This window comes from Megascapheus bottae, chromosome 11 (assembly GCF_031878675.1).
Source record: "Megascapheus bottae isolate mThoBot1 chromosome 11, mThoBot2.hap1, whole genome shotgun sequence".
In the NCBI taxonomy this organism is placed as follows: Eukaryota; Metazoa; Chordata; class Mammalia; order Rodentia; family Geomyidae; genus Megascapheus; species Megascapheus bottae.
The window spans coordinates 1,897,349-2,019,244 of record NC_143519.1 but is presented as its reverse complement, the minus strand read 5'-3'; the positions used below and the strand labels follow the sequence as shown (position 1 = coordinate 2,019,244).

Genomic DNA, 121,896 nt, shown 5'->3' with positions numbered 1-121,896 from the left:
GTCTGATTGATACACAAACCTGGACATATTCAGTGTGTGTAGTTTATAACCTTTGACCTGTGTGGACTCCAGTGAAATTCACTGCAGTCAAGACAACAGACACAATCATCACCTTCAACTTCCCTGTGTCCCCGTGTGTTTGATAAGAACCCTAGACCTGGTGTGGTGGCTCACGCCTGTCATCCTAACTACTCAGGAAGCTAAGATCTGAGGATCAAGGTTCAAAGCCAGTCTGGGCACAGAAGGACCTGAGACTATCTCCAATTAACCTCTAGAAAATGGGAAGTGGGAACTGGTTCAAGGGTGGAGTGGTAGCCTTGAGCTGAGGAGCTCAGGGACAGCACCCAGGCCGAGGTCAAGCCCTGTGACCTGTCAAGAAAAAAAAAAAAAGAGTCCTTAACATCATCAGATCTACCATTTTAGCTGGACTCTCTGTGCCCACCCTGACCCCCAGGCCCCAGGGCCCATGTATTTAGAGGGAGGGCTCCACCCTCTGCCCACACCACACTCATCTGCTCTCACGAGATCAAGGATAGGAGAAACGTCGGTCTGTGGACACCGTGGGCTCTGACGAGTGGACCTTCTGAAGTGCTGTGAGAAGTGGGGGTCCGCTCAGATCACATGCAGGTCTCAGGGCCCCCCAAGAGGAGAGCACTGTTAGGTGAGGGTGCAACTCAGCCTGAAGACCGGGAGAGCCAGCACGTCCATTTGTCCTCATGGGTCCACCCACCACCTTACTCACGGCTTAGGGAATCGTCATGTGCCACATGAGCACGTGTGTCCACCTGGCCCAGGCCTCTTTGTGGGGCAGTGCGAGGCGTTTGCTTGGTGGGATCCAGTCTGGAACTCAGGCACGTTAGCTACATCAGCCAAGACTGTCCTTGTGAAGCAATATGCAGCTCCCTCTGTAGGCTGTTCCTTGATTTATTTCTCATGCTCCTCCTCTACCCTGTCAAAGCCACATCTGGGTGTCTATGTACTTGGAACGGGAATAAAAGAGGTGACACAATGCTGAGCTTTCCAGTCTCAAGATGGACTTTTAAAATTGGAGATGTATGTTAGAAGAGAAAAAATGGCAATCTTAAAAGTGGGGCGAGGACTGTGGCCAGTGGTGGAGTGCTCGCCTCGCATGCACGAAGCCCTGGGTTCCCTTCCTCAGTACCACAGACACAAAAAAAGCTGGAAGTGGTGCAGTGGCTCAAGCAGAGTGCAAGCCTTGAGCAAAAAGCAGCTCAGGGACAGCGCCCAGGTCCTGAGTGAAAGCTCTAGGGCTGGTGAGAGCATGGACTGCAGTGCCCAAGGGTGGCTGTGGACACAGAGCCTTCCTGCCTCCACCTCTGCTTATGAGGCCAGCGCCAGGAGCTAAGAGCAGGCAGCCAGGGACTACTGTCCAGACCAAGCCCGCACAAACCCGTCCAGCGATTCCAGAGGCCGCCCGGTAAGAGCCGAGGGCCCGGCTCCCAGCCCACTCCCGAGGGCAGGAAGTGTGGGCGCCCCAGGGTAGTGGGGCAGAAACTACTGGAAGCCCTGATTTCTACACTGGAGATCTTCGTCTCTGCATATTTAGGCCCGTGGCTGTGGGCAGGGCAGGAACCAGTGGCCTTTGTCCCGCTCTCCCCTGGGCAGAGACATTCCTGGTCCTACCTGGCTATCCTGGCTCTTCGGCCCCCTCCCACCCCAGATTATTCTTCTTATTGTGGTGGTTTTGTTTAACTGAGGCAGAGCAAGGGAGTACATCTGGGGTGTATTTAAGTCATGAGGTGTGACAATGCAAAGGTGAACATGGGGTGCGATCCCCAAAGTTTGCTTGTATTCATTGAGTTTCACCTCTAACTTCCACCTAGACACAGCTGGGGTGCTGCATCGCTTAGACAGCAGGCTCTGGCCGCAACCAGCTGTTAGCTGCTGGGACTGTGAACTATTTTCCTGGAGTTGCTATTTCCCAATCTCTGCCTGTCAAGCACCTGGGATCTTGGTGGGAGCCACTGGAGCTCATCCCCCAAATAAACGTATTTGAGGTAAAAGAACTGGGGATCACGCCTGTAATCTCAGCTACTCAGGAGCCTGAGATCTGAGGATAACGGTTTGAAGCCACCCCAGCAGAAAAGTCCATGGGACTCTTATCTCCAGTTAATCACAGAAAAAGCCCTATGTGTTGCTGTGGCTCAAGTGGTAGAGTGCTAGCTTTGAGCAACAGGAGCTCAGGGACAGTGTCCAGGCCCAGAGTTCAAGTCCTAAGGCCCCTCCCCCCTAAAAAAAAGAGAAAGAAAGAAAAAGAAAAGAAGAAAGAACTCCTAACCCTAAAGCATTTAACACGCCAGGAGCTCTGTCAGAAAGACCACTGGTGTCTGGTGACTTGCATTCTATGTGGCTCCAGCCTCATAGGTCTACCCAAGCCCTTGTCTATGGCTGGCTTCTTTCTACAGGACCATTCTACAGAGTTTGCTTGAATAGGACATTGTTTTGTAGCAGACAGAAGGCCTAGACCTGGTTTAATTGAGTTGGAAATGGTCATGAATGCATTCTAAAATATTCTACAGGCTTGGCAGTAACACACAGGAGCAGGAACGTCGGGGAAGTTACCTTTGAGACGCTCTGTTAATGCCCACTTTTGCAACAGGGAAAAATTTACAATCTTAAATGCACACCCACTGCACTACGGTTTGCCAGCTAGAGGCCGGTCCTGGGCGCGGGCAGATGGCAGAGGTCTGCAGCCCCTGCCCCCATTTGAGAGGGGCTGGGAAACGGGCCAGTGAGCCCTGTCTTCCAGTGGGGCAATTACAGGCCTCAGGAAGTTCTCGGATGCAGCTGTCACCCATCCTCCTGGCTGCTACCCACAGTGCTTCTCCTTGAAGTCCAGAACGCACGCTGCTCTCTTGGAATTTTCTGGATGTTGGTCTGTTGTGTGTCCGTGGTGGGGCTTGAACTCCCAGCGTCTGGGGCCGCGTCCCTGAGCTCTCTTGCTCAGAGCTGGCCCTGTACCACTTTGAGCCACAGTGCCACTTTTGGTGGTTTTTGTTTGTTTGCTTTTCTTTTTCTTTTCTGAGCAGTTAACTGGAGATAAAGGTCTCAAGAGGCCTTTTCTGTCAGGGCTGGCTTTGAACCAGCGCCCTCAGGTCTCAGTCTCCAGCGTAGCTAGACAGGTGTGAGCCACTGGCACCGGTGCTCTGGGTCTGCTTCTGGGAAAGACTGGACCAGAGCCGGGTGAGGCGCTCTGGGAGAGCGCGGGACAGCACAGGACAGCGCGGGACAGCGTGGGACACCGTCGGCCTGGCCTTCGGGCTTCTGGCCAGCCGAGCGCCTGGCCCTGCCAGGTGTGGCAGGTGAAGCGCCTGGGGAGCCAGGGCGAGGCAATGGGCCCAGTGGGGCCCTGCTCCGGCCCGGTGGCCCCCGCCCCTGCCCTCCTCCCTTGGCCCCTGCCCTGCCCTTCTCCCCCCTGCCCTGCCCTGCCCTCCTCCCCCCTGCCCTGCCCTGCCCTCCTCCCCCCGCCCTGCTCTCCTCCCCCTGCCCTGCCCTGCCCTCCTCCCCCTGCCCTGCCCTCCTCCCCCTGCCCTGCCCTCCTCCCCCTGCCCTGTCCTGCCCTGCCCTCCTCCCCCTGCCCTGCCCTCCTCCCCCCTGCCCTGCCCTCCTCCCCCCTCCCTGCCCTCCAGCCCCCCCTGCCCTGCCCTGCCCTCCTCCCCTCTCCCCCCGCCCTGCCCTGCCCTCCTCCCCCCTCCCTGCCCTCCAGCCCCCCCCTGCCCTGCCCTGCCCTCCTCCCCCTGCCCTGCCCTCCTCCCCTCCCCCCGCCCTGCCCTGCCCTGCCCTCCTCCCCTCTCCCCCCCGCCCTGCCCTGCCCTCCTCCCCCCTCCCTGCCCTCCAGCCCCCCCCAGCCCTGCCCTGCCCTGCCCTCCTCCCCCCGCCCTGCCCTGCCCTCCAGCCCCCCCCAGCCCTGCCCTGCCCGGCCCTCTCCTCCCGCGCCGTGGCGAGCGTCCCCTTCCCCTTGGCGCGGCGGCGTCGCCAGGCCCGGGCGGAGCCCCGGGAGCCCCGGGAGCTCCGGGAATCGCGGCCCCGCCCGGCCCGGCCCTGCGCGTCCCCCGCGGGCAGCTGTCACGGCGGCGTTCGGGGCGCGCGGGCGTTGTGGGGAGGGCGGCGGAGGGGCCCCCGCCCGGCCGCGCACACGCGCGCACGCACCCCGACACACAAAGGGCGCGGGGCCCCGGGCGGGCGGGGGTCCCGGGGGCGCAGGTGAGCGCGGGCGGGCGGGCGGGCGCCGCGTCTTTTCTCCTCCCGGCGGTGATGTCATCGGGCGGCGGCGGCCGCGGCCGGGGGGCGGCGGCGGCGGGGGCGGCGCCGGGCGCCCGCAGGTTCGCGAGCGTCTGCTGCGGCACGGGCGCCCCGCCGGCGAGCCCGGGCGCGGGGAGGAGCGCAGCCGAGCCGGACCCGCCGGGCCCGCCGAGCCGACCGCGGGCGCGCGGCCCCGGGGAGGGCGCGGCGGCGGGGGCGGGGACGGGGGCGGCCGCGGGCCGGGCCGGGCCGCCGCTCGGAGGTGCGCGGCGCGCACGGCGCCCCCTCCCTGCGCCCTGCGCCCCGCCCGAGCCGCCGCCGCCGCCGCCGCCGCCGCCGCGATGAACTCGGCCGAGCAGACCGTTACGTGGCTCATCACCCTGGGGGTGCTGGAGTCGCCCAAGAAGACCATCTCGGACCCGGAGGTCTTCCTGCAGGCGTCGCTCAGGGATGGGGTGGTGCTCTGCAGGCTGCTGGAGCGCCTGCTCCCCGGGACCATCGACAAAGTAAGTGGCCCGGGCCCGGCCGCCCGCCCGCCCGGCCGCGACGCGCCCGCCGAGCACCTGGCGCCGGCCCGGGCCCCGCGCGTCCTCCTTTGTGCGCCGAGCCGCGGCGCGGCGGGGGCGCGGGGGCGCCATTGTGTGCGGGGCGCGCTGGGGCCGGGGCCGGGGGGGGGGAGCGGACGGGCGATCCGGGCCCGCGGCTGCGGGGAGCGGGGGGGAGCCCGCCGCGCCCTCGCCGGACCGGGTCGGGAGCCCCCGTTCCCCTCCGCCGCGCGCCCCGCCGCTGCGCCCCGGCCGCGGCTTTGTTCGATCGGTGTTCGCGTCTCCCCGCCGGCGCTCGCCCGGCCTCCACGACGCGGCCGCCGCGCTGCCGCCCCTCCGGGCCGCCCCCGTGCCCTCGCCAGGTCGCAGCCGCCCCGCGGGACCGGCCCCGGGCAGGCCGGCCTCGGGATACAAAATGTCCATTGAATGACCCGGAGAAACACAATGTGTCGTTTAACGTTCGCGCGCGAGGGCCGCCACACCGACGACCCCTGGACCACCGCTTTATTGAACGTGATTTTTACCCGCCTGTCAGCCGTCCACTCGAGCATCTCATGTTTCCCTGCACTGGCACCTATTTATGAAAACATGCGGAACGAATGTATGTGCATTTTAGGACAGATAGCTGCGTGCCTGTCCATGAACTAAATATGAAACCGAGCACATACGTACACACGTACATATTTATGTATTTATATATAATGCAAGGAGCATGATCCAACTCCCAAGGCAGTCAGAAGACTATTGTCACACGGATTCGGGGACCTCTGATAATAAAACACAGATGTTGGAACGACATTGAGACGCATGCTAACTTTACCAAAACAGGCTTAAAGAAAAGGTGGCTCCCTCTCCAAGAGCTCGGCTTCAAGAAACTTGGTATGTGGTGTTAATAAAAAGAAACACATCATCGTCAAAGCATATGTTATTTAGTATATTGGCCGCATTAATATTGATTGGCAGACTCCTAATAATCATTTTCCATTTTAAGGTCTATGAAGCTTTTCTTAGAAAACGATGGCACTCCTTTCAGTCTCTGCAACCACAAAGGGAGAGTGAAAAAAATATATACTTAGTGTGTAGCAGTCAGATTGGAGGTCAACATATTCTGGAACTACAGCCATATGGAAATTTCTTGGGTAGAGGCTGTTATTTCCTTCCCCTGAGCCCACCGGTGGTTGTAAACGTAACAGCTAGTTTTCCCTTCACAGGGCAAGTTCAGCCTGAAAGGACTGAATTGTAGGCAAGATTTACTGGGACTCTGGTTCAAAGGTAGGGTTGGGAGTAAAATATTAGCCACTGGCTGCCTCTAAAACCTTGAGTCTCAGAAGTCTCCGTTGGCTTAAATGAAGTTATTTATTTGTGCCCATGGATGTTTGCAGGCAGTTGTGTGTGCCAGGAGCCACACATGCGGAATCATTCTTGCCGAAATGGAGGGTGTGAGTCTGAGGTCATTTTCCCAGAAGAAGGAGGAATCATTTGGAAACCCAGATAACATGTGCGGATCTGAAGGGATGGCTGCTTGACCCGGGCACGGCGTGAGAGGCCTGAGGCTTCACTGCACACCCTAACATGCAGCATGAGCCTGGGACAGACAGGGATGAAGAGATCGCCCATGTGTCTTTCATTAAGGAAGTATACTTGTGCTTCTCGCATGGTAGTGGCCTGTTCTGTTTCAGAGCGCGGACAGGCCCCGAGCTCCAGCTCCTACAGAACTAATGGTCCAGGGCCCCTTCCCTGAAGTTAGGAGGTGAGCGGAGAGGAAGGACAAAACTTCACGAGAGCAGTTCGGAGAGGCTGTTCATGGTTGCCCAGTGTGCTTCCTGCTGTGGAGAAGAGAAGCCCCAGTCCTGTGTCTGAAGATGTTGCACTGTATCTCCCCACTCCACCTGTCCCCTGTCCCTTCTGCACCTCCTCCCAAGATCCGGGGTCCTGGAGGCCCCTGTGCAGGACCCTGGCAGCGAGGTGTCCACACACTCACACGTCAGCTCCCTAGATGTTACAGCTGTAACACGGGGTGACAGCGTGTAGACGTAGAGGTTTTAGAGGATGGGGACCGTGAGGCTCACAGGACGCATGTCCAAATGCTGACTTGTGAGCGCAGCAAATTAACGGGACACACCGGGGAAGTTGGCTCTTTCTGTGTGTGTCCCTGGGGAGGAGGACAGAGGCTGAGTAACCCATGTGCCATTGAGTGTTCCCCAGGGTGCTGGGTCCTCCAGCCCTGGGGACCAGTGAGGGAGGTCCCAGCGGGTGCCATGTGGTCCAGGAGCCAGAAGCCGGGGAGCCGAGGGGGCTTTGTCCCTCGCCATGCAGGCAGCCGGGGGCCGTGGGTGTGTCTTCGCATACCTGGAGCACTTACCTTGTGGGAGGACATCACTCCTGGGTCAGCCCCCCAACCCCGCAGTCAATATTTCCTCATCTTAACCACGCCTGCCACGACTTCACCAGGGTTCAGACCTCTGCCTGTGAATTTGGGGAACACAATTCCACCCATAACAGGTTGGATAAAATATTTTAACCAAATCAGCTTAGTAAGCGCTTACTGGCCTGCCAATCCCAGATGTTGTGAGGGAAAATGGAAGTATGGGTTTTTAGGGGTTAGAGCAGGAGGAAACAGCTCCAAAGAACAATGCCAGGGATGGGAACGGGGATTAGTAGCTCGGGAGAGGGGGCCTGGGGGCCTTTCCAGGCCATGCTGCGGACCTGGCTTGGTTCTCGTGGAAGCCTGCTCCACCCTGCATCTCTCACCCACTTGCAGAAAGCCTGTGAAGCCAGTTGAGCAGAGGAGGAGAAACTGCATTCCCATTTTACTCAGGCTAGCTTCCCCGGCCCAGGGTCTGAGGCTGGAGAGACGGGAAGGAAGGCAGGAGGCCTCAGTGGCTTGTGGCAGAGGCAGAAGTGCCCAGCACAAGAATGTGTCTTCCGGGAGCCGTGCGTGGCCTGTGAAGGCGCAGCTCAGTGAGTCTGGAAGGCCAAGCCCTGCAGCCATACACAGACAGGTTGGCCAACAGCTCAGGCTTGGAAGAGTTTTGTGCCTTCTCCAAAGACAGACCCTTCCAGGCCATCTTAAAGAAGGCGTCTTTAAGTCACCCTTAAGTCTGGAGCTCTTGGTTTCACTGATTCTTCTAAGTAGTCTGCCAAAGACCTTTGCTGTCTCAGAATGGCTAACTTCACCATGCTAAGCTGTTTCTTTTGAGACATGTGACTCTCGGCCCTTGCTCAACCCTGAGCCAGCCAGCGTGATTGCCTGGAGAAAGACACAGCTGGAGCTGCATTTGCTGGGCTAGTTCAAAGTAAAGAAAATAAACTGGAATTCAGTTGAAATCAAGGACATCTGAAGAGATTTCCTGAGAGCCAGGCTGGAAATGCTCTAGTGTTTGTGTTGGCATGGTAGACACACACACACACACACACATACACACACACACGGCTACACATACAAATACGTGTGTTCAAGCCACACAAATACATATATGCACACAATCACACACACAGAAACATGCATACACATTCTCAAAATGCATCTAGGTGCAGGCCTCCAGGGGTACAGCCATGGCACATACATACAGATGCACGTGTGTACACTCGCATGCACAAACACACACTTGCACACATATCAAACTCGGGTTGAGGAGGACTTGTCACTGGCCTGTCCTCTGAGCCCTGTGCTCTGAGCTGAGTTCCTGCTGTCCAGTGGGGCCGCCATGCTGTGATAGGAATAGAATGGCCCCCTCCCCTCCTCACCGCCTGCCTTTAAATGCAGTCCTAATTCTAGAGAAATAAAGTCTATCTGGGTGGCTCTCCTCCTCCTCCTCCTCCTCCTCCTCCTCCTCCTCCTCCTCCTCCTCCTCCTCCTCCTCCTCAGCTCAAGGCTACCACCCTACCCCTGGAGCCGCAGGGCCAATTCCCATTTTTTCTGGTGGTTAATTAGAGATAAGAGTCTTATGTTCTTTGGTGCCCCGGCTGGCTTTGAACCTCGATCCTCAGATCTTAGCCTCCTGAGTGGCTAGGATTACAGGCATGAGCCACTGCGCCCGGCTTTATATATGCTGTCTCATGAGTGGACCATTTTGCCAATGTAGACATTGAGGCCTGAGGCCTGGTGGGGTCTTGCTCAGGCCTCCTGCTACAGTGGAAGGAGGAGGAGGGGAGGGGCAGGGAGGAGGAAGAAGGGAAGGAAGAGAAGAGAGGCATGGGGGGAGGAGTGAGGAGGATGACAACTCTGTAGATTGGCAGCTAAGGAACTTTTAAGGAGAAGGAGCAAAGGTGCATGCTCACCTGAGCACCCAGGCAGGTGGACTTGGGGTGAGGGCGTGCGTGTGTACAGCGCCTGTTTGGGAGAGGCTTGGGAAGGGAGGGATCCTGTGGGGAGGCCTGGGGAGGTGCGTGGGGGTCACCCGGCTCCTGGGCAGTTTGTACACAGCCCTTCCCTGGCAGCAGACACCATCAGAGGTGCCCGGTGAGAGACACGCTGTCCCTGGAGCCTTCCTGCAGCCCCCCACCCTGTCAGCGGGCCTGAGGGGGCCCCACCTGTGGGCACCTGGAGGCAGACACCCCACAGGACAGGAGTCGAGCCCCTGTTCTGGTGCCCAGCGCAGGGTGTGGGTCCCGAGGCTGCTCTTGGTAGCATTTGTGGGTTTTGTATGGAGATGTACGATGCTGTGCACGGACAGGGCTGGGGCGGGCAGGTGGGCCGGGCAGTGCTGGTCATTCGTATTTTTAGCCTTCTCATTGGACTGCCCCGGAATGTGGGATTTGCCTGCATTCATCCCTGTGGTAGAGGCTGGCCCCTGTGGCAGAGCGCAGCCTTCCTCTGGGCACACAACTCTGTTTCAGAGTCCTGTGTGACGTGGTCCTTGAAGGTGAGCCTGGCACAGATCAGGCAGCCCCTGGAGAAGATTAGCAAGAGCCATCGTCACCAAGCTGAGGCTTCGTGGCCGGTGCGTGATGCCCAGGCAGGGCATTGCTGACCGGGAGAGCCTGCGCAGACAGCGGGAGACCCAGTCTGAAAGCCGTGGCTGCTAGAAGGACTGGCCATGGCTGCAGCGGTAGAGTGCCTGCCCAGAAAGCACGGGCCTTGACACCACACGAGTGAATGGGTGAATGAATGAATGAATGTATGCACTCCTGGTCAGAGTGGCTGTTGGGGCAGCAGGTTCCTTCCCAGGGTAAGTGACGCGGTGGGCCGGGAGCTGAGCCGTGTCTCAGCACTGTTTAAAAGCAATATGTTTCGTCATAGGTGCTGGCAGAGGTAACGGACGGAGGGGTTACAGTTACGCAGGGCAGGTGGTAGCACATTTCTTTTTGAACCATATCACCCCTCCCCTCCCTTTCCCAGTTTGTCCCTGCTGCCCCCTCCCACAGGTGTACAATTCATTTTCTGGAGTCTAGCGAGGCTCACGGCTGCATTTGTTCCCCCTTGTCCTGCCAGTTCTGGCCTTCTCCAAGACAAACCAACAAACAAGACAAAAGGAAGGCAACAAAAACGGCGGCAGCAGCAAGAACAGATCTCCTGCTTCCATTTCTTGGAGTTGGTTTAGTAAACTATTATTTTACATGATCCGGTGCACGTGGGTAGCGCGTCTTTGTGATTCTCTCCTGAGAACATCCTCTTTGGTCTCACCCTGGAATGCCTAGAGACCCGTACAATTTATCATGTCCCAGTGCATTTTTAAAAACTCTCCCGGCGTTGAAGGTTTATAGTCACCTTCTAGCTACTACAAAGGAGGGAAAGCATACAACCATGTTTCTTTGGGTTTGGCTTATTTCACTTAATATGATTTCTTTTCCAGATCTCTCTTGGAGTGGTACAGTGTCATTCTTTCTGATGGAAGTGTGGAATTCCATCACACAAGTTCTCGATCCATTCATCCAGTGAGGGGCATCTGGGTGGATTCCATATCTTGACGATGGTAAACAATGCTGCAATGAACACGGTTGTGCTGGTGGCTTTAGAGTAGCGTTGCTTGTGGTCTACAGAGTCATAGGGGAGCTCTAACTTTAGTCTTTTGAGGAACCTCCATATTGCTTTCTGGAGTGGTTGGACAAGTTTACCTTCTCACCACTAATGTAGTAACGTTCCCTTTTGGCCACATCCCCATCAACCATTGTTATTAATAGTTTTCCTGATAATGGCCATTCTCACTGAAGTGAGGTGACCTCTCAGTATTGTTTTGATTTGCATTTCTTTTATGCCAGAGATATGCATCATTTCTTCATGTGTTATTGGCTATACTTTTTTTCTCTTTTTTGCCAGTCCTGAGGCTTGAACTCAGGGCCTGAGCATTGTTCTTGTGCTTTCTCAAGGCTAGAGTTCTACCACTTGAGCTGCAGCACTACTTAAAGCTTTTTCTATGTATATGGTACCGAGGAATTGAACCCCAGTCTTTACGTGTGCTAGGCAAGCACTCTACCACTAGGCCACACTCCCACCCTATTGGCTATTCTTTTTTTTTTTTTTTGTGGGTCATGGGGCTTGGACTCCGGACCTGGGCTCTGTCCCTGAGCTCTTCAGCTCAAGGCTACCGTCCTACCCCTTGAACCATGTCCCCACTTCCCGTTTTCTGGTGATTAATTAGAGATAAGAGTCTCACGGACTTTAGTGCCGGGCAGGCTTTGAACTGTGATTCTCAGATCTCATCTGAGTAGCTAGGATTACAGGCATGAGCTACCTTCCCAGCTTGAGGGTTTAATTTTTAAGCTCTCTCACTTTTACTTAGTTATTTATTTTTGTTGTTGGTTGGTTGGCTGTAGGGCTGGAACTCAGGGCCTGAGCATTGTCCCTAAGCTTTTTTACTCAAGCCTAGCGCTCTACCACTTTTGAGTCACAGTGCCACTTCTCATTTTCTGGGGGTTGATTAGAGATAAGAATCTCATGGACTTTCTTGCCCAGCCTGGCTTTGAACATGATGCTCAGATCTCACCTCCTGAGCAGCTAGGATTATAGGTGTGAACCTCTGGCACCTGGCTTGAGTATGGTTTTGATATAGGCCCTTCAGGGTCTGACGCACAGCTGGTAAAAATCTCCCATTCTGCGGTCTCAGCATCTTCTTATTGACTGACATGGAACTTTTCCACCATGTCCAGAAGATTCTTAAGCTGGAGTTTGAACCTTAGGGAGGCTCCAGGGAGGTGCTAAGAGAAAGGGTCTCAAGGGCGAAGTGTTGGAGCCCTCAGAGTGCAGAAAGTATAGGTGGTCCCGGCTGGTACGTTGTTGGCTCAGATGGGCTGTGGACGTCTGCCTATGGCTAGGTGAGCTGTGCTGCACTGCAGTCCTGGGGCTCATTTGTCTTGTAGTGTAAGCAGATGCAGGGAGGCCCGGGTGATGACACAGGGGCCGTGGAGCTTCTGGGTCAAGTCTCCAGCTCTCGCTGTGGCTAGCAGTGGCCCTCTGGCACGCACGCCATCTAGAGCTGGGGTCTTTTCCTCCTTGAGTCAGAGCTCACTGCTGGCTTGCTGTGGCTGAAGTGCGAGTTCCCAGCCCAGCTGGAGCCCCAGGAGGCCTCTCGCACCTCCATGCATTCTCAGACCTCCTTTGGGAGGCAAATCAGGGCTGGATGCCACATGGAGGAGAGCCAGGCGGTCCTTACTGGTCACCAACCCAGCCAGGCCCGGCAGCTCCCCTCCCCCAACACCCAAACCAGCTAAACCAGGCAGGTCTAGGCAGGATTGCATGACTGCAATCCCAGCACTTAGGGGGCAGAGGCAGGGTGGTCACAGGTTCAAGTACAGCCTGGCCTACTTGGTGAACTGTTGCCTCAGTGAAACCAAGAAAGGAGGAAGAGACAAAGGAGGAGAAAGAAGAGGGGTAAGAGGAGGAGAAAGAGGAAGAAGACTATTATTTGAAAAAAATTTTTTTTGTGGGTCATGGGGCTTGAACTTGGCCTGGGCGCTGTCCCTGAGCTCTTCAGCCCTACCCTTGAGCCAAGCTCCACTTCCCCTTTTCTAGAGGTTAATTGGAGATAAGAGTCTCAGGTCCTTTTGTACCTGGGCTGGCTTTGAACCTTGATCCTCAGATCTCAGCCTCCTGAGTAGCTATGATTACAGGCTTGAGCCACTTCTCCCAGCTATTATTTGAAAATTTTTAGTGCTTTCTTTTCTTCTTACCTGTTTCTCCCTCCTTTCCTTTTGCCCTGCCCCCCTCCCCTCACTCTTCTCTCTATCACTCTTTCTCTCCCTGGTCCTCCTGGCTCCATTGTGACCTGGGCCTGAGCGATGTCCCTGTGCTCTTTTGCTCAAGACAAGCTTTGAGCCACTACTTCTAGTTTTCTGGTGGTTCTTTGGAAGTAAGAGTCTCCTTCCCAGGCTGGCTTTGAACTTTGGTCCTCAGGTCTCAGCCTCTGAGTAGCTAGGATTACAGCTGTGCACCTCCCATGCCCGGCTTCCGCCCCATCCTTGTTCTTTGTGTTTTCTTGGAAAGAACGTCTCCCCAGTTCTCCTTGGCAATTTGTCCTCCATGTAGTCACTGCTGAGGTGTGTTGAGCATGGCAGGTCCTGTGGCCTGGGAGTTTGCAGGGCTCTCACCAGGGCTCACCAGGCTGGCTCAGGAGGTGGTGCCTTCTCCCAGTCTCACCTCATCACGCCCTCCCCCGCCTCCTGTCTCTGTCCCCAGAGAATTAGGCTCAGACTCCCACCAGGATGGCAGTTGGTACTGGAGAGGTGGCTGGACGGTGATCAGGTCCCCAGGCTCTGGCCTTTTAGTGCTGCTGGTGATATAAAAGGTGGCGCTTGTGCTTTCTGTTTCCACCTGCCTGGAGGGACTTGTGAGAGAAGTGAGGTGGAGATCGTATTATTCTACTCTTTGGGGGTGCCTAAGAGAAAGGAAGGGACAGAAAGAGGGAGGTGAGTGGTAAATATTCCACCTTCTTCCTTCCCCTCGTCATCCCCCTCGTCCCTCTTCCTCCTCTTCCTCTTCTTCCTCCTCTCCTTCTCACTAGGGTCTGATTCCAAGGCCTTGTGCTTGCTAAGGGGCATCCCACCACTTAAGCCACTCTGCACCCCTCTTTTTGTGTTGGCTATGTTTGAGATAGCTCTCACCCCTGCCTGTCCTGTGACCTCCCTGCCCTCGTGTCTCCCCCAGGCCGGGATGGCAGCTGTTAGTCACGATGGCTCTCCTGGCCTCCACCCCTCCCGTAGCTAGGATTGCAAGCTTGAGCCACAGAGTGGCCTGGCTTCTCTTCTGCCTGGGCATCTTGTGGGTGCCTGTTTCTGCCCCTGGAGAGGCTTTCCTTTGAAGGGCTGGTGATGCTCCCGTCTTTCCTGCGAGGGTGAGTGTGGTTCAGAGACTGGTGGAAGTGTGGAGAGGAGCAGTGGAGCCTGCCGGTCCCCACGGGCTTGCCGTGGGTGCAGTGGGGACAGGTGGCTCTAGTCTGTTTTTTGCGTATTTCTGCTGTGCAGCCTGGTTTTGACAGTATTTGTTACTTTTCTTTAGCAACACTTTTAACATGGCGTCATTTTGGGATGCTTTGTAGGTACTCTGGCCTGCCACGGCCCCTCTCCCTTTTCCCCTGTGTCCACACAGAGTCGGCCCACGTGGGCACATTCCCCTGGAGTTCTGTCTTCCTTCCAGGCGCACGCTGTGTCTGGGCAGCTCTCTCCTGCTGCCCTCAGGAGGACCAGGTCTTCTGAAGAGGACAGTGGCTACCAGGCCCCTCCGGGGCTCCCTTCAAGGAAGAATGCTACAAACCCCACGGCAGGTGGTTAGGCGTTTCAGAAGAATATTTCTGAATGTTCAGCCTCGGCTGCAGGCTCTCCAGAAGGGAGAGGCTCCTGGAATGCTTAGGCCCTTGTCTCTGATTTCTCCTGAGCAGCCTCTCTGGAAAGCTGAAGAAATTGCCTTAGCTGAGGCCTATGCTTGTAAGGATAGACATAGTAACACACACCTGTAATCCCAGCTGCTTGAGTGGTGGATATCGGGAGGTCATGGTTCTGAGCTGGCCCAGGGAGAAAGTTCATAAAACCCCATCTCAACAACGGTGCCAGGAATGGGGGTACGTGTCTGTAACCTTAGCTCGATAGGGAGCCTAGGTAAGAGAATTATGGTCCAAGGCTGGTACTGAACAGAGACACGAGACTCTGTTCAAAAAGCAAAGTAAAGGCGCGGGAGTGCTTGCGTAGCATGCACGAAGACCCATGTTCAATTCCTCAGTACCACATACATAGAAAAAGCCAGAAGTGGGGCTGTGGCTCGAGTGGTAAAGCTCTAGCCTTGAGAAAGACCAAGGTCAGAGTTCAAGTCCCAGGACTGGCAAAAAAAAAAAAAAAGCCAGCTGGGAACTGAGATCTGAGGACCATGGTTCGAAGCCTGCCCAGGCAGAAAAGTCTATGAGACTCTTATCTCCAATAAACTACTCACAAAAAGTTGGAGGTGGAGCTATAGTTTGAGTGGTAGAGCGTTAGCTTTGAGCAGAAAGAGCTGGAAATGGTGCTGTGGCTCAAGCCCGAGGACAGCACCCAGGCCCTGAGTTTAAGCCCTGGAGCTGGCCAAAAGAAAAAAAAAGCAAAATAAAAAAGGGCTAAGCTGTGGTTGAAATGAAATGGCAGCAGTGCTTGCCTAGCAGATTCTGGGCCTTGAGTTCAAGTCTCAGAACTACAAAATTAAAAAATCCGTGCTTATGTAATTGATCTCATGGAACATAGCGCCATGGAAACAGATTTTCTGGTTCTAGTTCATCTTTGTAAACACATTTTTGTGTGTTATGAAAACAGACTCTATCAATAGCTTGTGGTTAAATTCTTGAGAGTCTTGTGTCAAAGGTTAAATTTCTAGAACGTGCCACAGAGGCCACATTTTTCAGTCACAGGAGAGCAAGACTGAGTCTTCCAGCCTTTGTTCATCGCTTGATGACAAACGGGGGTAAAGACCACCTTTCCTGTGCCTCTGAGGATGGGGGGACTTGCTGAGGGGCAGCGGGCAGCGGCCTCCAGCCCAGGCTCGCCTGAGCTGTCAGAAAGGCTTTGTGGACCACACTCCCCCAGCGTCAACTGTCTTCTGTGCAGAAGAACACCAGCACGCAAAACCCAGAGTCAAGAGCAAGAGGAAAAAGACAGAATGAAGACAGGAATAAAATCAGTGACAGAGGAGCAAGCAATTCCTGGAGAAAAGCAAGAGAACTACGGGTGGATCTGTGAGAAGACTCAGGCCTTGGTGGAGCGGGGCAGGAAGGAAGACACAAATGGCCGTCATAAAGGATGTCTCTCTGAACCTGCCCAGTGACAGGTGACAGCAGGACGCTGTCCAATACCACAGCTTAGCTGGAACTCACAGATTCCTTGAGACAAAACGTACTCAGGAAGAAATCCATAACCTTTGTAGCCCACAGCTATTCTAGAAAGTACACAGGAGAAAAGCTTCTGATAATGAAAATTCCAGGCCAAATAGCTTCCCTGGTGAATTCTGCCCAATATTTAGAGAAAAATAATGCCAATTCTACACAAATATCTAAAAAATTAGCAAGGAGAGCTGACACTGATGGTGTATGCTGTAATCCTAGCTGCCCCGGAGGCTGAAATCCGAGGATCACAGATCAAAGCCAGCCTGGGCAGAAGTCTGTGAGATGCTGTCTCTTTTCTACCCCCACCCACCAAAACACAGCAGAAAGCTGGGCTCAAGTGATAGAATGCCGGCCATGAGCAAGAAAGCCGAGCAAATCTGAGACCCTGAGTTCAAGTCCTGGCGCTACCAAAAAATTAGAATCAAGAGCATTTCTCACCTCATCTTGATCATCAAACCTGACCAAGGTATTGTAAGAAAAAGACTAAAGCAATCGCTTTCAGCAACAGAGGTGTGGAGTTTCAGGAGACGCTGTTAGTTCGGCATCACAAAGAGGGTCTGAACTTAGGAACTCAAAGTTGGTTTCTCATTTGAAATCACTTGATATAATAATTCATGGTCTCAACTAACTGAAAAAGAACAGTTATAGGATCAATGTAATAGATGCAGAAAAAGCAACATGTATTTCTGATTGAAAAAGCCATCTGGGGCCAGGAGTTTAGCCTAGTGGTAGAGTGCTTGCCTAACATGCATTAAGACCCAGGTTCAATTCCTCGGTACCACATACATAGAAAAAGCCAGAAGTGGTGCTGTGGCTCAAATGGTAAAGCTCTAGCCTTGAGAAAGCTCAAGGTCAGAGTTCAAGTCCCAGGACTGGCAAAAAAAAAAAAAAAGCCAACTGGGAACTGATTTGAGATCTGAGGACCATGGTTCGAAGCCAGCCCAGGCAGAAAAGTCTATGAGACTCTTATCTCCAATAAACTACTCAGAAAAAGTTGGAGGTGGAGCTATAGTTTGAGTGGCAGAGAGTTACTTTGAGCATGAAGAGGCTCAGGGGCAGCACCAGGTTGAGTTCAAGCCCCCCGATAGATAAAAGCAACAACAACAAAACGGAAAAAACAAAAAACAAAAGCTGTAACCATCTAGGGCAGATGGAAGCTCAGCCTGGCAAAGGTGCATTTGTGAGGCTTACGTTCATTCTTTTACCCCATGGTAAGGCTGAAACTTCCCCAAGACCCAGAGGAAGATGCTGCTCTGGCCTTTTCTACTCAGCTTTGTACTGGGTGTCAGGAGAAAGAGAAGAGGCAGGAAAAGCTAGGCACTGTGCATCTTACCTGTAATACCAGCTGTCTGTCTATGTAAGCAGAAAGTTTGGACGGCACCATCCCACAAGGTGAATGTCTCAGCACGCACTTGTCACTGCAGCTAGGCAGGAGGGTTAATTGGGCGTGTCACAGTTCAGGCAAACCTCAGCGAAGATTCAAGACCCCACTCAACAAATGACAACAGGAAGAGGGGCTTGGATCCCGGTTCAAGTGACAGAGTGCCTGTCTAGCCAGACTGAGGCCCTGAGGCAAGCCCTAGTACCACCCGAAAAAAGAAAGATCTATCCTTCAGACACCCAGGCTGAAAAGGCAGAAAGCAACATGGGGTGTTCACAAAGAAACCAGACAGAGCCGACAGATAAGTGGTGGGACCAATAAGTGAGCTTCACAAAACCCATGCATACCAGGTGAATCTAGAAAACCCGTTACATTTCTGTATGCTAGGAAAATGCTCAGAAATTGAGTTAAACTACCATCTGCAAGAGCAAAAGGAAAAGGAGAACCCTTATGGGTAAACCCAGCGGGGGCAGGAGTAAGACCCAGCTATACACGTGGCTGAGCAGCGCGGGGGAGCCAGCACCCCGAGAGATGAACAGGGTTGGGATTCAGTCTCAGAGTGCTGTCGTGCTCATTCCTCAAAACAAAGCCCCAGTCCACAGAATCAGAATGCATGTCCCTTTGGTGAAGGAACTTGAGAAATGGTTTGAAACGTACATGAAATGGTGGAGGCCGTGGAAGAGCCAGGCAACAGGGAGTGCAGGAGTTAAAGGGTGGTCTCTGGGCTCCTCAGGGCTCCAGCCTCCAGGGCAAGACAGAGGAAGGTGGGCCGAGCTAGCTCCGCAGGACAGGAGGCCTGGAAAGCACATAGACGCCTGACTTCTAGCAGGGGAGCCGACAGCTCACCCTCAGGCACGTGCTCTTTTGGAGTTTGGGGGTTGGTCGTGAGGCTTGAACTTGGGACCTGAGCTCTGTCCCTGAGCTTTTTTGCTCAAGCCTAACTCTACTGCTTTCAGCCACAGCCCATGAATGGCTGGTTAATCAGAGATAAGAGTCTCATGGACTTTCCTGCCCGGGCAGGCTTCAAACCACAATCTTCCGATCTCAGCCTCCCGAGTGGCTAAGAATACAGGCGTGAGCCACGAGCACCGGTTCATGTGTTCTTTTTGTGATATGATCCCAGAACAACTTCAGAAACCCACTTAACAAAGTTACAAGGTATGCCTGTAAACAAAAATTCACCATGAGGTCTAGAGCTGCACGGGACGGCTCAGACTATACAACTTCTAGAAAGAAACAGAATAGAAGATGTCTGTATCTTTGGGCTAGGCAAGATTTCTCCTGACTCATAAAAGAAAGAATTGGAGGGCCGGGAGTTTGGCCTCGTGGTAGAGTGCTTGCCTAGCATGCACGAAGACCTGGGTTCAATTCCTTGGTACCACATGCATAGAAAAATGCTGGAAGTGGTGCTGAGGCTCAAGTGGTAGAGCTCTAGCCTTGAGAAAGTCCAAGAACAGTGTTCAGGCCCTGAGCTCAAGCCCAGGACTGGCAAAAAAAAAAAAAAAGAGAAGGAATTGGACTTAGAATGAGCAGCTGTGTCATTTTGAAGGTGCTATCAAGTGAAAGAGAAGACAGTACGTTGGTTGGGGAAAGCCATTTGCAGACCACATGAGTTTAAGGACATAAAGTTTAAGGTACACAATCCCCAAATTATAATAGTGAATGAGGAAGCAACCCAGTTAAAAATGTGGAAGAATTGTTTGAGTCGAGGCCTCTCTAAAGAAGATGTACAGGCCGGGAGTGTGGCCTAGTGGTAAAGTGCTTGCCTAGCATGCATGAAGACCCGGGTTTGATTCCTCGGTACCACATGCATAGAAAAGCTGGAAATGGTGCTGTGGCTCAGGTGGCAGAGTGCTAGCTTTGAGGAAGAAGCATGCAGGGACAGTGCTCAGGCCCTGAGTTCAAGTCCTAGGACTGGCAAAAAAAAAAAAAAGATGTATAGATGGCAAAAGAGCTCACGCCAAGGGACTTGACAGCATTTGTCACTTAGGCAATGTATGCGAACACCGAGACGCCACAGCACACCTGCAGTGACATTGCAGCATCCTGGGGTTCTGCCACCCCATGTTGGCAGGACCAGAAGGAGTCTGCCTCCCCACCCCGGGAGTGGAGAACGGCACAGTCGCTGCACACAACAGCCGCTTAAAGCTGGGAACATGCATCTGCCCAGGAAGATGGAGCTGTCACATGTCTTCTGACTGTCCCAGAGGGCAAGCCCATGTGGCTCCTGTGGACTGTGGTACATCCAGACAGTGGGCTGGCGGGACCACGAATACCAGACGCCGACCGAGGAAGTCGATTCCCCGTCACTCCATCCGCACGAGCGGCCAGCGAGGCCATGGAGCACGTGGACAGTGGGTCAAGGCCTGCCGGAGGGCCTGGGTACGAGGAAGTTACTAGAAAGCCGCTGGAGAGGGCTTGGTGAGCTGCGTACGTGGATGTTTGTCAGCACTGTGTGTTGGTGACAGCTCAGTGTGGGATAGTCTTTGCCATGGCAAACTTAGGTTTTCATTAGGGCAGTGGAGTTTTAACTCCCTTTTTGGCTAATCTGCTTTTGCGCCTAATTATGAGGCTAGGAAACGTGGTGCTTTAACGTACGGGAGTGAGTGGGGTACTTACAGCCTCTGGGGTCGGGGAGCTCCCGTGCTTGTTATTTGTGTGGTCTCTCAGTAGGCCTTCAGTGGGTGCACTGGCCATCCAAGGTCTGGTGGGGTCCTGGACAGGCCATGATTTGCAGGAATAGCTTAATGTGTCACCTTGTTGAGAGAACAGCGTTAAAGAAATCACATGCGGCGCCTTGTGTTAGGAGTGAGCGATGTGCTCAGAAAGAGACACGGGATTTCCAGGTGTGTGTGGTGCAGGGTCTGCTGGGTCTCAGTGGAGGGCTGGGACAGTGTGGGGACGGCTCCCACAGTCCAGTGTCCCCAAAGGTGACAGAGGGCTGGGACAGTGTGGGGACGGCTCCCACAGTCCAGTGTCCCCAAAGGTGACAGAGGGCTGGGACAGTGTGGGGACGGCTCCCACAGTCCAGTGTCCCCAAAGGTGACAGAGGGCTGGGACAGTGTGGGGACGGCTCCCACAGTCCAGTGTCCCCAAAGGTGACAGAGGGCTGGGACACTCTGGGGACGGCTCCCACAGTCCAGTGTCCCCAAAGGTGACAGAGGGCTGGGACAGTGTGGGGACGGCTCCCACAGTCCAGTGTCCCCAAAGGTGACAGAGGGCTGGGACAGTGTGGGGACGGCTCCCACAGTCCAGTGTCCCCAAGGTGACAGAGGGCTGGGACACTCTGGGGACGGCTCCCACAGTCCAGTGTCCCCAAAGGTGACAGAGGGCTGGGACAGTGTGGGGACGGCTCCCACAGTCCAGTGTCCCCAAAGGTGACAGAAGGATGGGACAGTGTGGGGACGGCTCCCACAGTCCAGTGTCCCCAAAGGTGACAGAGGGCTGGGACAGTGTGGGGACGGCTCCCACAGTCCAGTGTCCCCAAAGGTGACAGAGGGCTGGGACAGTGTGGGGACGGCTCCCACAGTCCAGTGTCCCCAAAGGTGACAGAAGGATGGGACAGTGTGGGGACGGCTCCCACAGTCCAGTGTCCCCAAAGGTGACAGAGGGCTGGGACAGTGTGGGGACAGCTCCCACAGTCCAGTGTCCCCAAAGGTGACAGAGGGCTGGGACACTCTGGGGACGGCTCCCACAGTCCAGTGTCCCCAAAGGTGACAGAGGGCTGGGACAGTGTGGGGACGGCTCCCACAGTCCAGTGTCCCCAAAGGTGACAGAGGGCTGGGACAGTGTGGGGACGGCTCCCACAGTCCAGTGTCCCCAAGGTGACAGAGGGCTGGGACACTCTGGGGACGGCTCCCACAGTCCAGTGTCCCCAAAGGTGACAGAGGGCTGGGACAGTGTGGGGACGGCTCCCACAGTCCAGTGTCCCCAAAGGTGACAGAAGGATGGGACAGTGTGGGGACGGCTCCCACAGTCCAGTGTCCCCAAAGGTGACAGAGGGCTGGGACAGTGTGGGGACGGCTCCCACAGTCCAGTGTCCCCAAAGGTGACAGAGGGCTGGGACACTCTGGGGACGGCTCCCACAGTCCAGTGTCCCCAAAGGTGACAGAGGGCTGGGACAGTGTGGGGACGGCTCCCACAGTCCAGTGTCCCCAAAGGTGACAGAGGGCTGGGACAGTGTGGGGACGGCTCCCACAGTCCAGTGTCCCCAAAGGTGACAGAGGGCTGGGACAGTGTGGGGACGGCTCCCACAGTCCAGTGTCCCCAAAGGTGACAGAGGGCTGGGACACTCTGGGGACGGCTCCCACAGTCCAGTGTCCCCAAAGGTGACAGAGGGCTGGGACAGTGTGGGGACGGCTCCCACAGTCCAGTGTCCCCAAAGGTGACAGAGGGCTGGGACAGTGTGGGGACGGCTCCCACAGTCCAGTGTCCCCAAAGGTGACAGAGGGCTGGGACAGTGTGGGGACGGCTCCCACAGTCCAGTGTCCCCAAAGGTGACAGAGGGCTGGGACAGTGTGGGGACGGCTCCCACAGTCCAGTGTCCCCAAAGGTGACAGAAGGATGGGACAGTGTGGGGACGGCTCCCACAGTCCAGTGTCCCCAAAGGTGACAGAGGGCTGGGACAGTGTGGGGACAGCTCCCACAGTCCAGTGTCCCCAAAGGTGACAGAGGGCTGGGACACTCTGGGGACGGCTCCCACAGTCCAGTGTCCCCAAAGGTGACAGAGGGCTGGGACAGTGTGGGGACGGCTCCCACAGTCCAGTGTCCCCAAAGGTGACAGAGGGCTGGGACAGTGTGGGGACGGCTCCCACAGTCCAGTGTCCCCAAAGGTGACAGAAGGATGGGACAGTGTGGGGACGGCTCCCACAGTCCAGTGTCCCCAAAGGTGACAGAGGGCTGGGACAGTGTGGGGACAGCTCCCACAGTCCAGTGTCCCCAAAGGTGACAGAGGGCTGGGACACTCTGGGGACGGCTCCCACAGTCCAGTGTCCCCAAAGGTGACAGAGGGCTGGGACAGTGTGGGGACGGCTCCCACAGTCCAGTGTCCCCAAAGGTGACAGAGGGCTGGGACAGTGTGGGGACGGCTCCCACAGTCCAGTGTCCCCAAAGGTGACAGAGGGCTGGGACAGTGTGGGGACGGCTCCCACAGTCCAGTGTCCCCAAGGTGACAGAGGGCTGGGACAGTGTGGGGACGGCTCCCACAGTCCAGTGTCCCCAAAGGTGACAGAGGGCTGGGACAGTGTGGGGACGGCTCCCACAGTCCAGTGTCCCCAAAGGTGACAGAAGGATGGGACAGTGTGGGGACGGCTCCCACAGTCCAGTGTCCCCAAAGGTGACAGAAGGATGGGACAGTGTGGGGACGGCTCCCACAGTCCAGTGTCCCCAAAGGTGACAGAGGGCTGGGACAGTGTGGGGACGGCTCCCACAGTCCAGTGTCCCCAAAGGTGACAGAGGGCTGGGACACTCTGGGGACGGCTCCCACAGTCCAGTGTCCCCAAAGGTGACAGAGGGCTGGGACAGTGTGGGGACGGCTCCCACAGTCCAGTGTCCCCGAGGGTGACAGAGGGCTGGGACAGTGTGGGGACGGCTTCCACAGTCCAGTGTCCCTGAGGGTGAGCTCTGGCAGAGGGCAGCTGTACACAGAAGGGAGCGTGTGTGCTGGATGGGGCCCCTACTCAGCGAGGGGCCCAGGGATTTGGTGCCCGCAGGGCTGGATGGTCCCTAATTCATGCTGGGTACAGATGGAGGGCCTGGTGCTGGGCGTCCCTTGATGCTTTCCAAGGGTTCGAAGGGGAGAAATAGGAGGCCAGCTGTGAATTGGGAAGCTGGTACTTAGAGCCTCAGAGGGCTGCCCCAGAAGGCCTTTGGGAGCAGGGGTGAGGGAGGAGCGGTGGTGCTGAGAGATGATGAGAGGGTGGGGAGGGACTCCAGGAGGGAGGACTTGAGGGCTGGCTGGAAGAAGGCCTTTTCGTCCTCCCTAATCTCTGGCTGCGTGGTGGAGTGGGTTGCACGGGGGCAGACAGGAGGCCCTGCTGAGGGCCTTGTGGGGTGCGTGCACATGTGCGGAGGGTGTGGGGAGACGTCGGAGGGCCAGGATAGTGTAGACAGGAGAAGGGTGGGCAGGGTGGACAGAGCAGTGGGTGGAGCCCGGGAGGCCGGGGGCAGGGGCTCGGTGGAGCTGGGGCGAGCTGGTGGCCTGGGCTGAGCTGGGAGGGCGGAAACCACTAAATAATCACTGCCCTGGTCAGCCAGCCCAGCCAGGCAGCCTGACTCATCCAGGACCAGGGCACCCCGTCAGCCTCAGCCAGTGCTCTGTGCTGAGACGGGGCAGCAGGGCCAGGAGCACCCAGCAGGAGCAGCGGCCCCCGCACCCCCGGGCCTGAGATCTGGGGTGTGCATTCACAGCTGCAGATGAGTGGCAGAGACGGCCTTACAGGAAGCCGGCGGCTCGCGTCTGCCATCGCAGCTGCTCAGGGGGCTGAGGGCTGAGGGTTGCGGTTTGAAGCCAGCTGGAGCAGAAGAGTCCCTGCGAGATGCGTGTCTCTAATTAACCATTCCCCCAAAATCCCCAACAACAAACTGGAAGGAGCTGTGGCTCTAAATGGTACAGCACTAGCCTTGAGCAAAGGAGCTGAGGAGCAGCGCCAGGCCCCGAGTTCAAGCCCCATAGCGCCCTCTCTCTCTCTCCTCTCTCTCTCTCCTCTCTCTCTCTTGCTTTCTCTCCCTCTGCGCTCTCTCTCTGTCTCTCTGTCTCTCTCTCTGTCTCTGTCTCTGTCTCTCTCTCTCTCTCTCTCTCTCTCTCTCTCTCTCTCTCGCACACGCACACACACACACACACACACACACACACACACACACACAGATTTGGACAGGAGTCTTAGAAGAGACGCTAGAACACCAAGTAACCTTGGGGAAGCGTGTCTGGACCGTTTTCCCATCTCCCTCCTTGGTGACGGATGCCCGGCCCGTTGCTGTGCGTGCAGTCAGGGCTGTGTTAGCCTGGACAGCGGTCCCTGGGAAGCAGATTTTCGTTATTAGTGATGGCTGCAGGCTGAGGAGGGGGCAGGGCTCTGGCTGAGGTCTGGCCTGCCATTGGCCCTTGAGAGTCCAGTGGATGTGCGTGTTGCCTGCGGGGCCCAGGCTGTCACCCAGGGGCGTCCAGGCTGACACCTGGTGTCCCTGGCGGGTGGAGAGCCATGACTCAGCGCTGAGCATCTGCCGGCCTCCGGGGTGGTCATGGCGCCTGTCTGTCTGGTGTTTCTGGTCCCCCCATGTGTCCCCAGGTGTCCCACCAGCCTGTGTGTCCCCTCCCCGTGTCCAGCAGGACTGAGCACACGGACAGGCAGACGGAAGGACATGTTGGCGTTGGCCACCTTTGTGTCTGTACGGTTTCTTCCAGAAGGAGAAGCCGTCATTGCCGAGGGCCAGCTGCTTGTCCAGGATGGGCCGGAGTGAGCGCTCTCCCCACGGTCCTGGAGGAGGGGGCCCGGAGGGGCTGGTCCTAAGGAGGGGGTGGCGTGAGGCCCCAAATGCGAAGAACAGGACAACCTGGGGGAAAAGCCAAGCAACCAGGCCCCAGCTCTCCTATGCTGCGGGCCGTTTGGCTCCCGCAGTCCCTGGCTCACGTCATGGTCAGTCCAGGCTGCCCCTGAGGGACACAGGCCAGCCATCCCCCACCTGGCCCCGTGCGTGCACTGACAGCCACTCTCCACGGGCGCCCACGCCCACGTGTGCTTTGCACGTCGCTGTAGGGGAAGCCTTGTGGTGGAGGCTGCCAGAGAAACACCAGATGAGGTGCAGTGGAAGTGGGGTGCAGGAGGCCCGGCTCCCTACGGCCAGGGGAGAAGGCACCAGGAAGCAGTGGCATCTCAGCGAAGGAGAAGCCAGTTGTCCAGAGCAGAGGCCTCACGCCGGTAACCCCGGCTTCTCAGGAGGCTGAGAGCTGAGGATTGTGGTCTGAAGCCAGCACAGGCAGGACAGTCATGAGATTCTTATCTTCCATAAACTACTGAAGAAAAAAAAGCCGGAAGCGGAGCTGTAGCTCAAGTGGCCGAGCACTACTCGCCCTGAGCAGAAAAGTTCAGGGACAGAGCACAGCACCGAGTTCAAGCCCCAGGACCAGCACCAAAAGGAAACAGATCCGATGGGACTCGGAGAGTCGTGGAAGCACGACTCGCCCACGCTGAGTGGGAATGACAGAAGGCGTCAGTAAGTTAGAGGGAGAGTGAAGGAGAGAGGGAAGACAGACTGAGCCACAAGGACAGGTAAGTTGTCAGGGTGGCTCTGCCGGGGAGCTTCCAGGAGACAGAAGGCATGGTGAGCAGGGGCTTAGCCCAGGGCCAGCAGCTGCTCTTGCTCCTCCCTGTCCCCTCTCTCTGTCTCTGTCCCTCACTGATCCCCAGTCATGTCATGTCAGAACCACGGGAGTGCCACAGCCGCCTGTGAAACAGCCCGGTTGAACGCGCAGGCCTTCAGGGCGGCTGTCAGAGCGTCTGTGCCCGGAGCCGGACAGGGCTGGCAGGTTGGGGGCCCCCGCGTGCAGCCAGCGATTTTCCCCTGAGATGGTGGCTGTAATCAGAGCTCCTCCCGGCAGCCCGGCTGCCCTGAAGCCCTGGTGCATGCATGGAAAGCTGAATCCCGCGCTGGTGCTCCAGGCAGCTGGCTCCGGGCAGCGCTGGTGGTCAGCATCTGTCTCCCCATCCAGCACGATGGTGCTGAGGCCCCCATGCAAAACCAGAGGGGTCTCGTGCTCAGCTGTTCTGCCCCCAGTGATTGCCTTTCCTGGGCTTCATTTCTGGACGGCTCCTGTCGTCACTGTCCCACCGCGTCAGAACACGAGTCAGTGCCGTGTTTATGGTGTCACTGTGACCCCATCACTCGCCTTCCCAGGCCTGTTGTAACTACTGTGGTTTTCTCAGGTGCATTCGATGATGTTGGCACAACGACGGAATCACCTCACTGAAGGCCACGTTGTTCAGGCCGTTTCCCGTGGTTGTGTGGCACCCTCTGGTTGCAGCTTCTGCAGCCGCGCCAGCTTTGCTGGTGGCAGCTTACCATCCATCACGTGAGGCTTGGTACCCTGTTGGATGTCCCAGGCTCAGGTTCTTAACTGATTAATTCATTGAGCTAGTAGTGCATGAAATGCGAGCTAGAGCATAGAGCGACTTTTCTCCCGAGGAGCACAGACTTGCATAGTGCTCAGAGAGGCGCCAGGTGCAGATCCTGCCTGGTGAACGAGCACTGTGCAGAGAGCAGAGTTGGCCCCCGGCTGGTCGGGCAGTGCCGTAGTTCAACGGTGCAGTTGCTGCATTGTGTCAATGGAACCTGGCGCTGGGCATGCACAAAGGAAGCATTGGTGAGAATGCTTGGAAGAAAGTGTTTCCACACTTTCTGCAGAGGGAAGAGACGTGTAAAGGTCCTGAGGTAGGGGAGGAGCCAGTGTGAGTGGAAGAGCAAGTGGCTGGGCGCAGGGAGGCAAAGGGCAGGGTGCAGGGCCATGGAGACACGCGCACTCGCCACACTCACTTTTCACAGCTGCCTCAGGTTTCAGCAAGCAATGGATTTGCGTCTTCCCTTCATCCCCTAACCCTTCCCCACTGTTCACATCTTCTGTGGCTGGCACACAGCCACTGGGGTTGATGACGATGGATGTGTTGCCGCTGCCTTCGTCTTGCTGTGCCTCAGTGGAGAGCTAAGGTCTGGGCAAACTGAGCGGCTGCAGTCGGTTTGGCTCCAGGCTCTGGAGGTTGGAAAGTCCAGGATGTAGAGCACAGCCCAGGTGAGGGCTGGCAAGGGCTGGTGAGGGCTCAGTGTGCAGTGCCACGGCACGTGGAGGCAGGGGGCAGGGGGTCAGCCAAAGGCGACCTCATGGTCAGAGGAGCCCAGTCTCATTCACAGGGCAGAGCCCGGCCCCTCCGGGTATGAGAGGCTGAAGTGTGTGAGCACGAGTGTCCACTTGGCAGTTTTGTGCGGCTCAGCGTCTCTGCCCTCTGCCCTGCCCTCCCCACCCCTCCCCGTGGTCTGTAGGCCACTGCCGAGCCTCTCACCATCCACACTGCTTTGTTCTTTGCCATCCTTCGGCGCCTGGCCCTTCCCCGTTGGCCCCTTCCCGTGTGCACTTAGGTCTCCGTAGCTGCTTGTGGTTGGACTGGGTTTCTTTTGGTGGCTGGATAACTTGATTGTATGATGTCTGTTCACCTTCAGACGCACTCTTTGGTGTGTATGGAAGCAGCTGTAGGCGCCATTTGCATGCTTCTGTGTGACACAAGTCTTTCACTCATTTGGCACATGATTGCTGGATCACGTGGCAAGACAGTGGTTTGCACCCAGGAAACCACCAGACTGCCTCTGAACGTCAGGAGTACCAAAACTGTGGCTTTCTCTGAGCTGTAAGCTCCTGTCGCTCCACATCCTCTCTGGAACCTGCTGTGGCTGGTGTTTCCAGGGCCCTGACAGGCGTGGATGGGAGCGTCTCGCTGCAGTGTCCCAGTGAGGGGCGCTCTGGAGCACGTTTGTATGCTGAGCTGGGGCTGCTGCGCTTTGGAAGAGTCCCCAGCGGGCCATGGGGTAAAAGTCCAGAGCTAGAGCTGGAGGAGGTGGGCTGGCTGGTGGTCCTGGCCCTGAGGACCTCCCTATCTCTGTTTGCTTCCCTGTGCCACCATGCCAGCAGCTTCCCCGGCCCCGTGACCCCCGACGCAGTGCAGTGGACTGGACCTGGGAAAGAATGGGTCAGAGCAAACCTTTCCTCTGCATAGGCGTGGGTTCCCCTCAGGGATTGCAGGAGGTCCTGGAGGCTGGCTCATACATTTGCCTCTGTGCATTCTTTTTAGGGAGTTGTTTTTCCAGAGCTTCTCCGTGCGTGTGTGTGTGTGTGTGTGTGTGTGTGTGTGTGTGTGTGTGTGTGTGTGTGTGTGTGTCTTGGGGCAGTACTGGGGTTTGAGCCAATGGCCTCATGCTTGCTAAGCAAGCTCTTTAACTACCGGAGCCATTTCACTCCCTCCTTTTTGTTTGGGTTATTTTTGAGATAGGGTCTCGCTTTACACATAGGCAGGACTGGACTGTGGTTCCCTATTTCCCTCTGCCACTGAGATGACCCAAGTCTGCTACTGCATCTATCCTGCTTCTCCTCCTGTAGTTCAGGATGAGCCTATGAGCCTTCCCGCCCCACGTTTGCAGTTGTTTGCGAGTATCGTTGTCCTTTTGGTGTCTTATCTTTTCACTCTCTCAAAGGACTTTGGCTTTTTTCTATGAGTAAAGTGGGATTTTTTTTTTGTCAGTTGTGAGGCTTGAACTCAGGGCCTGGGCTCTTTTGCTCCAGGCTAGCACCCTACCACTTTGAACCAAAGTACCACTTCTGATTTTTCTGATGGTTCATTGGAGGTAAGAATCTCAAGGACTGGCTTCCCTAGACTCACTTTGAACCACGATCCTCAGTTCTCAGCTTCCTGAGTAGCTAGGATTACAGGGGTGAGGGACCAGCGCCCGTCAAGTGGGAAATTCTTAAGAGGAATTTGACCTTCATGAATAAACAATGAGACATCTGTTGGGGCGGCAACAAAAATAATTTCCCTATATACATACTGGCTGCATTATCTTGAAAAAGATTGGTTTCTCCATGAGGTTTTAAATAATATATTCCCCAAGTGCAAATCTCCCCGTGGTTTTCTGCTTTGTTCCACCTATCCTGCTAATATCAGGGACCTTTGTGCCACCTTTTCTTTTTATGGTCCTTCTGAGGTCCTGCCGAAGTCCTCCTGGCCCCGAGTTGTTTCCAGTGGGCAGTGCTTGCTGTCTGCATGTGTCCCGGGTCTGTGTGGCTTCTGACCCCTCCCAGCCCTGCTGGGGGCAGGGCCTACCTGCCTCTTCAGGGTTGCCCTCAGCCCCACATGTCGTTGCCGGACGTGCCAGGGCAGCCATCAACCATGGGGACACGAGCAGGAGGCTCCATATGTGGCGGGCCAGTCGGAACCGGGAGGGAGCCGTGCTGCTTGCTGGGTGCTGGCTGGATGGGCGCAGTGGTTCCCTGGAAGCATAGGGCTCCCTCAGCTGCAGACCAAGGCCTGGCCCTGGTCTCAGCACTGCCTTTCCCCGCAGGAGCCATCCAGGGGAGATGCTCACCTCACCCACCCAGGTGCTAGCGCAGAGAAACAGGGCAATGAGCCCAAGGGAGCAGTCAGTGGCGCAGCCATGAAATCCTGGGCCCTGATTTATGGGCTGGGACCTCAGGTCACAAGCATGTGGCTGAACAGAGCTGGCCACTCTCTGAGAACAGGCAGAACTTGAAAGATGACCTCTGGCCACAGAGGCAGGGCCAGAGGCCTTAGGAATCTGAACTCTTCCAGGATTTCCTGTGTGAAGATTCCTCCTCGGGCCCACCAACGGCCTCCTCTGAGGAAATGGACCCAGCTTGTGACAGTGGCTCATCTCAGCCCTGCGGCTGCACTGGTTTGTCACCACGCAAGCCAGCTGTCACCCCTGGAGGCTGCCGCCGTGGGTGACACCTGCTCTCACTAGGTCTCACTTCCTCAATAGCCGGCACACGCTTGCCTATGTTTGTATCTGGTACGGAGAGGACAAAATACAGCTCAGGGAGAACTTGGGATTATGTGATGGATGTTTTACCCTTCAACATTTTCTTCTCCATTTTTGGTACTGACAGGAATTTGGGGTGGTTGCCACCAGCTTTGAAGGACGTAATGTGCCTGAGCACTTGTGGGAACAAGCCTTCCCCAGGGGGAGTTAATTTAGGCAGCGTGCTCTCCGCCCTCTTCTGGACACGTCACGTCTCTCTGCATGTCTGAATTGGGGCTGGGAACTGCAGACTTGGTATGTTTTTATTTGCCGTTATCCTTTAATCCAGCCAATTTCCCACTAGTGGAAAGCATCTTGGTTTATTTATTTTGCCCCAAGTGACTATAGCAATCCATGTAGGCTCTGGCCTCTGCTATATTAGACTTCTTTCAGTACATGGCATATTATTATAATTATTGTTACTATTATTATTATTAGACTAAGCATGTTTGGGGAGACGTTTACCTGGCATTAATTGAGCCCATCTTTGAGCCTTCTCCTGCCGCTCCGTTTATTCCCAGTGGGCTTGGCACCTGTCATTGGCTAGCCAGGCTCCCCTGTGGGCTCCCTGCACCTGCCCCCAGGCCCACAGTGCTGAGAATGGGGGCTGTGGCGGCCACCGCCATCCACCACGACCATTGGCGGCTACTGTGGGGTTGCGCACTACTGTTCAAGTCCCCCTGAGAGGTGAGCTCAGGACACCCGGGCAGAACTGGCCTGCCTGTGGGGGGCTGTGCCGGGGGAGGTGTGTGGCTGAGGTGTGCGGGAGTGGGACTTGTGGCACTCTTTACTAACAGTACCGCATGTGAACAGAACTCACAGGTGGACACCCGGGGTGCCTCTGTCCCTGCCTCCCGATCCCTGCGTCCGCTCTTGGCAGTGTTTGAAGGGCCCTTCTGAACTCGAGCGTGCATGGGCACGTTACTGCCCTTGGCTCCCCACCATGTTCCCTTACTGCGCTCCGTGTAACCTGGAGACTGTCTGTGTGTGTACCTGTGTGAGTGTGTACACGCATATGTGCCAGTCCTGGGGCCTAGGCACTGTCCCTGAGCCCTGAGCATTTTTTGCTAGTGCTCTACTGACTGAGTCACACCTCCACTTCCAGCTTTCTGGTGGTCAGTTTGTGATGAGTCTCATTTCCTGCCCAGGCTGGCTTTGAACTGTGATCCTTAGAACCCAGCTGCCTGAGCAGCTAGGATTACAGGCAGGAGCTCTCGGCACCTGGCCAACACTGTTTGAAGTGGAAACACTGGATCCCAATGTCAGCTTTCTCATTTCTAATCTTTAATATTACCTGGTGGCCGAATAACGCTGTCCAGTCTGGGTGAAGGCAGCTGCCTGGATTGGCATTTGGCAGTGACTGTGAGGGGACCTTACTACTCCCTCCTCCAAGTGAAGTGTGGAGAGGTGCAGGGAAGCCCTGGAGGTTCAAGATTTTCACTGTAGAAATTTGTGACCAGTTTTCATGTCAGACAAAGTCCTTGTCAAACACTGTGTTTCTACAGAAGATCATAATGGCCCTCAGACCATCTGTGCTTCAACCTGCTTATCACTGTGCAGAATATGGGTCATGATTCCCAGGATGGGATGGGCAGAGTTGTTAGCATTTCAGTGTCTCTGTGGTACATGGGGGACAGCTTCCTTAAGTCGTAAAGGTTCTGCTGGTCATAAATCGGTGGCATTTTGTGGCCATGTTTTTGTCTCCCTTGGGTTAAGAATTTCTGGGTTCTAGGGTAGAAGGATGCTTTCCTCTGCACGAAGGGCCGGGTCTGCCAGTGTGCCCATCTGTGTGCCCTGCAAGTCACTCTCCAGGTTCCAGACCCTCTCCAGTCTTGCCTACCTGTGATGCCGGCTGTCCAGACAGCTGCTTTTACTTTAAGTTTTTGGAGGTGCTGGAGTTTGAACTCAGGACTTCAAGTGCTACGAAGAGGCTATTTACAGACAGGGTTCACTTCTTGGCCAGGCCAACAGTGCTCCTGCTTCCTACTTCTTCAGTAGCTGGCAAGTACGCCCCCCACCCTCGTGTTGAGTTGAAATGTGGTCCCCTGAGCCTTTTGCCTGGTAGGTCTTGAACTGTGACCCTCGTGATCTCCACCTCTGAGGAGCTAGGGTCTGTCTGCGTCCTTGGTGAATTATGGGGCGTTTGCTTACCTCGTGGAAATCATTACAAATGTTTTAGTTTTTCCTTGAAATTTCTCCCAGGGTCTCAGTTGTGATTGTGCGCCATTCCCGAAAACACTATTAACTTCTAAAATGCCACACTTACTGCTTTCCTAAAAGAGGGGTTTCCTGTGTTGCTTAGGCTGGTTTTGAATGTGCCAGCCTCTTCAGGAGCTGGAGTACAGGCTAAAGGTGAAACTCCCAGTCGCTGCTCAGAGGTCACCTTTGGATTGCTTATGCTCTGGCTTCTGTGGGGTATGCACCCTCTCTCATGCGCCGGCAGTACAGTGCAAGTTTTCTGGTTCTACTTGAGGCGAGGAGATTTGCAGTCAGTACTAAGACCTGAACTACTGGGAATCAGCCTTGCTGAGTCAGCTCATCCTCTATTTGATCTTCCCCACAACGAGTGAGACAGCCGTGGATCAGCCGGGGACATGGATGCAGAGAGGAGATAGCCTGTGGGCTAGCACCATTCACTGACTTACAACTTTAAGGCAGGGTCTCATTCTGTAGCTCGGGCTAACCTCAAACTCCTCCAGCTTCAGCATCCTGGGATAACAAGCATGCACTATTTTTTTTGGGGGGGGGGGGCTGGTCCTGGGGCTTGAACTCAGCGCTTAGGCGCTGTCCCCCAGCTTCTGTTGCTCAAGGCTAGCACTCTCTCACTTGAGCCACAGTACCGTGTCTGGCCTTTCCTGAGTAGTTTATTGGAGGTAAGAATCTCATGGACTTTACTGCCCAGGCTGGCTTTGAACGTGATCCTCAGTTATCAGCCTCTCAAGTAGCTCACGCCTGTGGTGTGAGCCAGAGGCTCCCGGCTACAAGTGAGCACATTTAACTTTGGCTCTTGGGTAGTTTCCCTGTGGGCCTGCTCTGAAGGAGCTAGCCCTATGCCCATGTCCATGTGCAGAAGGCTTCCAGGGGGTTTGCAGGCCAGCACTAGAGGTCACGGAGTGCGTTTCCACACTCTCGGCTTGCAAGCGTACATACGGACACTGACCAGCCAAGGTGCCTGAGATCAAAGGAGGCGGCCAGCCCATTTAGCAGTCCCACTACTCCTCTCATGTCACACAGGCAGGCCATCCATCCCCTGCTGTCTTCCTTAGATGCCGTGTGCAAAGGCAGAGGACCCTGCCACAGAGCAGAGGATGTCCGAGCACCCACGATTCCAGGGACAGGATTCTGTTACTTCAGGATTTCTTCTCAGCATTCATGGATGCTGCAGGAGGCTCTAGTCAGGTGAACGGATGGTGCATTTAAGGTGGGCCATAGTGGAGCTTCTAACTCAGAGCTGTCATTGCCATCCATGAGTGCCATCGTGAACAAGGTATCTCAAAATGTGCATAAAAGTCCCAGACAGGTAGAGAGCTGATATAGGACCCCATTTCACTCTAGTAAAACATGATGCTTCAGGGGAATGGAGTTTTAAAAAATCCTGCATTTTTAAGTGGGCATGCACTTCCATGTTTTGCACTTTTTAATATATATATATTTTATTAAATTGCCACTCCCAGGGCCTCATACTTGCTGGGCTTGCTTGCTTGGCTGGTGGTCAACCACTTGAGTCACATATCTGGCCTTACTTTTTGCTGGTGATTTTGGAAATGGCGTTTGCAAGACTTTTCTGCCTAGATTGGCTTTGAACTGTAATGTTCTTGATCTTAGCTTTCTGAGTAGCTGTGTTTTGCTTTTTATATTAATATAATGTTCTTATCATCATACATACTTATGACTCCAGACAAAAGAAACAATATGGGGGGAGAGAACTAGGGACAAAAACATGAGAAAGGGTATCAATGTGTGTGAAGTAATGCACCTTCTATCTGACAAATATAACTGTAACCCTTCTATTAAATTACAATAAAAAATTCTATTCTATTACAATAAAAATAATTCTCTTGAGAAAAAGAAACAGTATAACAATTAGATATTTATGGCATAATAATTTTAAATGTAGAAATGATTCCTGTTACTTGTGGTAATTATGTTCTATAAAATTACATCAAATATAGAATTACCTATGACTACAACTTTGTTCCTAAGGAAAACATAGAATTAGATTCCTGTAAGACTGGTTACAATACTTCCTTAATCAACGAGTATGTGTTCTTGTTTTATGTGTACTTTTTAGAAAACTACATAGGTATGCCACAAACAGTGTTTTTATAATGGGTTCAATTATAGCATTATGTATTGCACCATTATATAATTTAACTCAGTCATACCGTCAGTACACAACACTCATAAAACAGTCATGCATATAGTACCATGAACATACAGTGTATATACAGCATACAGTGCACATACACTCTGGGGTATTTCTATAGGAATGGAAATAAAGTTCTGGAAAACATTAAGAAAAAATTACTAGCCAGATGCTGATGGCTCACACCTATAATCCTATCTACTCGGGAGGCTGAGATCTGAGGATCGTGATTCAGCCAGCCTGGGCACTAAAGTCCGTGAGACTTTTATCTCCAGTTAACCACAAGAAAACTGGAAGTGTCACTGTGGCTCAAGTGGTAGAGAGGTAGCCTGGAGCTGAAGAGCTCAGGAACAATGCTCAGGCCCCGAGTTCAAGCTCCACAACACATCACACACACACACACACACACACACACGTATGTATATGTAATTATAAAGTTTTATAAAAACATTAACTAAAATCTCATTGGGATGAAGCTGCAGGGTGTGTGTTTTTTGTGGCAGTCTTGGGGCTTTGAACTCAGGGCCCAGGCACTGTCCCTGAGCTTTTGTGCTTAAGGCTAGCTAGCATTCCACCACTCTCGCCACAGCGCCACTTCCAGCTTTTCTTGCTAGTTTATGGACTTTCTTGCCTGGTCTGGCTTAGAACCACCATCCTCACTCAGATCTGTCTCCTGAGAAGCTAGGAGTACAGGCGTGAGACACTGGTACCTACCCATGTGGTTTTTGCCTTGCCTTTCCCCTTGAAAACCAGGAGGGTGTGGGAACTTGTTCTGAAAAAGGGAAGATGTCAGTCAATGAGGTGGCATGTTGTGATCAGTTCTGCCTTAGTAGTTTGGTCTTTCTAAGCAGGGCAAAACACCGCTTTGGCTTTGTCTGTCTTTTAGCCTCAAGTGTTTACTTGCTTTAGAGTAAGGAAGTGCAGTGGTAAGGTGTTTAAATGTGACAGTGTGTTCAATGTGGGACATTTTTCTGTGTAGTTGAAAACTTTTTCCAGGGCGGAATTCCATTCAGCTATTTTGGCTGTAGTGTGGGGACAATCGATCCACTCTTGGTGTCCCAGGAAGACTTGTCCTTGCTAAGCCTGAAGCCAGGTTTTGCCACCTCCTTTAGGTCTTTTTTGGTGGTTCCTATTGCCTTCTTGGCCCAAACTTCCTCCACATCTTCCTTCATATTATCAAAACCCTCCATTCATTTGCTGTGCGATATGCATTACACTTTTCTTTCAGCTTTCTTTTTTTTTTTGGTGCTGGTTGTGGGACTTGAACTCTGGGCCAGGCTGTTGTTCCTGAGCTCTCTAGCTCCAGGGCTGGCTGTGAACTGCGATCCTCAGGTCTCAGCCTCTGGGAGGAGCTAGGATTACAGACGTGGGCCACGCCGCCTGGCTTACTCGTTCCCTTTTCTGCAACACCGTCAAAGCCTCTGAAATTCTCCACCGTCGCCTGGTCAAGTGTTTTCTCCTAGTTGCTGATGACAGCGTGTTTGGTTCTGTCCCGGGCTGTGCCAGCCCAGCATGGCATTACCGACTCCCACCCGGTCAGTCTCCCGTGGTTTCCTGCGCGCACGAGTCCCACAGGCGTCCTCCACAGCGTCCTCCACAGCGTCCTCCACAGCGTCCTCCACAGCGTCCTCCACAGCTCCCTCCACAGCTCCCTCCACAGCGTCCTCCACAGCTCCCTCCACAGCGTCCTCCACAGCTCCCTCCACAGCGTCCTCCACAGCTCCCTCCACAGCGTCCTCCACAGCGTCCTCCACAGCGTCCTCCACAGCTCCCTCCACAGCTCCCTCCGGCGCTCCCTGAACGCGCTGGTGGCGCAGGGCGCGCGCGGGCGCAGGGGCTGGGCGGGAGGCAGGTGCGGGCCCGCCCGGTCTCTCCGGGGCGCTCCGCCCGCACGGCTTCCGGCGTCCGCCCGTGTGGTCCGCGGGGCTGACCAGCGGTGCTCCGGGACGGGCCTGCGAAGGCCGCGGCTTCCCGCCGCAGTTCCCGCGGCTCGGGTTCCGGGGCCCGCCACGTCCTGCAGCTCCGCTCCGTCGTCTTCCCTCCGTGGAGGCCTCGGGCAAGAGCGCGGGGACGGCGCCGGGCGCCGAGCTCAAGACCCGCCCGGCCCTCCGGCTCGGCCCGGCTCGACCGCGGGGACGGGCGGCGCGCGGGGACGGGCGGCGCGCGGGGACGGGCGCGAGGCCTCCGGCCGGAAGCGGCCCCGTGCCGCCGCGGGCGCGAGGCGCGGGCTGACGACGTCACTTCCGGCGCCGCGCCCACTTCCGGGTGCGGGCTGGGCCGAGAGCCGTAGCATCCCCGAGGGAGGGAAGCGGGTGAGCGGGTGGCGGCGGGGCGCCGGGCGGGAGGCCGGGGGGCGGCGGGGGGCGGCGGGGGCGGAGGGCGGCGGCCCGGCCCCGCCGCGCTCAGCGTCCGCCCTGTGTCGTTGCAGGTGTACCCGGAGCCGCGGACGGACGGCGAGTGCCTGAGCAACATCCGAGAGTTCCTGCGCGCCTGCGGGGCCTCCCTGCGCCTGGAGGTGGGTGAGGGCGCGGCCCGGCGGGGCCCGGGAGCCTCGGGTCCGCCCCCGGGGCTCGTCGTGGGGCGGGCCGGGCGGCTGCGTCCCCACGGAGGTGCCGCGGTGACAGCCTCGCCTCCAGGGCCCCAGGGGGCCCGGACGGTCCACACCGCGGCGGCCCTGCTGTGAGGTTGTTTGGTATGGTCGTTCACGCCCGTGCCACGGCATCGACCGCGGGGCTCGGCGCCGAGTAGACCCTGCACAGAACCCTCGTGGACGGCGAAGGAAGCGCGCACAGAGCGGGCTGGGTGGCCCTGGGCGTAGACCTGGCGGGCTTGAAGGTGTGACTCGTTTAGAGTGCCTCCTCCAGTCAGACAGAAGGATTCCTCCCAGCCGAGTGTCCCGAGCACTACCCAGGAGGTAGTGAAAAGGAGTAGAAAACAGCCCCAGAGGAGTCTCGTGTGCTCAGTCACGGACTTCACGAGGTACCCTGAGGGAGACTCTGTGCGGTGTGTTCTACAGTAAGTCCTGTTCCTTACAGAGGAAAAAGACACTCCTTGGGCATCAGTGAGGTGGGGGGACTGGGGAGAGAGAAGGATGTAGCACGGGGAAGTGTGTGCCAGGATGTACACATTCATTCCATTAAGTTGAGAATGTGCGAGACTGCAGGCAACATTGTAAAACCGTGGGTTATCTTTCATACTCACCAGTAGAGATACTTTGAGACTGAATTGTGTTAGCACTTTTTTTGGGTACATATAGCATATATATGTATGTCTGTTCATGTTTGTGCCAGTTTAAACACTCAGTGATTTCCTAAAGAAAAGAGAGCCTTGGGCCAGGAGTTTGGCCTAGTGGTAGAGTGTTTGCCTAGCATGCATGAAGACCTGGGTTCGATTCCTTGGTACCACATACATAGAAAAAAGCCAGAAGTGGTGCTGAGGCTCAAGTGGTAGAGCTCCAGCCTTGAGAAAGTCCAAGGACAGTGCTCAGGCCCTGAGCTCAAGCCCAGGACTGGCAAAAAAAAAAAAAAAAAAAAGAGCCTTTTGCTTACCCTGTCAGTTATTTTAATGCATACGCTTCTCAATTAGTTGTAGAAAATCCGGTATAATTCCCTAAGGCGTTGTTCTGATTATGAAAGAAGCTTCATAAGTTAAATTGAAAAGAATGCCGGGTGTTTGGCCTAGTAGTAGAGTGCTTGCCTAGAATGCACAAAGCCCCTAGGTTCTATTCCTCAGTACCACATATACAGAAAAAACCAGAGGTGGCGCTGTGGCTCTAGTGGTAGAGTTCAAGTCTTGAGAAAGCCCAAGGACAAGCCCCAGGACTGGCAAAAAAAAAAAGTCCTGCAGTTAACATTTACTATTTGAATTTGAATTTGAGAATCGATTCTAGAACTTAAGTTAGAAGATACCTTGATATTTGTAATTATTTTTAAAATTTAAGAATTGGACAGTTGTGTGCTGGAAAGACTTGCACAATGCTTAGATGATCTTTTCAGCTTGCTTTTGGTAAATTTTCTTTGCCACTGCATATCTTAAAAAAATTTTTTTTTAGATGCTTCCATGTATTTCTGTCCTTAATTTCTTTCAGCTATATTTTATGTATTTCCCACTTCGTGAAGTTTGGTATTTTTGATGTTATTGTAAGTGGAAATTCCTTAGCTTTTTACATCAGTTATTGTTAATTCAGAGAAACACAACTGATGATTGTGTTTTGATTTGTATTCTTCATTTTACTTTATTGTTATTGTAGAGGTGGTGTACTGAGGGATTACAATTATATGAGTCAGGTAATGAGCATGTTTTCTTTCATGTAGTATCTTCTCTTCTCTCACTGTCTCCCAGTCTGCTAAATGTATTTTCATTTCTTTCATGAGGAGTCAATTGTGTGTGTGTGCGTGTGTGTGTGTGTGTGTGTGTGTGTGTGTGTGTGTGTATGATCATGTCATCTACAAAGCTGGATTGACTTTTTCCTTTCCAATGTAATGTCTCTGACTTATTTTTCCTACCTAGTTGCTCTTCGTAGTACTTGTCATACTATGTGTAGTAGAAGCAGTGGGAATGAAGTCATTGCCTTTTGACCTGTAATGTGTTGTAACTTTGGGCTGACCTGTATGGCTCTTGACGCGTAGTGGGGGTCTTTCTTAAAACCTTTGTTGTTTTTGTCATTAGAACAGAAAAACTTGGTACAGGATTGCCAGTTTCCTTCTATTTGTAGCTTACAAAACAAGTAAAATTGTAGTAATGGTAATGATAATAATGATGAGGATGTGTTTGGACATTTTTTTTTTAAGATTTTAACATTGATTTTTTACATCATACTTCAAATGTCATGTTTAACAAACAAGTTGTTCAAAGAAGGGATTCTCTATATACAGTCTGGAAGTTTTTTTTTCTCTTTTTAATTCTCTTTTTTTAATTAAAGAATTTACTAACATTGATTTTTAAAATTTATTTTTATTTTTATTAAAGAATTTATTAACACTGATTTTTACACATTTGGAAGTTATTTTTAAGGAAAAGCGAGTTAGTGAGAGGCAAGCTGGATCAGTCATAAGACATTGCTTGTGGGTCTTCTTTTTTGCCAATCTTGGGACTCGAACTTAGGGCCTGGGCACTGTCTTTGGGCTTTCTCAAGAGCTCTGCCACTGGAGCCATAACACCACTTCTGGCTTCTTCTGTGTATGTAGTACCGAGGAATTGAATCCAGGTCTTTGTGCATGCTAGGCAAGAACTTTACCATTAGGCCAAACTCCCAACCCAAGACATTGCTTGTTTTGTCAGATAAAACAGCCATGAAGAAATGTAGATTAATCCCCCTCCCCTCTCCTGCCCTCCCCATGCCAGTTTTAGGACTTGAACTCAAGTCTTGAGCAGTGTCTTTGAATTTTTTTGGGCGGGGGAAGGGAAGTGTCCAGTGTAGTGCACTACCACTTGACTCTTACAGAGTTTCCTGCCTAGGCTGTCAGTGAAGCTCAGATCTCAGCTTCCTGAGTAGCTAGGATTATAGGTGTGAGCCACCGTGCCTGGCTAGAAAGATTTCTAGTGTTTTTGCTGCGGTGGTTCACAAGTGTTGGCAGTTTGTATACAAGCAAATATTGAATGTGTGTACATGTTTATATATTCAGATACAATGTCTTAGTTGCCAATACGTTATCTAAATAAGCATCTGAAAGGAACTGAAGCAGAGGTGCCTTCCTGGGGTGGGGGGGAGACTTAACACCATTATACCTGTGATAAGTTTGTGATAACTTTGTATTTGAAGACATAGACTTAGGATGTATGAGTCCACTTTTCAAATGGCCCACTATTAAGCTAGCCCATATTAATAAGTTGTATCCTGAGGGATATTATCAACAAAATCATTGTTATATAGCAATGAACATTTAGTTGCTTATAAAAAAGTTTTTACTATGTTCAGTTTTCTATATTTGCACATATTTGGTAATTATAATGTACATGGCTTTTTAGTTACAGATTTGAGAAAGTAGATGGGAAAGATGGACTTAAGGATTATTATGGTAAAAGAGGATGTTTAAGTCTGAATTTTTGAGTCTGTACTCCAGATTGTACTTAGGGAGGGACAGCCATGATTGGCTGGCGAGTTTTCTTAGCACAGGCCTCTGCCCAGATTTGGCCAGCCCTCTGGGATGGAGGAGGGCCTTGGAGGACTGTGCCAGGGAGTCCTGACAAGGAGTTCATTACCCAAACTGTACTACTGAAGAGCTGACTGCATGCTCGTGCCATGTGGCTACCCTAGCTCTGGAAAGGGAAGTAATGTATTTTGGATGACACTGTTGTTGTGGCTGCCAAGAAGAAATGAAGGGAATCTGTCAGAGGAAGCAAAGCCTGCCTTCATTCTCCATTCTAATTCTAGTGTAGGCACATGTGACCTGGTGGGAAAGGTAACCCTAATTCCATTGGTCTTCCCATCTGTTTGGCACAGCAGCTAACCACGAAATTATAGGCTGTACACTCGTGTAAGCGAAGCGTGTGTGTGCTCACGTGCACATAATGTACTGGTACTAGGGCTTGAGCTCAGAGCCTCATGCTTGGCTCTCTCTGCTCACAGCAAACAAGGCATGAGCTGTTGGGTAGCCCCACCTTGGTAGCTTCATGTACCTATTTAACTAGCTGGAGAAATGGAAGCCATCCAAAGGCGTGGGTTTAGCACAGAAATTCCTCTTTCCATGTACACTCTTAGACATTTTTGGTTAATTTTTGCATCTCTCAGATGAGTAGAGAATGAAATATAGACCAACAGTTTACACAAAGCTTGCTTTCCCAATCTAGGTTTTTTATTCTTTTTTTTTTTTGCCAGTCCTGGGCTTGAGCTCAGGGCCTGAGCACTGTCCTTGGGCTTTCCTCAAGGCTAGTGTTCTACCCTGAGCAACTGCACCATTTCTGGCTTTTTCTATGTATGTGGTACTGAGGAATCGAACCCGGGTCTTTGTGCATGCTAGGCAGGCACTCTACCACTAGGCCAAACTCCCAGCCCCTAGGTTTTTTATTCTTATTTTTTACTTTTAATCGATGGACTGGGATTGAACTGGGTTTGTGAATGCCAGGTAAGTTCTCTGCTACTTACAGATTTTTGCAAAACATGCATAGAATTTTTCTTTTTATGTTGTATGAACATGGATGGGGTCCCAGTGTGATGTAATCATGTAGTGTAATCATGTAGTCATTGTAGAACAACTAAGTGAAGCCAATCAACACGTTTAGCACCTTATGATTTTATCTGTGATGAGAATGCTTGGAATGTTTTTAACAGTTTAATAAATATTACAGTCACCACACTGTGTACAAGTTATCTAGAGTGGGTAACTTATTTGGGCTGCTGTGGCAGAAAGCAGGGCTTGAGAAAGTGGCCTTTCATTTTCTGCTCCTAGAATCAAGAGAGTTAAAAGCAGTTCAGGTGGTTGATGTTGGTATGTCAGTGAGGAAAGGAAATGACACCCATTTCTAAAATTCTTTATACAAGTGCTCCTCCACAGTCTCTATAACCATGCAGCCTTCATGGGAGGAACCAAGAGTCACTGGCGGGCTTCTCTGGGTGTTTTGTTAGGGTGTTTTCAGGTCAGCTTGTGAAGTTCCAGGCAGAGGCGCCCACTGCGCTGCTGAGGCCCTGATGAAGGGTGCACTTTCCCGTCTCACACAGCTGTTGTTGCACAGTGAAGCGTCATTGCTGCCACTCTGCTTCTGGCTTTTGCTCTTGCCATCTCCAGGGCCGTTTCTGTCTCTGTGAGTTCTGTAAGACGTATGCCCTGGATCGGGATCTGCTTCATGCCCAGGCAGTCCTGGGCCTTCTCCTCTTCACCGCCCTTGGCCACTCTGTGAGGTGGCTCCTGTAGCCTCCAGTTCCTGGCTTGTCCTCCTCTGCCTAAGCAGGACGTTGGGAGAGCTGCCGTCAGGCGGGGCATGTCCAGGAACTGCCCGTGGTAAGAGGGCCCTGGCGCACCACCTCCATCCTGTCCCTTTCCTGGGCGTTGGCACGTTCAGTACCAGTCTCGGCAGACTACGTGAGATGTCTCCAGATAGTGCCTGTTAGTTGGCTTGCTTGCTCTCAGCGTGTGATCTCTACCCTGTTCTGCATTTCCGTGAGTGAAGTAACTGCAGTAGTTGCCGTGAGGTAGGTGTCATTTTCTAGAGCGTGAGACACTGGCTGGTGAGGGAGCGTGGTTCCCTGGCTGTGAGCACGTGGCCAGGCTACAGCTCCTTTGCTCTTCCTGCCTCTGGGCCAGGAGTGGACTTTTTCCCTTTTCATTTGCAGAGTTCTTTTCTAAGCCAGCGCATACCCCATCTCTGCTGCCACATCTCCATTCTTTCTGCGTTCTCTCTTTGCCTCCGTCTCTTGTGTGGTACTGTGCACACAGGGTCATCTGTAAGGGATCTGGAAGCTGGGTTGGGATCGATCTCTCACAGGTAGTAAGTAGATGGATGTTGATACGGTAGAAGTCCCATGGAGTCCCAAGCCTCTGTCCAAGGGCTTGGTGTCCACTGGACTGTAGGGCGCTATCCAGGGCAGAGGACGTAGGGCTTAGAAGTAGGTCCTGTGTTCTCTGACATTTCACCTTTTCCCCCCTTCTCCCCTACCTCATGTATACTACTATTCTTTTTAGCACTGTTAGGTTTTTAATGTTTAAGGCCTTGTTTAATAAACTGGCTCAAGTAAACAAGCAGATGTTTAAATCTCCATGTCCAATTGCTCCTGAGCGCTTGAGTCGTGTCGGGTGAGTGTTGCTGGTCCTGACCCTGAGGTCGCTTTGAGGGAGGGATGGATGCCATCTAATGACTTGCCTGCTCTTGATTTTGGTGCTGGCTCATCTGTGGTGGAGCTCAGTCAAAGATGCCCAGGGAGTGTTAGAGCTGGTGAGGCCTTTGAGCCAGGTTTACATTCTGTGTCCCTTCCGTGCCTGTGTGGCTCTTTACTGGGGCCTAGGAAAATGGCTAGAGAACTGGTCTGAAGTTCTTTGGGACATTCTCTGAATGTGCCAGGTAACATCGGTGCTTTTCAGTGTGCTGTCAGGATGGATGTTCAGGGTTAGCCAAATGGTGGGGGGAAAGTGTATTTTCATTTCCCCCTGAGTGCTGTGGAGAATGAAACAGTGATGGTTCTTGCCAGTAGGGGAGAGCAGCATGAGGCAGGAGTTCTGCACCAGCAGGGCTAGACAGACAAGCAGGTCACCACCTGCTGACCTTCCGCCTTGCCTCCTTCCCCCTCTTGACTTCCTGGTGTGTGTGTGTGTGGGGGGGGGATGCCTTATTGGCTAGGCAAATGCTCAATCACTGAGCTACCTGCCCAGCCCCTCCCACCTTTGCTAAGCCTTGTGAAACAGGTTTCTTTGATTGTCTTAAGCTGGCCTCACTATTTTCATTTAAGAACAAATCAAGAAAATCCAGGTCATGGTGGGAGGGGAGCTTGGTAGCTGCACACTGGGGGCTCTGTGGCTCCCATTGTCCTTCTGGGTCCTGGGAACCTGCCAGAGTTAGTCAAACAAACCCCAGATCCTTCCCAGACCATAGTCACACACGAAACTGTACCTGGGATGGTTTGTTTTGTCATGGTTTAAAAAGTTGGCTCATTATATCTTCACAATTAAACACAGTATTTCCATCACATTTGCATTTCACTCATCCCTCTAAGAAGCAGCATGCGTGGCAGCCCCTCTCTATAGTTGCAAACAGTATTCCACCATCTTTATTCCCCACCCCGGCACACCCCACTCCTGTGTCTCCCCACTGGCCCTCAGAGTCTCCAACTGCTCCCCTGCTCATCACCGTCCTTTGTTGAGTTTCTTTGTGCTGCACTCATAGATACTTGTGAGGTGTGACAGTTATTCACCCTCTTCCCTCTCCATGCTCCCCTTTCCTCTCCAGGTGTCTCTTAGCTGCATTCATGATCTCTTTAGCCATCAAAGTAATTATGCATATGGATATTTATAGTTATGAATATGTCCTTGAGTATGTATGAATGACATTTAGGTCTAATTGCCACATATAATTGATTTTTTTTGAGTTAGCCTGTCCTTCTCAGGATGTATTCTAGTTGTCTAGTCTGATTAGACTGTGGTAGTTCAAGCCTGTAATGCCAGGTATGTGGGAGACAGGTTTAAATCTAAGGCTGGCCTCTAAAAAAAGTAAATAAAGTAAAAAGGATTGGAGATATGGTTCAAGCGGCCTTGGGTTCAAACTTCAGTATCACACTCTCCTTCCCCTCATCCCCTCAGCACAAAACAAGTGAAACTTTATTTAGAATATGTATTCTTGTGTACATTTGCACTAGTTTGTAATTTTTTTTCATAATTCAGAGACCTAAGTTCAGAAGCTTCATGGTGTTGGCCTCTGCATCTAGTGGTACTTCTCCTGGAGAGGGACAGTTGCTTTTGACGTGTCAGTCCATGGGTGATACTCACCAGGGTTTGAGTGGAGTGTGGGAGCTTCACAAAGATACCGCCCCAGGATCTTAGAGGGGCAGCCGAGTCTGGTATTTTAAGTGGATCAGTGAACTGGGTCCTTTAACCTGTGTCTGTTGAGGGGGAGGCACCTGGTTTTCCCAGGCCTGCAAAAGAGCATGAAGCCCTGGCAGAGCAGGGCCAGGGAAATGCACACTTTTCTCCAGGCTTTGTGCTGCAGGCAACACAGCACGGTCTGCACAGCACAGCACAGGACCCGAGAGGTTGGTTGACTCTGGGAAGGCCCGTGACTGAGAGTCGATGCTTTCATTTTCCTGTGTTAGGAGAGGACCACACAGTCTCTTCTCCCTCTGTCTCTGTTGAAACTTCAGCAGACAATGGGAAGGGCAATGCAGCAGATGCCTGTGTGCCTTTTGTAGCCTGCCAGTACCCATGCTCTGCCCTGTTGTCTAACCCATGTTGATTTTATTTTGCTAATGATTTGAGTCACCTTACAGACGACTCATACTTAGTTCCCCATAGTAAGTAGGCATTGTTTTAATAATCTCCAACACGATTAACATTGTTTTAATATTGTTTCATTTGCAGTCATGTTCATATTTCCACAGTGGTTTTAAAATGACTTGTATAGCCTGTCCTTTTTTTTTTTTTAGATTGAGTATCTAAGAAAGGATTGTGTGTCACATTTGATTTGTTATCTTTTCATTGTACAGCAATTACCTTGTCTTTTTTTTTTTTTTTTTTAACTCTGGGCCTGGGCACTGTCCCTGAGCTCTTCAGCTCAAGGCTACTCCCTACTCCTGGAGCCACAATGCCACTTCTGTTTTTCTAGTGGTTAACTGGAGATAAGAGTCTCATGGTCTTTGGTGCCTAGGCTGGCTTTGAACTGTGATCCTCAGATCTCAGCCTCCTGAGTAGCTAGGATGACAGGTGTGAGCGCTGTGCCTGGCTCTTTTATGTGTGGGGGGAGGGGGAAGAGGGAAGGAGGGGAGAGAGAGAGAGAGAGAGAGAGAGAGAGAGAGAGAGAGAGAGAGAGAGAGAGAGAGAGAGAGAAAGATTGTTTTAGACAGGATCGAGTGTGTAGCTATTGCAAGCTGGCTTCAACTGTGAAAACTTTCTTAGCCTCCCAAGTGTTAGATTATACCTAGCTTTGCATTCTGAAGTTTTAGTGAGCCATTTTGTTTATTTGTGGTATTGGACTTTGAATTCAAGGCTTGCTTGCTCAGCTGGTTCTCCTGAAGGGCTTGAGCTGTGCTTGCAGCCCTGGTTTTTGTTGGTTATTTTGGAGATGGAGATTTGTGGACTTTTCTGCTCCAGTGGGCTCTGAATTATGATTATCTGGATATTATCTTCCTGAGTAGCTAGGATTATAGCTGTTAGCCACTGGCATATGGCTGTGACTTTACAAGAACTTTGGTGCTAGTACAGGGGATTGAATTCAGGGCCTTCTGCTCTCACTTGGGTTTTTTGATCAAAGTTGATACTTTACTACTTGAGCCATAAATTTTGCTTCTCACATTTTGCTGGCCAATTGAAAATAAAAGTCTCTTGGATTTATCTCCTCTGACTGACTTTGAACCATCATCTTCAGATCTCAGCCTTCTGTATAACTAGGATTATAGCTATAGTGAATAGTACCTGGCTGAGTAAATTTTTAGTAAGTGAATATTTAATACAGATAACCTGTATCACGAAGTAGAAGAAAGTCCTGTTAGGATTTAGTTGTGCTAGTCAAGTGCAGTTGTTCATGCATGTGGCCCTGTCTAGTATGTATGTATGCATGTAGCATGTATAGTGGTTCATGCACGAAGCCCCATCTGTGTGTGAGGTAGAGATTAGGAGGTCAGTCTGGGCAAAGGCTCGGGAAGAGCCTCAGCTCAGCCAGTAAGCAGGGGTGATGGCTGGCTCCTATGGTGCCAGCTCTGGGGGTTGCCACAGGTAGGAAGATTCTACTCTGAAACAACTTTGTAACCTAAAGCAAAGAGAACTGGAGGTGTGACTCAAGTGTAAAGTGCCTGCTGAGCAAGTACAAGTTGAAACCCTGCACTGCCAAAAGGAAAAGATTTGGACTGTGTAACTACAGAAGTGCTAGCTTTCTCTGCATCCCATTTATTTGGGGGTGTGATGCATAACTCCAGTTAGTGAAGTGCAGGATGTGTGTGTTGCCAGGAAAACAGGGAAGTGGAACAAGTGAGTTCCATGTAGCGTCCCGTATGAGTCAGCCCTGCTCTTGTTCACCGTTATCTCTTAACCTGGTATGAGTGTATTGACAGTTGAGACTACCACGGTATGAGTTGTGACTGTAGTGTAAGATGCACTTCTTTTGGACTCTGTTGTAATGGAAGAGTACCATAAGCAATGACCAGGACAGGGAAGCTTTGCGGAGGGAATCTGTATAGTGAGGGCTTTTTAGCTGTCTGACTTCAGAGTTGACATTCCTCTATGGAAAGAAAAGCTGGGAACTTCTTTCCCCTCCCAGCACGGGGCTCTTGCTCGGGAACTAGCCTCTGAAAGAGGAGCCTCTGGAACAGGAGTCGCTTACTTTAGGACATGAGCATTCCAGGAAGAGATACAGAAGCCTCGAGGTCTGCTTACTCCAGCATTGCTTGGATAGCGGATGTTCTAACAATGGTTTGGGTTTCATGATGAGTGAGAAATTCCAGTTTGTACAGAACTTAGGGAGAAGCACGCTAGTCTGCTACCGTGCCCTGGGGAAAGTAGGCAGATTGGTAAATACTTGAAGAGACACTGGGCAGGGATGTGGATACTGCAAGAGGTGGGATACCCGACATGGCTTGGCTTAAGAGAGCAAGGAGACGTGTGTGACTGGGAAAGTACAGAAGTGTCTGGTGGGGGTAGCTTTTGGCTGAGATTCAGTTAAGGCCAAAGAGCCTTGTTCCGCTGCTGGGTTGACAGCTGGGCAGCTCAGATTGATCTGCCAACAAGAACCATCAAGATGTTCTGGGTCTGATCACTTGTGGGAGGAAGGAATGGGGGAATCTTGTGGCATGTGAGGTCCTGGCCTGGGGCTGTGAAGATGTGGGTGGAGACAGGCAAAGGGAGCAGTTGGAGTTGAGTCATGGTGTGCAGAGGGCCACAGGGAATTGCTTCTCAGGGCCACAGGAGAACTTTTTCCTAGCGTGAATGTTGAGACAGGAGCCAGGAGCTGCGGTACCCCTAGAGGAGGTCTAGAAGGCTCTGCGGTTACCTGGGTGGTACCTGTGGTGTTGCCCTGTTCAAAGTTGAGCAACCGGTTCTTCCTTTACTTTTTTTTTTTTTTTTTTTTTTGCCAGTCCTGGGGCTTGAACTTAGGGCCTGGGCACTGTCCTTGGTCATTTTCCTCAAGGCTAGGGCTCTGCCACTTGAGCCACAGCACCACTTTCAGCTTTTCTATGTATGTGGTACCAAGGAATCGAACCTAGGTCTCTGTGCCTGCTAGGCAAGCACTCACCCACTAGGCCCTACTCCAGGCCCCTCCTTTCACTTTCTTTTGCTTGTCTGTACAGGAAGGGAAGGGGAAAGGAAGAGTCCACTTCTTCCAGGAGGCGGTCTAGGCAGCACAAGGAGCCCGAGCCCAGAGCTTTAGTGTTAATACGTGGGATTGCTCTGGGCATGGAAGGTAGTGGTCACCTTGACCAACCCATGTCCAAGCACTTCTGAAGGCATTTTGTTTTTTTAAACCATTTTCTTCTAAGTGAAATTGAACTCAGCACCAGAACCTAGGTAAACTAAAGGAAGTGGAATGAAATACAATGTCTGGTTAGAAGAGGACCGACACAGTTGCTAGCAGGCAGCTTTGTTCCTGCGGTCACTGTGATTGTGCTGGCAGGCGTGTTCAGTGATTGGGTCTTGTTTGACGTGCATGGATGGGCACAGACACCAGGCTGAGGAGGGCCACAGCCCTCGCTCATCTTACAGCACTGAGCACCAGTATTAGCATGCGGACTTCTAAACAAAAATGCTCCCACTGAAAAAATGGATAGCAAATGTATTTTTTTCCTTACTCTTCTGAATCTGTTTGCTTGTTTTGATTGCATGACCTGTAGACCCATCTAGAGTGCCTGCTGTCTGTCCTCCTTGCATGGGCTTCCCCTGGACTCCCGACACCGTCTTCTGGGAGGGGCGTTTGCACAGCACTAAGTCTTTTGTAAAGTACTTGTCATCCTCATTCCTTGCGATTGGTTGTCAAGAGGCCCTTATCCAAGAGGATCTGTACCTGTAAAACCCTCTTGTTTCTCAAGATGGCCTCCTTAGTTTAGGCTGCAGGTAGAAAGGACTTATGCCTCCTCTCCCCTCCCCACAGCCTTGGGTCCCAGTCTTGGCTAATTGTATGGCCTTGCAGTTTTAAGAATATGCTAGAAAGAAACTGCCCCCCTTCATCCCTCTCCCCCGCCTCCCCTTTTTCTCCCTCTCCCCTTTCTCTTCCCCCACCCTACTTCCGGTACAGCACTGGAGATTGAACCCATGGCCTTGTGTGTGTAACATTTTAGCTTCCATCCTCCCCTTTTTCTGTATTTTGAAACATGGTCTCATTATGTGGTCCTGTATGGCCTTGAACTCAGGATCCTAGTTGGCATGCACCCCCTATGTCTGGAAACGTGTATTTTTCTCTCTCTCTCTTTCCCTCTCCCTCCCTCCCCCCCCTCTCTTTCTGTGTGTGTGTGTGTGTGTGTGTGTGTGTGTGTGTGTGTATAGGGGTCAGCACGACATCTTTGACTCAGGGCCTCTTTTTCTTGGTTGGCTTTTTCTCTCAAGCCTAATGGTTCACCACTGGCTAGTTAATTGTAGGTAAGAGTCTTATGGACCCTTTTCTGGGCTTGCTTTGATCCCCAGTCCTCAGATCTCAGGGAAGTTTACTTTCCCTCTGACAGGTGAGAGCTCTGTGACTTGTAAGGGGACTGAGGAAGGTTCTGCAGGGCAGGGGGAGATCCCCTTGATCTCCCCTTGGCCTTCACTACTGGACAGGACTGCAGCTTTTCCCCATTCTCTTTGATGTACAGGGCAGGGTGATTATTGAACATTTTCCTTCCTTTCTGGCCCCATGGATAAGGAGGTTAGGTTTCCCTCTCCTGTGTGGGCATGGAATCTAGTCTTGAGCATGCTTGGCAAGCATTTTACCAATGAGCTACACAGCTTTTGAGCACAGCTTTTCTTGGGGATGATTTTGTCTGTGGTGTTTGTGGGTTACTGGCTTCTTGAGCATCTAGTCAAGGCCTTTTAAATCAGGAAGAAGACCCAGAGCATCCACACTTACTCTTCTGTTGTGTCCGTAGGTTGAGCTCACGGCCAGTATTCCAAGCCTGTGCTTGTTTGCATGTAGTGACCAGGGCTTTTAGCTACACTTAGCTGGAGGATGGGAGATGTGTCTTCTTCATCTCTCTGGAAACCAGATCGCACTCGTTACTTTCTGTTGTCATCTCCTAGACAGTGAAGTGAGCATAGGCAGTGGGACTGCATCTACTGCAGTGGTGTGGCCAGCAGCAGGCAGGAGAACCCAATGGGATAGCTTTGGAAAGCTCTTCTGAAGCAGAGCCAAGGGACAGCGCATCTCTGCATGTCTCCTCCTTGGCATTCTCAACAGGATAGTGCAGGCAAGTAGAAGAGCTCTTGGGAGACTTTTTACTTTGGTGTTGAATTGTTCCTCTCCAATTCCCTCAAGGCCTTCCTGTGACCAGGGGTGTCTTAGGTTCATCTCATGTTAGGATCCACTGCAGGCCCCTTCTCATTAGAGTGGGGTCTAGGCACTCAGCTTCCCATCCAAGAGGAAGGGTTGTGGGTGCAATTGCTTGTCCTTCCTGGCGTTTGACGAGAGGGTCCATCTGCTTCCTGTCTTCCTGTTTTCTGAAACTTTGTGCAGGCTGCTGCTAGCCTCCCCCTTCCTCCTCAGCACTCCAGAGGCCTTGAGCCTTTCGTTTTTATTTCAGTGATTCTCTGGGATGAATGGGAGGTAAATGTGTGCTTGCGTGTTATCATCTGGAAATGCTTTTCTGCGAACTGTTTGCTCTGAGTTTCATTGTTGAGGTACTGTTCTCGTTGCTTTTACAGCTCTGTTACCACTTCCGTTACTGATAGCCCTGGTGAAAGTGCTCTCTACCTCTGCCTCGGTCCTGCTATCCCGTGTTCAGTGCAAATGGGCAGTGCTCTGTGTGGGTGTGCATTCCTCCAGGACAAGTGTCTGCACGCCCTCTGCGGGACTGCACTGTCCACCAGTGGTGTCAGGGTTTTCTCCCCCTGCTGACAGTGTGATGGTTTGCCCTTGTCAGCTTGGTTACAGGTACTTTCAGAGGCTGGCTTTCCCTCTCTGCAGGGTAAAACGGGCATGCAGTCTGCATGGCTGTGAGGGCAGGGCCAGGCCACCAGTATGGTCAAACAGATCTTGTTGCTTGTCCTTTTACTGTGCTCCTGAGCGTCCCTTGCCTCCGCTCAAAATGGTCCTTCCTGCAAATCACCAAAACATTTGGTTATTTATTACAAATAATGTTTCTGGTCAAAGCATTTGGGTGTGGGCACAGTGGAGTCCACAAATCGCTATACGATTTAATATTTATTTTAAACAAATAAGTTGTTTGGGGCATGTAGGATGAAAATTATACAATTGATAGGATCCATGATCATACTTTTAATTTTATCCCTTGGGAGTTGGAGTAGGTAAAATTAAGAACAAAATCTATAGAAGCCATTAAGATGATGAAAATTCAGTGTTGGATTTCTGCTTTTCACATACCTCCAAATCTAGGCCATTTGCATTAAACTTAAATAACATCACATTTAAGATTCAGTTTTAGGAATTCTTGTTCTAAAATCAAAACTTCTATTTGACAATATGATAGGACAAGACTATATTTTTGATCTTTGCAAGCTATATTATATTATTCTGCCAGAAGTAATCTTTTTATCTTTTTTTTTCTTTTTTAGGGTCAGAGATAGATTTTTCATAAACTCAGTGGGAGCTGATCTGACGTTAAAGCTTAGTGGGGGTTGAAGAATCTTGAGGGGTGTCTCCTGTGCTGTGGTAGTGGGGAATGAGGAGGGAGGAGGGAGAGCTTTTCCTGTCTTGTTCCTCACACGTGCTTGCTGGTGTACACACCCAGACAATACTCACTGCGAGGTGGGTATGTCACTTGTGCTAGTGGTGGTGCCTGAGTCCATGTGGCCAGGCTGCTGTGGCCTGGTTGAGAGCACTGGGTTGCGGCAATGTGTGTGTGTGTGTGTGTGTGTGTAATTGAGGTAAGATTCAGATTGTGGTAGGTGGTAGATCCCGTGAACGTGAGCTCCACGGTAGGTGTTATGGCAGGTTTGCCACATACCTTCAGCATACATGTTCATTCCTTGAACATGTGTCCTTGTTGTCACGATTGGCTTCATCTTTGTATATCTCCTACTGGTTTTCAGGCACCATCCCTTCTGTAGGTAGAGCTGTGCATGTGGCTGTGAGGAGTGTGTGACTTGAGCCTGGGTTATGCTTTCCTCTTGGCTTGTATTCAGTGTCACCCAAACCCTAATGACACAAGGCATGAATGCCTCTTGCCAGCAGTGCAGTGATGGTCCTGTCTCGTGGGGAGAGCCCTAGTGAGACCTGCAGGTACCGGATGCCCACAGCTCTTCCGGCACTTGGATGGCCTCTTGGGAGAGCTGGAGCCACAGTCACAGAGCTAGCTGCTCTGAGCACTAGCACATGGAGGCCAGGAGACCACATGTGTTGCTGAAGCCACGGAGGCTTAGAAGTGGGTGACTAACTAGGGTGTCCAGAGGCTTTCAGTGTGTGGCAGGTCCTTGTGCATGCTCTGTTCCTTATCTGCTTCTCCTTCCTTTGCTTCTCAGAGTGCCCACCAGCCAAGAGCAAGTACAGGAAAGCGCTCCTTCAAGGCTAGCTTGCATGTGTCTCTGCTTCGGGATGTCTGTGACACAGTAATGTCCGTGTTGTTGTAATTGCTACACTTCGGATTTGAGAAGGAAGGGTACATTCTGTGTGCCAGGGTGTGACAAACACTCGCTGAAAAGTCTTTTTTAAATTTTGAATGGCAGGTTCTGGTTCTGTCTCAATCAGCCAAGAGGTATTAACTTTTACTATCTCATGTTAAGGTGGTCTGACCCACACTGGTGGCTCATGCCTGTAATCCTAGCTACTCAGGAGGCTGAGAACCCATCTTCCTGCTATGTCAGATGGGCCCTCAAGACCTAAACTTGATGTTACTATAAATAACCACAAAAACAAGAAATATGCCAAATAAAATACTTTTAGAGAAATGGGAAACGTTCAGGGTAGAGGTTGAGTCTAGATGAAATAATGAAGTCTGAAGATAGACTGAGGCCTGGGAGCCAGTGTGCTGGGTGCTAAGGTGTTGACCTTCAGTCTGAAGGCTGGTGGCTGGGAGAAAGAGCACAGACACTGGTTTGATCTGGAGGAGGTATCTTGGAGAGTCTTCGTCTCTGGAGTCCCCGAGGAGATCTGTGTGGACAGCTCACAGAGACGGTGCTGCCTTGAGCCCTGTCCTTGGGCTTTCTCAAGGCTAGAGCTCTACCACTTGAGTCACAGCACCACTTCTGGCTTTTTTCTACGTATGTGGTACCAAGGAATAGAACCCGGGTCTTCATGCATGCTAGGCAAGCACTCTACCATTAGGCCACACTCCCGGCCCACATTAATTGATTTCTTAAAAGAAGAGATATTTTTGTGAAAGTTCTAATGTGTGGGAGCTTGTTCTCGGTGCTGAGATTTTTCTGCCTTTTTGTTGCCTACATTTCTGTTTTCTGGAGTTAGTCTGTGATCTTCCTTTGAGAAGCTCTGAAGTCAGAACATCATTGACTCAGAAGCTGCCCTTGGGCGTGTCTCTCCTCTCTCTGTGCACCTTCCTGTGAGGAAGGGGCTGTGTGTTCACCACTTCTGACATCCTGCCTGCAGTGATTGGTGGGTGGCTTCTGCCAGTCCAGCCCTTCCTGGTATCCCAGTGAGAAGGCTATCTAGCCTGGAATAACAGGAAGCCTGCATTCTCACGTCCTGTCGTCTGGGCTTGTGCTTGCTGCCTCACCACCATGAAGGTTAGTGGACATTTATATATGAATTTCTTGTAGAAGTTTCCAGGCTCTAGGAGGAGATTATCAGAGCCGAAGGACATAAGACAATCCGACTACATTTAAGGGAACTGTCTGTTTTTTTTTTTTTAACATATTAGGAGGCGGAGGCCTGGTAAGGTTCATGTGAAATGATGCATCTTTTGTTCTTTAAAAGTGTATGAGCAGTTGGCCGGGTAGAGCTGGCTTTCTTCTTACGTCACTAGTGTCCTATGAATTAAAGTGAATCATAGGGTGGTGCCAATGAGTCCCGAGGAATGTTCTGCTGTTGGAGCGTGGCTTCATGAGATCTGGGCCAGATGTGGAATGTGCAGATATAGTCATGTCTTTGTTTTTTACATCTGATGTTCTATTAGATTCTTTTTCTGAGCTTTAGTCAGCACGCCATGTTTTTGGCCCTTTCTGGACTGTCTGGTGAACGGGATCTCGTTGTGGAGATAATTTTCCTGCTTGCTGTGTGGTCTTGTTAAAATCAATGTGCCTCTTGACATAAGAACAGTAATGAGGTGTGCAGTGGGTCTGGAACTGTTACTTCTCCCGTCTCTTGTAAATGTCTCACCGTGGCTGATAGCTGGGTGGGCAGTGTAGAAGTCTGTCCTACCGGTATTGGCAAGGTTCTGGGGTCTGTGTGGGTGGCCTCGGCAGAATTTACTCTCCATGGCACCATGCAGACCTGGGCATTGACTGTGGAAGTGCCCTGGGACCAGTGCTTTGGCGTCATCCCTGTAGAAGGTTCCCTCAGGAAGAAAGATGTGCAAGACTCAGCCAGGAGGTGGGGGGAGAAGAGAGGGAGGAAGAGGAGGAGAAGGGTCCTGGAGAAGGAGGCAGGAAGGAGGGTGAGGTGCCAGGCTGGCTACGCCTCTGGTGTATGCCAGACAGAGGATCGATCAAGTTTGTTCCTTTTGGCCTCATGGAGAGAAAATACGATAATGTAACACATTTGAATGGCAAGCTATGCTTTTCTGTTATTTGCACTTCTGGGATGTTTATCATAATTTTTCTAGGATAGCATTGTGGATGATTTATTAAAATTATTTAGTAATCAAACATGGCAGAGTCTTTAAGAAGTAATTGAAGAGAGCCATGTGTTTGAGCACATTAACATGTGTACATGTACTCATGTATGCACATAGGCACTTTTTTTTTTTTTTTTTTTTTTTTTTGTAGGTCATGGGGCTTGAACTCTGGGCCTGGGTGCTGTCCCGAGCTCTTCAGCTCAAGGCTACCAGCCTACCCCTGGAGACACAGCACCACTTCCCCTTTTCTAGTGATTAATTGAAAATAAGAATCTCAAGGTGTTTTGTGCCTGGGCTGGCTTTGAACCTTGATCCTCAGATCTCAGCCTCCTAGCTAGGATTATAGACGTGAGGCCCTGCGCCCGACTGCACACAGGCACTTTTAACATTCACACATCCCCTGCGACCTCCACTTACGTCTAAGAGATCTGTACTTTATGACTCTCATGTCATGTGGCTGACATTCCTGCTCAGGTGTGCAGACCCCAGCAGTGTGTACCTACCTGCACACTCCTGCACCTGCCCTCCTGGTTCCTCCAGGTAGTGTGGGAGGTACCTGTCCTGCCATGTGCTGACTCCCCAGGGCCCCGGCAGCCTTGTTTCTCTAGAGCTCTGCCCTCTGGGACCATCTGTCTTTCCCTGCCTGTGCTCGGTGCTCCTCAGCTCTGTATTTTCCTTTTGTTGCTTTTGGTTTTGGAACTGGCCGCATCCCTCCTGTTCTGTTCCTAAAAAGAATATCCATAGTCGCTGCATAATTTAAAGAGACTGAACCACAGGCTTAGCCCTTTTGAGCCCTGGCAGCCAGGTGGCCCCTGCCCTCTGGCCTCCGCCCCCGGTGGAGGAGGAGCGGGCCCGGGTTGGTGTGTCGCTGGGGAATGAAGACATCCAGGAGCATGGACTGGCAGGGACTGGCGCCATGGGCTTCAGCCTTGGGGACTGTGACTGTGCTGCTGGGGTCTCTCCTCCCTGGGGTGACCAGAGCCCCTGCCCTTGCAGGTGAACTTTGCTTATCCTTTGTCCTCAGTTCTAACTGTGCTTCTTTCATTTTTCTTTCAGACATTTGATGCAAATGATTTGTATCAGGGGCAGAATTTTAACAAGGTCCTCACTTCCTTAGTGACTCTAAATAAAGTAACAGCAGGTAAGAGCTTTTTCCTTTTTTACTGAACTTGAGGGGGTGGGCTCCCATGCTGAAGTAATGGAGACCACTCCCTGCTGTCTTAAAGGTGTGAATTACTTCTCAATTTGAGTGGAGGTGCTTGTCAGCAAAGGCAGAGGTCCAGGTGGTCGGGTGGGGCCGGGGAGGGCTCCAGCCTTGTACTTGGCCCTGTGCCGTCATGGATTGGGTTTGAGTGAGGCCTTGACTTCAGGTGAGTGAGGGAATAGAAAGAAATCGGAACTGACAATTCTTGGGCATGGGCCAAGAATTATTGGATCCCTTCCACATGCAGAAGTATTTCTCCTGTACTTTCTCCACGATCCTGTTTCTTTTTTCTTTTTAAAGCTATCTTTTGGGCCAGAATTTCTTTAGGTAGCCTAGCTGGTAAACTCATGGGCCTTCTGCCTCTTACCTTCTGAGTTCCAGGATTATAGATCTATGTGGCTGTGTCCGGTTTCTCACAGGTTCTTGACATTGACATTATGCAGTGTTTTTATTTACAGCCAAGTTTGGAAAGGAGGAGATAACCTTGGTACTTTCCAGCTTTCAAGTAATATTAGTGAACCCTTTGCTATAGACTTTTTTTTGCTTTTCTTTTTGTATGTTCCTTGCTGATAGTTTTTATTTTTTAAGTCAGTATTATGGAAGTGACTATCTTTCTAAATCCCAACCCCCCCCCACCCCTCCACCCCCGCTGTGTATGGGGTAATAGAGCAATCAAAACTGGGTCTTCGTGCATGCTGGGCAAGCACTCTACCATTAGGCCACGCTCCCGGCCCTGGATCCCAACTCTTAAATGATTGCTTCAGCAACAGGGCATTTTTGTGACTGTCTTTGGCTTTCGTCACTGTGTGTAGCTAGGCCTGTCTGGAATCTGGAGCACTTGGGAGGCAGTGAGGGAGATAGTGCATTTCATGCTTCAGCCTGAGCTGGTCAGCAAGGTTGAAGGGGTCAGAGGGGTTGGCTGGTCCTTCTGGGATTTCCCTAACAGGCAGGAACAGCAAGCAGTGTGGGCTCAGGGCAGGCCACTCTGCCAGGCCTGCTCTCTGTCTCTGGGTTTGTGCTTAGGGAGGTCCATGGATTTTGTCTTCCTGGAACCATCACGGTGTGGACACGGTTTTTTGTGTGTGTCGGTTTGTGGCTTAAAGTCACGGACTCGTACTCTTGCTCAGCTTTCTTACCACTTGAGTCACACTTCCATTCTGGCATTTTGCTGGTTAGAGGTAGAGTCTCTTAAAATGTTTTTGACTGGGCTGGCTTTGTAATCTTCTAGGTTTCAGCCTTCTTAGCAGCTAGGATTATAGATATGCTCTGCCATGTCCAACTTAAAACATACATCTTGATTTTTTTTTTTTTTGTTGGTCGTGGGACTTGAACTCTGGGCCTGGGTGCTGTCCCTGAGCTCTTCATGGACTTTAGTGCCCTCACTGGCTTTGAACTTTGATCCTCAGATCTCACCCTCCTGAGTATCTAAGATTACAGGCATGAGGCATAGCGCTCAGCCATCTTGATCATTTCTATGCTCTCATACATACACACACACACACACACACACACACACACACACACATATGTATATTGGGGGGGCAGTTCTGGGACTTGCACTCAGGGCTTAGGCACTGTCCTTGGACACTTTTTGCTCAAGGCTAGTGTTCTGCCACTCGAGTCACAGCTCCATGTCGGCTTTTTCTATGTATGTGGTACTGAGGGCTTTGTGCATGTGAGGTGATCACTCTACCATTAGGCCACCACGCTCCCGGCCCATCTATGCCTTCATTTTGAGACATCACATTGCCTGTAAGAAACAGGCTGAGATCATTTACTCATTGGTTGGCCTTGCTTGAGGGGAATCCAGAGAACGGAGCTAAGCCCCTCCACGCCTGCATGTTCTGGTCCTCAGCTGTGTGAGTTGAGTGGAGGAAGTGCAATTTCCTCTTGAGGAAAAGAGTGCTACTCAGAATAGTTTCTAGATGGAAAATGCTTTAAAGAAGTCTTTTCCTTGTGTTGCAAAGTGGTTCTCATTGCTTCTCACATGGTCTGTGGTCTAGGAGAAGTGGGTATGGTCTGTGTGGTGCTGTGTGGAGACGGAAGGTTTTTATCTTCTACCAGGTAATTGAATTTGAATGCTTTGCTCTTCCAGGGGAAAGGGAAGCATGAAGAACCCCACAAACTTTGAAAAACTTATACTAGAAGAGAGCTAATAAGTGGTCATCTCCAGACAGTTGTCTGGAGAGGTAACTGGGGACTGAATGCAAGTTATTTATGGGGCAGAGAATCAGCTCTTTGTTTGCTGTGTAAATAGCCTGCTCTGTTGTGGTCTTTTGGTGTGTCTCTCCATGCTGGTCCAGTTTTAGCATCAGTGTAGTGTTAGGCATTTTCAGTGCTTTTTCCTTCCATGTGCTTGGCCTTTTCAGACATTGGACTGGGAAGTGATTCTGTGTGTGCTAGACCCTCTTCACATCGGATAAAGTCTTTTGATTCCTTGGGATCCCAGCCTTCCCACAGTCGGACTTCAAAATTGTTCCAGGGCCAGTACCGGAGTTTGGTAAGTGCACGAGATTTTGTTACTTAGCTTCCACTATATTGGGGGATATGAGAGTTAACCAATGGGTCTGAAGGGTGCTAAACAGCTGGAGGATGTCTGCAGTCTGGCGTGGCATTTGCCGGCCGCTAGATCCTCCACATGCTGTGCTGAATGAGGGCAGTGTATTGGGACCGTATTAAAGATGCCTAGCTTTTAGGCTTTGCAGTCTTCCCCTTTGTTGTATTTTCTTCTCTGCTGTTTCCCAGTGCGTGGAAATATGAGGATGAGACATGCATGCGTGTGTGTATGTGGTGTGTGTGTGTGGGGGGGGACTGGGGGGTCGGGACAGGGGAGCATTTAACATACCAAGAAGAGAGAGGTGGATGGGACTGATGGTTTGTAGGTAGCTTTTCCTCTTACAGAAGATGGTGTCTTGCTGAGTTTCTAGGAAGGTTAGAAATATGAAATGCAGGCCCTGGTGTGGGTATCTGCTTGGGGACTTTTCTCTGCCTCCCCAGTCCAGCTCTGCTTCCTCCTCCTCCTCCTCTTCCTCCTCCTCCTCCTCCTCCTCCTCCTCCTCCTCTTCTTCTTCTTCTTCTTCCTCCTCTTCCTCCTCCTGCTCCTCTTCTTTCTTTCCTTCTTGTCCTGAGACTGAACTCTAGGCGCCTGGGTGCTATCCCTAAGCTCTTCAGCTCAAGGTTACCACCCTATTCCTTGAGCCACAGTCCCACTTCCAGTTTTCTAGTTTGATTGGAGATAACAGTCTCACGGACTTTTTAGTGCCCTCACTGGCTTTGAACCTCGATCCTCACATGCCTTACAGGCATGAGCCACTGCCCTGGCTCTGCTTCCTCTTCTGAGGTAGAGCGTTGGCAGGAAACATTTTTCCTTGTGTTTCTCCTTGGAAACACAGTGTTCTCTTGTGCTGCGAGTCTAATGAGAACCTCTTTTTTTTCTAGAGATTTCCATAGAACTACTGTAAATTAGGAAGGAAATTAATACGATTTGCCATCAAGAAGTAAAAGTTAATTCTGTTGGAGCTGTATTTTACAGAGCATATTAAGTGACAGTGGAAAGACAGGGAAGGGTTTCTGGGTTTGCTCAGGGCTGCTATACCTCCTGGGCGTGTTCTCTGTGAGAGAAGCCCCACTGCCTCTGATCCAGGAGCGTGCCGTGCACTGGGCCAGCCCATCCTTCTCTGCCCTCACAGCTGCCAGGTGCCCTGGTGCCAGGTGCCATTTAATTCTGGAGGAATTGGTAGACCATTAAGGATGAATTTTGGAGAAACATTCAAGCTACTTCAAAACTATGTTAGTGTAGTAGCTTTATAAAACGTAAGGAAGATGTAGGAAACGAGCACACGTTAAGTGAGAAAATGTCTGCAGTCTTATTCTTTTGTCTGGGCAGCTTTCTTCTTTTTTCTTACTGAGTAAATGAGGATAGCAAATGTGTAATTTTAGCAGAATAGTGTTAAGTGTCAGGCTGCTCACAAGGGTTACTGAGCTCTCACTAGCCCAGGACCAACTTTCACTAGACAGAAGACCATAAGGCACTGGCGTGAGCAGCCGCAGCCTGTTGCAGGATGGTTTCCTGGTGGTGTCTGCTCAGTTTCCGTGTCCATGGGTCATTGTCAAGGTCACTTTCTCTCATGGGACAGCCCAAGGCCCTCTCACATGCTGGATTATTTCTTTGTCCTGTCGTGAATATGGTTTATTAATAGCCATGAAAGACTGGTAAATGTTTGCTCAGAATTAAATAACGGGTAAATGGAAGGCCACCTCTCATTCTCTGCTTTCTCTTGTGCTTGTAGTGTTTTTTTTTTTTTTTTCTGTGTGTGTGTGTATGTCAGTTGTGGGGCTTGAACTCTGGGCCTAGCTGCTGTCCCTTAGCTCTTTAGCTCAAGGCTAGAGCTCTACCACTTGAGCCACAGCACAATTTCTGGCATTTTCTCTGTGTGTGGTACCGAGGAATCGAACCCAGGTCTTCGTACATGCTAGGCAAGCACTCTATCACTAGGCCAAACTCCTGGCCTTTTTGTGCCTTTTTCTTTTCTTTTTTTAAAGTCAGCTACAACTTTGTTTAGTTTACAAAGAACTCATCTGGCCATCCCTTATATACTGGTTATTCTCAGTCTTGGTTTTTATTCTGTGACATTATCTTTTCTGCTGTAAGACAGATTCCTGGCTTGGCACAGGCAGACTTGAACAGTTGTTTCATTGCACTGAATTGGAAGTTCTACCTTGTTCTGTAGATATTTGTGCACTATTTTATCCTCTCCATTTTCATACTTTCAGATGTACTCAGCTTAATTGAGCTCTTATTTTACCCTGCTTTGTGATGTGTCTTCCTCACCCCCTCTTCCTTCCTTCCTTCCTTCCTTCCTTCCTTCCTTCCTTCCTTCCTTCCTTCCTTCCTTCCTTCCTTTTGCCAGTCCTGGGCTTAGGCTCAGGGCCCTGAGCCCTGTCCTTGGACTTTCTCAAAGCTAGAGCTTTACAGCTTCAGCCACAGCACCACTCCTGGCTTTTTTTTTTTTTAATGTATGTGGTACTGAGACTCGAATCTAGGTCTTCATGCATGCTAGGCAAGCACTCTACCACTAGGCCAAACTGCCGGCCCCTCTGTAGCTTTCTTTTGGAGATGAAATCTCATGGATTTTCTGCCCAGACTGGCTTCAGACTGTGGTTCTCTAGCTCAGTCTCCTGAGAAACAGGGATTACATGTTGGGGGCCGAGTAACGCCATGTCTAATAACTTTCTGCTGAGACCTGTAGTAGAGGTAAACAAGTGGACCTCTTTATCCTGCCCACCTGTTGTGCTGATAGGCTCCCGCACCCAATATAAGGAGGGGAGTTTTAGAGAGAGAGAGAGAGATTCCTGCCTTGATGAAGCTGCATGGCGTTTCTGTTCGTGCTCCGGAGAAGCAAGGCTGAGTGCGGGAGGACAGTGGGCCCTCTCCTCTCACGGCTTGGACTGGTTGGGGTGTGTTTTTCCCATCCCTCCTCAAGAGGGACTGGGGGTGAAGGACCCCGACATATTGGCGCCCAACGTGGGGCACGAAAGAGGCATGAAATGGGGCATGAAAGGGGCACGACTGTGAGTTGAGCCAAGTGAGAGATACATGGAGGAAAGACTGAAAAACCAGAGAAAACCTGAAAGGCACAAAAAGACTGAACAACCAGGGAAACCCGAAGGGAAAATTCAGGCTGAAGTCGCTCACAGGGAAAAAGAAAAAGACAGGAAGACAAGGAGAAAGAGAGGAACAAAGAGAAAGAGAAAGAAAAAGAAAAAAGGTGGTAAACAGAAAGGGAAGCAACTACCTGCAAAACCAGAGAAACCTGAAAGGAAAAAGGGACCGAAAGGCCAGGGAAACATGAAGGGAAAACGCAGGCTGAAATTGCTCACAAGGAAAGAGAAAAAGACAGGGAGGAAGACAAAGACATAGGGAGAAACACAAAGACAAAACTCAAAGACTGAAAAAATAGCGAATGTGTGTAAACCAGAGAATGTGCGTGTGAAAGATTTTAATCATTCCCAGATCACCTCCGAAGTGCAGGTCACTATGGGCATGGTAGGGAGGAACCTCGTGAGAGTCTCTGGCCAGAGCAGTATAAAGGCGAGGATATTTTAGAATAGAACTGAGATGGGCTCAAACCGGAACGATCGCGAATGTGCGTGAAAGGGAATGAATGTGTATGAAAGATAGAATAGAACCGAATGGGTTCAGACTGGAACGACCGTAAATGTGTGTGTGAAAGGTAAATCCAAGTCTATACGGGAGTAAACAGTAAGAATAAGTGAAAAGCGCAGACTTAAGAGAATTAAGTGGTAGTGATCTAGAAAGCCTGTGCTCGGGTTCAGAATAGTTGAAAACAGGCTAAAGCTTTTTAAAAGTCCCTGACAAAATATAGAGACGACGCCCCTGAGTCAGCTTGAAGTTACAGAAAATGGATCTTCGCCCATAACCCCCTTAAAATGAAGGGACCAGAGTCATTTTTGGACAGTAGTTTAAAACAAAAAGGGGGGGACTGGAAGACTCCTCTAATTCTTCCATTGCCCTGCTATTCCCTATGGCTTGTGTGATAGTCTTTGTTTCCATAATGTTTTCTTAATGTTGGGATGTTTCCCTGTTTTCTCTGGCTATTGTAGTCAGAGCCCCTCAGTATATACTAGTGCCTGTACAGAAGGAAGAGAATGCTTTCCCGCTCATCAGTAAAAGAGACTTTGGTATTTTACTGCTGTTATTCCTGCAAGTATTGTCCTTGCCACTGAGGTTCCTGCAGGGAATACTTTGAATAACCCATTAATCAGCATGTGAGGAATATTCTAACTTTGGGTGATTGGTTAAGAGTATTTTGGGACTTGATCAAAAATGGGCAGGATTGATCGGTTTGGATTTATTTTTATGGGCTATATTGCTTGCCTACAAAGTCAACACAGACAGATCTGATTTGCTTAAATGGACGGCTGGTAGTCAAAGACGGGCAAGTCCCAGCTGTTAGCCTATCAACCTAAGACAGGAGCCAAGTAAAAAGGACTTGGTGATTCCATGACGGGTAAGAAGACAAGCGAGCTTGGAGACACCTAAGGCAGGCACAGCCGATCTGATATGGTGGTAGCCCCACATACCCTAAGTTTTGTCTTTTTTAAGATAAAAACGGGGGAGATGTTGGGGGCCGAGTAATGCCATTCTAATAACTTTCTGCTGAGACCTGTAGTAGAGGTAAACAAGTGGACCTCTTTATCCTGCCCACCTGTTGTGCTGATAGGCTCCCGCACCCAATATAAGGAGGGGAGTTTTAGAGAGAGATTCCTGCCTTGAGGAAGCTGCGTGGCATTTCTGTTCGTGCTCCGGAGAAGCAAGGCTGAGTGCGGGAGGATAGTGGGCCCTCTCCTCTCGCGGCTTGGACTGGTTGGGGTGTTTTTCCCATCCCTCCTCAAGAGGGACTGGGGATGAAGGACCCCGACAATTACAGGGGTGTGAGCCACCAGCTCCTGGCTTAGCGTGATCTCCTATGGTATTTGTGAACCACAGCTCGTTTATTTTCCACAGCACTCATCTGGCCCAGAACCTGGGGCTCCCCTTGGTCTAGCTCCCCTGTTGCTGTCTGATAGCCTTGCTTTGGTTATTATTAGTGTGTGCTCTCAGACTCATAGGAAATTACACTAGCCTCCATTACTCACCTTTGCTTTAGTCTTCTCAACTTGGAGTGCGGTGTGCAAGGACAGTATTGAGCCTCATACTGCTTCAACCATTTGAGTACATCTGAGACTGGCCTGTCTCCCTCTGTGTCTGCTTCCCTTGGTCTTGGAATTGCACTTCCTTCCGTGGTTGGTTGTCCTTTCTTGTGCAGGTTGTGGGTGTATTGTTTGTCACGATGGGTATCCTGTGTACAGGAAATGTTCTCCCTGAACCCTGGATGCCTTGGAGAGGGTGTCAGTGCTATTGGTTCCTATTTGGAGTTTTCTGTCCCCATGGCTGGTGGGAGGGCCAGGGCCCAGTTAGGCCCTGGGAGGAGGGGGATCGGTTGGTGGGGGGACTGCTCGCTGCTTTCTGGTTTGGTGGAGGCTGGTTCTCTTGTCTGCCTGGTCTTTGCGGATGTCTCTGGTGAGAGCTGAGGGTTTCTGTTCTGTGGCTGCAGAACAATATCCTGTCCAGTCCTCTACTCGGGGTGGGCTGAGTGCACACCCCACAGTGGGAAGGCACAGAGAAGAGACTGTGGTCTTTACAGGTGCCGAGGTGGCTGGGGTAGGTACAGGGCCTGGGCATGGCTATCCTGGGATTCTCTGGCTGTCCCGGCCCGACTCCTGGAACAGTGTGTAGAGGCTTGGCTGGGAATTTTACATGTGCATTTGCCATTTTGGTGGATTCTCATCGCTGGCCTCTCCAGAGCCAGGTCCAGGCTAGATGGAGACCTGAAACTATGCAAACGCGCCCCCCCCCCCAGTATCATCGCATATGTGACATATTGTTTTTCTTGTCACTCTGGCAAAGATGCATATGCTTAGCACTCTCTGGGGCAAAGAAAGAATTCTTAGATATTGCTGGTCGGATTGTTTCTGGACTTGTTGCTCAGTGTTCACTTTGAAGAACATGGTGGAGGGCTGTGGAGGAATATGCTAATACTTAGACAGTTTAGAAATACACATAAACTTTAAAAAGTGTCATTCTTGTGCTCCAAACAGAATATAGTAGATAGGCTTCTTTATAGGTGCCTTCAAAGATGGATGTATTTCTTTCTTACTGTAGCAGTGTTTTGGGAGATAAGAAAAATACTGTATTTCTATATTTGAAAAGTGCTAGAATAACCTAAAATTCATAATGGAGGCCTAGTTAAAGAATGGTGTAATTGCACTGTGTGGTATGTGGCTAATCAGTTAATCAGCTGGCTGGAAAATGAGTGCCGCATGCAGCCTTCTACCAGAGTGAGAGAGGTGTGCAGACTGAGGTGTGTATGTGTCTGCACGCGTGCAGCGCTGGCAGAACAAGGCCTTTCAGGTGTGGAAAGGGTTGCTCTTGTTGGTGACTAAGGGGCCCTTCCTGCTGTTTGAATGCTCTATAATGGTAGTATGAGCTAATTTTTTAAAATGATGAAATAGACGTGCTTCTCCTAACTTTGCCCACTTGTCTTCTAGGACATGACTGATCATAGCAGCAATCAGCTGGTAGTACGCGCCAAGTTTAACTTCCAGCAGACCAATGAGGATGAGCTGTCCTTCGCCAAGGGCGATGTCATCCACGTCACGCGGGTGGAGGAAGGAGGCTGGTGGGAGGGCACGCACAACGGCAGGACCGGCTGGTTTCCCAGCAACTACGTGCGTGAGATCAAGCCCAGCGGTAAGAGACTGCTCTCCCCATCTTCTCAAGGGCTGGGAGGCCATGAGGGCCTTAGCTTCTCAGAGTGAGCCTAGGTAGCCTCGCGCTGGGGAACTGTTGGTGCTTCTCCCCTTCCCTCTTCCTAGGATGCTGGGTAGAGGGCTCTGCAAGGTGTGCGAGCTCTGTGTCTGTTCCATCGTGACATTCCAGAGAGGAAGAGAAGCGTCTCTACCTGTAGTGCTGCTTTTGTTGGTTAGTTTGAGATGAGGACTCCGGGCTAAGTGATCCTCCGGCCCCAACCTTCTAAATCTCTAAGACCGAGGTGCCTCTCTGCCTGGCTGCCAGGTTGGATGGCTGCAGTTGTGCTTCTGTTGATCCCTTTACCCTTTCAGGACCTAGATGTGTGAGGTGCAGGTTGTATTTACTTTTCATCATGATAGGGACTTTGGCCTGTCAGATACAATGAGTAGATAGATAATGCAGTTTCTACTGTTTTCCCGCCTCCCTTTCTTTGTGTTTTCTGTGACTGAGATTGTTTTACTGACTGTTCAAGACTTATCAGTCAGGCTGGTGTTGGTGTTGCTGGAAAAGGAACAACAGTCTTGGCACATTTTCATTTCCGCTGAGCTGGAGTCACAAGATGTGTCTGTTGAAGTCCTGTAGGCCAGTGACTAGAGGCTGGGTGCCTAGCCAGTGTGCTCTATGTTCACCAGAACTCAGTGCCATCCTTGTTCCAGAAAGTGGTCTTGCTGTACCGTGAGTAACCATGGGTCAGCCTTAACAACCTCCGAATCTTACTCAGGCAGCCTTGCTTGGCTGTCGGTGCTCTTGTGAGCAGTGTGAGGTCAGGTGATGTCAGGGACAGAGTCATAAAGGGGAGGAGTGGGCTGGGAGCACAAGAGCTGTGTCTTCTGATTAGCTATGCCTGTTGCTCCTGAAGAATGGCAGTGAGGCACCACTGCTCCGATTCTGCCCTGGGAGAACTGATTCAGGAGCAAATCGGTCAGTGGAATGCAGGAAGGGTGGGGTGGAGGCTGAGCGCTGTGTGGGGCAGGGCGCGCAGGCTGGCGCTGCGGGGTGGGCAAGCGTGTGGCTCCTGACTGGGGATTGTGACTCTGCCACTTTAAAAACAGCGCAATCTTATCAAAGGGTTACCATTTGCTTTTTGGACAGCATCATCTCTTGGTCGTTGCCCATAGGTGACACAGTTCCTTTCCCACGTAGTGTGTACTGAATATTTCAGTTGCATTTGTTCACGTCTTCTCCCTTGTTCTGTACCTCCATCTATAAAGAAAAAACAAAAAGACCAAAGCAAAACAAGCACCAGCACTACTACCACTGCCACCAAACACGCATTTCCTGGCGTTCATTTTGGCGCATGGTATTTTAAATACTCACAGGAGGTCCACTTTGGCTCCTCCTCTAAGGGTATCCTCCTTCAGTCGGACTGCTTGTGTGAAGGTGCCTAGAGTCCTGTATGTTAGCACCAGCTTCCGCAGATGAGAGAAAACAGGCATCATTGGTCTCTCTGAGCTTTGCTTACCTTACTTAGTTCATCCATTTCCCTGAGTGTAGCAAGATAAATGTTTAAAAAATGTTTCTTAGAAAACAAATTTTAGAGAGCTTCATAAACACACACACACACACGCACACATTTTTGTACTAATACTGATGCCTAAACTCAGGACTTCAAGTTCTCATGTAGCTTTCGCTGGTGCTCTACCAGTTAAAACCACACTTCCACTTTGTTTTTTGCTGGTTAATTGCAGTTAGGAGTGTCTTGAATTTGACTGTCACAGCTGGCTTCAAACTATTGTCCTGAAGAGCTAGGATTATAGGTGTGAGCCACTGGTGCTTGGCCGGCTTGTAATATTTTAGTAAGGAGTGAGCCATCCCTGAATTGGAGGTGCTCTGGTGTTTGAGCGTGGGAAACAATACACCCATTTGTTTAGAATTTTAGTTTGTATCCAACATGTATCTCACCATTTCAGCCACTCTTAAGAGTATGGTTCTGGAAGCTGAAATCTGAGGATCGCAGTTTAAAGTTAGCAAGTGTAAGATTTGCCAGAAGGAAACTCCATGCAGTTCAAGAGGCGAGGGTTTATTGACAGAGGGAAAGAGAGAGCGAGAGAGAGAGAAAACAGATCTCCAGCCGCACAAGATGGAGTCAGGCGGAAGAAGAAGGACTTAGGGCCAGAAGTGAGAGATTATATAAGGGCAGGGGTGTGGCCACTGGAAGTGACCTCAGAGGATGAAGAAATGCTTCAGACTGGGGGACCTCCCACTGCCTCCAGACATGCCAGTTGCCAAGGTTACATCTAGGTGAGGATTTCCAGGGTGCACAGGAGAGCGCCAAGGGAAGGAATCATTTCTCCCAGGCAGACCTAATAGCACGGGCACTGAAGAACGTAAGACTCTTGTCTCTAGTTAACCATTAGAAACCTGGAAATGGGGCTATGACTCCAGGGGTAGGGCCGTAGCCTTGAGCTGAAAAGCTCAAGGACAGTGCCCAGGCCCAGAGTACAAGCCCCTCCAAAAAATATATATGGTTCTGGAGTGCTGAGCGCATCCATGCGATTGTGTAACGATTGCAGGACTTTGTTGTCTCCCCAGCAACACTGGATTCCCGTTCCCTCCCATCCTGGTACTGTTACTCTATTTCCCAAGTCCATGAATCCAGCTGTTGATTCAGAGAGATGCTGTTTTTTTATCTTTGTGACAGACTTAGTTTGCTTAATACAATGTGAATGTTGTAGTGTATGTCATAACTTATGTTTTTGTGGAGGGGTTGGGGCTGGCACCTCACTGTTTGAGCCACGCCTTCACTTTTTATTTGCTGGTTGATTGGAGGTAAGACTCTCCCATGCTTTTTCTGCCTGGGCTGTTTTGAACTGAAGTCCTCAGATCTCATCTTTTGGAATGGCTAGGATTACAGGCACGAGCTCAGCACACTTCACCTTTTAAAAGGCTCAGTAATATTCCTTGCTAGTATTCTGTATTTTCAGATCTGTTCAGTGTAGATATTCCTTAATTTAGCATTGGCTTATGTTTGCATAACGGATGATAAGTTGTGGTATTGCAAATTTGTTTTATTTTTTGCCAGTCCTGGGGCTTGAACTCAGGGCCTGGGCACTTTTTGCTCAAGGCTAGTGCTCTGCCACTCGAGCCATAGTACCATTTCTTGCCTTTTCTGTGTATGTGGTGCCGAGGAATTGAACCCAGGGCTTCATGCATGCTAGGTGAGCGAGCACTTTGCCACTAGGCTACTCTCCTGGCCCTTGCAAGTTTCTTAACAGCACTGGGTTGGTAAAGACCATTGCTTAGCCTAAATGCACCTTAAGACACTTAAACGACACTTAAACAACCCTGCAAGTGGGTGGTGAATGAGGGAGGGAGAGGAAGAAGAGGATGGGGAAGGGAGGGGAGAGGACAGCACCAGGTCTGGGAAAACTTCAAATTCTCCCAAGACAGTTTCTACTGAGTGTGTATTGTTTCCACCATTGTAACGGTAAGAGAACTGTAAGCCAAGTTTGTATAAGGTAGGTGCCACCTGCCTGTGTCAGAAATGGGGACTCTGCAGAGGACAGCCATGCTGCCCCAGTGCCACCCCGTTTGATCTAGTGGATGTGAGGTAGTAGCTCGCTGTTGATATTTTTTGCAGTTATTAATGATGATAATTTTTTTAAAAAAGGAATTTTGGGCTGGGAGTTTGGCCTAGGGGTAGAGTGCTTGCCTAGCATGCACGAAGCCTTGGGTTTGATTCCTTGGTACCACATACATAGAAAAAGCTGGAAGTGGTGCGATGGCTCAGGTGGTAGAGCTCTAGCCTTGAGAGAGTCCAAGGACAGCGCTCAGGTCCTGAGCTCAAGTCCAGGACTGGGAAAAAAAAAGCGCATTTTTTTTCTTTTATCCTAAAATGAATTTAGCCAAGATGTTTTGGTCGTTTTGCTCTGAGGCCATGTAGTATTTGTTAACCTGCAACCTCAGGTGGCAAATGGCACTGTGCTATAAGATGTCATTCAGTGATGAGCTTTAGAAAAATCTGTGCGCACGTAGAAGCAGTCAGGAGGTGGTGTTGTACCTGGAAGGACCCCTTCCTGGCCTGCTGTGTCCGGGAGGGTGTGGGCAGCTAGAGCGAGGCTGGACCACCATGCTGGCTGGGGCAAGGTGGCAGCTGGCAGGCGGTGTGCGGCTGGAAGGGTCGGAGGCAGCTCCCTGGCAGGAGGCAGTGGTCCAGTGAGCTCCATCCATGTCGTGTGGCTTGCTTCTGTGTGTTTAAATGCAGCGTCCAATTTGAATTGCCACAGTGGGTGTGAACATACAGGGGTGATTACTTGCCTAGTGTGTGTTTGTGTGAATCAAGTGTAAGAGCTGACAAGTGAAGGGAGAGGGGCCTGGGTCCTTCCCTGGTGCCTCCCAGGTTCTGTTTCACAGCGTGCCATGTAGGTGCCCTGTATGTGTCAAACCCCTGTGTGGCATGGAGCGTGGGAAGAATCAGAGTTGTGTGTAAAGTGTTCTCTGTCAGGACAGGGGTTGTCCCCCTGATACATTGGTTTTGGCGAGTTATGGAGCTGGAGTGTGTTCTTTGGTAAGAGCCCTTCTGTACTTTATGTGGGACTGAGGGTTTGCTTCCCACCATTGGAAAAATAATTGCAGAAAGCTACATTAAATTCATACTGAATTCAGAATTTTCTGTCAAACTGAGACCTAAATTTGGATTTTCTTGTTTTTATTGGTCGTGGGGCTTGAACTCGGGGGCCTAGGCTCTGTCCCTGAGCTCTTCAGCTCAAGGCTAGCACTCTACCACTTGAGCCACAACACCACTTCGGGTTTTCTGGTGGTTAATTGGAGATAAGAGTCTCATGGACTTTTGTGGTTGGCTTTTTGAACCAAGATCCTCAGATCTTAGCCTCCCGAGTAGCTAGGTTACAGGTGTGAGCCCCCACGCCCAGCTGAAAAATTGTTACAAAACTATTTCTTCATTTACTCCTTTGTGCCACTTAGCTGCATATTCTTTGATGCTGAATGAAGGGAGGAACCTCCAGAATGACTTTGTTTCCTCAGCTCTCCCGGAAATATTATAAGAAAAGGTGAGCAAGTATGATTTTCAGTGTTGGCAGTTGAAGCAAAGTGTGAAACCTGGTTTGTCTTGCTACTTCTGTGGCTGTTAAAATTGTAGATACATTTTAATATTGTGCTTTCTCAGTAGTTTATGAAGTTTTCTGATTTTGGAACAGGCTTTCTTAATTAAGACTTAATTGTCTTAGAACAAAACTGGGTCAGCTTTGCATCAGACTGGAAACCTGTAAGAATCACGTTATTCAGACCTCATCCCCCAGTGGGGGTTATGTGCTGCATTTCAATTTGATTTACAAATTACTTACGTGCAAGTAAAACCAAGGCCAACTTTGAAGAGATATTTTTAGGCAGCTTTTCTGCAGATGAAATGCTTTTTATTGTCTCAGTCTTCTCATCTGCTTCTCTGGGAAGCTGCCCTCTTGTGGCTGAACTTAGAATTGTTCTCATTAGTTTCATTATTGTCTTTCTGCTTTTGACTTGAGTATGGTTTGTTTTACTTAATCTCTCTTTGGAGACAAATGTCTTCCATGGTTCTGTATAAAAATCTTTAGCTGGCCAGGTGTTGTGTCACATGTCTACATGGCTAGCAGCTAGGAGGCCAAAGCAGAAGGATAGCAAGTTCAAGGCCAGCCTAAGCTACACAAGATCCTGTCTTGTACAAACCAGTCGCCCTTCATGTGTGTGCAGGCACTGGGGCTTGAATCCCTGCTAGGCCTCGTACTCCTCACCCAGCTGCTTTGCTCATGGTTGCACTCTACCCTGGCCTTTTCTGGTTAATTGGAGATGTATGTCTCAGATTGGTGGTCTTAGAAGGCAAGCTTTGAACTGTGATCCTCAGAGTACAGCCCAAGTTATAGGATTGACCACCACTTCCACGCTCCAGAGATCTAAATTGATACCTTACATGTTTCTTTTTTTAAAAAATACATTACTCTTTAAAAAATTTCTTTTTTTGCCAGTCCTGGGGCTTGATCTCAGGGACTGGACATGGACCTTGAGCTTTTTTTTACTCAAGGCTAGTTAGAGCTCCACCAATTAAGCCACAACACTACTTCTGCCTTTTTCTGTGTATGTGGCACCAAAGAATGAAATCTAGGGCTTGATGAATGGTAGGCAAGCACTGTACCACTAGAACACACTCCTGGCTCGGACATCATACTGAATTACTGTTACTTAGTGTTTATTTCATGTGTAAAACTATAAAGGTTTCCAGTGTGTTTTGCATATGCAGGTAGTACAGCTATGTTTAAACATTGCGAAGCACATACTAGAAACTCTGCTCGGGCAAGAAGAGAGAAACAGCAGGCCCTACGGCTAAATTGAGGTGGAGGCCAGGATAGAGTGTGGTCAATGGAACAAAGTCCTGGTGGTTAAAGGTACACACCGTAGGGCAGACAGTAGCCGTTGTTTTAAATGATTTTCTCTTTGATCCTCAAGTCTGGGACTGCTCATCTTTGGTTGTACAAGACATTAATTTCAGAGCTGGCTACCTTGAGCCTAGGACTCATACTTGTACTGAGCAGAGCCTGTACAGACCAGAGGACTTTCATTCAGGATCCCCAACCACAGAGAACATCCACTGTGTAGAGCAGAGGACTGTCACTCATGGACCCTCACACCACAGAGATCATCCACTGTGTAGACCAGAGGACTGTCACTCATGGACCCTCACACCACAGTGATGATCCACTGTGTAGACCAGAGGACTGTCACTCATGGACCCTCACACCACAGAGATCATCCACTGTGTAGACCAGAGGACTGTCACTCGTGGACCCTCACACCACAGAGATCATCCACTGTGTAGACCAGAGGACTGTCACTCGTGGACCCTCACACCACAGAGATCATCCACTGTGTAGACCAGAGGACTGTCACTCGTGGACCCTCACACCACAGAGATCATCCACTGTGTAGACCAGAGGACTGTCACTCGTGGATCCTCACACCACAGAGATCATCCACTGTGTAGACCAGAGGACTGTCACTCGTGGACCCTCACACCACAGAGATCATCCACTGTGTAGACCAGAGGACTGTCACTCGTGGACCCTCACACCACAGAGATCATCCACTGTGTAGACCAGAGGACTGTCACTCGTGGACCCTCACACCACAGAGATCATCTACTGTGTAGACCAGAAGACTGTCACTCGTGGACCCTCACACCACAGAGATCATCCACTGTGTAGACCGGATGACTGTCACTCGTGGACCCTCACACCACAGAGATCATCCACTGTGTAGACCAGAGGACTGTCACTCGTGGACCCTCACACCACAGAGATCATCCACTGTGTAGACCGGAGGACTGTCACTCGTGGACCCTCACACCACAGAGATCATCAACTGTGTAGACCAGAGGACTGTCACTCGTGGACCCTCACACCACAGAGATCATCCACTGTGTAGACCGGAGGACTGTCACTCAGGACCCTCACACCACAGAGATCATCCACTGTGTAGACCAGAGGACTGTCACTCATGGACCCTCACACCACAGAGATCATCCACTGTGTAGACCGGAGGACTGTCACTCATGGACCCTCACACCACAGAGATCATCCACTCTGTAGACCAGAGGACTGTCATTCATGGACCCTCACACCACAGAGATCATCCACTGTGTAGACCAGAGGACTGTCACTCATGGACCCTCACACCACAGAGATCATCCACTGTGTAGACCAGAGGACTGTCATTCATGGACCCTCACACCACAGAGATCATCCACTGTGTAGACCAGATGACTGTCATTCATGGACCCTCACATTACAGAGATCATCCACTGTGTAGACCAAAGGACTGTCACTCATGGACCCTCACACCACAGAGATCATCCCTCACTCATGGACCCTCACACCACAGAGATCATCCACTGTGTAGACCAGATGACTGTCACTCGTGGACCCTCACACCACAGAGATCATCCACTGTGTAGACCAGAGGACTGTCACTCGTGGACCCTCACACCACAGAGATCATCCACTGTGTAGACCGGAGGACTGTCACTCAGGACCTTCACACCACAGAGATCATCCACTGTGTAGACCAGAGGACTGTCACTCGTGGACCCTCACACCACAGAGATCATCCACTGTGTAGACCAGAGGACTGTCACTCGTGGACCCTCACACCACAGAGATCATCCACAGTGTAGACCAGAGGACTGTCATTCATGGACCCTCACACCACAGAGATCATCCACTGTGTAGACCAGATGACTGTCATTCATGGACCCTCACATTATAGAGATCATCCACTGTGTAGACCAAAGGACTGTCACTCATGGACCCTCACACCACAGAGATCATCCCTCACTCATGGACCCTCACACCACAGAGATCATCCACTGTGTAGACCAGATGACTGTCACTCGTGGACCCTCACACCACAGAGATCATCAACTGTGTAGACCAGAGGACTGTCACTCGTGGACCCTCACACCACAGAGATCATCCACTGTGTAGACCAGAGGACTGTCACTCGTGGACCCTCACACCACAGAGATCATCCACTGTGTAGAGCAGAGGACTGTCACTCGTGGACCCTCACACCACAGAGATCATCCACTGTGTAGACCAGAGGACTGTCACTCGTGGACCCTCACACCACAGAGATCATCCACTGTGTAGACCAGAGGACTGTCACGCGTGGACCCTCACACCACAGAGATCATCCACTGTGTAGACCCGAGGACTGTCACTCGTGGACCCTCACACCACAGAGATCATCCACTGTGTAGACCAGAGGACTGTCACTCGTGGACCCTCACACCACAGAGATCATCCACTGTGTAGACCAGAGGACTGTCACTCGTGGACCCTCACACCACAGAGATCACCCACTGTATAGACCAGAGGACTGTCACTCGTGGACCCTCACACCACAGAGATCACCCACTGTGTAGAGCAGAGGACTGTCACTCGTGGACCCTCACACCACAGAGATCACCCACTGTGTAGACCAGAGGACTGTCACTCATGGACCGTCACACCACAGACATCATCCACTGTGTAGACCAGAGGACTTTCACTCATGGACCCTCACACCACAGAGATCATCCACTGTGTAGAGCAGAGGACTGTCACTCGTGGACCCTCACACCACAGAGATCATCCACTGTGTAGACCGGAGGACTGTCACTCGTGGACCCTCACACCACAGTGATGATCCACTGTGTAGACCGGAGGACTGTCACTCGTGGACCCTCACACCACAGAGATCATCCACTGTGTAGACCGGAGGACTGTCACTCGTGGACCCTCACACCACAGAGATCATCAACTGTGTAGACCGGAGGACTGTCACTCGTGGACCCTCACACCACAGAGATCATCCACTGTGTAGACCGGAGGACTGTCACTCGTGGACCCTCACACCACAGAGATCATCCACTGTGTAGAGCAGAGGACTGTCACTCGTGGACCCTCACACCACAGAGATCATCCACTGTGTAGAGCAGAGGACTGTCACTCGTGGACCCTCACACCACAGAGATCATCCACTGTGTAGACCAGAGGACTGTCACTCGTGGACCGTCACACCACAGAGATCATCCACTGTGTAGAGCAGAGGACTGTCATTCGTGGACCCTCACACCACAGAGATCATCCACTGTGTAGACCAGAGGACTGTCACTCGTGGACCTTCACACCACAGAGATCATCCACTGTGTAGAGCAGAGGACTGTCACTCGTGGACCCTCACACCACAGAGATCATCCACTGTGTAGACCAGAGGACTGTCACTCGTGGACCCTCACACCACAGAGATCATCCACTGTGTAGACCAGAGGACTGTCACTCGTGGACCCTCACACCACAGAGATCATCCACTGTGTAGACCAGAGGACTGTCACTCGTGGACCCTCACACCACAGAGATCATCCACTGTGTAGACCAGAGGACTGTCACTCGTGGACCCTCACACCACAGAGATCATCCACTGTGTAGACCAGAGGACTGTCACTCGTGGACCCTCACACCACAGAGATCATCCACTGTGTAGACCAGAGGACTGTCACTCGTGGACCCTCACACCACAGAGATCATCCACTGTGTAGACCAGAGGACTGTCACTCGTGGACCCTCACACCACAGAGATCATCCACTGTGTAGACCAGAGGACTGTCACTCGTGGACCCTCACACCACAGAGATCATCCACTGTGTAGACCAGAGGACTGTCACTCGTGGACCCTCACACCACAGAGATCATCCACTGTGTAGACCAGAGGACTGTCACTCGTGGACCCTCACACCACAGAGATCATCCACTGTGTAGACCAGAAGACTGTCACTCATGGACCGTGACACTACAGAGAACCCTTGTCTTCTCTGCCACTTCACTTTCCCTTTTTTTGTCTGCTGTTTTTCACAACAGTGACTTGAAGAACTGAGGTAGATGTGGTATCTTTGACAGGGAAGGGACTGAAGTTACTCAGAGCCTTGCTTGCTCTGTGTGACTGGCAAGTGCCTATTTGTTATGGTGTTTCTCCTTCTGGTGAATCTTCCTTGGTAGTACCAGTAATATGGTTCAGTCTTAGTTCATATTGCATCAGCAGGTGGCTTGCATGCGTTTTTTGATGCCCTCATTTTGTGACATGAGGCCTGGCTTTGGTCCTTCCTGTCTGCTCGCCCTAGCTCTGCTGGTCTGCTGGAATGTGTGGATGCTGTGTTTTCACAGTTATTACAGTTCCATCTGGTTTGCAAATGACAGCAGCCTTTACGTGGCAGATACTTGAGCCCCTGTTGGGGGGAATGGGAGATGCTGCTGTGGCAAGACAAGAGGATTCCTACACATGAGTCAGGAAGCTCAGCTGAGGAGCCATCGTGTCTTGTTCCCTCTGTGGGCACTTTAACCCAGTGAGAGAGCCTTTGCTCAGTGGGTTGTTCATTTTTAAAGAAAGCCATTGTGATGTGGAAGGAGAGTTGGCTACAGTATGGACGTAATTACTGTCCTTGTTGGATGTCGTCATGACTTGTTAGGGTGTCCCCCTGGGAGGAAGACCCCTGCAGGAGTGATGGGAGATGATGTTGCTCCTGGGGTCTAGAACAAGAGCACGTAAGACGCTAGTGACTGCTGGAGTCAGGTGGCAGCGAAGGGGGAAAGGACAGTGATGGTCGAAGACTGCTGTAATATTTCCAGACAGAGATGAGGAGCTGTGAGGCGCGTGCACATAGAGGGGCTTGTGCTGAGCAGCCACTTCCTCAGTTGGGTTTGTGGAGTAGAGCCACGTTAGGCCATGTGACCCGTACCTCCCTGTCATCTTGCTGTAGGTGTTGGGCCAGGGTGGGAGGCCCATTTTCTCAGTGTTTGTCCCCTTTCCTCCTGTCTCTTATGCATAATGGTTATCTCAAGCCTTAAGGCATGTCCTACTTCAGCTTTTTTTTTTTTTTAACTATTTGCAAGTAGTTGCACAGAGGAGTTGCCATTTAACAAAGAAGCTTATAAATGAAGCTTATAAATGCCATTAGTTGTGATCAGTGGCACCCCTTTCCTTCTTCAGCTTGTTTAGAGAGCCTTTGTATGAAGCACTAAGAATCATTGTAGTCCAGAAGAGTGGACGTCAGCGTTTCAGTATTACCACGCCAGCCTTGTCTCCAGGTTTGTTTGATAGTGTTGTGTATGATGACAGTATGGAGCTAGATGTGGCTAAATGGCTACCTTCATGAGCTGACTGAGTTCAGGAGCACAGGTAGACCTGGGGAATGCAGAAGCTGAGGCTGGTCCCTGGACTCAGCCAGACCCTGAGGCAGGTCCTTTCCTCCCTCCTCAGGCTGCTGGTTTTGACTGAGGCTGCAGGTGAGTGGCCGGAGTGCCAGGAGATCGTGCATTTTGTCATTTCTGGCGTTCATCAGTAAAACTTGTGTTTTTCTTCCAGAAAAGCCCGTGTCCCCCAAATCTGGAACACTGAAGAGCCCTCCCAAAGGGTTTGATACAACTGCCATCAACAAGAGCTATTACAATGTGGTGAGTAGCTGTGGGGTTTCCTCAACTGCAGCCACGTGGAGGTGAGGAGGGTCTTCCATGCTGGCCTGATGGAGGCCATGACAGACCTCGTGGAATCGGTGGGATCCGTGCGCTGCGGCATCTCTGTCCAATCTTGGTGAACGGGAACCAGATTTTCTTGTAACTTAGTGTTCGAAAGTCTACCCTGCTATTGTATTAGCATCTACAGTGGATTCTAAGTACTTTAGATCAGTAGTCTTTGTTTATCTTACTGCAGTTTTTCTTAAGGCTATAGCGTGTATGTCGATTGCATGGAATTGATGTGTGAATTTTTTTATTTTGCCTGGGACTTGAACTCAGCACCTGGACACTGTCCCTGACCTCCTTTGGTTAAGGACTAGTGCTCTACTGCTTGAGCCCCAGTGCTACTTCTGTGTTTTTCTGAGTTGTTTATTAGAGGTAAGAGTCTCAAGACCTTTCTAGCCCAGTCTGCCTTCAAACCAGGATCCTCAGATCTCAGCCTCCTGATTAGCTAGGGTTATAGGTCTGAGCCATTGCCGCCCAGTGTGTCTGAACTGTATACATGATGAAGTCTGGAATTTCTGCATCCTGAAATTTGAAACATAATATAATCAGTTTATGAGCTTAGAATAGCTATGGCAATGATATAATTAATAACTGAGTAGCTGGTAATTATATATGTGTCTGTATATACACATACATCTTCTCTGTACCTAAGCAACTAGGTACAGAAGTAGAATTTTTCTACAGAAGTAGAAAATAATATTCTTCATTTAGAAAATTTAAAATTAAAACAAGTGGTTGGTATAAACTCGATGCACATGTTTGTTGTGACTTTTGTGGATATGTACATTTGTTTTTTATTCATGGTCAGGAGATGCAAAGATTGGTATTTGCATTTTTGACATAATGGCAGCTGGCTCAAGTGAGTCCTTCACTTCTGTGCCTTTATGAGGTGATAAGAAGTGGTAGCAGATTTAGATAGAAGTCTTGCCACATTGCTTCTTACCAAGCCTGTGCCTTATCCGCAGAACCAGCCTTCCCCTAAGCATGGACTGACTTGGTTGCTCCTACATCTTTCCACACAGAAAGTTACTGCAGGAAAAATTTGCTATAGTAGGTCCTGGTAGGGCTCTACGTCCTGTCCAAGGTACTGGGAACCAGGCAGTGAACACAGCCTGTTGTCCATGTGTGCTTAAGAGAATGTGTGGATTTGATGGTTTCTCCTCAGTTCTCCTGCCCTGTCATTAGAGTGTCCTTCCATTTGTGGTTTCTTCCCCTCTCCCCTCCCTTCCCGTTCCCTCCCCTCCCTTTCTCCTTCTCCTCCTCTTCCTCCCGCTCCCTCCCCTTCCCTCCCTCTTTTCTTCTTTTTTTTTTTTTTTTTTTTTTTTTTTTTTTTGCCAGTCCTGGGCTTGAGCTCAGGGTCTAAGCATTGTCCTTGTGCTTTCTCAAGGCTAGAGCTCTACCACTTGAGCCTCAGCACCACTTCCGGCTTTTTCTCTGTATGTGGTACTGAGGAATCAAGCCAGGGCTTTGTGCATGCAAGGCAGACAGGCTTCCGTTAGGCCATACCCCAGGCCCTTTCTTCCTCCCCCCCCCACCCCCACTGTGGGGCTTGAACTCTGGGCCTGAGCTCTTCAGCTCAAGACTAGCACTCTGCCACTTTGAGCCATAGTACCGCTTCTCCTCTTTTCTTGTAAGCAAATCCTTGTGCTTTATACATGGTCGCTCATTAGCAGCCTGTGCTTTTTGTCTTTGAATGGACCAGGTCCTCCTCTTTCTTAGAGACCCGCTACTAGTACTAGGGTTTGGATTCAGGACTCAGTCAGCTACCATTTGAGCCTTTCTCTAGCCTTGCTTTTTGCTAATTGTTTTTGAGACTGAGTCTCATGGACTCTTGTGCTCGGACTGGCTTTGAACTGGGATCCTCTGTATCCCAGCCCTGCATAGCTAGGCCCAAGCTCAGACAGCTAACTGGTAGACAGCTCCGATCTCACAATTTTAAGAGACAGGCTGGCCCGCCTAGCCTGGTGACAGACATCTTTCCCCTCTGGCTCCAAGAAGAGTTGAGATGTCTCACCATTTTGTGTCACCTCTTGTGGGCCATGAAGGGGTCCTTACGTACCATGGGAGCGTGAGGTTTCTTAGTCCTGCGGTGTTCATGTTATTGAATGCATTTCCTCTGCTCCTGAGCACATCCTCTTCTTCCAGTCACGCCCATCGTCGGGGAGGTTTTGAAGCAGGATTGGCCGGCAGTGGTCACAGTGGGAGTGCGTCTTAGGTGTAGGGAGTCACACATCCCTCAGCACGTCCCCTGTGCTCCAGAGCAGCACCAGGCCTCCCCTGCCCTCCCCTCCCCTGCCCTCTCTTCAGTCCTGCATTCTGGGCAGGGTGGAGCCAGACAGCCCAGTGGACTTCTCTGGCTTGTATGTTTTTCATCTTTAGCTTCTCCCTGGTGACTGGGACGTCTGCCTGGTGCCTCCTCCTCCCTGTCCTGTCCAGGTTTTCCTGAGTACTGAAAATGGCGGACTTCCTTGATTCATAGGTAAAAATGGCGAGGGTTCAGCGTTCAGTGTTTGGTGAGTGAAGCGTGGAGCCACTTCATCGGGTGACACCCTCTGAGAGGTTCTCTTGGGTGATGGCCCTGAAGAAGAGGTTTTGGATGGAGTTGCCTCTGGGATGGGAGGCTGGCTAGGTGGTTGGTAGGTTTTCGGCTCAGGAAAACACCTTGTGTGACAGGAAGAAGCGGTCTGATGAGCTTGTTCATGCTGGGAAGTAAGTGGTAAAGCCAGGGCACGAACCCAGGATTGGCTGGTTCCCGCACCCGCCTCGTCCTGCAGCCAGGTACCATTGCACACGGGGTGTTGATGTGTGCCACCTGCGGTGGGGGGCCTGGAGCTCTTCTGTCACTGCACGGGCCAGGCAAGTGCTCCACAATGGAGCTGTTGTTCATGAGCACACAGAACACGTTTGCCACGGAGGCCAAGGATGTGGAGTGTCCCTTCAAGGACGTTACTTGTCGAGTGAGGCATTGGTGTCAGGCACTCTGCTTTGGGTTCTTAGAGGCTGACAGAGTTGGGGTGTATGGTATGTGGGGTGTAGCTGCCAAGGCTGCCCGTGGTGCAGCGAGGCCCCATTGTGTGAGTGGACAGTCTCTCTGCCTTGTGACTTGAGGGCCGCCCACGCTCTCGGATCCTGCTGTCTGGCTTGTCAGCACTGCGGGTCGTGAAGGCTGTTCTCTGCCTAGGCCCTGCCCCCTCTCCTCTCTGTGGGTTCCCATCTGTGGAGGGAGGGAGCCCTGGCATCCAGGCTGTGCAGTCGTATGGGGTCGTGCAGCAGCCATCATGCACCGCAGGCACCAAAGGGAGGAGAGGTGATGGCAGGTGCATTTGTTTCCGGAAGGGCAACAAGGCTGGCAGGGCCCAGAGGGCGGAGCCTCCCGAGCTGTGGAGCTACGTCTTGGCTGTCTGTGCTTGTGTGTGTGTGTGTGCATGTGTGTGCACGTGCATGTGTGCATGTCCAAAAAGTCATGTACCGTGTGTGGTCTGGTGGGAAATGATGCAGAAGTGGTCGTGAGCTCCAGCTTGAAGCCAGCGGGTCAGACGACTGGTGAGTGTACAGGGTAGTGGGTGTGGTGGCTTGGCGCTGCCGGAGCTTTGTCGTGTGCACACTGGGCTTGGTGCTAGGGACGGAGGAAACCTCACCTCACCCCTGTGATGCTTTCTAGTGAGTTTTCTCCCTGTCCTGCATGAAGATGTTGTGGTGTCTGGGGAAATCGGTCCGGTGTGTTTTCACATAGGTGCTATGTGCAATATGACCCTTTTTATTTTCTGTGGAATACTGCCAAAGAACTTTCTGTAATGGCTGCCACAGATTGTGGGTTGGTGCTTGTATCTCCCGTTTTGAAGGATCAGGTCTGGCTTGAAGTGTTTGTGGTGCTCTGTTCTCCAGGCCTCTGACACTGGTGTCTAGTGCTTATATTCTAGAAGGAGAGCATTGTTCTCATAAGCCCAGCACCCAGATTTCCCCTCTCCATGCTGGCTCCCACCCCCGCCCTAGCCATCCTGTCTGTGAATTGACCCATTCAAGGGCAAGACCAGAGTTCAGTGTGACCTGTGACCACCCCAGGCGGTCAGTCCACTGGGCAGCTGTTCAGGAGCTCCCTCTTCCTGGTGACTAACTGCCTTCTCCACTGCTCGCTGAGACTGACAGAAGCCTAAACATGTCCACATGTGAAGCTGGGGTTGAGGGTTACTCACCAGTGACTTCAGGTGGAAGGAAGCTGGACCTTTTTGGTGTGTTTATCACTCCTGTACATAGTCTTCCTTTGATTAGTTCAGATTTCTCCCTCCCTCCTTCCTTCTATTCTCCCTCCCTCCCACCCCTCTCCTTTTCCTTCTCCCCCTCCCCCTTCCTCCCTCTGTACTGGGGCTTGGTCTTATGCTTTCTTGGCTTACTTGCTTATTTGAAATTAATCCTTGAGTCACGCCTCCGGCACTGCTGATGGTTTTGTAGACTTTTTAACTTTTCCACTGGGCTGGCCTCAAACCATGATCCTTTGTGTCTCAGCTTCCTGAATAGCTAGTATTACAGGTATGAGTGCCAGTCCTAGGCTTAAGGTCAGGGCCTGAGCACTGTCGTTGGACTTTCTCAAGGCTAGAGCTCTACCACTTGAGCCTCAGCACCACTTCTGGCTTTTTTTTTTCTTTCTATGTTACCTGGTACCGAGGAATTGAACCCCGGGTCTTTGTGCATGCTAGGCAAGCACTCTACCACTAGGCCGAACTCCCGGCCCCTGGTTTGTTGGTTTTGAGATACACATGGCCCATCTTAGTTTGTGGATGGATGGAAAGGGGTCCTAGTAGGTCTCTCACTTGTGCATGAGTGCTCAGAGTTGTCCTCTGGGGTGGGTGGTGGCAGAAGAAAGGCTACGTTCACGATTTTTTGCTTACTGGCTGTTTGATTTGGGGTAGGTTAATCCCTAAAGCTCTGAGGATTCGAGAATCCCACATGCAGAGCGTCTTCTCAGTGCCAGGAAACATGTCAGGAGTGTGTGCGCCATGCAGGGTTACAGTGCTTGAGAAGCCCGTCTGCTAGCATTTGCACTCAGCTCTGTTAGAAACCAATTCCTTCCCATCCTGCTGAGAGGTGTATTGATTATAATCGGCAATCACCAATGGAAGGCTGTTTGTTTTAGCCCAGCTATTTTGTACCTTATTTGCCAGAGTGTAACTAATTGTGACAAAGTTTACAACACTTAATGTAGAGTATCAGGAAACATTTTAATTATAATACTAATATATAATTATTCTGCTGTCATTAGACAAATTAATGTGTAAAGATTGTTTGCTTCATAAACCTTCGTTTTTTTCAGTGGGGGCCAGGAGTTTGGCCTAGTGGTAGAGTGCTTGCCTAGCATGCATGAAGCCCTGGGTTTGGTTACTCAGTGCCACATACTGAAAAAACAGGAAGTAGCACTGTGACTTAAGTGGTAGAGTGCTAGCCTTGCACAAAAGAAGCCCAGGGACAGTGCCCAAGCCCTGAGTTCAAGCCTCAGAACTGGCAAAAAAACCCCCAAATAAATGAATAAATAAAATAAAATTTAAAAATAAAAGAGAAAATGCATAGTTTTTTTAAAAAAAATTCTAAACAAAAAATGGTCATTATTGAGTAGTTGTCCTCCTCTATTTTTCCCTCTCTAGTCCCCACCCCAAAGTTACATAGTTGACTTTTTACATACTGTGCACAGAATACAATGACTACACTTACTCCCCTTCCTTCCCTGTGACCTCCTTTTGCCCCATAGCTAAAACACATTTCTTGGTATCTGTTTTGATGACTGTACTTGAGTTGTTCACAGGTGTTGCACCTTGGACTGCTCCTTTCAGTGGACTCTCCTTTTGTCAGTTTGTGTGGAGTCCTGCCCATGTATCGTGCCTAGTTACATTTTAGATCTGGCTTCCATAGGTGAGGGAAAACATGCACTGTTTGTCTCTCTGAGCTTGGCTTACCTCACTTCACATGATTTATTCTAGGTCCATCCATTTCCCTGCATATGGTGTAGTCTTAGTCTTTCTAACTAGTTAGTAAGATTCATTTTGTCCCATCTACCGTGTTTTATCAGTCCTCTCATGGGTTGTAGGGTAATTGTGTGGCGGTGGACTGTTTCCATGCATTGGGTATTGGTGGTAGTGCAGCAGTGGTGTCCTGCAGGATGTTCTGGGAAGATGCCCACGAGTGTGGTATGGCTAGATCTCAGGGAAGTTCTATGCTCTCTCCAAACCTTCCAGAATGGTTGTACTAATTTGCATTCCTACCAGTAGGGCTATGGGATTTTCCCCCTACTTCTTGCCAACATTTGTTGTTTGAATTCACATTGTTGGCCGGACTAACTGGGATGAGATAGAATGTTGGAGTTGTTTTGATTTGCATATCCTCGCAGGGATGATAAACATTTCACTACCACCACCACCACCACCACCTCCTCCTCCTCCTCCTCCTCCTCCTCCTTCTCCTCCTCCTCCTCCTCCTCCTCCTTCTCCTCCTCCTCCTCCTTCTCCTCCTTCTCCTCCTTCTCCTCCTTCTCCTCCTTCTCCTCCTTCTTCTCTTCCTCCTCCTGTTATTCCTCCTCCTCCTCCTCCTCCTCCTCTTCCTCCTCTTCCTCTTCTTCCTCTTCTTCCTCTTCCTCTGTCTCTATTTGGCACCTTTGCCCATTTACTGATTGGGTTAACTGGGGGAGGGGGACATTATTCTTAGAGCCCCTTGTATAATTTAGATATTAGGCACTTATCAGATATATAGCTGGTAAAGATCTTCTCCCAGTCTGTTGGCTGGCTTTTTGGTTTAGTAACTATGTCCTTGGCTGTGCAAAAACATTTTAGTTTGAAGCAATCCCTTTTGTCAAGTCTCTTTCCTATCTCCTGAGCCCCTGTGGGACTCTTCAAAAAGCTCCTGCCTATGCCTTTAAGTTATAATGTTTCACCTACTCCATCGTGAAGTAGTTTCAAAGTTTCAAGGTCTAAATTTGAGGTCTTTTACCCCTCAGAATTTATATTGGTGCTTGGTGACAATCAGGGATCCAGTTTTAGTTTTCTATATATGGACGTCCAGTTTGTCCCATTATTGGAGAGGCTGCCGTTTTTCCAATGTATGTTTTCACCTCTCGTTAAATATCAGATAACTAAGGATATGGCTTTATTTCTGGGTCTTCTAGTCTATTCCATTGGTCCTCAGGACTGTTTCTGTTACCATTGCTCTGTAGTAGAGTTTGAGGTCTGGGATGGTAATACCACCAAGGTTGTTTTGTTTTGTTTTCCTTTCCTGAAACTGCTTTGGCTGTATGGTCTTCTGTTGTTCTGTATATATTGTTGGATTGTGTTCTCCGCCTTGTTGAAGGCCGTTGGGATGTGGATGGGAATTGCATTGAGTTTGTAGTTCGCCTTTGTCTGGACGGCCCTTGTCACCACATTAATTCTGCCTACGCATGAACATGGAGTGTTTCCAGTTCTTGATGTCACTTCAATTTCTTCAGGTTTTTTATGGTTTTCACTATGGAAGTCTTTTACTTTTTTAATTAGGTACTCCTAAATTTTTTTTTTTTTTTTGCGGCTACTGCAGATTGAATTATTTTCTGATTTCCCTCTCTGTCTGCACATTGTTGGTATGCTGATTTTTGTGGGTTGAGTTTGTGTCCTGCTACTTTGTCAGTTATTGGTCAGCTCTAGGGGCTTGGGGATAGGAGTCTCTAGGGTCCTTTTAAGCTGTAGGGGCATATCATCTGCAAATAGGAACAGTATAGTTTGACATCTTCTTTCCCTGATGTTTTTCTCTTGCCTTCTGGCTCTGGGTAGAAATTCCACATCAATGTTTTATGCAAAAGAAGCCATCACAAAGTATATAACCTACCAGTTAAATTCAAAGACAGAAATCAGGTAACTGGTTGGACAGGCGAAAGGAGGCAGGGTTAAATTTCTGTTGCTTGGTTTCTGTCTTAGAGAATTATTAGTGCTTCAGTGTTGTTGGACTATGGATGGTTCCTATCTTAAGTTTTTTTTAATCTAAATAAACTTGGCAGTTGGGCAACAGTGGCTTATGCCTATACCCTAGTAACTGGAGGCTAGGACCTGGGATTGCAGTTCAAAGACGGCCCAGGCAGGAAAGTCTGTGAACACTTACCCCATTAACCACCAGAAAACTGGAAGTACTACTTTAGCTTAAAGTAGTAGAGTGCTCGCCTTGAGCAGAAAAGCTTAGCGACAGCGCCTAGGCCCTGAGTGATACCCCCAACCTCTCCCCCCAAAATAAATACTTGGGGGCCGGGAGTGTGGCCTAGTGGTTAAAGTGCTTGCCTAGCATGCATGAAGGACCCGGGTTCAATTCCTTGGTCCCACATACATAGAAAAAAAGCTGGAAGTGGTGCTGAAGCTCAAGTGGTAGAGTTCTAGTCTTGAGAAAGTCCAAGGACAGTGCTCAGGCCCTGAGCTCAAGGCCAGGACTGGCAAAAAAAAAAAAAAAAGGCCAAAATAAATACTTGTCCTTGCTTGTCTGAGAATTTTACTCTTAACGCACACATATGTGAGCTATATGGATGCCGTCTGTGAGTCAGCATTAGTGAGAATTTATCACCCAGGCATATTAACTGATGAGCATTACACACATTTATGTTCTGTAGTAGCAACAAAACACAAATGGCATGGCAAGGATGCACTTGTCCAGGTTTATATAGCACTTGAAATGTCAGCTAACACCCATCCTTCATTGTAGGTGCTACAGAATATCCTCGAAACAGAAAATGAGTATTCTAAGGAGCTGCAGACCGTGCTGTCCTCCTACCTGCGGCCCCTGCAGACCAGCGAGAAGTAAGTGGGTGACAGATGGCGCTGACGGAGCGAGTCTTCACCTTGGCTGCCTCTGGTACTTTGAGAGGACGCAGGACGAGCTCTTTGGGCCAGCTACTTACACGTAGTGATGTTTGGTGGATTAAGAATCTAGTAGGAGTTTGGGAATGGGCAATGGGGATAGAAACCAGACCACTTACATTTTTAATGTTATTTTTCTTGGCTCTAGGTTAAGTTCGACAAACACTTCATATTTAATGGGAAACCTAGAGGAGATATGTTCTTTCCAACAAACACTTGTTCAGTCTTTGGAAGAATGCACCAAGTAAGTAACGTCCTGAAAAAGGATCACGTTGGGCACCATCTTAGAATTTACATTTACGTAAGGTTATTTAAAATCTTGTGGGTAGATAAGCTTTGGTGGTAAAATCTGCCTTTGAGACCATGCAGTTTCAGTAGTAGTGGAAAAGCTTCACAAGAGTGGTAATGGAGAGGTGGGAGGTGAGGCTGGCTGGAGATGACAGGTGCTTTCCCCAGCATTGCACCGGGCTATGTGTGCTGACGGCAGGGAGCTGAGCCAACGTGAGCGACCTCCCCCATGGGACACTGGGGCGGTTAGAATGCCATTTCACTTTCGGAAAGCTTATAAATAAATAACTGTACAGTTTTAAATTTTAACTGAAAAATTTTGATGCATTCCAAATCCTGTCCTCTATTCTGTACACATATTAACTCACTTGCTCCTTTAAGTTAATAACTCCATGAGGGAGGTTTTTGAAGAAAGTGAGGACGCTAAGAAGTGGAGCCATTTGCCCACAGCCATGGGAGCTAACGGAGTCTGAGGAGAGCCAGAGGGCCTCACTCCACGCAGTGGGGAGGACTGGTGCATGCTCAGAACATGTCCGTAGTGTGTGTTCCCTCTTTTGCTTGGCACCTAGTCTGCCAGTGCACTCTGTTTGGGGCCCAGCTGCTCCTCCCTCTTGTCTTCCACTTACCTGAGTCCTGTAGCTGGGGCCCAGCTCTGACTTGTACACGAGCCACCTGCTCAAGTTGAGAACAGGCCCTGGCTTCACTGACAGTGGTGGGGTAGGCAGCAGTGACACCCAGGATAATACCAGCATGCAGTTTTCCTTGACCCAACTTACTGGAGGTCTACTAGATTGTGATCGAATGAGTTTTTCTTTAAAAAGTTATTCTTTCAAGCTGGTGTGGTGGTTCATGCCTGTAATCCTAGTTACTTAGGAGGCGGAGATCTAAGGATCATGGTTCAAAGCCAGCCTGGGCACTAAAAAGTCTGTGAGGCTCTTTATCTCCAATTAAACTGGAAGTGGTGCTGTGGCTAGGTGTAGGGTGGTACCCTTGAGCTGAAGAGCTCAGAGACAGTGCTCAGGCCAAGTTCAAGTCCCATGAATCTCAGCCTCTCGAGGCCCACAGGCCTTTCTCACTCACTACTCCTGTGATGAAGTGTCCTTCTACCCTGCTCTCCCCTGTTCCTTTCCGCTGATCTTCTTACTGAATTCTTGCTTAGCCAGTTAGCAGCATGATTTTACATGTGATCTCAAGATCTTAGTGTGATGGAAATAATACACTTACTATAATTGTTAATGAGTTCAACATTACATAAGGATTTAGTTAAGCTTAAGATTCACATAAATGCATTTTTATAAGCAATTTGGACCAGGCTTCTGTAGGACTTGCATAACCTAAAGTAGGAGATGGAGTTTATTTTGCTGGAAAGCTCTCTGTTTGGAACGTCCACATAGCGTATACAAGGTGGTGTCATGAGCTCTCAGTCTGGCCTGGACCAGAGCATCCTGCCCCTGCAGTATGCCCCTGTGACTTAGCAAGAACCACAAGACAGCTGCAGCCCCAGGTGACCCAGGGCTGTGAGGTTCGTGGAAGGTGTGGCTGCAAAGTGTTGGTGGTCATGTGGCTTTGGAGCCTTGACATGTACCACATACCTCACCTGGACATTATGATGTGTGTGTCTATTACTTCATAGAAAAGAAATGATTTTAGACCATGTTTACAGATCTGGGCTGTTTTGAGTCTCAAACATGGAGGAAGTGATGACTGCAGATGGGCTGCATAATTCACAATGCCTATTACAGGCTGTGATTGAGATACCAATGTACCCAGGGTCTGGGGAGACCACTCAGGGAGAGTCCTCATATGGAGAACCCAAGGTGCAGCCATAACTCTGCTCCCTCCCTGATAGGCTTGACATTGCTCTCCTTGTTTCTGGCTTTGGTTGCAGCACTTGCCAGCAAAGTGCCATGCAAGGAGCCATGCAGCCTTGATGGCTATGCTATGGCCTTGCTACATACAAGTGTGCATATGGCCGTTGCGAGGTCTTGTCTCTGCTCATCACCGTTTCTGCCCTGAGCTGGGCCAAGTGGGTCTTTGAACCATGTTCATGGTTCACACCGTGGACTGTGCTCGTGTTTTCCCTCTCTCCCCTTTCAGAGGTGGAGATTGCCCTCCTGCCCACGTGCGGGGGGCACTGTCTAGCACCAGCAGCTCTTTTCTGAAGGCGAGCTCCTGCCCCCAGCAAACAAGGACAGACTATGAAGTAGGAAGGAAGACCAGCTCTGGCAGATAGATGCAGTTGAGAGCCAGGAGAGTGGAGCGGAAGGGCCCAGAGCTGCGTCCCCACCGCTGTCAGGGAGTGGCGGGTGGTGTACCACTCCCTGTGTGTCATTGGGTTGGTGAGCGCCTGGTAAGCAGAGAGCACGGAGTAACGCTAGAGGAGGCGAGTATCGTCATTTTAGTGCTCCATGTCTCAGATATGACCTTTTCCTAATGTTTCCAACTGCTCATTTCCTCTGGACTATATCTTTGTCCGGCCCCTTCCCTGCAGCCTTGGGGTAGAAAATGTCTCTGATTAAGGACCCCTTGGTGGCAGTGGAATCTGGAGAGTTCGTTCCTGAGATCCCTACTTCAGGTGGGCAGCAATTAGGAGTTTGTAGTGCAGTTGTCACCTGGAGGTACCTCCAGATTCATAAATTAATTACCCGCCAGGTGGTAGAGCTAGAATTTACCACCTGATGAGGTTCTGAGAGTGCAACCTGCATTCTGGGAACAGTGCCCTTCAGAAGAGGAGCCAAGGAGCCTCTGTTCTGGGGCACCATGTGATTCACTGTCTTGGGAGGAGAGAGGCCTACCTCACGACCTCAGCCCCACGCCAGCCTCCAGAACTGGGAATGGCAATCTGTTTATAAACCTCCTAGCCCCAGGAGTTCTGTTACGACAGCAGGCAGGACCGAGAGGGTACACCAGAGGGACTGCAGAGAAGTGGCATTCCTTGGTGGTGGCAGGCCATTCATTGTCCTGGGTCTGCATACTCCTTCCTGTGGGACCCTGCTCTGTTCCTCTGTTGGTGTGGCTTCCAGGTCTTGGTGGCACACATCCTGTGTTGATGTTTGGGGCAGGCTTGTGTCCAAATGGCCTGCAGGAGAAATAGGACTGTGCCCACTGTGTGTGTGTTGGCTCACTGTGGGTGGCTGAGCCAGATGTGGGCTCAGGTGGTGGGAGCCTCAAACTGCAAAGTGCTGTTTCTCCTCCTGAGCGCTCAGTGTTGATTTAAGACACCGTGCCAGTCTTGGAGCACTTTCCGTCTGGAGGGCCTGCCCTGGACTCTGTTGAGCTTTGTGGTCCTGCCTCTGCCGTCCTTTGCTTAGTTGTTTTCTGTATGGCGAACTTCTGCCTTGACGTGGGATGGATGATACTGACCATCTGAAGGCACATGGGAAGTGCCGGCCGCAGGTGGAGATGGGGGAAGGTTCTAGTTTTCCTCGGAGTCAGTCCCCGGTGTGATGTTTGGTCTCCCGCTCTGGGTTAAATAACCCTTCCTGTCCCGGTGCTGGGACTCTGGAAGCCTGTGGGCTCTTGTTCCTGTGTGGCGGTGCCTTTAGAGTCCTTAGGACTCTGCCTGTTCCATGGCACTGTCGGTCGCTTAGAATGTCTATTAGGTTTGCGCTTGTGCCAGCCTTGCTTGACTCGAGCAGATGATGGTCGCTCGTGAGTGTTCTCCTCACGCAGGTCTAGGCGTTGCATCAGGCTTTTCTCACCAAGAACTTGGACTTGGGCCTGTTGGTCCTTGAGTTGTCTGCCCCATAGGAGAGCCGCCTGTGGAAGGCCCTCGTCCTGCTGGGAGGGGACAGAGCAGGAGGGGTTGTGGTGTGCTGACATGTCTCCTCTGTCCATGTTCCCAGGTCCCCTGAGGCTCAGCAGAGAGTCGGAGGCTGCTTCCTGAGCCTAATGCCACAGATGAGGACTCTGTACCTCGCCTACTGTGCCAATCACCCATCTGCCGTCAGCGTCCTCACTGAGCACAGGTTTGTCTGCGCAGACATCGGAGCGCCAGAGTGGGGACAGCTCTCAGCTGCTGGATGCCTCTGGACTCTAGTACTGGTGATACTAGTTAAATTAGCATTATTTTAATTTCACTTCAAAATTAATATTTGAGACCGTGTAGTAAGAATCCCGAGATGCTGGTGGTGTGTTTGTTACAGAAAGGGCCCTTTCAAAGTTTTCCCCTAGAGTTAGGAAGGGAGGAGTGCCCCATCTCTAAGGAGGACTTGGTCCTGTAGTGGGGAGTATTGAACTGGAGACCTTAGCTTGAGCTTTTCAACCCAAGGCAAGATTGAAGCACTTGAAGCCCGGTGGACAGCTGTTCCTGTCCTGATTTGGTAGAAGAAGTCGTGGGCTGTCCCAGGTGCAGAGGGAGTGGCATCACTGGGGGTGCTGACCTTGGAGATGGGCACACTCCTGGCACGCTCGGAGGCTTCCTTCCTGCTTCTGGAGCAGCTGTTTTGTACTGGGGCTTGAATTCGGCTTACGAGCTGGTTCTGCTTTTTTGCTAAAGGCTGTTCTTTACTGTTTGAATCACACCTCTACTTCTGAGTTCATTTCAGATGAGTCACGTGGATTTTCTTGTCAGGGCTGGATTCAAACTGTGATCTTCAGATCTTACCCTTCTGAGAAGCTAGGATTACAAGCATGAGCCACCAGTGCAATGTCAGTTTTATTAGAATTTTAGAAGGAATCGTATGTTTTATTCTAAAAACTGTTTCAAAGTTTTTGAAACCTACCAGTGAGAAAAGCAGTCACTAAGCATCAAGGTGTGTGTTATTGTGCTTCCATTTTAAACGTGACAGTAAACAAAGGACAGCAGGCAATAACTTTGCTAGGCGGCTTGCCATTCTCAACCCGGGACCTCGCAGACTGCGCAGCACAGGACCAGCTCTTTCTGCAAGTCCTGCCCATGGCCCCCGTCCACACTGGGTGTCAGGCAGGCGTAGCAGAAGGCTCATGGATTATCTCAAGAACGCAGTTGCTGCTCCGTCAGTGTGCTCATGTATGCAGTGAGCAGTTTCCTCACCCCATTTGATTCTGCAGCCCCGAAGTGAAGTGGTGATGAGGGGCACGGGCTAAGGCACCGGGAGTTGTGGAGGCCGCAGTGGGGCAGCGGAAACCGCCAGCCAACCGCCCAGCTGCTTGGGGCTTGCTCCTCCCTCCCTGGGCGCCTGCCCTTGCCACTCACTGCGTGAACTCACAGGAACTCACAGATAGGTGAAATCTCCACAAAAGGGAAAGCAAGCGTTGTTAGTGTCTCCTCCAAATACTTGAGAATTATTGAGGCAGTGACGAGGGAGCTGCATCAAAAGCAAATGAGATGCTACAACAAGTTGTAAACATGTTCACATTTTGTCCCCCTGGTCCTCTAGGGTAATGTGGAGTATAGAAAGAGGACTTGAACATGGGACAGAGCCGCCGGAGTGTTCGAGTCCTGAACCTCAGGAGGGTGTGTGTGTGTGTGTGTGTGTGCAGCTGTCACCCAGCGACTGTGCAGATCATGTCTGAAGGTGTGCACGGGCTTTATTAACACACCAGAAGGGAGAGCAGATTTGGTTTTGAGTGGGACTCACAGGGCCTCCTGTGCCTGGTTCTGGAGTTGATGTGGTGAGCAGGGGTTGAGTAAAGCATTCTCCTCATAGGGAGGGCTGGCCTGCATTAGCTCACGTCCGCGCGTGTACCCAGTGAAACCATCACTCTCTGTGGTCTGATGCATTGCCTACATTCTTGAGCCTGGTGAGCTACTGCACCAGGGCTTGGAGGAGTGGGCGCCAGGGAGGGCTGGCATTGGACTCGCAGCTCCTGGCAAGGCCAGGACAGGGGAGCTTGACCGTCACCTTAGGGTCTCTGGGTTGTTTAATCTGGTCTTATGGAGAAGATTAGGCTTAGGAAAATTCTTCCTTGGGTTAGGAGACATGGGTGGCATTTACATGAGGCGTCACTTCCTGATGGAGGCTCTCCTAGGTGGGGCATGCTTCCTGAGCTGTTGTCTTTCTCTCTTCCCTGGCCCTGGAGTGGTGCCCAGCCTGGGGCCAGCCATGCAGGCCCCATGGCACCTGCAGGTGGCTGTTCGTGTGTGTGTGTGTGTGTGTGTGTGTGTGTGTGTGTGGCGAGGGACGGATTTCAGTCCCCACGGTGCCTGCTCATGGCGTTCCCTGCTGAACTCTGAGGACTGGGGCCACACAATAGATATGGAGGACCATCTGTTAGATGAGTGCAGTGAGGGTGACTGTGAGAGGAAGTAGTAGAAGCTTTCTGTAGTTTCTGATCCTGCCCGCAGAGTCCCCATCTGCTTGTCATGTGTGCTATGTGTCCTGTGTGACACGCCGCCACACACTGAGCGCCTGCACATCGGGCCTCCCTTGCCACACTGCATCCCACCACATGCAGCCCCGGCTCCCTTAGGAGAGGCTTGTGGATGGGAATGCACTGGGGGCTGCTGGACCGCGAGGAGGGAGGTATTCCTTCTGCGAGCATGCGCCTCCCTCAGGGCCGGTCTGCGTGATGCCACACACTGTGGGCCCCTCTGGACGTGTGTGCTGTGTGAAAGTAGTCACAGACTGACAGGTGCCTTGGACAGGTTCCTTTGGTATTTGGCCTAGTCCAAAGACCTAAAGCCTTTACAGTGTTACCGAACACTTGGCTTTCATGAGCCCTGGCTCTGGCTAGTGAAGCAAAGCCATGCTCTTCCACCCCTAACCCTTTGTTTCTCTCTTGTGCCCTGCTCCAGTGAGGACCTAGGAGAATTCATGGAGACGAAAGGTGCCAGCAGCCCAGGAATCCTCGTGCTGACCACCGGCCTCAGCAAGCCCTTCATGCGCCTGGACAAGTACCCCACGCTGCTGAAAGAGCTGGAGAGACACATGGAGGTGCTGTTCCCCCGCCCCACCCCGGGTCCCAGGCTGTGGGGCGGGGGGATGGCACTGTGGGGCGGGGGGATGGCACTGTCGGGCGGGGGGTGGCACTGTGGGGCGGGGGGATGGCACTGTCGGGCGGGGGGTGGCACTGTGGGGCGGGGGGATGGCACTGTGGGGCGGGGGGATGGCACTGTGGGGCGGGGGGATGGCACTGTGGGGCGGGGGGATGGCACTGTGGGGCGGGGGGGATGGCACTGTGGGGCGGGGGGGATGGCACTGTGGGGCGGGGGGATGGCACTGTCAGAGCAGCCCACAGAGCCTGCTGATCGCATCAAGCAGCACTGAGTTTACCCAGAATTTCAGAATGATTTTTTCCCCCCCCCAGTCCTGTGCTTGAGCTCAGAGCCTGAGCACGGTCCTTAGGCTTTCTCAAGGGTAGAGCTCTGCCAATTGAGCCATAGCACCATTTGTTCTACATATGTGGTACCGAGGAATCGAACCTGGGTCTCTGTGCAGGCTAGCAAAGCATTCTACCCCTAGGCCTAACTCCCGGCCCTCAGAATGATTTTAACACTGAAGTTTATGTCCTCATTCAGTTCTGTAGGTAGAAAGGTTCTGCCTCTTGTCCTCATGCCCCTCACCACTGCCCATCAAAACATCTCCAAAGCTGGAATGACCCTGACTCCAGCAGTGAGGTGGTCCAGGGGCAGTGATGAAAGTGTCACTTAAGTAGTGGCGGTGTCGGTCTCAGTTTTGAATTCTGTGTTTGGGAGGGCCATCAGAGATAGTGAAGGGTGGATTTATTTACAGATGGGACAGCACTGACCCTTGCTCTCCAGGCCCTCTGCTTTATGATCCCCTTAAAAAAAATAGAGAAATAGCACTTCAGTGCTGCAAAGAAAATGCCGTGTTAAGGGCTGGAAAGCATGGGAAAAGTTTTGGGCTAACCTACAGAGTGCCATTTAAAGAAGAACCTTATCATTATGAAAGCTAATGGTGTGTTTCTTTTATCCAAAGGAATATCATCCTGATAGACAAGACATACAGAAGTCTATGACTGCCTTCAAAAATCTTTCAGTAAGTGATTAAGCATATTATTTTTCCCTCAAGTGTTCTTATGGTGAGTGCACATAGTGAATAAAAAAGTTAGATGATAAAATGTTACTTATGACTTGAATTCAATGTGTACTCAGTTGAAATGAAAACAACTGTAACATTCTGTGGCTATTCTTGCTTTAGTGTGCTACTGGCACCAGACAGTTGATAGGCTGATTATGTAAAACTTTGAAAAAAACATATAATTCATACTAAAGCCACTTTAAAATGTTTCCTCCCCTCCCCTCCATCCTTGGACCTTTTGTGAAACTGTAGGGAAGGAGTACACTGCCAGTTTGCTGTCTTCTGATGTCACCCTGTTTACCAACTATGGTTTTGAAACATTTGCCTCATTTATAGCACAAGTGCTACTTACTCTGTTTTCCTCGGCAGACTAAAAGAGCTATTGTGTTTGCTGTACAGTTCTTTCTAAAAGTGGCAAAAAAAAATCTGTGTTTTTTTTTTTATGGATTGTTTGGAATATTATTTCCAGAATAATTATTTTTCAAGAATTTGTTTTTTTACTTGGGTTCTGGCTTTCTAAAGCAAAATTTGCCATTCCATACAGTTAAGAAAATCATTAAAATTATCTTGTCTTCAGAAGTAAGCCACAAAATAACAGTTGTTTTAAGAAAAAGCAATGTGACCAAAGCTTAAGATTTTGAAAGCTTCTGTCTCTGACCGGTGTTGTTCCTGTGTCTTGCAGGCCCAGTGTCAAGAAGTACGGAAAAGGAAAGAATTGGAGCTGCAGATTCTAACAGAAGCCATCCGGAGCTGGGAGGGGGATGATATCAAGACTCTGGGCAACGTTGTTTACATGTCGCAGGTCATGATTCAGTGCGCAGGAAGCGAGGTACTGGAGTCTGGCCATCCCCCCCTCTTCCCTCCCTACACATACACAACACACACACACACACACACACACCTACACCTACACACCTACCTCTCTCTACCTCTGCCTCCCTACCTCTCTGCCGGTACTAGCGATTGAATTTGTTGACTCAGCTGACTTGCTCACTCAGGGTGGTGCTGTACCCCTGCGCCTTTAGTCCAGTCTCACTTTTTGTTGATTGTTTTGGGGATGGACTTTTCAGACTTCCCTGTAGTTTTTCAGATCTCTCTGCCCAAGTAGGAGTAGAGCTGTGAACCACCAGTGCCTGTCCTGTCCTACTTTGAAAATGTTGAAGTGTACCAGCTCAGGTTATATTGTGACTGGGTGTTTCATCCTTGACAGGCAGAGAAAGGCCGAGGGTACAGCAGAGTGTTGAGTGCTGACAGGCTTGCTGAGTAGTTCAGCGCAGCCAGGAGCAGCTGGGAGTGCTTGTGGAGTGGAGGATGTACCCGGCAGGACTGGCGTGCGATGAGGATGTCTGCCCCAGTGGTTCCATGTCCAGGCCCTCTACCTTTCTCTTGATGTGTCCTCACTGATGCTCACTTGTGGGAGGTGCACATTGGCTTGTGGGTTTGGTGAAGCAGGAGAGAGTGCAGTGGTTTTAATTTGTGGGACTTACGTATTTATTGGATCACTCACTAGCATCTTCTACTTTTGCAAAAAATAATCAGCCTGGATGGGAACATGCTAATAACCCATGCTCATCTACAAAGCACTTAGAAGAACAAGAAAACTGAATTTAAACCCGCACCACTTGTTCCTTCCTTGCATGGAATTTTAAAATGGAATTCTTTGTATGTATTTTGAGGATTTGTGGTTCAGTACCATAGAAATTAGGTCTTTCCTCCTTGGCCCCAGATCTTTCCTAGAACAGTTTGTTTCTAAATCATATAATCGTAAGCTTTTTTTTTTTGAACATAATCTGAAACATTGCCTGAAGTCCTCCGTCTCTATGGTGTTGCTGGGTTCTGCTCCAGACATTACCCACAGGCGTTAGGCCCCCAGAAGGTGATTCCTGAGCTATCGCTCAGGACAGGAGAACTTGAGGTTGTGTTCAGGGCTTCTTTAAGATACAGATTTTAGCTGTTGGTGGCTCACCTCTGTCATCCTAGCTACTCAGGAGGCTGAGATCTGAGGATCAAGGTTCAAAGCCAGCCTGGGCACAAAAGAACCTGAGACTCTTATCTCCAATTAACTTCTAGAAAATAGGAAGTGGGGCTTGGCTGGTGGGTAAGAAGGTAACCTTGAGCTGAAGAGCTCGGGGACAGCGCCCAGGCCAAGTTCAAGCCCCATGACCCTCCCCCCCCCCAAAAAAAAGGTACAGATTTTGATGTTTATTCTTTGGCTTTTATGATACTAGGATTGAACCCAGGGTCTTACTAGATAAGTACCAATTCTCCAGCCCTAGTGTGGCATTTTGTGTGCTGAGATGAACTCGTCCTAACATTGCCTGGGCTGGCTCAAACTGAAGTTCTCTTGCTTTGTGCCCCCTCCCCCCATAGGTGGCATTGTAGATGTGAGACACCATGCCCATCTCACAGTGCTGGTGTATTCTCAAGGCATTCTGTGCAGTCTGCTGTGAAGACGGTGCTAGGCGGAACTATTTCCTGGCATCTGGCTGGCACCCCTTCCACAGTTCACAGATAGGATTCTGGCATCTCCGTCTCTGTGCCTTCTAGATTATTGCAAAATTTTGTCTGTAGATAGAACATAGGTAGATAGGACATGTAGATAGGCTCATGGTTATCAAATGATTTTAATATACAAGGCCTGCGGTTGTTCCATATAAACCCACAAAAATTAAGAGACGCGAGAATAGTTCAGCTTAGCCTTATGAATCTGCCTGTTTGCCTGCCCCTCAGTAAATTTTCTAAGTTTTCCTTTTCTGATCTAGGAAAAGAAATATTTAGAACTAAAATCATGTGTTTGTGAGTCTAGGGAATTTTTTATTAGTTTTTATGTTAGCTTTGTAGGTTTAAGAATGAGCAATTACGTGTTAAACTGCTTTCCTATATGTTAAGATTTAATACAGAATTGATCACAGCTGTTTCCATTTAACTTAATTAGTACAATTTGGTAGAAATAGCAACAGGAAATATATTTGACAGGTCATACATACAACATTAGCAAGTAACTTTTTTATTGGCTTATATCAGTTAGACAGGGGATGAAGATTGCATTGTTATTTCTCCACAACTCCCTGACCTCTTCCCCCCAAAATAGTATCCTCAATAGATTTCTCTTTTTACAACTGCAAATATGTTTTGACACTATTCAACTTTTTTTATCCAACAAAATTATAAATTAATTGAATTTTTTTTAAAGGAAAAGAATGAAAGGTACCTTCTGCTCTTCCCAAGCCTTTTACTGATGCTGTCAGCCAGTCCCAGGATGAGCGGCTTTATCTATCAGGTGAGCAGCCATGGTGTACAGGAGTCATTTCAACACTGGGTGTGAACTTTGACGTTACACACGTCTGGGTATGGCCAGTGGCGTTTGTACTTGCTGTTTTTAATCAGCACTATTCAGACAGGAAGAAACTTGATACTGGGAACCTGCTGTGTAAACCCTGTCTGTGTATCTAATTGCTTTGAGTGGGTCGGCGTCCTGTTAGTGTGTGTATGTGGAGTGTTAGTACCTGTGAGGAAGGAAGTACTCAGTGGTGGAGCCGAACTGGAAAGATCGGTGGCTGGTGCCTGTCATTCTGTCATGTAAAACATGGTGGGCTCAACAAGGCACAGTTGGCTCAGTGGGTTAGTCTAGACGAGAGACTTCTGGATACACCATTACATGTGGAATGTCCCTGTGGTCAGCCCTCTATTGTAGGATGGGGGTGTGGGGAGGGAAGGGAGCCGGGACATGGGGACACCAACTGCCCTCTACTGTGGGATGCTGGTATCCTCTCCAGCCCCGCCTCCCACATGCTGAGAGCCAATCACTCTGGCTTTACTGGGAAGTGCTGCTGTTGGCATGCTGATGGAGTGCTCCCTTGTGAAAGCTGTCCACAACTTCTTGGCCTCAAATCTCTATAGAACATCTAAAAATGATGAAATAGGACTTAATCAGCTGTTTTTCCCTTTGTTTTTGGCCAGTCTTGGACTTAGCTCAGGGCCTGAACACTGTCCTACCACTTTAGCCACAGAACCACTTCTGACTTTCCCCCCCCATGTATGTGGTACTGAGGAATCGAACCTTGATCTTTGTGCATACTAAGGCAAGCGCTCTACCACTAGGCCAAACTCCCAGGTTCATAATCAGCATTTTCACTTTAGACTTTCCCCTCAGCCTCTTGGCCAAGTTGGTCATGGCTGTGGGTCAAGCCGTTTTGTGTTGGCCTCTGCTTTGTTCACGAGGCTCCTTTTTTCATTCCCCTTCTGGGATCTCAAAGCTGACATTTTTGGCCCAGGTACAGATCCTCTCATTGGCAGAGAGGTGCGGCATTAGCACAGACACTTATTTTCTATTTGACAGACAACCGCACATCACTGTCCCTGGTTCTTGTTCTTAGATTTAGGGTCCTATGCTTGCTCAGCAGGATTTCTACCGCTTGAGCCACACCCCTATAGACAAGTTTTCCACTGTTATTGCTTTCAAATGTGAGCCTTCCATGAGGCAGATATGTCCTTTGAAACAGCTGCTATACTCTGATTTCATCATAGGGTAATATTTTTATGTCTTGCTGTTTAGGTTTAGAGAAATCAACTAATGAAACTTTTGTCCTATTTTATACTTTACCTTCTGATGTCTTCACTGTGATATTATGTCTTATTTAAGGTAGTTTTTAAAAAAATTTCACATGCACTATTATAAGTCCACAAACACAGTGTTTCTCTGTTGTTTCTAAAGTCAGTTAATGTTTCATAATAGCACCTTCTTCACTAGAAAGCCACTGATGGTGTTTTTTTTTGGGGGGGGGCATCCTTTTAGGGAAAGCTGCCCACGACAGGAATGACAATCACAAAGCTCGAGGACAGCGAAAACCATAGAAACGCGTTTGAAATCTCAGGTGATGGGTGCTGCAGCTGGCGAGGTGGTGGCTGTCCTCCCGTGCAGCGCCTTGCTGTGCGTTTCTGGGCTGATGTGTGCCTGTGTGTGTGCTCACCCATTGTTCTTCATCGTCGTAGGGAGCATGATCGAGCGGATACTGGTATCCTGCACCAACCAGCAGGACCTGCACGAGTGGGTGGACCACCTGCAGAAGCAGACGAAGGTCACAGCCGTGGGCAACCCCACCATCAAGCCCCACTCTGTGCCGTCCCACACCGTAAGGGCTCCCACACTTCTCCTTGGCCCCGTGGGGGTGGCCTGCAGCGGGGGACCGGGTGGGGGGATTGTGAGGAGGGGCCCACCACTGCAGGCCCTTGTCACCTCCGGGGATGTCCCCGATGGTGGGGCAGCTTGCTGTTCCTGCTCAGAGCCATCCCTGAGCACTACGGGGTCCCCACCAACCTCCTAGAACCACTCATGTGGAGCGATTTTTTTCCCTGAAAACTTTAGCTACATTTATTATCTTTACGTTTTTTTTTTAAAGGTAAATTATAATAATGAAGACACCAGAGTTGTATTAAAGACAATCAAATGTAATTTTAATCTTACTAATTTGACTTTCAATTTTTTGTTGTTGTTTTGTTTAGTCATGGGCTTGGACTCTGGGCCTGGGTCTTGTTCCTGAGCTCTTCAGCTCAAGGCTACTGCTCTACCCCTGGAGCCACAGCAACACTTCTGGTTTTCTCCTGGTTAATTGGAGATAAGAGTCTCATGAACTTTCCAGCCCGGGGTGGCTTTGAACCCTGATCCTCAGATATCAGCCTCCTGAGTAGGATTACAGGCGTGAGCTACCGCACCTGGCTTGAATTTTTTTTTTTTAATTTTATTTTTTGTAGGTCATGGGCTTAAACTCAGCCTGGGCACTGTTCCTGAGCTCTTCAGCTCAAGGCTACCACCCTACCCTTGAGCCAAGCCCCTCTTCCTGTTTTCTAGAGGTTAATTGGAGTCTCAGGTTCTTTTGTGCCTGGGCTGGCTTTGAACCTTGATCCTCAGATCTCAGCCTCCTGAGTAGCTACAGTTTTGAGCATGAGCCACTGCGCCCGGCGAATTTTTTTTTTTAAGAGACAGCATTTCAAATAGATAAACGGCAAAGTCCAGATGTGTTTGTACGGCTGTTTGTGATTAGGAAATGGGTGCTGGATTATTTCTACATTATCATCTTTAGTGAAAATGGAGTGGTTTAACAGGAATTGTGACTTAAGATTGTCCTCAAACCTTCACTAGACTTCTGGGGTAGCTTCTGCGTTTGTGGTTCCCTTTCCTGTCCTGTCTTCATGTGGAGGGTCGTCGTTTTCATTCCCCGAAGGTGAAGCTGGGAGATGGCTGCCCTGCCGGACCGTGGCCCTGTGTTCCTGGTGTTGCACTTTCTCTCCGCAGATGGAGGCCAGAACAGATGCTAGCCAACAGGAATGGCTGTGCTGTACACACTTCTCCCAACATAAAAATCCCTGTAGATGTCCAGTTTTCATGAGACTCAGTTTACTGAGGGCTGTAGATATGTGTGCAGTTGTGTCTGCAGGGCAGTGTGAGTGGTTTTTCACTCAGATGTCAGTTGCAAATTGAAAGTATAGTTTCTTCCTGAGCAGACGTGGCTGTCTACGTGGGCCTGCCCTGAAGTGTGTTTCTTCCACGTCAGGCGGTGGTGGCTGGCAGGTACCCGTCAGCAGGGCCTGTGGGGTCCCTGAGGAGGTGGAGAGGATGTTTACCTCAGGTGCCACATTTGAAGTGCTCTCCATTCTCTTGGGAGTGTTTCTAGGATTCTGTTCAGTATACAAGCAAATGTCCCTCCATGACTTTCTCAAATGAGGACAAGTCAGACATTAATGTTTGGCCCAAACATTTGTAAGTTCCTTCATTGGAGACGGCTTATGTAGTAGACGTTAGTTAGTAGCCCATCCCATCCCATCCAGGAGCTTAGAGGTGGTGGTTGTGGAGATTGGCCGTGTTTCTGGTGTTGTCACACCTTTAGGGCGATGGCCCCACCCAGGTGTGGGCTCTCAGAACCCCGAGCCTGCCCTGTTAGGCGCTTGGAGGCCTGTGGTTCATTTTGAACGATTGCTATTTCATTTAAGATTTTGTTCTTTCATGAGCAGTGTCATGAAATGTTTTGAGGATTTGCAGGCAGGTAGACCTAATGTTAATGGCATGCTTCTGATCAATTAGAGTTTTAGAAAATGGGCTTTATTTAAACTGAGTTTTTAAAGACAACATCTTGCTTATTTCAAGACAATTTTTTATGAGGGGGCCGACGGTTCATGTCCAGTCTCGCAGCCCGTTGAATGTGAAGGCAGCCGTTAGAAATGAATCTGGCTGCTGGTGGCTGAGTGCTGGAAAAACCAGCCCCACCTCAGCCTCTCTCAGACCCGTGGTCAGGCCCAGCTTCTCTTCGTCCTGGCGTGACCGGGTGGTAGGCGAGGTGTCACGGGGAGAACGCTTCCCACAAAGGGCCTGCTCTTGTATGGAATTCTGACGCTTCCGCTCAGGGCGGACCTTTTCCCAACGTTCGTTCCTGCCTGGCGCCGTGGAGTGGCTCTTCTCAGCCAGAGCCAGCTGTGGCCTGAAGTGGAGGGCAGCCTGTGCCCACCAGCACCCAGTGCTGGCGAAGCCGTATGATTGGGTTCTTGTGCGGTGACTGTGTCAGTCTCATGCCGTCTCTGCTTTTCTTCTCACTCTCTGTGCCGGCAGCTCCCCTCCCATCCCATCCCTCCATCCAGCAAGCACGCAGACAGTAAGCCCGTGGCGCTGGCGCCCGCGTACCACACGCTCCCCCACCCCTCCCACCACGGCACCCCGCACACCACCATCAGTTGGGGACCCCTGGAGCCTCCGAAGACCCCCAAGCCGTGGAGCCTGAGCTGCCTGCGGCCTGCACCTCCCCTCCGGCCCTCGGCTGCTCTCTGCTACAAGGAGGTGAGGTCCTTCAGCCACTCAAACACCGCTGACTGCAAGCTGCCTTGAGTCTGTGTCTGTAGACCGGTCGTCTTGTACGTCCAGTGAACTCAGAAGCGAAGCCTCGTGCTTCTCCGCGCCTTCCATCTTTGTTGGTGTTTCCTTGTGGTGACCCCTGTGGGACAGACCTGTGGGCCTGTTTGTAGCCTCCAGGCCTGTCGGCACCATGCATACCCTGACCTCCCGGTCTAATGCCTGTCAGGAGGCCATGGGAGAGATGAGCTGGTGAGGCTGAGCCATGGTGGTGGTGAGCTTTCAGCCTATGAGGGCCTCGCCTTCCTTGCGCATGCCATCTTGCTGTGCTTGGGATGTGCCCAGGAGGCCTGGAGTTGTCTGAGGTGAAGAGCAGTGCACCAGTGCTGTGAGACCAGTCTTCAGGATACCTCTTTTCTTGCCCTCGCTCCCTGGCCTAAGCCCAGCTTTCTGTGCATGCCAGGTTCCCTTGCTGTGCAGCTCCTTGGCGTAAGTGGTAGTAGTGGCTTTCTGGCTCTCACCTTCGCCGGCTCACACAGAAGGAAGGCCATCACTGCTGTGAGCGTGCATTTTTGCAGTGGGTGTGTCACGTGTACAGGTTCCTGTGCATGTCTGTTGTGTGAGTGCAGGAGTACAAGTGTGGTACACCCTAGTTGCTTTTGCTGCCACCCCGCCAGTGGGGCCTCTCGCTGGGCAGCCTCTCCCTCTCCTGCGGCACAGGAGAGATGAGTCAGCCAGCATGGTTCTGCTCTCAGTGGATTTGTTTTTATCCAGGGTAGTCACGTGCCAGGTTGCCAGTTTGTTAATGTGGGTAATTGCTCAAAGCATATTCTTTGTCATGTAGTTTAGTGTTGGTATGAAGAAGTGAGGTGTTGCAACAAGAACTGGAGATACCATTGCTGGGTAAGACTGCTAGGCAGAGCAAGAAGGGCAAGAAGGAGAGTCTGGGGTGGGTGCATGCTGGCTGCCACCAGCCCCACACCCATGGCCCATTACCAGAAGCCGTTCGCCACAGCAGTGGGGTGCTGCCAAGAACAGGGGCCTGTGGTGTGTCGTCTGCGGTCCCTGAGCCTGGCTGGTTCTGAGGCTAGATTGTGTTGCCTGCTCCCGTGCACAGGCTCTGGGGCATGGCAAGCCAAACTTGGTTCCCTGTGCTTCCAGTCCTTCTTGTGGAGTGTGGTTGAAGGGGGCCGGGTCTCCACCTCTTTCCCTGTCTGTCCATGGATGATGATGACATAGCTGCCCGCTTCCTTTCACCAGGCACCCTCTTGAATTGGGGTACAAAGCAGCCCCAAGTCTTAGTCCTGGCTCCTCCCTGCTCAGAACCTGAAATTCCTCACCAGCATTCCGTTTTTTTCCTGGGGTTTGTACAGAGTGTTGTACCAAGTGGTTACAGTTCCACAAGTCAGGTAACGCGTGCAATGCCAGTGCCCTTCCACTCTTCTCCCCACCTTTCCCCATCGCTCAGGTCCTGCAGCCAATTTGTACATCATGCACACGGACTGTAACCGCTGCATTTTTCCACAGTGTGCACCAAATTCAGTAACTGCACTTGTTCACCCTTCCCCCCCGTTCATGTACTCCCCTCTACCATTGGCATAGTTTCTTTTTTTTGTTTTTTTTGTGGGTCATGGGGCTTGATCTCGTTCTGGGCAAGCTCTTCAGCGCAAGGCTACCTCCCTAGCCTCCAGCCGCAGTTCCCATTTTCTGGAGGTTAATTGGAGATAAGAGTCTCAGGTCCTTTTGTGCCCGGGCTGGCTTTGAACCGTGATCCTCAGATCTCAGCCTCCTGAGTATCTAGGATGATAGGTGTGAGCCTGTAATGTTTTCTTAAAGGAACTTTTACTTCCTATTTACTAACTAGCCATGATTTCCTGTGACTTTATCGTCCCTGTGGGAGGGTGCCCTCGAGGCCTGACCTTTCTGCTGGGTTTCATCAGGGGACATGAGCATGACCAGTGGCAAAAGGCCCTGCTGGGTTTTAGATGAGGCTGGGCCAGCTGTGAGTGAGGTAGGCATCACCCGCCGGTCACCCTCCCCTGCAGTGGTCTCAAGGAGCTCTGTGGCAGCTCTGCCCTCTGTGTCTTCTCAGGATCTTAGTAAGAGCCCTAAGACCATGAAAAAGCTGCTGCCGAAGCGCAAGCCAGAGCGGAAGCCTTCGGACGAGGAGTTTGCCCTGCGGAAGAGTGAGTACTGAGCATGGCTGGGGACCACGGCTTCTGTGCCCCATGTGGTACCTAGGGACGGGGGAACCGTCAGTAGCCTTCTTGGGGATTTAGACAAAAGCAAGGCCTGCTCCTTGAGGCCGTGGCTCTGTGGACCATGGACTGTCCACTTGTGGATCTGCTGGTCCTCTCCTCACTCTTGACAGCTGGGACTGGTTTCTAGTGAGAGCCAGTGGGGGAGTGTCTCTCTGTCTGTCTCTCTGTCTGTCTGTCTCTCTGTCTGTCTGTCTCTCTGTCTGTCTTTTTCTTTCTCTCCTTTTTTCGTATGGGTCATGGGGCTTGAACTTTGGGCCTAGGCTTTGTCCCTGAGCTCTTCAAGTCAAGGCTACTGCCCTACGCTTGAGCCAAGCCCCACTTCCCGTTTTTCTAGGTTATCTAGAGGTTAATTGGAGATAAGAGTCTCAGGTCTTTTTGTGCCTTGAATCTCAATCCTCAGATCTCAGCCTCCTGAGTAGCTAGAATTACAGGTGTGAGCCACGCGCTGGGTGGGGTGTCTCCCTCAATCTCCGTTGCTAGACATCCTGCACTTAGCCAAGCCCCTATGATTGCCTGAAGACCCCTCTCCTCAGGAAGGCCCTCTCCTCAGGAAGCCCGGGGCCGTGTCAGCCCCTGGCACACTTGGGGAGGAGGCACAGGCACCGTCTGCCTCCACATCGAGGTTCCACTTGGCTCTCAGGGTAAGATCTCAGGTGACGGCTTTGGGACACATGGCCCCCAGCCTGTGAGGAAAGGCGCAGCGAGCAGATGGATGTCTAGCACTCAGTGGGGACCGGGCTCTACCTAGGGCCACTGCAATGGTCTGGCCAGCGGCTGGGGAGTCAGAGTGACCAGGGGAGGGGGTAGGGGATTGGGCAGGCCTGTACCTCTGGCAACCCCTCATAGCCATGGAGACCTTGAGCGGTTCCCTTCAGAGGGCTCAAGGGAGAGAGCAGACCTGGGGTAGTGCAGCACTCACCTGTGCTCAGGCCTCACACGGGGGTCTATGGTGGTCCTGCAGGGCTCCGTGGTCCTCGTGTGAGGCGCAGCCCCAGCGCCCGTCTTTCATAGCGTCACGCAGGGGAGAGGGTCTCAGGCCTCTGTCAGGTCCTGTCCTGCTCCTGGGCTGCCACTGTGGTCTGTGGGATGAGGGTGGGCTTGGGGTGGCAGGGGTTTTCCGTGGACCTTCCACAAGCAGTCACGCCGCAGTACCTGTGTGAGGGACAGTGTGTGAGTGAGACGTGTGCCCCCTCCTTAGCAGGGGGCACAGAGGAGACCTGGTAGATGGGGTAGTCCTCGGCGTGCTGTCCAGGGAGAGCTGCCAGCTGCCAGGAGGGGCCCTGAGAGAGACAGCCTAGGGCTGGGCCTGGGTTGTAACCTGGGGGGGCTCTCGGAGCCTCTGGGGCCCAGGGCTTGGGGGTGTCCTCAGATGCCAGTGGGTACCTTGAGTGGCTTCATTGCCACTCCAGCTTGCGCAGGAGTGTAGGGGAGCTAGAAAACTAGGCCATGGAGAGGATTGGGGGTGACGGGTGCTGTGAAGACAGTGCTCAGCTCCGCTGTGACCCCAGACACGGGGCAGAGCCAGAAGACATACCCTCCCCACCCCATCCCAGGTAGGGGCCGGGGTGCTGCATGGCACTGGCCTGCAGCACGTACAGACAGATGCCTGCCTGGACCATGGCTGCCATGCAAGGTGGCATCAGGTGGACGTGTGGTTCTGACACCCTGGGAAGTCCGGGTTGGGTTATGTTGGGTGCTCTGTGCACCTTGCAAGGTGGGTGATTGTAAGTGGTCCACGTGCAGGCCCTGCAGGGTGCTGTGGGGTGTGCGATTCCTAAGTGGTGCATGTGGAGTGCTCAGCAGACCTTGCACACTAACGCCGTGCTGCGTGGTGTACTGGGGCACTGAGTTTCTCTAGTCTACACCAGTCAGTCCCCACTGCACAGCAGAGGTGGCCACGGTCATCTGCCCCTGTGATTGGGGTGGGACCAGTGCGGCTGCGTTGTGGAAAGCCAGCAACCTTCCCTTTGATCTTCCAGCTCCAAACTGGCAGTTGGCACGGCAGCCAGAGGCATGCCCCTGTGGAAAACACCTCTGAGCCCACAGTCCCGTGGCTCAGCAGGTGGGCTCTGGGCAGGGCCCACTCGCTTCTGTCTGAAGAGTGTGCTAAGTGGCCCGCGTTGTGAGATGTAAGGCTGACCAATAGGTTTAACTTGGGCAGCGCACACTCTTGTCTGGTGGTGACTGCTCGGCTCTCTGTACACATTTTACTCACAGGTTATAGTGAGGCTTCATTGTATAGATACAAAGAACTTGATATTTTCTCCATTTTTGTTTGTTAGTGTGGTTGAGCTTTTAAAAATATGCATCCAGGGTGGGAAGCCTGGCCTAGTGGTGGAGTGCTCGCCTAGTACGCACGCGAAGATCTAGGTTCGATTCCTCAGAACCACATACTTAGAAATAGCTGGAAGTGGTGCTGAGGCTCAAGTGGTAGAGCTCCAGCCTTGAGAAAGTCCAAAGGCAGTGCTCAGGCCCTGAGCTCAAGCCCTGGGATTGGCAAAAAAAATTCTCTCTTCCTCTTCCCCTCCTACTCCCCAAATTGTTTCCTAGCAAAGAAAGAAACAAAAAGACAAAAGTGGAAAATAAATTGGTGCCTGTGTGGGTCTTTGCCTGCTGGAGAGGAGGGCTCTGGCTGTGGCTTCCTGAGTGGTGGTCGGGTGTCCAGTGAGTCACAGATGGTGTGCCTCTGCATGTCTGTCTGTCGTGGAGGTGCAGTCTGCACGTCTGGCAGGCCAGCTGTGAAAATGGGACACGTGACTGATGGTTCTTCCAGTGAGAGTCTCTCTCTCCCTGCCTTTGCTGTTCCTTTATGAAGTGTTCTCATTTCTTGCCCTGTTTTTGATTTGTAGGTGGCAGTTATATTTTCTTCTGGATTAGGTTACTAATTCTTTGCCAGAAAAGTTGCAAATAAAATTTATTTTCAGAAAACTAAAATCCTTTTGAATGTACTACCTACTTGTGAATTTGGAGAGACCAGTTCCCTGACAAGAGGTCCGAGCCAGAGCCTCTGGACTGCCCTGGCTGGTCTCTGGCAAGCTGGCAGTGTGGCAGTATGGCTCTGGCTGGGTGTTGGAGAGTGATGGATGTCCATCTCCCAACAGGCACGGCGGCGCTGGAGGAAGATGCGCAGATCCTGAAAGTCATCGAAGCCTACTGCACAAGCGCCAAAACTCGGCAGACGCTGAATTCTAGTAAGTGTCATGGTGCCATCATGGTCTGAGCAGCTGTTCTCCCTAACTGCTGAGTGGGGTGGGGGGGGGTGGCTGGAGGACCCCAGGCCTCCGTTGCGCCTCGAAGCCTTGCCAGTCTCGGGTAGCCCCGGCTTTGTGCTCAGGAAGGCGAGGATGCTAGAGGCCAGGACTGGCCTAGGAGCTGCTTAAATGAAGGGCGGTGGTCATTTTAGTCCCTAGGGCCTCTGTAAAGGCTGGGAGTGAACACCGGATCGATCTGGTAGAGCTCAGAGCCTTTTGAAGACCTGCCCTTAGGTGGATGAGGGGGGTGTGTCCAGCTGAGGGCACCAGCCCCCACCCCTTGGCACCTTGTTTTGAGCACTGGAGGTGGTGAGCATGCCTGTGAGCTCCTCTCCTGTGGCTGTGAGCAGGGAGGGAGGCAGTTCAGGCCGGTGTCACCCCTCCCCACCCCAGCCAAACACACACAGCGATTTTGCTAAGGTGACTGTAGATAGGATAATAATGGATGGGGTCAATCCCAGGTAAAACTTGTGGGTCCAGAAGTTTGAAAGCATTTCTAGTAATTTTCCAGCACTGTACCATAGTCTGCTTCTGACATGAAGACATCTTAAGTCCTCACCACAAGGAAAGGCCTGCCTGCCTGCCCTACCAATATGTTTGTGTGAGTGAAGCAATCGTTTCTAAGTCAAATTGTTATGACTAAAAGTCCTCACTTTCCTAATTTGATAGTTGGAAAACATGGCCGTAAATCCGAAGGGTTTTGAGTTGAGGCGTTTAAAATGAGCTATCTCAGTGTCGAATTCTTGAAGTAGGTAGGAGCTCAGCGGTCTCAAGTAGGCACGGCAGGCTGTGGGCTCCCTTGGGGTGGTGTGGCCCCTGGGTGATGCCCAAGTAGGGGAGGCCCTTCCCATTGGCCCTGCCACATTTGGACATGGTCATCCCACCACGGAGGCACAGCAGTAACTGCATGTGTGTGTCCCCACTGCTGAGAAGGTGACACCTTCGTCATGGCATTTGGAGAAATGCCAGTGCCCAGTGAAAAGTATGTGTGCCTCTGGCCCATTGACATGTAGATGCCCAGAGGAATTTATAAAGGAGCGGCTGTGGTTCAGTTCACGTGTGGCCTAGGAGACCATGGCAAGCCATTCACCATCACAGTTCAGCCCTCCAGGAAGGCTCTTGCCCCATTTTGTCCCCGCTGCACAGTGACAGTGCCAGCCCAGAGCTGCCTTCCTGATCATAGAGGCCCTGCGTGAGTATAATAGCACTGTGAACTCCCTTCCCACTTCCCTTGTGCCCCGGCCGAGCCCTGCCGGCCTGGGCGGGGAGACGTGTTCACGCTGCTAACACGGCTAAGGTAAGTCTAGACCCCTGCTGGTTATGTGGGCAGTGCTTTTTTGGCAAAGAGACAGTTGAAGAAGTAAAAAAAAATGGAAGTTATTTTGCATACACACACACATACTAAGCAGGAAATAATTTTTAATTGGCCAATAAGCAGCGCTTTTTACAACTAATGTTCTAAAGAAAACCATTTGTTTATAGAGTAGGCTAGGTGTTAAACACGGATAGGATCATGATTTGGACCTGAGCTTACGTTGCAGAATATTGCTTAGGGAGAGCCTTTCTCTCTTTATCTTTGTCAAGGCCAGCTTGAAATGCTGGCTTAGGTTAGTGGATCTAGCTCTGTTTTAAGGGTTGTGGCTTTATTTGTTCTGAGGCTGTGCTGTTGTGACCCAGCCTTTTAAATGAGGGGAAACAAACGTTGTTGCCATTTTTTAACCATGTTTTCTCTTTTCCTTCTCTTCCCATCACCTCTGCTTTGCTCCGTGTCTTGGTCGTGGCTCTTCCTGTCCGCCCCTCCTCCCCCGCCTCTGCCTGTCGCACCTGTCACTCCACCTGTCACTCCACCCCGTCTTAGCGTGGCAAGGCACTGACCTGATGCATAACCACGTCCTGGCTGATGACGACCAGTCAAGTCTAGACTCCTTGGGTCGTCGCAGTAGCCTTTCTCGTTTGGAGCCCTCAGACCTCTCGGAAGACTCTGAGTATGACAGTATATGGACAGCCCATAGTTACAGAGCGGGCTCTGCATCTCGTAAGAGCTGCTGCTCCTATATCTCTCACCAGAACTAATGCACTCTGAGCTTTTCTTAACCAATGCTTGTTGTATCGCAGCCTGCTTTTCCTAGGTGTTTCTTGCTGTTCCTGTCTCTTTTATGTGATATTTTAACAACTTTTAAGAGTGTTCCTGGTATTTCCCATTGTACCTGGCGGAGGCTCCGTTGCCAGGCTGAGTATACACTCAGCTGCTGCTGCTCGGGGGAGGGGGCCCGGGAGCCTGTGCCCAGGGTGCTTTTCTCCCAGAGGAGTTGTTTTATAAAATTTCCACGTAGTTGTTTGTCTTTTAAAAATTTTTTCAGAGTAGCAGCTGTCGCACTTCTTTTTGGATAGAGCCGTATGGACACTTTTCTATTTTGTACCAGAACCACACAGGTTTGCTATCTCCAGGGCCAGCAGCGTGGTGGAGGCCTGGCCTTACTTAGCTTAGGGCCTTGAGTTTTTTCTGGATGAGGTGCCAGGACATGGTGAGAGGAATGTTTGTAGCCAAAGCACCTCGCTCACAGTCTGGCGGCTGCATGGGCCTTGGCAGGAGCACAGGTGCCACCCTTTCAGCTACTGAGCTGTGGCTGTGGGGCAGGAGCTCTCTCTTGGCAAGGAGCACTGGCTCACGGTCACGGCCCAGCCTTACCCTTGTCATCTCACCACACTGCCTGAGTTGAGCAGCTACCCTCCCGTGACACGGAGAAGTCTGCACCGTCCTGTGCCAGATTCTCTGGTCCCGAGGCGTTGGGTTAAGCGCTTGGCTTCTGTCACGGCCTGGCTGCCCCTGACATCCATGCCTGCGCCCCCTGTAAGCTACAGTTACACATCGTTGCTTTCGGCAACCAGCTGCAGTGAAACTCCATTTACAGCAACCCCACAGTGTGTGACGCCAGGGCTCCTTTGCAGTCCAGTATAGGGGAGGCTGCCGAGTGGCTCCCCTGAGGAAGGGGGTGTTGTAAGGAGTTTCACTGGCGTCACTCAGGCTGTCCCTGCTTGAGAAGGAACTGAATGTGACCCACCGCATTCAGGAAGCAGCAGCCCCCCACGTCTGGCCACTGCTCTGATGTTAAAATGGAACCTTTGGTTGTATTTTAAGTATTCAGAAAGCAAATGCCATAGGGAACTGGGAATAACGTGTTTTCTTTCCTTCAGCGTGGCTGCAGTTCCAGGTGGTCTTTCTTCCCTGCCCCTCCTTGCCGAGCCCACGTGCTCAGGGTTGTTTCTCCTTTGCGCAGAGTGCTCTCTGATGCACTCTCGCCCTTCCTTGAAGGGAGCTGGGTCCTGTAGCTCGCCAGTGAGAGGTGTTAGTGAACTGGCGCCCGCACCCCTTCCCCACGGAGGGCTGCTGCATCTGCATGGCACAGGATGGCACTGGAGCCGCAGGGCGGGGTAGGGCAGCTGCTCTTGCCAGACTCCTGTCTGCCCTTTGTAGCTACAGAACTGCTCTCACCTTCTGGAGACTCTGTATTTTTGTATCAACTAATACAAATAAAGTCACAGAACAGTCTTTGAAAATTAGCCCCCAGTATTAATTTCCAGTGGAGTTGAGGTTTGTGTAGATTCAACCAAGCAGCAAATGGCAAGATTGAGAAGTGTAACTGTGAGGTGTATACACTTATTCCATATCGTATGTGATGGGGAGGGAGTTTAGTTTTGGCCCCCCTTCTCCGAGTGGGAGTCCTTTCTGGCACTCACAGAACACCCTTGCTTTGGGATTTAGTGGTGCTGGCAGCCCGTTTCCACCCTGCGGCAGCATGGCTGCTGCCCACCAGGTGCCAGCGGTGGTCTGAGGGACATGCTGTTGTCATCTACACCACCACTCCCTTCGTACCGGTCAGAACCATTGGGCAACAATCTGTGTTGCTGGGTTCACTATGGAATAATAGCCTGACCTTGTTTTGTTTGTTTGCATTTGTTTTGAGTGTCTGACGCCACTAGCTTTTGTGACCTGTTAGAAGTAGCAGTGCCACAGGCCCAGAAGAGTTCTTGAGTGGCAGAGGTGGCTTGGCACCAGAGGCCACCGTTCATTTCTACTTGTGTGGAACTGTGGTCCTGCTGATACTTTACCCTATGTTTATGCGGCTCTGTGGTCTGCACAGTGGCTATTAGAACGGAAGGATGGAGACTGAGCTTAGAAGGTAGGTCTCAGCCGTTGCCAGGACTTTTCTGAAGGCCCGGACAGTGTTCCCGTCGAATCAGCATACACCGGAAGTATTTAATAAGCTATATTCGTTAGTTACGTGTTTTGCATAAAATTGCCAAACACAGTAGTGTGTATATAAATGGTATAAGATCCTGAAAACCTCTATGATTGTGCTCTTTATCTGTGAACGGGAAAAGCCATTTTTAGTACATGAGTGCCATTGAAAACTCAACTGGATGTATATCTGAATGTTGCATTGTATTGTACAGTATGCATATTATTGTTTGTGGTTGCACATGGCAATGAAGTGTTTGTTTTATATATACAAAAAAGACACCTGTTATGTACAGTTGAAATAAATTTTGCATTTGCTAGCCCTTGACTTTTAATGTTTGTTACGTGGGGAGGGAGCAGTAGCGTAGTTTGCAGTTGAAGCCGCCTTGGCTGGTCTGCCTGAACTCAGCATCTTCCTGAGACAGGCCGGGCCAGAGAGGACCTGGGGCTGTCTTAGGTCATGTGTGCTCTAGGAGGCGAGGCACTGCTCACTCACTCCTCCTGCCCTCATCACCGCCGTGTGTGTGTTTGTGTGTGTGTGTGCGTGTGTGTGTAAAAGACGCATAGCCTCTGCTACCCCTTTTATGAGGACAGCTTGTTTTGTCATACCAAGTGCATGCTGGACTCGGAAGAGGAAAAGTGACGTGTGGTACCAGCACGGGAGCAGAGGTACTGGTGACACATTGCAGGCTGGCACTGGCGTGCGCTCTAAGCAGAAACTATGGGCTCTACTCTTGCTAGGAAGGAAGCCCTAAAGAAAGTGGCCTGTGTGACTTTGGGGACTGTCCCCAAGCAGGTTTTTGTGCAAAACTTGTTTCAGTTGAGTGTAACGGATGCAGCTGTAGAAAGGTCATAGATTGAAGAAGACGAGTCACAGTTGTGTGAGACTGTTCCTTTGTGAGAAGTGTAAGTTGTTGTTGGTAGGTTTGGGTGCAGACAGACACATGTACCATGGGTCTGGTGGTTGGGCCCCTCACCTTGAGTCAGTCAGCGGCGTGTGGCTGCCGAGATCCTGGCAGTAGCATAGAAGTGGCAGCTGGTGGCCGGGGTGAGTCTCCCTGCAGGGTCCCTTGATTAGATCTCTTGATTACTTCTCAAACTCAGGGGGCGTTTGAGTGGCCCCGAGGGCGGCCAGGTAGCACCGTCACTCCTTGTGTCCCCCGACGTCGACCTGGGGGTCTGAAGGCTTCGTGTTTGAGGAGTGCTGAGGGTCTATTTTGGTTGCATCCATAGCAGGGATCCCCTGTAGATTTTGTTGGAGGCCAGGCATGTGCTTCTCAGATTCACCTGGAGATCCAGGAGGAAAGGAGACCCGTCAGATGGATTTTGAAGGGCTGAATTTGCCAAGCTTAGTGTCGTACAAGCATAATCAAAACCCCATTTTATCTAAAGGTGCACCGTGCATCTCTGAGAAGTGCAGCCCCCTCGGTGTCTGCTGATGCCCACCTGTCCCCCCAAAGCCCCTGGGTTTAAGAGTACAGATCTCTCCCATCCAGAGCAGCCCCTCCTCCAGACTAGGTAATTCAGCAAATTCACGCTATGGTGCTTGTAAAAGTTTGTCAGTGATTGCTGTGAGAAACTTGTCTGCTTTAGAAAACCTTGTTGTTAAGGCAGTAGTCAACTTACAAACCATGAAGTTTGTACATACTCCTTCATTGCTGTGCTGAAAGGAGGTACATATGTTTTTCCAGGCGTCTTAGAAAAGCGTATGGAGACGAGGCGTGGATCGCTCTGCAGACTAGTGATGCTCATTTGCGTGTCCGAGCCCCCGGTGGAGTTTCTCAGCCACTGGGTCCTGTTGGCAGGTCCTCCCGGGGTTCAGCTGCTTTTTGGAATTGGAAGCTTGGTAAGAGGTAGCTGCAGTACTGCCTTGGCTTTGCTGAGATGACGACTCTTCCCAGTACTGACTGGAGAAGAGCAGTTAAGTGGTGGGAATCGTGGTCATCTGGGAGTGGGGTGCCTGGCCTTGAGGGCACACAGTCCTCCTCAGCTCCTTCCTCTGCTCCGTGACACTTTTGTCACCTGGCAGGTTTTGTCACTACTTACTTGGAGACACTGATAATAGAAACAGCTTGTCCCCAAGACTGGCGGAGTGGAAGAAACTGGAGTGTGTGGTACTTTCACCTGCCTGCGATGTATTACGTTGTTGTCTTGCTGCTGCTGCTGCTGGTGGTGAAGAAGTGTATTACAGGGTGTAACTTCCAGTTGATTTGCCACTGGTGCCGGGTTTTTGATTCGACTCAGTTGATGGTAGTTGGGGCCCAAAGCTGGACAGTGGGGGAGTGGGTAGCTGGGGTGTCCACAGCCCCGGCTGGCGCCTCTCCACACGTGGACACACACCTGGCTCTTTGGAATCCTTGGGTATTTTTCTGGACAAACAGCCCACAAGCTAACTTCCTTCTGGAGACACGTGACTTGGTCACGTGATGGGGGGAGTGCAGGAGAGTCCCGGGCTGCTGTTCACGTTCCTCGTCACACTCTCGTGTGCTGTGCACACCCAGCAGGAAGCACACCCAGAATGGCCGTGCATCCGCCAGGGCTCTGTCCTCTAGACACATTTCTGAGGGCGCTGCCAGGCTGGGTGGTGGTTTTAAGTGCCCTCTGTCATGAACGTGGCCACTTCAGGAAAGGAGGGCGGTGTGGGCCCCCAGGGCCTACGGATGGACCTCCCCCACCCACCTCTGGCGTGAGTGCAGGGCCGCCCTCAAAGCAGTCTGACCAGTTTGGGGCAACACTCAGATATTATTCCTGCTCCTTAGGCGTTGACAGAATTCTAAGTACTGGCGTTTGATTGGAAGATGGAAATTACCGTCTGCTGGCGCACACGCGCGCGCGCGCGCACACACACACACACACACACACACACACACACCCCTTCTTTTTCCTGAAACATGAATCTCACAAAGCCTGTGTTGTGTGCTGCAGGCCTGTGCCTGGGGTTCACAGGAGAGCGCTCGCTCTGCCTCCAGCAGAACGGCCATGCTGGTGCGAAGGGGAGCCTCGTAAACCTGGGCTCCACCTTCCATCCTTAAAGTGCAGATGACAGTGGAAGGTTTGTACAGCAAGGACACCCGAGTGCCCTTGTGTGGGAGGGTGCCATTTTCCTGTCCTTCCCGCTTTCCTCACACAGCTGTGAGCTTTCTTCAGGTGGAGGCATCTCCGCCCAGCCTCCGTGGCCAGGGCGCGTATTTCACAGTGGGTTATATACTCCTGCCAATTTGCATCTGATCCATCGTTTCAAAAGTATAAGTGTTTATCACAATGTATGTTCTTTTTAGTTTAACCCTATCTTTTTTTAAAAGTCACTTTATTGTTATTGTAATGGTGATATGCAGAGGGATTACAGTCACGTGAGTCAGATCATGAGCACACAGGGTGTATTCTTGAAGAAAGGCATTTTCATTTTATTCAAAAAGGTTCGGCTCTTTTCCCTCTCCTTTTCAAATGAACACCTGGAATTACAACTGACCCCTGAGGTATTATGACCCAGAGGCTTCTGCGTGGGAGCCTTTGTGCTGGGTATTCGCTGGAATGGTTCTGACATGCCAGTGCCATCCCACGACACTCTGGACGGCTGCTGCTTCCTTCCTTTTAGAAAAACATGGAGATTCTAGGGAATAAAACGTTCATAACATGATAATACTACCTTTCCTGAACTGTGTGCTGTAATATCTCTGTTTTTCTAATTGCCAGATTTTTTATTTATAAACACAATGTATATGTTCTATATGGTCTTGTATGATGTCCTAGAATAATACAATGGCTTTAATAGGTTGAGTATGCAGGCACTGTGGTCAGTCCAAGCCTTTAACTTCTCTGTTACTGAAAATGTTAGATCTGCAATCCAGATTCAAAAATTGAAGTTTAATAAATTGCAAAAAGGCTGATGTTTCCTTTCTCTGTATGCTTTGGAGTGAGCAGTGCTGGACTGTGCTTGTAGACAGTGGAGAGGGCGGGAGATGCGGCTTTACCCTGGGTTTTTAATGTGCATTCGCTGGAGTCTCACATTAGCAGCACACTGTAGTTGAATTAGCTCTCTTCTGGCTTCTGCTGTGGCATTCACTGAGGTCTTTTCTTTCTTTAATGACCCTAGGTTCACGCAAAGAATCCGCTCCACAAGTCTTGCTTCCAGAAGAGGAAAAGATCATAGTTGAAGAAACTAAAAGCAATGGTCAGACAGTGATGGAGGAAAAGTAAGACATCTTCTTCTGTGTGATGTCCGGCGCCCCCCCCCCCAACTCCCCTCGGTCTCGGAGGTTGGGAAGCCATTTCTAAAATACCCCGCCTGTTCGTTAACCTGGGCTAGATTTAGCTTACTGCACAGAGGTGGGCAGTTTGGTGGCTGAAAGCTCGGGATGGGGAGGCAGAGCCCCTCACCTCATTGTGCCCATCCCCAGAGCCCCCCTCACCTGCCGTCTCTGTTTCCTCTTCCAGGAGCCTTGTCGATACTGTGTATGCGTTAAAGGATGAGGTACAAGAGTTACGACAGGTGCGTCTGTCACATGCCCATCTTAGAAAAAGAGTGTGACAAGAGGAGCAAAAGGCTCAGAACGCTAGCACAGAAAGTCACCATTCTTCCCCCAAAGCAATAGACTAGCAACTGCGTTTTTAAAGTTATGTCTTTTTAGTATTAGCTATAAACCACCTCACATGTTAGAATTAGTAGTGAAACGTAAAATAGTGTCTGGTCACAAGTTCTTCTGAGCAGACAGCCAGCTTGCTGCACTCATGGCCAGCCGGGCGAGGCCAGGTTGGCGAGGCCAGGTTGGTGGGAAACGGTTCTGCCTCCTCCCTATTCATGCCTCTTTCACTCTTGGGGGAATTTTCCCACCTGTTCAGCAGCTGTGGCTTGCGTTCCTATCCACCTGTCAGCACTGAAAACGTGGAGTAGACTGGGTGGAAGCGGGCCTTGCACCCTGTAGCCCTCTTGTCTTGGCACATTGTCAAGATTCTTTGGTTTGTACAGTGTGGGGCGTCGCTGTCGGGGGAGCCTTGCCCTCCCCACACCCACACGCTGCCTCCGCATGCACTCCAGAGCTGGGGGGGCTCTGTTGTCAGGGACCGTAAAGGTGCTGTGGTGTGCTTGGCTTACAGGATAACAAAAAGATGAAGAAGTCCCTGGAAGAGGAGCAGAGGGCCCGCAAAGACCTGGAGAAGCTGGTACGGAAGGTGCTGAAGAGCATGAATGACCCTGCGTGGGACGAGACCAACCTATAAGGCGGAGGGTTCTTGTGGGCAGAGGCCTGTACCAGGTGAGCCAGGCAGGGTGGCTCGGGATGGCGTCGGTGTCATCGCACGCAGACAGCAACGACCCCCCCACGGAAGAGGCCACGCTGCCTGCGGCTCCCCTGCCCACACCTGATCACCTGCATCAGCAATAAGTTCAGTGACTGACTGCAGCCTGCCTTTGGACTTGTAATTGTGTGTCTCAGCACCACGCCTGCGCACTTGTGTGGACCCTTCATTCTGAATGCACGTCCCTGACTCTGTCTGGGCTGGCCCCTCACGAACCCCCGGGCCTAGGAGTTGCCCGCAGGCCCTGTTGCAGGCGGGGTTGGGGGTGCCTCTGGCAGGGCCGGACCATGGTCTCCACGCTGGCGCGCTATGCTAGGGTAGTTTGACCTTGTTAGGTCACAGTCTTCTCTTACAGCAGTATTCTGCCCAGAGGCCTGTGGGTGCCTCGAGTCAATGGGCCCAATGGAGTCTGTGTTCCAGGCAGTGCAGTCACCCTCAGGCACAGCTGTGGGCACTGGTCCTGCCATCTCACGCCGGCCTCCTCGAAGCGAGGGGTGGGGCCCGGACTGTCCCCACAGGCCCCCCATAAACCTGTTTGTCCCCCACCGCTGCTTCCTCCCCAGAAAGAAGGCTCGAGTCTGTACATAGACGTTATTTATTCTGTACGCACAGCCAGTCAGCAGAACCGAGGCGGCGCTGTGAGCCCTGGGCAGGTTTCCTTTGAGCGCTGAGAGCTCTGCTGTGGATGTGGCCAGCACGGTCTTGTGACGGCTGAAGACCTACTTCCCCTCTTCCCGCGAGAGTGCAGCAGTGCAGACCGCATGCACAGGGGCCCTGCCCTCCCCCTCCTCCTGTAGACCACATGCACGGGGGCCCTGCCCTCCCCTTCCTCCTGTAGACCACATGCACGGGGGCCAGCAGCCAGGGCCCTGCCCTCCCCCTCCTCCTGCAGACCACATGCACGGGGGCCAGCAGCCAGGGCCCTGCCCTCCCCCTCCTCCTGCAGACCGCATGCACAGGGGCCCTGCCCTCCCCCTCCTCCTGCAGACCACATGCACGGGGGCCCTGCCCTCCCCCTCCTCCTGTAGACCACATGCACGGGGGCCAGCATCCAGGGCCCTGCCCTCCCCCTCCTCCTGTAGACCACATGCACGGGGGCCAGCAGCCAGGGCCCTGCCCTCCCCCTCCTCCTGTAGACCACATGCACAGGGGCCCTGCCCTCCCCTTCCTCCTGCAGACCACATGCACAGGGGCCAGCAGCCAGGGCCCTGCCCTCCCCCTCCTCCTGTAGACCACATGCACAGGGGCCCTGCCCTCCCCTTCCTCCTGGCCTCCCTGGGCCGGGTGGGCTCAGGAGCCAACCGCCTGGCAGGGCAGCCTGGCTCAGCCCTAGCAATAAGTGATGGTGGCGCAGAGACCTGCTGCCCACTGTCCTCACCCAGGGAGACCGGGCGGAAGTGATGCCTTGCACCCAGGGTCCCTTGGCTGTTAGCCTGACCCTGACACGCGCTGCCCGTCAGGCCACCCGTGGTGGTCGGGCGCGAGGGTCCTCTGGAAGCCTAGGGGCTGGGTTCCCTGAGGTACTTCTGGTTCCTCCCCTGCTCCTGAGACCTCCAGCCTCCCCCTGCGGGCCTGGGTTCTTGCGGGCTTGCTCACCTCTGCACTGGCACTCTACCGGTTCTCACGGGGACCAGACATGGGCTTGCCCTGCTTTCTTGTTAGGAAACCTATTTTTTCAAGTGTTTTGGTGATGTGCGGAAAAGCAGATTTTTCACTCAGGAACCATTCTTCTGGGACCTCTCCTCCCCGGACAGAGGGTGCTGCGTCACTAAAGGCCGTCCCCGGACAGCCTCCTATAGACCTGCCTTAATGACTCGCCTAAAGCAGTTCCTGAGAACACCGAGTTTTTAACACCCCTGCCCAAGTGGGGCGTGAGGCTTCTTCCTGCAGACCATCCTGTGGGCTCTGGCAGCCGGAGCCTGTATTGTTGTTTCTGAGCACCTCCCCCCCCACCCCGCCCCTGCTGTATGTACCCGTGGCCATGGCCCAGAGGACCTGTGGGGGGACAGGGCTTGGCGCCAGTCTTCGAGGAATGAGGGACAAAGCCATCCCTTGTCCCGTCGTTGTGAAACCATGCTGAGGTGTAGCCGTGTCCGGATCTCCCGTGTACTCAGAACAGTACCTCAGTGCATGCTGCAGCCAGTGTGCTCCGGGGCTGGGCCTTGAGCACCTGCAGCAGCCTGGGACACGGCCCGGGGAGGTTTGGCCAGCACCAGCCTGGTGTCCACTACTGCAATGTTTGTGCTACGTCATTGTAATTAATTAAACTGGTTATTTTTCGTATTTCACAAATGGGTACTTTTGTCGTTGATACATTGGCTATGTGCCTTAGCTTTGTACATTTAAGAATCCAGGGCGGGGAGTGTGGCCCAGTGGTAGAGTGTTCATCTCGCATGCGTGAAGACCGGGGTTGATTCCTCGGTACCACATGCATAGAACAGCTGGAAGAGGTGCTGAGGCTCAAGTGGTAGAGCGCGAGCCTCCAGGAAGGCCCAAGGACCGCGCCCAGGCCCTGAGTTCAGTCCCCAGACTGGCCAAACAACAACAAAAGAATTCCAGTGAGTTTTTGGCCGTGGAAACGCAGTTGAAGACAGTGGGATGAGGGAGGGGTGCTGAGCACTGAGCCCCCTCAGCGCAGGTGCCCACCAGCCAGGCGCGGGTCGGCCTTTCCCCGCCGCGGCCGCAGGAGGGGCACTCAGGCCGCGCGCTCGGGCCGCGCACACCGTCCTCCTAGGAACTCAGATGCTGAGATCCCGGGAGGAGGCTCACACCAGCCCGGGCAGCAAGTCCAGTTAACTACCAAAAAGCCAGAGATGGAGCTGTGGCTCCGAGTCCCAGCCTTGCCCAAGTTCAAGCCCTGGCATAGTGACAACAAGGAGAAATGCTTGTGCCGGGGACTGTGGTCCGTGGCCGTCTGACCTGCGTCTGTGTCTCTGGACGGTGTGGTTTGGGTCCCTGGTGTCAGACCGCACGGACTGCCCCTTTACTGGCTGTTTTGGGTGGTTACGGATGGGCGTGTTGGGCCTGTGGCTTGGCAGCTTGTAGAGGCTGCACTGGCCATGCATTTGTCTCTGTGGTGGCACCAGCTGGCGGGCCTGGGAGAAGGGCTTCCTCAGGACTGGAGGGTGATGTCCTTGGCCCTGGGTGGTGGGGCTGTGCCAGAGCAGGAGTCACTGGTTTGTTTGGGGGGGGATTTGTCCATTCTTCAGAGGCATGTGAAAAGGGGCTTCCTTGGCAACATTGCAGTCTGGGGTTCAGAAGAGAGGCCTCCCCTCCTGGCTCTACTGTGGGCACCTGCCCCAGCTCCCAGGGGCGCTGGGCCCACCAGGGCTTCCTGCTCCCGCCTGTCCCTCCTCCCCACCCTCCACCTTCCTGCCTCCCTCTCCTGGGGAGGCTCTGCCCCCTCCCCACATCCCTGAACGGAAACTTCTTCACCAGAACTTTCTACCCGTTGCTGCTGTTTTGTTATTTCACTTTTCCTTACTGCAAACCTCAGGCTTAGGGAACAAACGTCGGCCACACTTGCAGACAACTCTCATGGTTTTTAGTGCCCGGTCTGGCTTTGAACTGTGATCCTCAGATATCAGCCTCCTGAGCAGCTGGAGTGGCAGTCACCCCTCGGGGTACTGGATCAAAGTCCCCCTCAGCCTCCCCCGCCCCCAGGCGGGCTCCTGATCAGCCTCTCACCCAAATCATGCAGAACAGCACCCGGAGAAGCCAGCGCCTCGGGGCTTGGAAACTCCTGTGAGCACAAGACTGAAGCAGCCCAGTGGGTGGCCATTGGGCCGTGCGTGTGTGAACAGCGCTGTGTCCTTGGTGTGGACACGTCCCATGCCGTGCCAACAAGGGAGCAGACCACGTGTCGGTCTTCAGCTCCAGGCTGGGAGATTCTGGAAGAGGGCAGCTGGGAACAAAATGGGGGCTACTGTGTGCCCAGGGTGGGAGCAGAAAGGGGAGCCCATGGTCAGAAATGCAGTCTGTTCTTGGGAAAACCGTATAAGTGGCTAGACAGGCAAGGAAGACGGCGTCTGTGGCTCCAGCGAACCCCTTGTGTGTTAGTGAACTTGCACGTGGCACAGGTATAAAGAATTGGAAAGTGCCTGTGTGCACACACCTGCTCTGCCAAAAGTGGAGCAACCTGAAGAGTTGAAGCCCCATTTCTCCAGGGAATAGTCCAGAGTCTGCACAGCCATGACCAATATCACGGGAAATGAAATAACACACAAGAAGAGCCATCTCATCGTCCAGGGCTTAGTTCCAGGATCCGAGTTTGACTGGAGTGTTTAAATGAATTAAAACATTTACAGAAAATTGAAAGGCTTTGATTATAAGTGTAAATCAGACACTTGCTGAACACCACACCTGCTACTAGAACCACAGCAGAGCCCT

General features: G+C 51.2%; 1 protein-coding gene across 5 annotated transcripts; it reads left to right on the top strand.

Annotated features, from left to right (window-relative positions):
* The first annotated feature begins 4,584 nt into the window (after positions 1-4,584).
* Arhgef7 (Rho guanine nucleotide exchange factor 7) lies at positions 4,585-117,659 on the top strand. Of its 5 annotated transcripts, none has more exons than XM_090341870.1 (22): positions 4,585-4,769; positions 36,833-36,919; positions 55,961-56,045; positions 58,478-58,608; positions 65,220-65,421; positions 77,365-77,453; positions 86,217-86,311; positions 86,520-86,615; positions 90,505-90,627; positions 93,378-93,516; positions 94,522-94,581; positions 95,306-95,452; positions 97,817-97,903; positions 99,419-99,497; positions 99,616-99,755; positions 102,224-102,448; positions 104,553-104,646; positions 107,823-107,912; positions 109,831-110,007; positions 116,306-116,405; positions 116,647-116,701; positions 117,307-117,659. In XM_090341870.1, exons 1-22 carry the CDS (start codon positions 4,605-4,607, stop codon positions 117,427-117,429), a joined length of 2,589 nt encoding a protein of 862 aa, XP_090197996.1. In that variant the 5' UTR covers positions 4,585-4,604; the 3' UTR covers positions 117,430-117,659. The 5 variants fall into 5 exon arrangements, with proteins under 5 accessions (XP_090197996.1, XP_090197998.1, XP_090197997.1 ...); XM_090341874.1 differs by lacking the exon at positions 4,585-4,769 and adding an exon at positions 36,666-36,716; XM_090341872.1 differs by lacking the exon at positions 102,224-102,448.
* The last annotated feature ends 4,237 nt before the right edge of the window (positions 117,660-121,896 follow it).

Bases quoted from the DNA above. Each gene is read 5' to 3' on its own strand.
- Arhgef7 (XM_090341870.1), top strand. From the start codon at position 4,605: ATGAACTCGGCCGAGCAGACCGTTACGTGGCTCATCACCCTGGGGGTG. The intron at 93,517-94,521 runs GTGCTGTTCCCC...TTTTATCCAAAG, and splicing joins AGCTGGAGAGACACATGGAG to GAATATCATCCTGATAGACA. The intron at 116,702-117,306 runs GTGCGTCTGTCA...CTTGGCTTACAG, and splicing joins AGGTACAAGAGTTACGACAG to GATAACAAAAAGATGAAGAA.